General features: G+C 37.0%; 4 protein-coding genes across 6 annotated transcripts; 2 read left to right on the top strand and 2 right to left on the bottom strand.

The window, feature by feature from the left end:
* The first annotated feature begins 5071 nt into the window (after positions 1-5071).
* Positions 5072-30485, top strand: slc6a2 (solute carrier family 6 member 2). 2 transcript variants are annotated; one of them, XM_011493299.3, is made up of 15 exons: positions 5072-5378; positions 5778-6254; positions 8233-8364; positions 9707-9944; positions 17202-17340; positions 17611-17745; positions 19242-19345; positions 21224-21348; positions 21422-21534; positions 24112-24240; positions 24837-24936; positions 25840-25940; positions 27626-27793; positions 28565-28636; positions 28869-30485. In XM_011493299.3, the coding sequence occupies exons 2-15, from the start codon at positions 5957-5959 to the stop codon at positions 28890-28892; spliced, it is 1878 nt and encodes a 625-aa protein (XP_011491601.1). In that variant the 5' UTR covers positions 5072-5378; positions 5778-5956; the 3' UTR covers positions 28893-30485. The 2 variants fall into 2 exon arrangements, with proteins under 2 accessions (XP_011491601.1, XP_004067359.1); XM_004067311.4 differs by having other exon boundaries at positions 5072-5397.
* Positions 30486-51353: 20868 nt separating this feature from the next.
* LOC101172318 (solute carrier family 12 member 4) lies at positions 51354-91572 on the top strand. 2 transcript variants are annotated; one of them, XM_004067309.4, is made up of 24 exons: positions 51354-51987; positions 77162-77259; positions 77353-77484; positions 77798-77944; positions 78205-78259; positions 78482-78612; positions 81044-81285; positions 81669-81883; positions 82443-82607; positions 82838-82936; positions 83044-83101; positions 83193-83367; positions 83837-83955; positions 84543-84641; positions 84761-84880; positions 85000-85104; positions 86103-86271; positions 86747-86942; positions 87108-87277; positions 87373-87504; positions 87890-87997; positions 88218-88402; positions 88492-88625; positions 88729-91572. In XM_004067309.4, exons 1-24 carry the CDS (start codon positions 51771-51773, stop codon positions 88818-88820), a joined length of 3363 nt encoding a protein of 1120 aa, XP_004067357.2. In that variant the 5' UTR covers positions 51354-51770; the 3' UTR covers positions 88821-91572. The 2 variants fall into 2 exon arrangements, with proteins under 2 accessions (XP_004067357.2, XP_023809404.1); XM_023953636.1 differs by lacking the exon at positions 51354-51987 and adding an exon at positions 76310-76405.
* A 526-nt stretch (positions 91573-92098) lies between these two features.
* On the bottom strand, positions 92099-104599 carry LOC101161873 (dipeptidase 2). The gene is made up of 11 exons (XM_011493285.2): positions 104456-104599; positions 104024-104154; positions 103801-103927; positions 103471-103600; positions 103115-103265; positions 102885-102954; positions 100568-100744; positions 95860-95944; positions 95678-95753; positions 92765-92900; positions 92099-92305 (listed from the first exon to the last, which is right to left on the bottom strand). Exons 1-11 carry the CDS (start codon positions 104585-104587, stop codon positions 92114-92116), a joined length of 1407 nt encoding a protein of 468 aa, XP_011491587.1. The 5' UTR covers positions 104588-104599; the 3' UTR covers positions 92099-92113.
* Positions 104600-115086: 10487 nt separating this feature from the next.
* On the bottom strand, positions 115087-117490 carry LOC101161623 (ribonuclease P protein subunit p25-like). Its single transcript, XM_004067433.4, has one exon. The coding sequence runs from the start codon at positions 116607-116609 to the stop codon at positions 115776-115778; it is 834 nt and encodes a 277-aa protein (XP_004067481.1). The 5' UTR covers positions 116610-117490; the 3' UTR covers positions 115087-115775.
* Positions 117491-139766: the final 22276 nt, after the last annotated feature.

Below are 139766 nucleotides of genomic sequence, written 5' to 3'. Positions count from 1 at the left end.
AACCATCGTCACAACATACACACACACACACACGTGTTGCACCACCCTTAATTTTCTGCAGGATTGAGCCTGGCAGCCGGTCTCCTTCAGCTCTTCAGGGAGTTCCTCCAAATCTCATTGTTGGGTTTCCTCACCCCACCAACTGACATCTTGTTGATTTTCTCTCTTCCGTCATTCTTTCTGGAAAAAGATTGTTTCTCATTTCCCATGTGACAGTTGATTGGAACAGCGAGGGTCCTGGAGAGGGCAAAGTTTGAGACCAATGAAACATAGGTCATTCAACAGTGGTATCTGCTGCTGCCCACATTTGTTTTCTTGCATAATTGGTTTGGCTGTTTCTCCTGTCTCTGTTTTTTTTTTTTTTAACGGGTAAATGGTAACATGCTTTCTTGTGTAATATTTGGGGGTCATCCTGACGTTGTATTATTACTTAAACAGGCCTTTGTAGACATCCACCAATGCTGAGGAATGACTTATTAACACATTAGTAAAGCTTGTTCATGTTTTATAAATTGTTTGTTAAAGCGTTACCATCATTTTTCATATGAGGTAATTACAATCTTGAAAACTCAAAACAAAGGGCAATTTCATTTAAAAAATGAGAAAGCAAGAAGTGAAAAATTTATCTATTTCTCCTCATGTATAAAAATGGGGTTTTGTTGTGTGCCTAAAGGTTGCAAATTTGGATCACATTCTATAGATTAGACTGTATCTATTGTGGGAAACACATCCTAGCATCTAAACATGGACATTTTCATGTTTTGGACTGAAACTTTCAGTGCATGGACCATGGTCAGCTCTCCCATCCACATATCCATGCTGATGCTGTTTTAGACAGTTTTCAATGTACATACTGTTTAGGTTCCCTGAATCCTCCACTTCCTGATCTCAGCTTCCTGAACAGCATGCATGAAGCGGCCGTCAAACACGTATGAAAGAAGAACTATGATAGAATTTATACTTTTTGTCATGTGCTCTTGCAATATTTCAGGGATTTTCATACTGATCTTTTTTTTGCTTCCTAAATTGTTCATGTTTATGCTTAGCTTTAATACACTCCTTGCTGTTTTGTGAAAAAAGGATCAATCATAAGTAAAGGGATTAGATTAAATTCTCTGATTTGTTTTCCAAAAAGACTTAACATCAAGGCAAGAATTCATGTTGGCTGCCTTTTCATATGGTTTTTCTGTTCCAAATGAGCTCATAATACTTCCCTGAAACTTATACCCACAGTTCCCTCAGGAGCTGTATACAGTAGAGAAAAATGTCTCTGTCACCATCCAACTGACATTCCCTGACATTCTGTTGCTATACATGCTCTCAGCATGTATAGAAACAGATCCACCACTGTTGAGACACTCACATCTTTGCAGATGGAAAAATGACCAGCAAGAGAAGCTTAATGATCCTAAAGTTCTCAGGAGATTAAAATCAGTGTGATTTAATGAGGTGTACCACAAAACAAACTCAACTCAGTGCTAATACTATGACCTGATTACCACACTAAATCCTAGGAATGGCAAAATAATGATTGAATCAATGACTGCTTGAAGCTTTTTTCAGTTAAAGTCATTCCAGTGCTGGTGTGGATGGAAAACTTTGCAACAACTTTATTTTTTTTCTCCCCAAATTTCCTAACAATTTTGATAACTCTCATTCTTGGCAGGTAATAAATGAGTGATTCCAGCAATTCAGTGTTTTGAGCCCCCCCCCAATACATTACATCAAAGACTAGGTGGAAATATGGGGGGAACACTTGATGGTCAATTTAACTGTTGCATTTCAGTGGTGCTAAATTAGGATTAGAATTGTGGTATTTGAAGCAGAAAAATACTTGTTGTTGCATTTACAGCCTTTTACTTGTGTTTTATTATTGCTTTTATGAAGAAAAACCTAAAGAAAAACATGTCTTGTGAAACAAGCATCTACTTTTTTCAGTTTGTTGGCAACTGTGGGGAATCTGGTGAATTATTTCTACACTGACTTCATCAGCAACTTCTGTCCAATAAAGTAAGAACAAGGCAACACTAGGAATGTAGTTTTTGGAATACAGAATGGTGAAATATATGTCATGGGAAAATGTCATTATCAGACCTATTTAAATAGTTACTAAATCGATTATATTTTTTCTGAAGAGACCTAGTTTTACAGCTTTTAGTATCTGCCTCAGTTAGTAAAAGCAGCCAGAATCTTAAAGAAAAACTACCAGGTCTAAATTGGCACTAAAACTAGGCCAGCCGCATCACCCCAGAAGTGAGCCAAGTGTCCTTCCAAATGTTCTTCTTCCTTTAATGAAGTTACAACGAGAACACTCCAGAGCTAAAATCCACTATTGTACAGATTCGTACAAACAGACAAAAAGACCGAAGGTAACCGAATCTGCGCCGTGACCCCAGAAAAGGCTCGGGTTAAATCATAATGTAGCTGCTGAGAGGTTGTGTCATCTTTCATTAAATTCTCACAGTAAAGGTCAGAGAAGGAGATCTCAAATTTTTGGAGCCAAACACAAGGCCTCAAGAACCGCTAACGCTCAGATGGAGGGATCCAAAGAGATCAGTGTAAAAGAAAAGGATGATATCATACTACCCTAAGCAAAGCTTCAATATGCTCAATATTCTGCGCCAAGATACAGTTTGTAGATTCACAGTACATCAGCTGGAATATCAATTAATTTTCCTGTGTAGATCATTTATGTCTTACAATGTGAAGAAGTTCACTTGTTGAAGGAAGTTTAGAAACATAACTCAAATCTTGTCCAAAATATAGCCTAAATATAGACTTGACAACTGCCATTAAAGCACATCAGCCAAAAAAAAACATAGTTTTTCCTCTGCTGCAAAAACACAACATGGAACAATGTAAAAGGATAAGACAAATTCAAGAGAAAAAAACAGTAATAACATATTGTCCTTTCTTGTTATCCAGTCATTTGCTTAGCCCTCACTGCAGTTATTCAATCTCAAAAAAACAAAACACCCAAAAGCAGCCCTATTAGGGCTTTATAAAACAAGCAGTGGAGAGTAAAGAGAACATTCATTGACTTTAATGGGATGAACTGATCAGCCATATCTAATAGAAATCATTGCCCCTGGCAAAAGCTGCTGTGGAATTGAATTAGACATGGAACACAAAGCTTTTACAGCTTCTTAGAAAACTGTAATTCAATCTGTTTAGTGCAGAGAAGAAGCAGATAGGTCCAAACTGAAACTCTAAAAAAAGTTTTGTTTTAAGGTAAATTTGAGGTATCATGCTCTGTCCCTCCAAAATATTAGGCTCTGTCTAAACTCAAATGAATGAGACATTTCCCGGATCTTCACATTTTCTCCAGAGGTCACAAAAAAATACCTTTTTTACTTATTTGATTACATTTTGAAACACAGTGAGAGCAGGTTTATCCTTCAAACCCTTTAACTTGCTTGCAGCTAAAGATGGACGTTTTTGGTCAAGCCTGGATTGGATGTGTGAAGGCCCTGAATCCTGCACACTAAAAATGGTTTTTCCTAAACAAACAAGTTGTGGTCGCAGGAAGTTATGTCTTCAAACATAATATTAACTAATCAATAAGAACGATCACTCTAAACAAAGGATGTGCTTCCCAGCCGTGGTGAAACCAGAGTTGGATCACAGAGTAGTACTGAGCAGCGGGCATTTTGGCGCATTGCAAATGAAGCACTTGATTGACAGATTCTCCCAAGGCCACTTCCAGTGGAAGGGGTATGGATTTCCAATACCCCTTCTGTTTGGCAAAAGTGGTTACCATAGAAACTTTGACTCAGACTGACTTGGACCAATCACTGCTTACAGACATCGTCTGAGTCCACCATGGCGGCGTACGTATCGTAAAAAAAGGGCAACTGGATTGACTTCATTTGTTTGGAGCAAAAAGTTTGTTATGGGGGACATCACACTCACTCGATCCACTTATCTTATATTCATACAATCAATATTATTTATATATATATATATATATATATATATATATATATATATATATATATATATATATATACACACACACACATATTGACCTTTTTTTCCCCTCAGATACTACTTTACATGTCAATTTGATTCACATGTAAAGTAAAAAAAATATATATATATATTCCAACTCTACACGACAACCACACGCTGCAGTGTGGATTCATAAAAAAAGGGTTCCTGTAGGTGGTTTTGTGTTTCCTAGTTGAACGAAACAACCTCTGTTCGTTTTTAAATCAGGTGTTCTGGGAAGTGACCTTCCTACCTGTTTGGGCTTTGGAGGTCTTCTGTATGAATGATTTTTTTTTTTTTTATATTATATATATATATATATATATATATATATATATATATATATATATATATATATATATATATATATATATATATCTTATATGTATTATAAGATTGACTATAGTTATATAAAATTTGTGGAGAGCATTTAAAAAACCACGTAGAAAAGTCAAAACAAAGACGTGACTAAACAAATACTTGTTGAACTTTAGCCAATCAATCAATCAATCAATCAATCAATCAATCAATCAATCAATCAATCAATTAATCATTGTATTTGTAGAGCATCTTTTGTCAACATGCTGTAGAACACACGGTGCTTCAAATGAAAGACATATCTAACAAGCTAAAACAAAAAAATGCCTAAAACAATATAGATTTAAACTCACAAAGAATCAAAAGATTAACGTAAAATGGAAGGAAACGCTGCGGCTAATGCTTAAGTAGGCAGTGTGGACATATAAAGATAGAAAAGATAAAAATATAGAAATGATAAATCAAAAAAGCCACAAATACTCAAAAGCCGAAAAAAATAAGTAATGTAACTGCTTAGTCAAACAAAATGTCTTTAATTTACATTTCAAAATTAAATGTTTTTTATTTTATTTCATTTTTTGTTCTTTTTATGTTCTTGTAAAAGCTTAAAATAAATGGTCTACATATTCATTTTCTGCTTCTCTGATTATGCTTATTACAAATTTCGGGGGGGGGGGGGGGGGGGGCTAAAAATTGAAATGTTTTTTTTTTTTTTTCGATAAATGTGTTTTGAGAAACTTATTGGAACCTATAATTTCTATGAAAATCTTTTTTAATGTCTCTTTTGGCATGCATTGAGGCCATGCAAAATACTTGCCCAGGGTACAGAAAAGCCTTCATCCGGCCCTGGTTATGGTTATGGAAACTTTGCTTCTTCAAAAGGGAAGTCAACCTGGAGAGATAGTGTTCAAGTATAAAATACCACGTGGAAGAGAGAGATAGGAAACTGACTTATAAGCGGGCATTTTTTTAATCGTGTCTGCTTGAGAAGGCGAGTCTCAAAGTTCTTTCAGAATGGGCAGTCTTTCCTCAGATGCGTCGGGACAGCTGCAGAATCGGGTCACGGAGAGGTGTCCTTAATTTTACCAAGTACGCTTCTGTCGCACAGCTAAAAATGGCTTTAAGGCAGCCTAATAACTTTTACAAACAACCATTTATCTTTCCGTAAACCCTCATGATTGATGTTTTATCTTACCAGATTGTTTGATAATTTGGCGCACAATGACAATGCACTGCGCGCGTGTGGTGACGTAGAAAGAAAGTTGCTCTCACTTGAGACTTATTATTGCTTAAAAAATATGTTTGACTTCACGAATGCTTTTATTGATGACATACCAAGACTTGGTATGTTTGTTGTAGTGAGAGAATTTATCCCCATTTTGCAGTCCAAACCTGCCAATTCAGAAGTGCTTGAACTTTACGCACACATTAAACCTATCCAAACTCCGCTTCTTTTCCTTTCTCTCCAGCTGATGTGCGCGGACGGGTCACCTCTTCTCACGGCGGAGAACGCTCCTTTGCCAGGTTTTGCCAGCGGGATAGCGATCCCCGATCCAGCGCCAGGACTCAAACCATCTGCTGCGCAAGAACCTGCAGGGGGCCGTGAGATCAGCGCGCCGGCGTGGGCTTTGTACGCATCCCAGACACGATGAATATCCAGGTTCTACCAGAACACAAGCTCTCGTCGGTCGCCCCGCTGAAGCAGTGCAATGTGGAGAAAAAAGAAGTAGAACTGATACTGGTGAAGGACCAGAATGGTGTCCAGTACACCAATTCCACAATCATCCCTACCGCTGCTCGGTGCGCGGGTCCCCACGGAACCTCTACCGACATCGAGAGAGAAACTTGGGGCAAGAAAATAGACTTTCTGTTGTCAGTCATTGGCTTCGCGGTGGATCTGGCCAACGTTTGGAGATTTCCTTACTTGTGCTACAAAAATGGAGGAGGTAAGCAGCCTTTTTGTTGAAAAGTATGTCATCAAACATTCTGCGCGTTAACCTCTAGTAGAACAGAAATAGAATGAGTCATGTAGCCCCACATGAAATGTAATTCTGTTGGCAGAAAACACCTGTTGCATGTTAGTACTAATTCTCCCGTTAAACCTTTGTTCAACTTTAAAATATTTATCATAATTAGCATTTCATAATAATTCATATCCCAGATTTAAGATTGTTGTATATTATTTTGCATGTTTACTTAATTTCACATTTTAATCCCAATTGGGAAATAGCTGTTAATGAATTCAAAATATGTAAAATAATCATGTTAGAAAGAGCAATGCCAGTATTTCACTAACCTACATCTCAGTTTCTGTCAGGTCTTTCTGCATAAACATCTTAGATGCAGATTTGAAACATGGCACTTTACTTGCAAAAATAATTTTATCAAGTTATTTTTTTTACACTGTGAATTTTACTTCCATAATTTATCTCCTAAAATCTGCAGACTGCAATGACTGCAGTCCAATTAAGGCCACCAAAAAGCAGATTACTTATATGGTGTGAAGGAAGGATGGGGCAGGCATGGGGTGGTAGTAGGCGGCTGCAGCGGCTGCCGTTGCAGGGTCCAGACCCAAGGGCAGAGATGGCATCCTGAGGGCATCCTCAGTTGTGGCATAAGGCCTGAAACCCCGCAAGTACTCTTCTGGCACATGCAGGACCAGGAGGCACTGCATTGGGCAACTGTCTGGGCAGGTTGAAGTGACAGAAGGAGACGAGGCACAAAGACACTTTGTGGAGACACAAAGTGTCTTTGTGGAGACACTTATCAAGAAAATAATGTAAGATGTTGTTGCTCATTCCAGTAAGCTTGATGTCCATAGGAATTATTGAACATAGCATCAAAAAGAGCATTTAATCTCATTTGAATTTGTGACAAATTTACAATGCCGCAGAACACAGCAGAAAGGCATTTGACTGGCTTATGGGGCTGTAACCAGGAATCCTGCATTATTTTGGTGAAATGTACTAAATGGAATGTGGAATTCTAGTTTCTACATCTATTAGTTTCTGGTTTTAGTTTCTAGCTTTCTACTAGTCTATTAGTTTCTACTAGTCTATTGAAAGAAACTGCAAGAAGAAAGCCTGTATTTCTGAATATATCCTTCAAAAACAAAGTAACTTTTTTACATTTATCGTTTTTTTTAGTGGCTCAAAATAAAATATGCTTTTCTTACAATTTATGATGAAAAACAGATCCTTTTTTTAACATAAATGTTGACTGAGACATCTTTGTCTAATTAAAAAAGAGTGCATAGTACTCCATCTCTATAATTATGCTTGAAAATATGAATCATCATGTCAAAAAATATAACCAGAGCGGCCACATAGTTAGTTTTGTGGCTGTTTTAGTTTATGTTTTAGTTTCATATTTACTCATTGGACTGATTTGATCAATCTTATCCCTAATTAAAATCATTTACTTTTTGTAAGAACAAAAACATGAGTTTGTGTACCAGAACAGAAAATAGTTTGTTTCAGATATTCATTACAGCATATTTCTTTCAGGAAAAAGTGTCCTGTTCCTTATTTATCCGTCTTTCCATTTACAGGACAAAAAAAATCACTATGTGGACAACCTGTCAATCATGCTGGCTTCCAGCAAAATCTATTCATTACTGTCAAAATTATGTCATTTGTGATGAACAGTGTCAGAGCAATTCAATTCCAACAGATCATTTCCTTGTTGGTGGATGTTCTTCTGACTCAGCGTGAAAATAGCTTGGAGCCTCCTGGCCAAAACTCTATAGTTTGTTGTTTTGTCTGTTTATGCCTAGCCCCCTGTCACTCCTCTTTCCATTTTTTTTCATATAAGGGTGTTTTGTCTAGCACTTCTTGTATTAACAAGTGCAGGTCTGAAATGAAGATGGAGGTGATAGGAAATCATTGGTAAACAATTGGAATGCTTTTATTTCTGTCCTTCTAGGTGCCTTTTTGATCCCCTATATTCTTTTCTTGGTAATTGCGGGGATGCCATTGTTCTATATGGAACTTGCCTTGGGCCAGTACAACAGAGAAGGGGCGGCAACAGTTTGGAAAATATGTCCTGTCTTTAAAGGTGATCTTTAGCACACACACAATTGCACTTGCTTCACTGCGCACGCATGAACTTGCATGGTTGTTGACCTTCTAACCTCTTAAACTATGCTACTTACTGATCCGTCATGCTTTTTGTTGGCCTCACAAGTGTGATGACCTTTGATTTCATCCCTTTGTTCTTTTCCTTTCACCTCAAAGGTTCTCAGGAGCCACTTCTAACTGGAACCTGTCACAGTCACTATCAGTCTGACTTTTTTTTTTTTCCAAATCTTTCCGATTGCTGTTCCGACCTCTGACCTGTGTGGGAGGTTTTTTTTGTGCCAATGCAGATTTTAAATGACAGAAATGAAGGGAATTCTGACCAATGTGCAAGCGTTTTGAAAAGGAGCCCCCAAATGATTTGCATGCCAATAAGAAACTTTGTGAAAACAAATACAATCATCCGTTAATCTTTTTTTTATTATTACATAAACCTTAAATACTTGTAGTTTCGTATCTCACACCTGCAGACTCGCTTAGCTTAGAACAAGATCTAACTAAACACATTTTCAAAAGCCGTCAGTGAAGTTCTTGCAGCTCCAGCACCAGCCTTTGCTTTTGTTGGCGTTGGTGTTAAGGCGGGTTTGTTTTTGTCCAGTGCAGAACGAGAAGAGTGAAGGGTTTATGAGCGTCTCTGTTTCATGTAAGACATCACATTCCAGTGGAGATAGAATAACACATCCCTATGCTTACGCCCCACATACAGGTCACAATGATGGATATAAAGCATTAATGCCTTATGGATGTGCATGCAAACAATTTTTCAAAGGTTATTCAAGCTCGGAGATGCACTATTTACCAAAGTGCAAATAAAAAATGCTTTATGATTAGTTAAGAAGTAAATCATAATGTAAATGTGTGTAATTTTTTATGCACTCTGTAAACACTTGGAGGTCCTATGATGGGCAACTTCTTTCTCTACTTGAGTAACTTCTTATCTGCCGGCTTCAATTGGATGCTATAGTCATGAGCACAAATCATTTCATGGAGAAAAACGTTAGGATTTAGAAAATCAGGGTTAACATAAGTAAGACATTGGAAAAATCTTGTGATCCCTTTTGTCAACTCTAATTTATAAAACTCTACAACTTAATATCCACATGTAACATGTTTTTCTTGCAAGACAGAAAATAAGAAAATATTTCTAAAAACAAGGGTATTTTTACTTTCTTAACATTCAGTTTTACAGTGTACAAAGTGGAGAAAGTGCAGAAAGAAAGGAAATAAACAAAGTTCATTGAGAAGTTTATTTATTCATGTTTTTAATAAAACTGTGCCATTTATTACTTTTTGATATTAATAATTATCCTTGTGTTTCTTAGGTGTGGGCTACGCTGTGATTGTCATAGCCCTTTATGTTGGCTTCTACTACAACGTGATCATTGCCTGGTCGCTCTACTACCTGTACTCCTCCATGACTGCTGAGCTGCCGTGGCTCAAATGTGGCCACAGCTGGAACAGCATAAACTGCACCGATCCCCAGCACATCAACGCCTCTTTTTTTGACAAAAACACATCTTATGCCAATAACAAATTCACCCCAGCATCAGAGTACTACGAGTAAGTAATATCCAAAACATATTGCCCAGTATTGTTATCACTTTTAAAGCAATATAGATGATTATCATCCACAACTCGACCAGGGTTTTTTTTAGCAGAACAAACTTTATTTAAATACTTAAAGAGTCCCAATTTAAAACAAAAGGTGAAGTAATCTTTGGAAAAATCCTGAAATATTTGTAATGCAATCCAAATGCAATAAAGCTAAACTAAGTTTTCTTAAAAATAATCAGGATGTTTTGTATTACAATATAATGCTAATGATATATTTTAGATGGCCTTCTTTCAACATTCAGATCACAGAATTGCTATGATTTCAAAACCTCAGTGTGTAAAAAGAGTTTGTAGATCTCAGTTATTTTTATCTTAAAAATGTTAAAAGATGAACTGATTGAGCGAGTGTGTGTTCGATCCACTTGGTTTTGTTATGCTGTGAAGGGTTCATGAACCCCTTTTAGTGAATTTGCTCTAAATGTGTAGAAGGCAGCTGGTGAGTCAAACATTCTAAATTAGTCCAGCTAAAAGTGTTTGGACTACAAAAAGGTGTGTACACAAAAAGTTCAAATGATGTCTTTGAAGTGCATAAAAAGAGCCCCATCTGTTTATACTTCAAAGACAGCCAATTCTTCCTCAGCTTCTGTGAAGACTGACTGTGCAACCCAGAGGAAGTCTGTGAAATGATTTGGACAATACACGGGACACATGCTAAGCATGACGCACAGAATCCATCCAGCATGCCTCCAGGCCAATAACAGAGGCTGCGAAAGCCCACACTCATTCTGCTAAGTAGCACAATCAAGTCACATGCCTTTGTGTGTTTTTATTTCAACTGTATCTTTGCTTGCAGGAAGGCTTCGCAAAACATTAGGCTTAATTCATCAATGCAAACATCTATTTTTTTAACCCCGGAAGACTGCAAAACACACACACACACACCCACAGATGAAACCCAGCCTGACAACAATAGGGCACTTTTAGGCAGATCTTTCATGGGGTTTGGAACTGTGGGAGACAATAAATCCTCCCACTTTCAGCTAGCTTTGAGAACAGGAGCAGTGCCAAGGCACGGCTAGAGGGAGGCCAACTGAGTCAACACATCAGTTGCTTCACCTCTAGCATTCTTTCTACGTGCAGACATCCTTTCAAGCTCAGTTTGTAGCAAAGGTGTCATGTCCAGCCAAACTGGCAAGAAACAACACACTTAGAAACTGAAACTCTCATTCAGAATCTCTTCACAGCTGGCTTGGACCTCTTTGATAAGCTGAGCATCTAAAGTATATTTTTTTAAAATCCCACTCCAATCGTTTTCCGATCTATTTTAGAAGTCTTCCCAATTATCTTTTAGTTATGATTATGTATTTTTTAGGCACATTAAAGTCTAGTCTAGGTCATAGTTTCTGCAGATCAGCAGCAGTTCATCAAAAATTGGCCTACGTCTTGTGATCGGGACCGCTTGCGCAGAGTAAGCCCACCCCATTTTCCATCATCTGTTCGTTTACACTTTCTCTCACTAGCTTACTGCCCCTCACCACCCCAACCTAACATTAGAGGTGCAACAAAAATTGTCGAGTTACATTGGAGCTATCCAGCTGTGCAGTTTTGAGCCAGATGCCAGCTCAACCGAGAAAAAAAACAGGCGTACATGAATTTATTTGTCTACAAGTGGATGCATCAGATACGAGCAGGGAGCTTGTGGCCCGTCACTGCTACAAGCTTTTTCCAACAGCATTTTGCTCCTGATTCACAAAGATTTTTTTAGAAATGCAATTAAAAATCTTAATTTTCTTTATATACATGTCCCCCGTTATGGACAACAAGGAACATGTTAAAAACAGAAAAAAAGCGTGTTTTTGATCGTTAAACGGATCATCAAAAAGATTTCAAGTTATCAGGAATCAAGTAAACACAATGATTAAGAAAAAGCTATATATTTTTTGCTTGTAATTTAGAATTTATCCATTGGCATAAATTATCAAAGTCAAACTGGTCTATTCATTATTTTCTTTATACATACATTTATCCATTGTTTTTAATTTACCCACAGGTGTTTTTAATGTTTGCTTCTAAATTTTCTGAAATAGATAAATAATAGATAAATAAATTTGTTAACTTAATCCTGGTTTATAGCTTTGCATTGAGTTGACGTATGAAGCTTTATGGGACCAAACATCCTTAGCTGGACACGCCTCAAAATTCTTCCTGGTCCACTTTGTACTTCCTGGCATTCGTTTTCTGCCTTTTTTTAGTAGCCCATGAAATGATTACCCGTTGATGCTGTATCAGGAAATAAAAGAGAGGTCACTTCACAGTTGACATTTTCGTTTTTTGTAGTGCTGGTGAGGTTGTCAGCTGTAATGTGGCATGGGCCAGTTAGATCTTACTTCTACAGCTTTTATTGCTCTCATTTTTGGAGATAAATAAATTGAACAAAACTTAGATCTATGTGGGAATTCCAGTGGTTAACTATGTCAGAAAGATGGAGTGTGTCTTAAAATGATTTAAAAGCCATCTAGATAAAGAAAAGTTTGACCCTCTTCTCACTGCAGTGGTTAAGACACAAACACGTCAACTTTTAAAGGAAGATTTGGCTTTGTCAAGTTTCTTTAAAATTAAGCCAAGATGTTTCGCTTTTTAAAGCCTTTTTTTTCCTTTTCAAAAATCCTGCATTTCCTTGTGAAATTGATTCATGATTCTGAGCACCAACACATAGAGCAGAATTACTTGAAAAGAAAGACGATCAAACAGTTAAAAGGATGTTTTCCCTTTAGTTTGTTAGATAACTTCATAGACATGTAAAATAATTGGGCACGAAATCATGTTTGGTTAATCAAATAAATCGTGCTGATGAGGGGTGAAAATGCTCAGCCGTTTTATATTCACATCCTTCATAATCATGTTTGCATGGCCCATTTCTCCTGTTGTTACCATGTTAAGTCTAGACTGCATGCAACAGTGTACCAGTCCACGACCACGTACCGGAAACAGTGAGTGATAAGACTAAACGTGGTTAGAGCAACAGAGCCAAAGGGGCTTAGATTGAAGTTACAGCTTGCATTGACAGGAAGTGCATAATCAAAGCTATCAGATGAGTTAGAAGGCAAGTTAGAAGGGACTTTCTGATAGAACATTAACCACAGATCTGCAGATCACTTCAGCCTTTGATTGTTGCTCATCATTAACACTGATGTTTCACGCTGTATGTACTATGCTTTGCATTTATTATCAGACAAGGATAAATATGGATGCTGAAAAGTTTTGTAGATCCTTAATTCCCAAAGGTGTCTCTGTCTGAACACACATCCTTTTGCAAATTCCATAAATTTTCCTCTTGTTATGTGAGCCAACGCTCGACCTGAATCCATCTCTTCATTTATCCGACAATTGTATGCCAGCTTAATTCAGTCCAGCATGAGAGAAAATCTTTGGACAAATGTGACAAAACAAAGAGGAAATTGATGTTTTCTAAATACACGCTGTTATCTAAATAATAACAAACTCGTCTCCAATAATTTTGAACTCACACGCAACATCTAAGAGTCTGGTGTTATTTGTCTTGAAGCTGATTTCACGCTTTCATATCAAGGATCCCCATGGGAACATAGGTCACCTTTCATTTTAGTTTAACATCAGGAACTATAATAAAACTAGTCAAGTACATTGTAAGCGCTTTGAACATCTGGGAAAGCACAGAAAAATCCAATACATTAATATTATTGTTATTAAATTAGAATCTCCATTATAGATTTAGTCAAAGTAATGGTAAATGTAGCAATTTCAGGTTTAAAGATGCCCTCTAAATGGAATCTACTTTTTATGTGACTGTATTTTGACCCTAGTAATAAAAGTAAACCTAATGACAAGGATCGTTACAGTAACGCAAACAATTTGGGATTTTCTATCCTTCTTTAAGGTGATATATAAACTTCAGGGAAACATTTTCTTTATCTGTTTTCTCATTCAAAGGTGATTAAAGAACGATATTTGCTGCCGGAGGCTATCCCGCGGCTCCGGCAGCCCGTGACACTGAAAGGGAAAAAAACGGAAGAAGATGAAAAAAAGATGATTAAAGACCGAAAATGTTCAAAACCTCTCAACTTACTATAGAATAATAATTTAGACATGGCTTGTGTTGGGAAAAGATGAGATGTAATGTTTTAGCTCGTAAGCTCTGAGCAAATCTTTGAAAGATCCACCTGTAAAAACATCTTTAAAGTTGTGAAACTGTTGAAAAAAAATGGATCAAATGAATCATAAGGCTTAAAAGTGTGTCTAAAACGAGAGCCTGAGCTGGATTGGAAAAAGAATGGGGATGATTTCTTCCAATTAAATCTATAAATTAAATTAAAAGTCTGAACTTCAAAAACCCACAAAGCAATCATGTCGTTAAATCCAAGGTCAACATTTTCCCCTTTACTCAAGCGAGAAAGCAGTAACAGGTGGCTTCCAAAATGTGGCCTGCTAGGACACGACTGAAAGAAAATGACAGCAGATGTTTTCTCAGAACAGACATGCGACATGAAACACGTATACAAAGATCTCAGCCGGAAAGCAAAATGTTCTATTCTGGATTAAGTGCATATTTAGGTGAAAATCTGCAGTAAACATCAGAAAAACAGGAACAATTTACTGGTATATCCTTTTGAGATATTTGGGTACAAAACAAAAAAATTAACTTCATCCCAATTTGTACATGGCAAACTGAAGTTATAATGACAGATCATGACTCTAGTGCAAACATCAAAATAAAATGAATGGAAAAGAACAAAGTTTCAACATCCTGCAACATTTAGATATGGAAGGAGGAGACATCATTTATCCTGGGTACCTGCATTAAATCATTAACTTCCCTCTGTACTTTTCACATGAACTTGTCATTTTTCTAAAAAGGGAAAATGATAGATTTGCTAATTTCATAGCTAAATATATACGCTCAAGGTGGATAAATAGCCCAAAAAAGTAAAAGAATTAGATAATTTAAGCATTTGCACATTTGTTTCTATTTACTGTCGATAAGATAAACTACCGGTACATGTGTTTGTAAAAGGTTTAAAGACATCTGTTGAAAGTAAGGAATGCTTTTTTTCTGTGGTATGTGAGATAAGAGAACAACAGGTTGGAAACATTTGTTGATGATGTGGCTCTGTTATCAGCCCCATTCCTCCTTTTACTTCCTAATTTCCCAAACCTAGAAGTGGGATGTTTCCTGATTTATTCATTTTTAAGCTCTTAGTGCTGTTACATGATGAGAGGGGCGCTTCAGAAAGGCTGCATTACACAATCAAGTTTTGAGGTCAAATGGCAAGAAATTTGTTAACATCTTTTTCCCCCCAAATATTTTAAGTGGAATTCAAGTTTTTTTTATTTTTTTTTTTATTTTATTTTTTATTACAGTTATGTATGTGAGAAAATAGCTTGTTTTTAGTTTGTAATCTTCAGATTGTTAGATTTGCTTTGGCATTGTCAAGGACAGTGCAGTGGAACCTCCAGAACTTTACAAACACAGGAAACAAAAACATTTGAGGACAAGCCTATCCAAACAGAACCAAAAGAAAACAGAACCCTAGAAACTCCAAAACATGACAAACATAAAAAAATATGATTTTCTTCCCTATCTCAGTTTTTTATAAACAAACAAAAAAAAAAACTTAACAAGTTTGCCTACCCGACATGAACATATTTATTCATCTCAGCATGTGCATGCTTTTCACAGGCAGAAAAAAGGTTTTCAACTCTGGTTTGGGAACTTTTAACCATAGTTTTTGTTGGAAAGCAACAAGTGTGATGGCAGGGGCGCAACTACCTAATTTCATAGGGGGATGTGGCCACGTAAAAAGCCCCCCCCCTACTCACACACAGACACACAGACACAAATCCACATAATAAAACGTCCCATCCACCCCTCCTAAAGCTATCTAAACACCCACACAACACCTTAATTGTTTAAATGTATACATCTCATTATCCCAAAAGCAGAAGTTTAAACCAGAGTGAGCATCTAGTTTTTTTTGACTTCAGTAGTTTAACTATTCCTACCTGAAGTCATCTCTGCTCTCTTTACTATCAGATCCATCACCAACCTCACGTCTGTCTCCTTCACCTCTTGCCTGTGTTCTTCTCCACTAAATCATAAGGCCAAGCAAGAATTATTTAATGCCTTAAATAAATCCAACCTCTTGTTAATACTAATGCATGTTTTTTTAAATGAAAAATAATATTTAAAAATGACTGACTTGGTATGAACTGGCTTTCCCCTGAACGTCCACAACGGCCACATAGCTCCTCCCCTTTTAGGAAGACATGCTGGGTCCTTTGGTGGAAAGGTGCTTAGGCATCACATCCAACAAGCAGGAGATTTCCTCACAGTGCCTACCCACCAATTTTAACCATCCTCCCCACACTATACACACATACACACACACACACATGCACACATAAATGCATCACACCAGGACAGCGCTGGCCCCTCTTCTGTCCCCTACCCTGTCCCTTGTGGGGGGCCCTAGATGCTTTGTAGAGGTGGCTGTACCCCCTTCTTTGCACATAAGAAGGGGGGATCATTGACATCTTTAGCTATTCCATGATCACTTTACATCCGAGCTTGGGGTGTCCCTGTAGTGCTGATTCTGGTCGTCACCTTCATGTTCTGGGCCTCTTTATCTTTTCCAACATCAAGGGAGCCTGGTGAGTCCATGTTTACCCCTGTGAGGGTCTCTCACTAATGCCCTCCTCCTGGGCAAGAAGTATTGGGCTCTGCCTTTACTTTCTGTTCAAATCCCCTCTGGCGAGGGGACGGTTCTCTGGCTGAGCCGGATGTTTGAGTTCTACGTTCTTTGGCACTGTTAATTATTCTTGTTCATCGCAGGGTTGATCATCCTTCCACTTCTTCACTCCCTTTTTTTTTTCCTGTACACATGCCTTCCAACTCTACTATCCCACTCTCCTTCTCTCTTCCGTCCGGTCCAAAAAAAAAATACATATTAATCTAATTAAAAAAGAAATTTAGCCTCGAACACAAAATGAGTTTATCCAAATATGCATCCAGTGTGTTCAAAGCTATGCCTTCTGTCATTACCATAACATCTGTCCAACTCAAGATGCCCTCAGCTTTATCTGTTTGTTAAGCTGCTTGACAGGACAGTTTAAAAATAAGAAAGAATTTCAGTGAAACAAGGCTTTGTGATGTCAAGATTTATCAGTATTTAATACCATAGAACGGTATACAGTTAAGATATTTTCTTTATGTGTGTCTCTATGCAGACGAGGTGTGTTGCATCTCCATGAAAGCAAAGGTATCGAGGACCTGGGTCTGCCTCGCTTGGAGCTAACGTTGTGCTTGGTTGTGGTGGTCTTCATTCTCTATTTCAGCCTATGGAAAGGTGTCAAGTCTTCAGGGAAGGTACAAGCACCAACAACAGGACAAAAGCTTGTTGGTTTTATCTAAGCTGGTGCATCTTATAAATTAAATTAAGTAAAATATTCTGAATCCAGCTCAGGATTTATTGCTACACATAAAGTTAATTTGAGGTTAATTTAAGCATTTTGGTTCCTCACTCTTGTAATATTCTTAACTAGTTATATCACGATATGAGAGTTGTCTTTTCTTTATAAAAAAAGGGGGTCATTAAGTTTGTTTTACATTGCCTGTTTGCTCTTTGCTTGTCCTCAGGTGGTGTACATCACAGCTACAATGCCATACGTCGTCCTGTTTGTGTTGCTCATTCGAGGCATAACTTTACCAGGGGCCTTAAATGGCATCAAGGCCTATCTTAACTTCAGTTTATCCGAACTCAACAATCTGCAGGTCAGAGTTTAAAACCATGCTTCTTAAAATGGGATGTAAGACATTTTTTATACAGTAAATTGAATTAAATTTTGTCATATTTGTTTATCTCTGGGTTTGTTTCTCTGTGTTAACACCTCAACCTTTCTGGTCTTTAATTCTCCAAATGCTTGTGAATTACTTTGTGATAAAGCTTATGCTAGAGGGGTCAACTTCATTATTGATTATCATTTCTCCATCATTTCATTATTTACCACTTCTCTGGATTTCTGGTTATGGATGCAACAGTTTTAGCAAGGTAGCCAGATTCGGGACCAGAAACCACTCTCAGACCCATATTTGGAGGTGGTCTCGGTTAGTTTCCAATCGGACTGAGCTTCTGTTTGCTCTGAGATTACTCTGTATGAATACAATCTGGCCCCGGAGTGGAAAAACTGAACCAAAATGGCCACCGTAGCCGACGTAAACAGATTAGAAATGAAGGAATAGACGAGGCGCGCACAAATGTAACGCAACGATTGTAGTTTTATCAAACAGGAAAAATATTCCAACTGTTTATTTGTTAGAACAATTCATTTAACACAGCTGAAAATGCTTCTTACATGCTTTTCTGTGTCTCGATACGCAGCATGCGGGCAATGCTGCTGTAACGTTACAATAAAAGCTACCTTGTAGTTCCTTTACAGAATTTTCTTAGAAACACTGCCATAACTCCACAACGATAAGACACAACAACTCATTGAAATGTGGTTGGTTGAATGCAGGCTAGATAAAACCATTTTTAACGTGACACACATTGCGGCTCACTGTTTTCCCGACACTCTAAATGTCATAAACACTTAGCAGCGTACTTTCATACCTTACGTCTCCTCATGGCTGCAGTAACTAGCATCCTCTGAGTTAAAGCACACTCTTTGCCAGTAACCGCCTTGCAGCATGGCTCCACCGTACCAAAGAAACAAGTAAAAATTGTTGTTCCAGATGTTCAAAAGTGGTAATCGAAATGTAAAGTTTTATTAAGTTAATTGTCCCAATAAGAATTGTAAAGCACAGCACGTCCATCTTTCTCTTGTTGTTTTGACACGCCTTCCTAGTTCCTGGCCAGTGACTGAAGGAATCTTTAGCCACATGCTTTTGTTCACAAGCGCTGGTCTGTAACAGAATGGTCAGCTTGATGCCAGTCTGAATACAGACCAAGGTTCGGGACTTGATCCGGAACAGATTAAACAGACTCAATCCAGAACAAATAATTTTTCCAGTCTGAATAGACCCTCAGATAATTCTAACCCATGGAAATTCTCCTTTTTGCTGGTGGAGTGGCAAATTCATGGGGAATGCCAGAAATAAACATATGCAGAGAATGTAATGTATATATGATCTCTTACCTTGAAAAAATTTTTCCAAAAAATTAAACTGATGCATTTTTCCTGTATGAGAGGTATTTTAATTTTATCTCAAACATTATTTAATATTATAACAGTTTTTCTTTGTTTTTTAATCTGCTTTTCCACCTGTAGGTATGGATTGATGCTGCCACACAAATATTCTATTCATTGGGAGCTGGATTTGGTGTGCTCATCGCGTTTTCCAGCTACAATAAGTTTGACAACAACTGCTACAGGTAATGCTTTACTTAACACTAAATAGCTAAAAATACGGTCCAAGCCCATTTAGCCCAAGCTAAATTTGTCAGTTTCTGAGCAGCCTTCCTTTCCGTATGGTAACTAAGCCAGCAGTTGTGATGCTAATCTGCCCGGCTTACTGTGATGTCAGACTTTAAGAGGGCAGATAAAACACAGAGCAGGACAGGTAGTCAGATAATAGCCAAAGGCTGGACATATGTTTGCTATTTTTCCACAGAGCTGTTCTTCCTCAGAAATAAAACAGGCACAAACTACTGGGAAAACAGCAGGCATTACACATTTAGCTAAAGTTACACAAGGTACAAATGACTCCTTTTTCCCCCCAAAGTATTCCTAACAGTACTCATAACTTTTCAATGTAGCAGTTGTCACATTTAGGGGCTCCCTAGAGATGTAATATAAATCAATGTGTCTACAACAAAATTGTGCATGCATTCTCTTTTGTCTTGTTTCAGTGTGTGCTCACTTTTTAATCCCATGCTGGGCCTCTCTTTCCTTTCTCGTATCAAGTTTATTTTGACTAGACAGCAAGCAGGTGGGATTTGGATTATGCGCTTTGTGGCAAATGAGCAAAGTTGAACTTGTGGAAAAACAGCTGCCTCAGAGCCAACATTGTTAGAAAAGCAAGTGATGACAACTGACTTGTTTTTATTAATATAGTAATATAGGAAGGCTGGAAAAAGTGTCAAGTGAATAGGTAGGTCCTTTCTGAGAAAAACAGACAAAAAAATGTAAAGCTAAATAGAAAACATGTGCAATGTTTTTTCAAGTTATTTCTTGGCATCAACAAAAGAATGAAGTCACAGTCCACCCTGAACTTGTTTATGAAAATATAAAGCTGTTTGTTTACAGCATTTTTCAAAGGTGAGGCAGACTAATTAGCAGATTTATTTCACGTTAGAAAACCTAACGAAAGCAGAGAGGCAAAAAAAAAAAAAAAAAAACTCATTTGTAAATGTTCAGACATGATCAAAATCAGACAAAGTGACTATAATTTTAAGTCCTACAGTTGGGCAATAATTCTTAACTCCATTTTTCTTTGATGATAATGAGGCTATTTTTTCCCCATTTAGTGTACTTGTGTAGTGACCTGAATGACCACACCAGAGAGCAAGGTTGGATGAAAACATCTCAAAAAAATTCTTGGTCTGTACACAATACAAGAAGAAGAAAATGAAGGGAGGAAGTCAAATGGAAGGAAATTGTTCATTGAAAGTGTTTCTGCTTTCTAAACCCAGGAGGTGGCTGAGGTCGAGTTGGCCTTATTCATTCTGTCAGCAGCTGCTGAACAGCTCTCTAATTACCGATCAAACTACTGACCAGGAATGGTGAACAAAAGCTTGAGTATAATCAACAGCCTTCACCTAAATAACAATCCCTGAAACAAATGAAGAATGTCACTTCAGACATGGGATTACTTTTATCTTTCTTTGAAAAACAATTACCAAATGACATTACTTTGCAGATGTTACAGTTGGATGGAAAACCTATTCAAATCCTTGGAAAAAAAAAACCTGCTGATGATCTCATACAGAAGATCGCAGATCGGGAAAAAAATGTTTTTTTTTTTGCTTATCCTTTAGCAAATACAAAGATTTAATACAACTTGTGACTTTTATGGAACAAGCCTTACAAAGTCCAGTGGATACACTGCTTAATAAGAAAACATGCAAGACTGCCATGTATAATTGCAATGTACATGCATCTCTGATGAAAAACTAGTTATAGCATTAAACATTTCCTGTACTCTATATTGATTGGGATTCTTTCAGAAAGCCATAAGCAGTGATACAGTGTGTTTATCTTCAATTAAATGAGACATTCAAAATAAACCTCTTTGTGTTGTCTTGGTCTAGGGATGCCATCTTGACCAGCGCTGTGAATTGCATCACAAGTTTCGTCTCAGGGTTTGCCATCTTTTCCGTGCTGGGATACATGGCTCAAAAATATAACATGGATATAAAAGCTGTGGCAACAGATGGTGAGCTTTAGTAGTCCACACAGAGACAACAGTGTACATACAGAGTGGTCAAACCATGTTTTTCTCCATGTAGGACCGGGCTTGGTGTTTATCATTTACCCTGAGGCAATTTCTACACTTCCTGGCTCAACATTTTGGGCCATTGTGTTCTTCATTATGTTGCTGACTTTGGGCATCGACAGCTCGGTGAGTAAATAATAACACACAAAGTAAAATAGTATTCACATTTAACACAAATAGGTCATATGAAAGACCAAATGGTCAAACAATACTCAATCTTGAGCAGTAGTGAGTTCATTTAATATTTAAGTAGCAGGTCACAGAAATGAGGTAGATTTCTTCATACCAGATCATAAAAGCTATGCTTTCTTGCAATGATTTACTTACATTTTTTTTTTTTGTTATTCAGGATGAATTGATCACAAGTATGTGACACATTTGCTTTGCACCAAAATGTGTAACCCTTTTAAATGTTACTTATTTAGTGTTGATAGTCTGCTAACTATGTTGAGTAAACGTACATTTTTCGTAATGTATTTCTCGCAGCAACATGTTTGCTTATACTTTCCCTCTTGGAGTGAATTAATCCAAAGCTTTTTCAGAAATTAGTCTCTGGTCAGTCTGTCTGAATTGTACATATGATGCAGATAATATCAGCTTTCAGATTTCAATTGAATGGTTCATGAGCGCGCTCCCCCTTCCTCTCCCTCATAATTAAGTCTCACTGTGACACATCTGTGTTCATGTCGAAGGGGGCTAGCATATAGCATCATTTTTGTTTACTAGGAAAGGCCTTGATGAAAGTCTGAGGAAAAAGTTTAACTTTAATGAGCCATAGCTTTCCAATTTCTGACTGCCAGCTTAGAAAAACAGTGCTACCTTTACTGCACACAAACAGGAAACAGAAGACGCTACTGTTTCCTGAAATACCTCGTAATACTTTGGCAACAGAGTCATGACATACATGAAAAATGGTTATATTTGCTTGTACTATGTGTACTGCAACACAATATTGAACAATGAAGCTTTGTTTTATATTAACTCCTAAAGTAAATTTGCCAGATGTTGACAGTGAATACCGTCGCACCGGAATATAAGCCACAGTAGCCCAAAAAAACAGTATAATAAAGAAAAGAAAAAAACTAAATAAGTCGCACTGGAGTATAAGTCGCACTCTGGGAGAAAATGTGCAAAGCATCTGAACAAATCCGCCAAACCCAGCATAGCTCTGTGTTGACACCAGGCCCTAAGGGCGGAAATTTCCTTTTTTCTTCGTATTAAAAAGTGCCTTTTTTTAAATTAACATTAGTAAATTTCTCTTAAAGATACAAGAAGAAATGTGTCTACAAAACCCCCAGTATTCTATCTATTTTCCTCTAACATGGAGGTTCTGAGCTGCCGCTTATGTCTTTGCAGCTACGCTCGGACTTAAATTTTAGAGATTTGCCTTCTTTAAAATCGATATCAATTATTTGTATTAAAATATTTACAATCACAACAAAATCCCATGTTTAGAGGATAAGATGCAAAAGAGAATTTAGCTGTGAATCCCAACATAGAGCATAAGTCACATTGGGTACAACCGTCAGGAACTGCAGGTGTAAGATCCAAAATGCAGGAAATTGGGCTTGGTGGCAGAAAGGTAAACATTTCATAAATAAACTTAAACAGGACAAAATCCGTGGAGAAACAAAAACAGAAGACCTGGGAATGTAGAACTATAAAATAATACACATGCAATATCCACATACCCAGCTAATTTTTAGCCAATAATCTCAAGAGCAAAGGTTCACTTAAAAAAAATAAAATTGCCATTAATTCTGTAATAATTTCTATATTTATCTACCATAGCAAGACAAAAGATAATTTGTTATTAACATTGATATTTTTTCAATTTATAATTAAGAATTTTCCCATTTGAAATTCATTCTTTGTTTGAATTTAGATGCAAGTGAAGCACTAAAAAAACAGCTGAAACTCCAACAATTTGCCTTGTAGACCAGCGGTCCCCAACCCCCGGGCCGCGGACCACTACCGGTCCGTGGGTCATTTGGTACCGGGCCGCACAGAAAGAATAAATAACTTACATTACTTTCGTTTTATTTATTTCTGAATCTGAAAGATGTTTTATTTTGAAAATTTCTCAATTCCCTGTTCCATCCGTCTATGTCACTCTTGACGCAGGCTAAGGCGCTCTTCTTGGTCACGTGATACCGCTAAAATAAAACCCAGGAGTTACCAAAATGAGTAAAAAACAAACCTTTTTGAAAAGTTTCTTTGCCAAGGGGAAAACGCCCAGCCAGGAGACAGAAGAGGAGCCTTCCACTTCCCAAAAAACGAAGGCTACATTTAATAGACAGTACTTCTTTATTGCACCACGAGTGCGGGAAGGGGAGAGGATGATGAGAGCTGCGCGATGTACTATGTCATGCGTATCATAATAAAAGCTTAGGGATCTGCTCGCATGTCTCTGTTCCTCCTTCATCATAACGTTGTTATAATAATCATTCGCCTCATCTTAAAGACTGGTCCGTGAAAACTTTTCCTGATGTCTTACGGGTCCGTGGCGTGAAAAAGGTTGGGGACCACTGTTGTAGACAATTTGCACGGTGCTTGAATCTATATGGGAAGAGAAATTTGTGAGAAATGTTTCTGCTTTTGCTTTATGTGAGCAAGTCAATAAACAGCATGTGGCCATGACAAACTGAATATTTTTAGCTTATAGACTTGTATTTTACTGTAGTGTTTGCTTGTGTCCAACAGATGGGTGGCATGGAGGCAGTGATCACAGGCCTCTCAGATGACTTTAAGTTTCTCAAGAGGAACAGAAAGCTGTTTACTTTTGCCACAGCTTTTGGAACATTCCTCATGGCTCTCATCTGCGTCACCAATGTCAGTATTATTTTTTATAATACCCCAAATTACCTTTTTCTTAAACTGTTTATGAAAAATGCATGTAAAGGTTTACAGTATAAAAGTATGAGTTTATTACTTTGTCACAGAAAAGTTGCAGAACTCTCAAAAAAAGCACTGGACGAACTATAATGCCACTGTCTGATCATAATTTAGAATTTAATTAAAGCGGTGCACAGGAAGCCAGCAATTCATTTCCTCTGTGGTCTCTATTCATTTGCATGAGCCCAACTGCAAGAAAAAAGAAAAAAACACATTACCGATTAGGCATGCTGAGTGTGGAGGTAAAAGGTTTATGAGAGATTATGTTAGTGATTCACATGCTTTCCCCCTCCTTTAATCAAATAAAAGAAATTATTTAGAAAAGGAAGGGATTCAGTTTGTATTCAAGTACTGTACTGAAAGATCTCAATCTTTAGAGAACATGTAGAATACTTGTTTGTAAAAAAGTTAATTTTAACCAATTGTACAAATGTATTTTCAAGTTCTAAAAACGTAAAAATATTTTCTACCATTTAGGGTAAAGAACAGATCATAAACTCAAACCCTAAATGTATTTTTTTTACTGTCCATAGGGTGGAATCTATGTTCTGACTTTGTTGGATAAGTATGCAGCTGGAACTTCTATATTGTTTGCTGTGCTGATTGAGGCCATTGGAGTGTCGTGGTTCTATGGTAAGATTGCAATCATTAAAGATATATTACAAGCCTGCAATATTGCCTAAACAGAGACACCCATAATAACTAGGGGATCATTTCCAAACTCCATTGCTATAACATGGAAAGATAAGATGGGAAAAATAATAATTTCATGTATCACTGTGTCTTTTAGGATTGTCATGTTTTTTTAGGTGATCAAGCAATGAATCCAGGATTGAAATTTGCTAATCAGAATAAAATTACTTATTAGTATACGATGCTACAATACTCTTCCTATAGTTTTTGATTTTTATCATGGATTCTTCATGGATAGTCTTATTGTTGCCAGATACACTGATAAACAAAGGGATCATTCGTTTTACTTTGTTTCTATTTTAATTTGTTTGAATAAAAGAATTGTGTTCAATTTGCTGGACCTGTTTTATTAAGTTTGAAACCAAATCAATGTTTTCAATTGTTACATCATACTTTTAAATAAATGTTTCCTCTCCAACTTAAATCAATATTTAAAATTCTACTTTTCATTTCCTAATTTACACATTTTGTTTTGAAGTAACACTATTTTTATTTAAGTACAACCTTTGCCACATCGGCTTACAGTGAGCCAGAAAATCTGATTTCTGCATTAATACATCACAAATGCATCATTGTGTTTCTCACACATTAGTATTTTTGAACATGTTTCTGTGTGATTGTATTGTCTTTATATACAAAATGTGACTATCACTGAAAGACTTTTAGCCTTATATGGTCAAACTGCTGCATCTCAGGTAGTGGCCAAGATCACCTGGATCTTTTCTACTTATATATCAAAATTTGTCAAACAAAGAACAAGCTGTAGGGTAAAATGAAGCAAGTATTGATCACATATAATCCCACACTACCCAGAAAACACTGATCTTTTCAATCTTTTGGCAGGTGTGGACCGCTTTAGTGAAGATATTGAGCAAATGATGGGCTTTAAGCCAGGATTGTACTGGAGGCTCTGCTGGAAATTTGTCAGCCCAGTTTTTCTTCTGGTAAGAGAAGTTTCAAACAAAATAAAAATAAAGACATGCATGTTTCAGTTAGAGGCAGGTATGCCCATGAATGGCATGCTCCTCACATACAGAGAAAAAACATCTGCTTAAGTGAATTAAAGTAATCCAATAAAATCAAGCGCAGTGGAAAAAGCACTCACTCACCACTAAAGGCCAGATTCTGTCATCAAAAGGCATGACAGCAGTTTGTACTCAGACAAATGTTGGGAAGATAGAGGAAGCACATGGTTGGATCACTGTTATCCAGGAGAGGGTGTGGACGGTCATGTGCTTCCTTTAAAACAGAAATCTATCTGCACTTTCGCCAGGAGGGCACTAGAAATTTGGAGAATGAAGGATTTCTTTTACACATGGAGAAATTACCATTATTACCAAATATGTTTTATAATGGAGCATGGTTTAATTACCCATTTGTATTATACCTGCATTTAAGCATCAATGACAAAATTCTAGAAACTAAACTTGATTAAGATGTTGAATTCTGTTGGCATAACTGAAATTGACAAAAAAAAAGAAAAAGCAGATATTGCTATTCTTACTTGATCTCCTACCAGATCTATAACTTTTGTCACTCAATGCATATCCAGCTTCCTTTTTTTTATCAACAAGTTCAGATAAAGAGGCTGTGTCATGGATTGTGTCTATATTATGCCTTAGTCACATCTGCCCTTATGGGTGAATACAGGTGATAAAGGAGCTAACATGTACATGCAGGTGGTCCGCAACGAAATATCAAAGTCGTAGATCACTCGGTGAGGCTATAGAATGTTAATGTTCATGCACATTTTTTCTACCGATATACTGTGGGCGACAGGCCATAGTGAACACTTATGCAACACATAAGGATTAGTACAGGTGATGGAGGTGAGACGCAGGCACATTGTATGGATGTTTCAGTTTTTAACCTTGTGCCCCGAAACCTGTTCACTGTGCAAAGAGCTCATTAGTGCTGTTCAGATGGTAAAAGCGCACTCCTTGCATGGAGTGTGACTGAAAAGAATTTGTAAAACACGCCTGCGTCTCACCTCCTTCACTCTTCTTGTTGGAAAAGTGTTCACCGTCGGTAGAAAAAAATGTGCATGAGCATTTTTTGCCCAGTGGTCAGCAATTTTAAATTTTTGAACGGGTCACCTGCGTGCCCTGTGCAGAGTTGCCCATTTTCCCCCCGTAAGGGCAATTGTGACTGAGGCGGAGACCATACAAGCATCAAGAGAACTGCAATGCAGCTGCTCCTGTCTACAACCCAAAAAACCGTACAGATCAAGCCCTCGAAATGGGGTGGCTAAGGCCTTAGTAATATGAGGACACAGAAGAGCGGTAAGAGAAGGAAGATTATCTAAAAGGATCTCCCTCTGTTGATCGGGTTAACTATCAAAAGTAGCACGTTAGAGTTAATTTAGAAAAAGATGTCAGATATGTGGCTAGCCAAAAAATTCATTTGAAATTGGCTATAGCAAAAGACCTGATAAACTTTAACATTTTGACAGGAATAAAAAATACTAGATTTAGAAACATATGCTGGGGTTTTTAAATGCTGGCACATTTCAAGAACACTAATAAGATTTACTTTTGTTGATAGAAAGACACATTGTCCTGACCTAGAAATGTAAGACGTTTTACATTTAAGCAGCTTTTTTCTTTTCTCCTTTTCCCTTCCTCAACAGTTCGTGGTAATAGCCAGTACTGTGACTTCATCTGGGCTAAAGTACGGTGATTATGTCTTCCCTAATGGGGCCAACCTTTTGGGCTGGGGCGTGGCCATGTCTTCAATGCTGTTTGTTCCATTTTATGCCATCTATAAGTTTTTCAGTGTGCGAGGAACTTTCACAGAGGTATTTATGCAAGTATTTGTGTTATCTTAAGAAACCAACAATGTTTGATACATTAAAATTAGGGATGAGTTGAAATAATTTTTTCCAGCAAATACGATAACTGATATTTCCACTGCAATTGTAGCCGAAAGCCGATACTTGGTAATATCGATATACAGTAACACAAAGTTTAGATTTCCTTTTCTTTATTAGAAATGACCTGAAAACAGACAATTACTGACTATGACTGTAAACGTATGCATACTAAACTATTAGGAACAAGTCATAGTAGTCGGTTTAGGGGTTGTCATCTGGGCTTAGTTTTTAAAGTTAGAAGAGCTTTGTCAATTCAATTAGGAACAAGTGTACATTTGAAAATTAAAGTGTATCTAAAAACAGTCAGAATAATAACGGTAGTTTTTTAAACATCAGAACGATATCAGCTATCTCAATTTTTGCAAATGTCGGCCGATACCAATACTGGCACTGATATATTGCCCATCCCTAATTAAAATTGTCTTTTTTATTTACATTATCTTAAAATGTCACGGTAAAACTTGCACCAACACTTAGTCATTTTTACAAAGAAAATCTGTTTTTATCTGCAGGTTACTGGTGGCTACGTTTAGAATTTTAATGAAACGTGCCATATGTCTTTCATTTACCCCTTTTTTTAAAAAAAAAGGCAAATATGAAAAGTGCCCAAGAGTTGTTCAGTGTTGAATACTGTTAACCCTCTTTATGTGGAAGGTTAAGCCCATTTTTCTGTTGTTGACTTGCATTTTTTTCCAGAGAATAGCCTACTGCATCACTCCAGAACATGAGCATCACAAGGTAGCAGAAGGAAATGTACGGCAGTTCAAAGTAAGGAAAACAACTTAAGGTTCTCTGAAATTACTTCATGCAAAATTACTGGATGTAGTGTGAAATTGAAAACACCAAAGCACATATAAACGTTTTAGTTTTGTACTTTTTTGTAATGTCATAAAAAAAATATTATGTATGACGACATTTGCAGCAGGTGATACTGCCCAAGATATGCAGCACAAGAAATAAATAACTCACCAACAGAATGATTGTTGTGTTTTTTTTCCAGCTCAAGCACTGGTTGGCCATTTGAAAATAGAAGCCCAGATCGCCGTGATCCATCATCTGGATTCTCTTTTGTGCCACCAGTGATTGGACAGAGAAGGAGAGCTGCAGCGTCCTGTTGCTATTAGCAGCATTTTCCCTCAACAGTGGCATCAAGCACTTTGATTTGTTTAAATTCTGAAATTATTCTACTTCTTTAGCTCAAGCAGGAAACCCTATGGGCATCAACGTTTTTATTTTTTTTATGACATGCTGAGATTGTGCAGCTATAACCTCTTGGAAGAAATATAAACTACAGTTAGCACCTGAAAATATCGCATCTTCTCCCGAAATATTTCTCTGTAGGGACCAAGATATTCACTTTTTAAAAAATGGAATATTAGTCAAATAAAAAAGAATTGGTCTGTTCTGTTAGCACAATTGTTTCCATTTGCTAGTGCCTTATTAAGTGATACAGTCGATATTTCCCACAGTTCACGCAAAGAAAAGGAATAAACTGTGTTGACTCAGGAACCCTGAAAAAAAATCATGAGAATTCTGCTCTTTGACATTACTGTCAAGTTTAAGTGATTTGGCAAAAAAAAACAACATATGAGATGTTTTCATGTCACTTTTTGTGCCTTATTCCATTTTCTGGAAAACAGAAAAGGGAATATTGCATAGATCTTATCAAAACTCTAAAGCACTGTGGCAACCTTTTGTGAACTTTAAAAGCGGGGCTCACTGCCAAGCTGTAGCTTTAAGGAAACCTTACACAGAACCTGATCAGTGCCCAGCTGCTGACTTTAAGCAGGGAGGGAGGAACTAAACCAAAAAAATGGCATTACTGTTACAGATAATTTTATAATTAATGTGTGATTTTTCCTTTTAAATTTTGTGTCTGTTGAATCCTTTATGGAATCCATGTGGCTTTTTCTTAGAAGACATAAAAAGAGAAAAGAAAGCGAGTTTGTGGGTATGTGTGTGTACGTATGACTAATGAACGTTTACTGTTGGTGTTTAGTAAATAGATTACTGAAAACTGAAATGGACTGATTTTAGTGTACTGTATGATAACCATATAATAACAACTTTTATATTTTCACTTCAAACACAAAATTGTTTTATATCACCATAAAAGTGCCAATGTTTTTCTTTGTTTCCAATTTTTCCTTTTATTTAAAGGTTTCAAATAACACTGAATCACAAACAGAAAACCCCTGCTAAAAAGAAAAAAGCCACACAGGAAAAAAAGAAAAAATATATTTGTTCAATATATAAGAAGACATAAAAATATATAAATATATTCTTTTGGTATAAATATATTCTTTTGTTTTATCTAATGTGGTATTTATCAAGCTGTTTATAGCAAATCGTGAATCGAAAGTATTTTAAATGTATCTGTCCAGAACTATAACAAGTTGTCTGATGTATAGCTCAAATGATCGACTTAAAAAGAGAATATTCCTCAGTGTAACCCTGGGCTATTTTGTCTTGTATGAATGTGAACAAAATACATCCTGGTTGTCATGAACCATGTTTACAGATATAATGAATACAATAAAAATGTCCTGTTGAACGTGAGTGACAGCTGTCTATGACGTCTAAGGTATAAATAAAATAAAGAATTTCTTCTACACAAGCCTGGAGACCTTTGCTTTTTGTTATGTTAAAAAATGGATAGTTTTAAAGGTAAAGGATGGCCATTTAATATTTTTTTATGACTTGACGCCCCCATTACAAGTGGACAGCATACATGACTCTGGCTATTCCCAAAGTTTGCATCATATGTATTAAATGATAGCAGTGTGAAAAAAAAGCTAGCATCTAAGAGTGTTAAAAAATTATTATACATCCATAGTCACACTAATAATGAGTTTAGAACATTGTGAGTTCAAAACACTTTGAACTCATTTCTGACAATTTGGTTTTCAAAAAAATATTTGTTTAAATGGAAAACGGTAGTAGTATTACTAATCTGTTTTCATAGAACATTGCAAACAAAATTGTTTTGTCATGATTACATACCTTTTTTTGTGAATGACTGGCAACATTTCTATTTCAACGCAGTTTATAAAAATACTAAATTAGGCAATTTTGGATGTTTAAGTTCTACTAAATATTTACATATATAGATGAACGTGTACGATCTCAGAACAGCTAACTTTATTAATCCGTTCCTGTGTACATTTTTTTCATGAATTCGGTTAAAAAAGGGGGGGGGGAATAGAAAAAGAAACCCAATAATTTTCTAAGGCTCTGGTCCTGTTGAAACAAAAAAATCCAAATAATCAGTCTAAACTAAGAAAATACAAATATTGTTCTGCAGAACTTTAGCTAATGTTTGTGTAGGTAGATTTAATATGTTTACCCTGAACTTTAACACTGTTAAACAAGTCATTGTGAAATTTAGTACAAAGCTTAACCTTGTCCATCAAGTCCTGAATTTTTAATGGCCACTTTTCAGTTAAAAAGATAAAATATGGTTGAAATTCTAGTTATATCTTCCCTTTGCAAGTATTTAGGTCTCCTACAAGTAACATCTTCAAACAGGACAAATTAAACAATTTATAGGGCACTTCTCATGGATGTAACCAGTGAATTATCAAACAACTCAAAAGATACACACTGTACCTCTGTAAAAACGGAAAATAACTTTGATTAATTGGTAAAAACATTATATGATAGTTTAAAAAGACTTATGGAGTTGCCATAAATCTGAGAATAAAGGCCATTGAGATGGCTGTTTGATCTCTATGAGCTTACAGGGTAAGGCCGGTGTCTTTATAGTGATCAGTGGGCTCAGCAGTCTCTCAAAAATATTATTACTCAACTAGGTGTAAAAAAGTGTAACTTGAAGCTGTGTTTTAAAAAGAAAAAAAAAACATAAATCAACCAACCACGTTGTATTGAGATCATCAAACTTTCTTTACACGAACTCAACTTAGATGACGAAAAAATGAAAAAAAAAAAAAGTGTGATTCAGGTCTCCCCTGGGATGAGCAGATGTCAATGTGCAACATAGATAGCAAAGATGAAGAAGATCATCGTAAAAATAGTAGGAACAGTTCAAAAGCCAGTGTCTTTCAGTATGTGTGAAAGCAGTTTATCATGGTAGGGTGACTCGCTTAGGTGGGAAGGTCACACTGACCCTAAACCATGTGTTTAAATTGGAAACAAACTGTGGGTGTGGTGTGATCTTTGGGGATTAAATCAAACATGTTTCACAAACAACAAACGCCTATTTTCTTGTTATGTATTATAAAATAATATTTGTTTACTGAAGATATTTCTCTGACACAGTGTTTCCCAACTTTAAATAACGCTCAGTGGACTCATTTGGTTTCTGTAAAGTTGATGAGAATCCTTAGAGGAAAAAGATAAAACATGCAGGGTTGTTTCAGCTCAGTGTTTGTCCTGGATCTGGATGATCATGAATCAAGTCACAACAAAGTTTTTTAAAAAATGGAACCTCTTGCATCCCTGTTTGACACACATCTTTAGCGGTTTGGTTGCATTGGCTTTGGTTAAACAACCATAATGATTTCTTAGCATGGCTGTGGCTGCAGCTTTGTAATTCCCTGAGGAGATGGGTTCACTTTAAAGGCAGAGATTTAGAAACTAAACGTAACCTCTTTATCTGTTGATAATTTGCAACATTGCATTTAATCCAAGACCCCACTACAAAGGAAAAAAAAACACTGACGAAAATGTTTCATATATTTGGAAGTAAAGTCAGGCATGAATGAGTGAGCGAGATCTTTTCAAGAAGCATTGTGCGGAATTTTACTTCAAATAAACAGTTCACATTTTAACCTCTGTCCTCCATTTGTTTAGATTTTATGGAGGGTCCGAACGCCTGACCAGTTTGGTTTGATTGGCACAGTTTTGAAACTACAGTCCAAAACAAATATCCATCCGTCCATTTTCCAAACCCTCTGAATCCTGTTCAGGGTCGCGGGGTTGCTGGAGCCTATCCGAGCTACTGTTGGATGAAGGCAGAGTCCATCCTGGACAGTTCCCAAAACAAAGGTATTAAAGCCTAAGCAGCACATTATAAAAGCATTATAAAAGCAGGAATCAAGCAAACATCCAGAAATGTGGAAAAAAACTATTTGACAGACATCAAGTTATTTTTGTCTTGCATGTAACCTTATTATGTTCTTTCCTTTCGAAAGACTAATGTATGATAACCTTGTTGTTTACCAGTGATTTATATCATGGTCTGGGTAAATGCTCCAATATGATTGGCTGCTGGGTGTGGATTAAAAAGCGATAATCCACAGTGATTATGCACGCCAAAAAATGAAGCTCTGTTACATAGCTTAAATGTTCTATATCACTGAAAGAAACTTTCGCCTTATAATCTGGACAAAAACAAGTGGTAAGAGGTTCTCTCTGAACTGAAGCTTTATTTAACCCATTGTGATGATCAGCATACATGTCACTATCCTTTGCCACCGCAGTCGTTGTCGGTGCCGTCTAAACGAGGCATTGTCATGTGGCTGTGACAATGGGCCGCACAAATAAAACAAGTAGTCCGCATTTTTGTAAACAGATACAAACATGTTCAAATTGTGGATAAAAGAAGCTGTAGAAATAAGAAAAACACAAAAACAGGACCTGGGATCAAGGAACACACACACGGTCACGTATATTTGCTACTGACTTGCAACTTATTTTACTGAAGAGATTTAAGTTATTATGACTTTGGGAAAGTGTTAAATGTTTCTCTTAACCTACTGTATCCCTTTCGGGGTCTAGGGGCTGCTAGAGCTGAACCTGGCAACTATCAGGGCAAGGTGGGGAACACCCTGAACAGCTCAGCAATCAACCCATATTAAGCTTGTGTTTGGACTGTAGGAGGTAGCTGGATTGCCCAGAGAAACCCACGCGTGCACGGGGAGAACATGCAAATTCCACGCTTGGATTTGAACTGGGGCCATTTCGCTGTGAGGCGAAAGCACTAACCCCTGTGCAGCCCCAGTGTTGCAGCAGTTAGTGATCAAGATGTGTCATGATAAAATGATTTAGCATGTTAAAAAAAGAATTATCTTGATCCTAAATTAAAAATATTTGTTCAGTGATAATCTAAAATCTAAAAATGTATCAAGAAAAGATACATTTTCATTATTGTAATTAATCATTCAGGCAAACAAATATGTTTAGACAAAAATTAACTGTACTGATATAGGTTTTGATCAAAAAGTAAACTAAATGAAGCATGCAGCTGTTCTCCTATGAGAGAATGCCAGATCTGATAATGAAACTCATCTCAGACATCAGCTGAGATCACACGCATCACCCAGCTTTTTCTAACCATATGTAGGTTTAATATAACACATCTTCCGTTGGACTTCCATTGTAAAATATGACCAAAACTCTCGCGACTGGATTGTCTCAGGCAATTACTCTTTTGTTTCTAGTTGAAAAAAATGCTTGTTTATTTTGTCATTGTTTAAATACTAATACAGACAACTGTATTTAGTTCATGGTCACATTTAAAAATGTCAACATTTTATTGTAAAATAATCATCTGTGAATGTTGGTGTCCAAATATTGCATCTTCTGTCTTCCATTTAGTGTTTCCCCCTGAGTTCCACTCTCACCTGTTTTTTTTTTTTAATCAATCACAGCTGTTTCTTCTTCAGGTGATAATCCTTCAGTCTATTTAAGCTCACGGTCATCCATCTGTCCCCCTTAATTGCCATCTATTTTTGTTTTTTTGTTAGGTTAGTGTTGGGTCTGTTTTCTGCTTTAATGTTTAAGATTTTCGTTCATGTTTTAGTTCCTGCCATGTGCCTGGACTCCTGTGTTTGGGTCTTTCGCCAATAATGACATTTTAAATTCACGACAGCATGAAGTGTCTAAAGGTTTAGCTTAGAGGTAATGCTTCAGCCATAGATGAGGCATATGATCCCATATCCCACTTATTTGTGTTGGGCTCATTTGAAGATATGATAAAGATTATATGAAAGACTTGGATCAACACCTAAGCTAGCTTCAGGCACTTGAAATAACGGAGTGAAGAAAAGTGTTTCACCGAGTGCCAACATACAATATTGCAGGCAAATATTAAAAGAACGGAAGGAACAAAATAATTAAATAGAACAAACCCAGACAAGTGCATAAGACTGCCATTTTTTACTTGGAGATAAAGACTCAGTCAGATAAATAGATAATTAATTTAGAATTAAAATGATCAAAATCCTTAACTGAACGTCGATGGAAAGAGGTTTAGATTCATAGACCAGCAACACCTCATTTTCAAGAATAACCTCAGTGGGCCATACTGTAGCTGCCAATCACATGATCACCTGTCATTGAGCAGAATTTCAATCCTATGTACAAAATATATTTAAGTTTGTACAAATTCAACCACAGTACAGTACAGAGTCTTGAATATTCAATCTGAGAGCTAAAAAAAAGCCACAGAAGTTTATTCTTGTAATTTCTACAGTTGAAAGACGGGGGTCGGAGTTTTTGGTGGAATAAGCCATCCAGCAAATGGCCTCTGTATTTATCTGGCTCCAATAATTTCAATCTCTAAACCACCCTCATAAGAGCAGGTGAAAGTCTGACCCATAACTTCATTCTGGTTTGAAATCACTTGGCCACTAAGCTGGTAGGTAACCTGATAACTATTGGTTAGACATGTTATGCATGTCTGTGAGGGTGTTTGTGTCCATTACAATAGATTAAAAATAAAGCATTGGCCTAACAAATGTATTTCTGCATTGATGTATAAAACACTGAGTCCTTGTTGCTCTGCCTCCCCAGTTTCGTTTTTCCTGATGTCTGTTTGATCTAAGTGAAGCAGAAAGGTCAAAGCCACAAAGTTTTATCAGATTTGTTTAGCCAATAAAAGTCAAGCCAGACCTCCACAGACTGATATTTAATTGTTAGCCTTCTGCAGCTCCAACATAGTTGGAGATAAAGCGAGCCTTTTAAATGCACTTCTGAAGGCAGGAAAAAGATATCACAAAACATTAGATGCAAATTTAGGTTATTCATTTACCTAATGCCAATGGCAATTAACACACACCACCATAATCAATAACTAACCTAATATACATACTTCACTTGAAATGTGATAAGATGTTTAGATATGTACTTAAAAGTAACAGTAAATATTATCATCACATACTTTTGGTTTCAAGTCATTACAGTTCTCAGTCCTATCATATATTCTGTTTAGGTTGAGCTTTCTTTGTTTCTGATCATAGACACTTTTTTTGTTCTACTAAATATTATATATATAAATATTAAAATATTTGAGGTCAATGTACCTTGGTAAAGGACATAAATGTACACTGCAAAAACAGGATCCATAGAAAAAAGTCAAACATTCTTAAAACCTGAAAGAAATTATTTAAATGAATAAAAACGTCTGCTAATAAAGTACAAAAAATTGTCTAACAAAGAATTCTTATTTTAAGAAAAACAATTCTAATCATTAAGATGCTAAGACTTTTTGATAATTGTTCTCACACGACAGAAAATAACACATTTTTACTTTCTTAAGATTCCCTTTTTGCCATGTCTGTGCAGATGCAAATCCAGGTAGATTTCATCAAAATAGTTAGTAAAAAAAAGCTGGAAACTGTCAGATTGGTTTGCCAATTCCAGTTGACTTTGGTCGTTTTAAAAGACAATTACATCTGGGAAATTAAGTCAGATTTTTTTTTTCAAACACTTTATGGAGTCAGTTAAAGCAAGATTTTGTGTAGTGCAGCAATATAACAACTTTAGCGGACTCTCATGGTGGGAAAGTAATGTGTTATGAAAGAAGCATTGCCCCTGTAGGAATCCTGCAGAGAGAGGAGCATGCAGCGCAGCAAGAATGTGTGACTGAACACAGCTCAGCAGGAAACTGTCTGCAGAGCAGCAGTGGGCAGACTGCAAGCTGAGACAAATAATGTATAATTAATAAAAACACCTGGCTGAGTCCCTTGTCTGCTTTCAACTGTTGTGAGAAGTGAAAAAGGGTTTACACGAAATTACCTGCAGTTGCATTTTATCTGCATTTTAGTTAGAAAATCAAAGCTGTCATGTTGAAGCACTCCCGTGAGACACTTTGAATGTATTACTTTGTTACCTAATTCCCTTCAACTGGGATTCCAGCATGAGACCCCATGTCCAGGCAGAAAAGACAAGGAAGCAAGCAGAAGCCAAACATATTAATTAACTTAGGAAACAAATCAAAACTGAGTAAAAACACAACTCTAAAAACTACATTGATATAACACAAGTGGGACAAAACTGTCAAATCTATTTAGCAAGTAGTATTTACAAAGGTTAACACAAGAAAAAAAAAGCCTGTTGTCAACTTGATTTACAGAGTACAGTAAAACAATAGCACTATTACAAAAAAAACCCATCTAAATGGACCGCAGTGTAATAACTTAAAAGAAAACAGGAAGAATGTCAGTCATCTGATGAGGGTTTTCAATACGACAACTCTCACTGGGGTTTCCACCCAACTTTGTGCTACAGAATGTCAAAGCCCAGGCAGTTTTCTGGCAGTTTTGTTTAATGAGTGTTTCCTAAACCTAAACCTAAAAATTAAAAGCAAAGAGAAACTTTAAGCTTTAGGCTCCCTCAGCTCATTTCAAGCACCCGCTGAACTATTTTGGTCTCAAACTAGAAGAAAGTGTAGAAACACCTCTAGACTGAAGAGCATGAACACTATAACTTTCATAATTAGTGTGAGGTTTCTCAAACTGGGTTCTAAGAAGCTAAGATGGACATAGAGGACACTTTGGACATCAGATTCAAATCAAACTGAGCTACCACCTCACTGTTACAGCGATTTTTAAAGTCCCTCTCTGGTCATATTTTGATCTATTTTAAAAGTGTTCCCAGTGTTTTATTTTAATTATGAATAGGCTGTTTTTAGCCAAAATCAATTAACCTGTGTAGTTTGCTAGAACATGTTTTCTGCAGAGTGGCAGGAGTTCATCAGAAATTCACCTCTGTGTTGTGGATGGAACACCGCCCCCTTACCTGCCCCATTGCTGAGAGGGAGCTTGTGGCCTACCAAACTTACTACATCACAAATAATGTTTTTGTCAAATGGTATTTTTCAATCTGCTCCTGAACCTTAATGATTTGAAGAAAGAAATACTCAGAAATGCAAATTTGAATGTATTCTTTTTCTGATTTATGCCCTCTATCATCAATGCCATAAGAGCATTTTAAATACACAAAAACACTATTTGTATCTGAGTTGTCTCTGAGGACTCCTAGGTAGGCCTAGGTTTATCTGCTTCTTTTGGTTAGAAAATGTATATTTAATATCCTTGGTCCCTGATATGAAAACGTCTAATAATTCTTTAAAAAAATGAATGTTTTCTTAAACTTTCCAGGCAGAAAAGTTCTCTTTAGTGTCTTTTGATTTATAAAACCCCAAATTCAGAATTTTTGTAAATGTGGGGGTGTCTCTGTCAAAGCTTATAAGGAGCTGACAGAAATGTAATCTCACCCCTGAGCATCAGTGTTAGAACCACTGAAGTAACAAATTTACAATAAAGAAGGGAAAGCAGTGTGCTCACGTTTTTGTTTGGGCTTTTGTTTCATATTTGTTCTGACATAAAGTCCCATCTTCTTTTTCAGCACTGCAGCCTTTGAATGACAACAAGCAAGGATTGGTGCTTTAATATTTTTATTGTGAACCTGGATAATTAAAACATAGATATTCTTTTTCCAGTAAAATGTTCAACTTTAATTATTTCTTATTACCTCTAAACTCGACTCAACAGAGCAGCTCATATTTCCCTCCTATCATGTATGTGAGTGTCTGTATGCTTTTGAGTGTGTTAATGTGCAAGAGGACAGTGAGCACTACTTATGATAAATGAGGGCTATCATGTAATGTCCACATGTGGTCTGTATCTGAAAGATGATGTTGATTAGGGCACATTTGCACTCAACAAAGAGAATCTTGAGATTATACTATTGCATAGTCAGGAAATACCTTGTCTCCCTATAGCCACACTCCAAGCAAAATGTATTTCCTGCTTATTTCTGGGGCAACTCCTAAAACTGTATACCATGAATACCATTAAAGAACTGGATCAAGTCCAAATATTCTTCACAGGAATGAGATAACACTAAAAATTGTGACCCCTTCTTCCCCATTGGTCCTTTCTGTACCGGCTTTTTTTCAGACCCTAACAAAGTTTTCCACGAAAAACAAGGGCCTGTTTCCTGTCTTCAAACAAAAACAGACATGAATCTAATAAATGCCAAATTCAGATTCCACATGAGATATGGCCTCAACTTCTCAGAACTACTGCTGTGCATTTCTGACTTAATGTCTTAAACTTAACCTGGACACTGAACCTTTAATGAGTTCAAGTCCAAAATAAACAAGGCTTATGTGATAAGTGACTGAAGGATGCATTGATGTAGAATTTTTGATAAGGGTCAAGTGTTAAGGGCAGAGTGGATTGGAAGCAGGAAATGTTAGGACTGTTTGTAATTCCAAGTAAAAAGATCCTGTGTTTCATACAGTCATTTTGACCGTTTTCATTCCAAACACTAAGAACCAGAAACATTTATTTTTTAATTACATATTAGATGCAAAAAAGTGTGGGAACTCATCAACAATAAGTCTAAAAGCCTAAAAATATTGTATTTGTCTCCACTCTTGAATGACAACTACATTGTGTGTAAATCTTAGTCTTTACCTTTTATGCTGCATTTGTGTGAGTTTGTACACTAAGCAAATACAAGCATGATCAATCTGATGTACAAACACATGGAAACACACGTTCATGCCCCCTTTTATAATTGTCTTCTTTTACTTTTTGTAAACGACTCTACCACAAATCTTAAAGAACTGACATAAAATCTTTCTGGGTGAAATGTTATCAAGGGGATTTTTATAAACAAAAACACCAAATTGTAAAATATTACACGATAATACATACAGAGAAAAAATACATTTTATCTTTTTGAGAGCATGCTTGTGCTGCACTATGGTGCAGTGGTTAGCGCTCTCGCGTCATGCATGGGTCTTCCTCCTCTCACAGTCCGAATACATGCTTTATAGGTTGATTGGGGACTCTAAATTGCCCACCAATCTCTAAATTGTGCATTTGATTACGTTGCCCTGTAACTGTCTGGTGACGTGTGCAGGGTGAACTCTGCCTTTGGCCAACAGTAGCCAGAATAGGCTCCGGCAGCCTCTTGGCCCCGAAAGGAGTACAGCGGGTTAAGAAAGTGGATGGATGGATGGATGGATGGAGAACATGTCAAGTAATTCTTACCATCTTTGCATAATAACATATGTCTGTCGGTAATACATATATCCCTTGTGACTGCAGAACATCCTGAAGAGAGTGATCCCTCCTTGCATGCGCCTTTTTTGATCACTACTCTTGGTATGCCAGAGTAAGGCAAAATGTTGCTTAAATTGTTGCTTTGGCATGTTGGCAAAATAACCTTACACACCCAGGGCCTTCAGGGACGTATGGCAAAAACCATTGTCATGATAGATATAACATTGTTTTTCATTCAGCATTTGTATCTTTCTTGCATTTTGTCAGCAGGCGAAGGCCATCATCGAGTCTTGAACTCATCTGATCACTTTCTCAGTACGAGAAATTACACATAAACTTATTTTACTTTTTACTACTATTTGTTGGTCCTTTTAATCACTTTCTAAACTACATATATAATATTTTGGCCTTATTTGTCACAGTCTTCGGGCCCCGCCCCCTCTCCTGTGGCTCTCCTTGAGTGGCACTCAGCTGTCTGCAGTTAGGTTACGGTAATTTGTTTGTACACTATTTAAGTCTGTCTGTTTCTGCCTTCTGTGTCGGAGTGTGTTCTTTGTTTGGTCTGTATCATGTTGGTTCCTAGTCCTGTTATGTTGTGGAGTTTTTTTCCCACCTAGTGTGGTGTTTTTTTGTTATTAAAGATCTCTGGATCTTTTCTCAACTTTGGAGTCTGGTCCTGCATTTGGCTCATCCTGAGATATCGTAACATTATTGGAACATATCAAGCTTGGTTTAATGCTTCTTGTACACTTCCTGTTGGCCTTTAAACAAACTGTGAACTGTTTCAGTTCTAAACTGAATCAAATGTGTCCAGAGGAAAATTAGCTTTTGTAATAATCGCGTCTTCTGGAGAGTTCATTTGCTTTTTGTTTTCCAAGTTCAATTTGCATTTCAGAACTTGGGTGTTTTACTTTCATTTGCAGATAGGACTCATTTGCATCGGCAGCGTGTGACGTGCACCAAATTTAATATCCAACATCTTTCTCCCATTCCTCCTGTGAACTCCTGGGTTAAGCTACCAATCAACACAGCTGCTTCTTGTTTCCATCAGTGTATTTAAACCTATGGCTTCTGCTCTTTTTTTCCCTGTCAAAGCCTAGCTTGTCATCACATTTTCTTTGGTTTCAAGTCATTACAATTCTCAGTCCTATCATGTAATGTTTAGGTTTAGCTTTCTTTGATTCTGATCATAAACACTTTTTTTTCCAATCATTACAATGGCAAAGTAGGCTACTTTTTAGACTGTATTTAACTTGCCAAGCTTTAAATTAAATATCAATGAGTTTCACTCAGGATTTGCAAATGTTTCAGCAAACCACATTGTTGACAAGCTACATACAGGACCAAAGCACTGAGTTGGAAAACAAAAAAGATTTAAATGAAAGCATACATGAGCCTTGTGGAAGTGAGATAATCTGCAGTTGAACTCTCTGAGGACTTGGAAGAAAAACTTGCAATGCTTCAGCAAGCAATTCCAAAACAAAAAATCCCAGAGGAGTGTTGTGAGAAATGGCAACAGAAATTAGATAAGTTAGCAGAAAGAAACAAAAATCTTTAGCTAACAGTTCCAGACCGTAAGTGAGAGTTTGGGTTTTCTGAAGAGTTATCACAGGAATTCATTAGAGTAGGGGTTTCTGTTAAAGCAGTTACAGAAAATGACATAAAACAGTAGAAGGAGATTCAGAAGGTACAAAACTATTGTTCTCAAACCTCCATGCACCTTCTTCCGCTCATCAGGGCCCAGGTCGCAGGGGCAGCAGTCCAAGCAAAGATGCCCAGACTTCCCTATCCCCAGCCACTTCCTCCAGCTCCTATGGGGGGACCCCGAGATGTTCCCTGGCCAGCCGAGATAGTCTCTCCAGCAGGTCCTCGGTAGTCCCGGGGGTCTCCGTCCAGTGGTGGAAACTAACTCTGGTTGAATTAAAGCGAACCAAATGTGTCCAGTCTGAAAACACCCTTGGACAACCTTCGGGATTAAATTGTTAGTTTAGACGACCCAAAAGAAAAATACACAACTGCAACAAAAAAAAGTGAGGCTGTAGAGGAGGAAAAAGAGAATCCTTTCTAAGAAGTGTTTAGACCTTAAGTTAATATTCCAAGAAGAGAAATATGAGAAAATAAATCTAGGTATCTCTGCAGAAGTCTTAGAATTTAAAGAAGAAAACTATTAGTTTCAGAACACAGCACTGCAGAAAGAGCTTCAAAACACAGAAATCATTCATGAGGAAACACAGAAATAAGATTTTGCTCTAATGACTGATAAAAGAGTCTAAAGAATTAATTAAAAAAGTAAAGACATAGATGTGTGTGCTTTTCAGTCAAATGGAAAGCAGGACTGACACTTTAATATAGGTACAGATGGCCTTAGGAAAAAGATTGTAAAACATTTGAAATCATAAAAGAACAATTTCAAAGAATGAAACCCAACAGAAACAAAGGAAAAGTCATACAAAGAATCAAAAAAACATCAAGAATGATCTAAAAGCTTGCTTTATACATTATGAACTTGAAACACATGGACGTAAAGTATGAAGCTGCACAAAAAAAGAGCATCAACCTTTACTAGAAAATTCAGCTACTAGAGAATAGACCTAAAAGTATACATCTAATAGCTAACATCAGAAAGTTGCTCAGAGGTTAACCTCTGTGTGCTCCTGCTATGGGGCAAGCATAAAGCTCCAAATAAGGAAAACCAAGCTGCACTGGATCAGAATTTTGCTATTGTAGAAAAGCTGCAAACTACATATGCAGGCTTTGACAGCAAAAAGCTGCCCTATGGAAGCAACTTTTTTTGCTCTGCAAAAAACAAAAAAAGAAACTCTTTAGTCGAAGATTTACAATTTAGAAAAAAGGGGGCAGATGGACCCAGTATGCACAGAACAGTTAACCTCAACATTGGGGAAACCATTCAAGCAGCCTCATGTAAAATCTGGGAGGCCCCAGTTCTGCCACATATAAAGGACAAACTCACAGGGTCTAGAAACCTTCTGTAATTTTGACAGGCCTGTGCCTCCAAACTACAATTTTAGCTATTCTTTTGAAAAGAAGAAAACAAACGTCTGATCTTCACAACAGGAAGATAGTATAATAATCTTCACCAGCTTAGCAAAAAAAACAGGTAGCACGTTGGTCTGTCTGATAACATTGAAGTCTGTCAGGCCTGTCTCAGCATTGGTTTGCTCTGAGTGCCTCAGAAATTATAAGTGATTGGCTAGTGACTCATCAGTTCCTCTCTCTAAATCGCCTACTGATCTTTGCATTTGTGTTCCTGGATGATCGAGTTTTGTTATGGGCATTTCCCCGATTAGAGTGTCCCATTGCAAACCAATCCTGGGGGATGGGGCATGCAAAACCATAAACATACAAAGGGTGGTTAAATATGAAAAATCCTCAGACTTTTACTGTAGTTACAGAGACAGAAAGGATCCATTTCCCATGTCTATCTGTGTCTAGTATCTGGAACTTCACCCATGGCGTCTGGTTGGGTTCAGTCCAAATGAAATCCATGGGGTCCCCGCTGATTCTGCTGATAACTTTTGTGGACAGGATTTCTCTTGGAAGATGTTTTACTTTGACAGAATTTTGCAATTTACAAACAGTATCAATGTAATGTTTTTTACTCTGGGAGTCACAAATATGCTTTTACTTTGAGTTTTGGAAACCAGCCTCGTTGCTCTTCACATCACATCCTCAGTATGTTGGTCAAACTGAAACACACTTTAATTTGATCCATGTGGGACACTTAAGTCACTTCTTCAAACACAGTAACAAAAACTTTGGCATTATTTGGTATTTTGATCATCTGAATGAAAAATGACTAAAATATGTTTAAATTATTTGTAAGGGCTGCCGTGGAGGAGGCCCTGAAGAAAACTAAAGAAGGGATTCATAAATTCAGTGATGGAAGACAGGAAGTTGGTGTAAATTAGGAAGATTCAAAGCATAGGGTTGGATAGAGACATGTGCTTCTCTGTAGTGATCCCAAAAAAAGGAATTGAAAAAAAGTTAAGAAAGAACTCTTGAGATAATAAATTTTAAAGCAAAACAAAGAAAGAACTCTTGAATTATTTGAAGAAGAAAAAAGAAAACACAGCAGAATTAGTTTTGGAAATCTAGCCTCTGATGGTCACTTGAGAAACTGCAACATTTGCTTTTAGGCTCATGTTATGTGCGACCAAGCACAAAAAAGTGATGGTATTTCATGTTGCACCTTGCTGCGTTGTATGCACATATTTTAAGTGTGTCCAAGACTTAATTGTGTCATTGGTCGCATATATTTAAAGTTAAAGTTCCATTAGTTGTCATGCACCTGTGTGAATTTTGTTCCCCATCTCCTGGGGAAGTGATGAGCTAGAGACTCAGCAACCATCCAAAATCCTATCCTTAACCCTTCCTCCAGGTTCGTGCCACACATATTTAGAAAATACTGTGCGAATAGTCACTTTCTTGCTCATAATCTGGGATGCAAAGTGGGAACTTGGTCGAGGTCCTTGCACACAATTTTAATGTATGAAAGAATTGAACACACAATTTAACTCCCCCTCCCCATCCATCAAGATAACACCTGTGTTAAATTACTGAAACAGCTGCCTGTTGTTTATTCAAACAGTCCCCGCAGTGTATTTAAATCCATGAATCCTGCGGTTGTTAACAATCAAAGCTTTGTCCTAACATCTTTTCCCCAAATCAGTACAGTTCTTTCTGTTTCAAGTTTTTATTATTTCAATTTGTTATGTTAATGTCTGGTTTTCTTTGTTTCGAGTTCTGTTTTTTGAGTATTCTTTTGAGAGAGAAAAAATGTTTGGTTGGGCTGAAAAAGCCAGCTGCTTGAAGGAAAATGTCAAATACTCAACCAAAGAAATGATAGGAAAGAAAGATAAAAGGTAAATTAACTAATAAAAAATGTAAGCTGTAAGGAAATTCATAATACTTATATGTAACCCTAATTAAAAGAGTTACAGAAAATATCTTGCCTGCCATATCTGTACTTAAAAGAAAATGCAGATTTTTTTTTTCATGATTTAAAATCATGCAGGTAGCTTCCACCCCACAAAAAGAAATGTTTTTACCAGCTGGGGAAGCTGCATGTTTATGGCTTCTAATTATTGGGCGAAGCATTGAAAAATGTTGAACTTAGATTGCGTGCCATAGCTTTCTAACAAGACAAAGGAGATCAGGATAGGGCAAATACAAACGTCCTGTCATGACCCGAATGAGTTTGTTTTCAGCTAACCTTGGGTTAATTTCTTAACCTCTCCTGATCCTTGGTCCATGATTTTCTTCCCCTTCACACTCCCATTTCCCCTGTTTTTACTGTGTTCTTTAGCCCTTTCACTTACCCCTCGTGAAATCCTGTTTGAACTGCTTCCAAGACTGTAATCTGTCAAAAGGAATACGAGTCTGATCTTATCATGTCCGTCCCCAGTAAATATGGAAAAGATGGTGTGTGGCAGTCTAAGTAGGTGTCCGTCCATTTGGATGGAGTGTTTAAATCATGTTATGTTACACACTAAAAGGGCAAGATCCCTGATGGTGTTGATGTGATAAAATCACATAAATTAATCATAAGAACTGCAAAGCAGAAAATGAGGTAACACTTTCTTTTACAGTACTTACAGTGTACTTAAGTGGTATTTACATGGTACTTAAAGTGTAACTAATAAGTGTAAAAGAAAGTCAGCCCTCTTTCCACTCTATTACTTGGTACTTTCAGTACTAAATACTGAGTACGTTCACGTATTACCTTCCCGTACAGTGTACATACACACTTGGTCTTCTGACCTTACCAAATGAGGCAATGCTAACTTCTTTGTAAAGGTGAAGTAACTGCATTGTAAAAGCATATTCTGACCTGATTACTTCTTGTAACATGTGGCAAATTTAAAGAGAAACAAGACAGCAGTGAAAACAACAGTATTTAATATGATACACATCTGTAAGATACAAGGTGTCATCACAATGAAATTTGTTTTAAGTTCTCAACAAAACAGTAAAAAGGGGTATTCCGAAGACCAGATTTTTTTTCACAATTTTTATCTTTTCTTCAAGAGTTTTGCATTGTTCCAGAAATGATTCACTCTCCTTTGCATAGCTCATGAGTTTTCATCCACCGTTAAAACAGGAAATGGCCCCATATCCTCACCTTTTCCAGCCAAAGTCATTTCTGCAATAGTTGCAGTCAAATCTATTGTATTTTAGTCTATATTACACTGACGACATGTGGAGTTGTGCTTTTTGACTGTCGTAATTCCTTAAGCAGAGTTTGGTAACAGTGCAGGACTTCTTCAGGGTTTGTAACTACAAGAAAAATCACAATACAAGCTCAAATGAACATAAACAGCATAATGGCTTCGATGAAATAAAAAGTACATTTTAGTTATTTAATCGTTTCTGTATTGAGTTTGATAAATATCTGTGAATTCTTTATTGCTTTGACACAATGCTTGAAATCAATCAATTATCCTCATTTATAAACATGATAGATTATCCACAACTTTTTTGATTAGGTACAAAGTATATCTTAGCTACATTAAACAAAAACAAAAAAAAAAGGAAAAGATCAAAATTGCCACAAAAAAATCTAATTTGCTTAGACAAAGAATTATAAAAGTAATGTTTTAATAGGCAATCGCTGTGTGTATTTCTTCTTCATAAATATTATTTGCACCTACAATTTGCATTATCATAAAACACATGGCAGTGTAAAAAGAAAATGATTTAATGATTTTCACAACATTTAAAGTATATGTATTTTAGTGCTACACATTTCAAAGTTTCCATTCATTATTGACTCTCCAATATCCATCTCCTTTGCAAAATGAATAAAACTGTTCTCCATCTGTTTGAGCTGAACAGTTTTGACACCTGAGCCCTGAGATAAGACGTACAATCTGCATTAAATGTAAGTAAGAAGAGACGTGGCATGATGTTTTCAGGGCTGTTTTCTTATCTTTAATCTCTGTTAGTGTGTCTGGTGTGGATGTTGCTGTCCACAGATGTTAGGGGGACTGTGCTGAACACTATAAAAGATCTTGGTCCTTTACGATCCTTTATTTTGAAAAAGATCAGTTGATTTAACTTATAATGTCAAGATACTACATTCTTCTTATAAAACCTACAGATTATTTTCATTGCAGCTCTAGCAGATTTAATTTAGCAGGTTTAATTTAGCAGAACCAAGGCAAAGTTTAACACAGTTAACAAAACAATAGTTGTTCTATGAAAAAATTTTGCTTTTTTTATTTTCATTTTACAATCAATTCAACATTTCAGGAATATTTTACGTCTCTCTTTAACCATCATCTACTGTTCATGCCTACTTCATGCATAAAATTACAAATACCATGTACTTGGAAAACTGGATTCAATGCTTGCTAACTCACAACATCACATGTTGTATACTTTAAATAACATTTCGTATCAATAATTTGTTAACAAGTAAAGTAATACAAATGTAAGTATCATGAAAAGTTTTGAGTCAAAGCCAATTTCTGCCTCAGGTCAGAAGGCCAGTCACAGCTAAAATATACAATTTTTGATGCTCGATGATTAAAATAATTGTTCAGTTTTGCGGTGTTAATGTGTGTGAACACAATAATCTGTTTTTAATGTCTGTACTGTCACAGATTCACAACGGAGCATTGACTTTAGGATGCCACTGTTTAGGTGAAACTGAATTAAAGTTGTTTAAAAGTCCTCAGTCTTTAAGTGGGATTGCATGTCTCCGAATGGCAGTTATCAAGTTAAGTCTGAAAGAGTTTCAGAATAAGACTCAAAGAAATAGTTGAGTCAGATCCAAGTTACAAGTTTTTTGCAGATAATTTTTTTCCACCCACTCTTAACACACAATAAATTACTGCTGACTTCCCTAAAACATTATTTCATTTAACTACACTGCAAATGTTACAGAAAAAAATAATGAATACTAACATGGGTACCAGTTAAATTTATTGTTTTTCATTGCATCCATTTTGTGGTCCATAATATTAATAAATCAGAAAAGGATTGGATACAAATGTTCTTGTTTTAGTGGGGCAGGTTAGTACCATCAAAATGTGATTTCATCCTGAAACCTTTTCACCCCATTTCATCACTTCCATTTCTCCCTTGACAAGTATCACATCATCACACAAAGGCAAACAGTAACAAAAGGAACTAACTTGAGAAAATTGACAGAATGCTCCTTTTATATATGTTGGTTTCTAAACTTTAAACAATATTTATGTTCAGATGAGGAAACACAAATGGTTTATATGGTTGCAGCCACAGAATTGTGAAAGGATTTCACTTATGTTGAAATCAACCGTGTTAAATTTCCCTAACTACATCTAGGCTTTATTTTATAATGACATGCCATTACCAGTAACTAATGAAAGGAAATCAGCTTCACATGACTTTCCTGTTGCCGCACAAACTACCTTTTTGAATGTTTTTAGTTTCAACAAATGTGAAAACATGAGATGAATCTAAAGAACCATTGGTGCTCTTTTTTTTCCAGGAATTTCAACGTCAGATGTTACCCTTTGACTTTGAAGTGTTTGAAAAAATGCCGCTGTCAGTTTAATTAGACCAACAGTTTTTTCTATCAGAAATTTTCACAGAAATGAACCCCTCTCTCTCTCAAGAAGGTAAGTAAAATGCCATGAATTCCCTCTGTATTCCAAAGACCGTATCAGGTTTAATACAACTATTCAAAATGGACTAAAGCACATGTCAAGGACTTAAAAAAAAGGAGAAGCAGTTCTCACAAAAGCAGTCATTGTTCTAAGAAGTAAGGTGCATCCTTTAAGAAGATATGATGGCAAACACAGGACGAATGTTTAAAAATGTCTGTTTAAATAATAGTTTCCTACAGCATGGATGGAGCTTTTTAAAGTCTAGCTATTACAACATTTTATATTTCTCCATATTGTTTTAACAATGGATATTTTTTTTTTCTTTTTGGAAAAGAATAGAACACCAGAATACATGAAGAAGTAGATAGTTTTTTAAGGTTCAATATAAAAATACCAAATGCAGAAAGATACAATTTTACAAGTATTTGTCACCACAGTATTAGAGAATGACAAAGCATATATGAAAAAAACAGTTAACTGTTATAAAAAAAAGTATAAGCAATAAAGACGAGGCTCAGCTTCATATACAGGTAAGTGTTTCTTGGACTTTGCTAATATTTTTTTCTGAATGTTGAAACTGATACATTTACCGAGTGCTTCGTTACATTTAATATAATTTTTCTTTTTTCTCCTTTACCCAATTAAGACCAGGAACAATAATTTAAACAATATTTTATATAAAATAACTGTTAGCTTGTGAAACAATAACATGACCAACCTTCCAATGAAACAGCCAGGTTTTGTGGCATTCATTGTCCACAAATCCAGATCTTCAGTTCTGGACACAAAGTAGAGGAGCCCCTGGGTCTATGTCAACTTAATCATGGTGGCCAAAGGTAATTGGATTGACTTAAGTCCCCACAGGCATGGTATTAGAAAATCCTAATCAGTGTCACTGGTAGGAATCCAAGGGGCTGCTTGGCTTTCACAGCCAATTAAAATTAGCTGTTTGACTAAGAGCCATTCATTCAAACTACAGGGAAGTCTTTTCATTCACTGAATATTAAGAAAAGTTGTTCTCTGTTCAATTTGAGCTGAAAGGGCAGGATTACTCTTGACAAAATTGGGTGAAAATTGATTAATATATTATTTGAACATTTATTAATGCAAATATTTGGCACAATTCATTAAAAATCTGTTATTTTATCTTAGATAATAATTCAAGGACAGTTGATTAGTGTTGTTTTATACTGGTCAAGAGCATTTCCAATCCAATTTATCAAATGCGCTTCTGACACTGTCATTTATGATATTTTCTAAAACCAATGCTATGAAATCATCTGGATAAAAAATATGGCTGTACTCTCAAATGACATATTTAAGGGCTTGAGGGTGATGGCTCCACTTAGCAGGAAAGTAGGGATGCCCAGTTTAGTTTAGTCTGTTTAGTTAGATCAGTTCAGAATGTTCTATTAAATTCTATGTATTGTATGATATGGTATATCATGATTTCATGTTCACTTTACAATTACCGCTAAGAAGCCCATTGAGACGACTGTTGTTGTGATTTTGGGCAATATAAATAAAATTGAATTGAATTGAATTGAATTGAATTGAAAGTAAAAATCTAAAAAGTATGAAGATTCATGAAGCATGTAGGAGCTGCCATCTAGTGGTTGACATTTGCAATTGCAAGCCAGCTGCTAGTTGGTTATATTGCTTTTGTATCAGAAAGATCAAGCCTACTTTGTGTGATAATATCAACACAATTCATGAGACAAAATATGAAAATACAAAGTTCGCAGACATTACAAAATTTGTTTTAGCAATGCTGTTACACATAACAATAAAGTGTGTATTTTGAGTTTGGAAAAATTGTCTATTCGTACATTTCTGTCATACCATGTTTTGTTTTAGTATAATTGAGTTGCCATTTAGAAGTTAATCAGCACTTTGTGAGATAATTCTAAAAAATTCAAAGAGCTTCCTCAAAGTAATCTCCAGGGCTGTAAACATACTGACCCTTGTGGGCCTCATATTTTCTGGGACTTGCCCCTCCAGCCTGGACAATGTTTCACCAGACTGAGGTCTGCCTTCATGCTGCTCACTGACCTGCAAACAGCATCCATGGGTAGGGAGTAACTCCAGCAGGTGGGTGACGTATGTGTACTAAACCTTCAAAACAAGGGAATAAAATACTTTTGGCTTAGTTCAACCTCAATTCAAGATTTTATTGTCAGCTCATAAAAAAAAGAGATAAAGGTTGCAATTAAAAACAGATCCTGAGCTTTCTCAGACCACACACAAGTTCAGGGAAGTTTGCCCACATTTCTGTATCAGCCTGAGTCTCAATTTTTTAATAAAGTAATAGTTTAAAAAAAAAAAGGAAAAAATAAACATCCTCAACCCAGAGAAAGAAGCTGCTTGTTTTACCCATGCCTTTTTAATAACAGTGTTTCATTTATGAAAAAAACCAAAAAAACAACTTGGTACTTATCTCAGAATTAGAAAGAGAAACATAAGTACATTTTACTTATGATGATCTCTTTGGTATATCAAGCTGTCGGTCATCACATTTTAAAAATAACTGTCAGGTCCTTGATTTGTATTATTTGGTGTTAAAAGAATTTCTTTTCACTCAGCCTCATGCTGTTTGTGAACAGTTTTTTGATTTTTTTTTTTTTTTTTGTTTCTGATCCAATATGTTCCCTCAAGCTGTTAATGATTTTTCCCAGATTCCACGTCACAGTCACGTTTGTTGAGGGGAGCAGGTGCAGCGGGAAGCCCGTGAACCTTGAACTTGCAGCCTGGTAGCTGTCACTGTGACATAGAGCGTGGGGCGGGCGTGACCTCACAGTTAGTCACTCTTTAACTGAGTCCATGACTCAGACATGGAAAAGCTAACTTTGGGCTCAAAGCCTGTCAGACAGGGTTGATTCTTCTTTTTCAGGGGGGTGAGATGATGTTTCCCAAAGTCTCATTTCCTGTCAGTTCACACACACAATAAAGAATCCAGGAGGCTGGCTTGTGGGCGGAGAGTATGGTAATATTCTCCAGAGGAAGTGAGCACAGAGTAGAGGAATGTAGATGCCATCAGTGGGAGCTCAGCTAACAGCTAGCCTGCTAAGAAAAGTTAGAGCTGCAGACGGAGAGCAGAGTGATGAAAACATGCCCCACTTCACAGTAGTACCAGTCAAGGATCAAGACCAGTCCAACTACGACAGTCTAGAGGGGATTAACTGGGTTGATTACAGGGATACTGGACAGGACAGCTTTGACCACCAAGACACAGTTAGTTCTGATGGTAAGTTTTACACAGTTTCTGTTTTTTCTGGCAGACAAAAGATGAGGAGTGTCCTTTGGCTGAAAAAGTGGGTTCCGCAGTGAAAGTTTATTTGCTAAAGAGTTTCGTCTTTGGAGATCTCTGAACATCTGGTTGAATGGTTACCATGGCAATTCTCCAGGGCCTTTCAGTGTTTTCTTGTTTTGAAAACAAACTGTGTTTGTTTTGACAGTTCACTTTTGCTTTAGCTTGGAAAAACTTTTTCCTTAGTTTTGGTTGGGTCTTTTAAGGTTAGTTTGGGGTTAGATCACAAATAACAAAAGAGGGAAACAATAGAGGCGCAAAAAAAAAAAAGAAAAAGTGGGGGAAAGACGCAATGGGGGTGGGGCTGTGTGAGAAGGGCCAGTACCACCACAACAGAGGGCCTCTACTAACTTTTTTTTTTTTTCCATAAAACATGGAGCTTTTATTCGTGCCAGCGGAGGATTTACTTCATCGCCAGAGCAAATGCCTCGCTCCTCACTTTCTGCCTCAGCATGTCCCAGCTGTCTCGTACTTGTTCCTGAACTCGATCAACATAAAAGGTTCTGAACTGGTCCTCAACAGACACAAACACAGGGAGTGGAGGGAGACTAAAATTGCTAGATTTTAGATTCTAAGAAGGCTGTTTCAGTTTATGTGGGTTGAGACAGAAGACCACAGTTACTGGATTCTTTTTTTTTCCACCCTTTACTTCAGGCTGTCCTCAGTCCTTCATGGTGACTAAAAAGTTCTTACCACAAAGGACCATGTCGGAGGCGCCTTCTAGTTTCAGATTTTCCAGTCAGATATTTATACCACCAAATGATAGACAATTGTGTTTGAAAATGTGTGGACATTTGAGGAAGACAGAACTATGAACAGCGGGAATCTCAGCACATGTTTATCCAGCTGCTCATATTTCTGAAAGTTACACATCAGAGCTAAATATCTATTGAGTTAATTGGAAAATAATTTGTAAAAGTCTTATCTATCAGTGCTTTACAGGTTCCTTAGAAATAGGTCAAAGAATAATTATTCCGTTGGCAGATTTTCTATAAATAAGCGAAAAAATCTGCCAATTGGGTGCAAAAAAAGTCTAACTAAGAATTCTAATCTTAAAGATCCACATAAATAAAAATCTTGTTTGTGGATTTAAGGTGTTCTTTGGGCAATTTTTCTCAAGATGGAGAACTTGTATAAAGAAAATTAAGCTTAAAATTGCAATTCTGAATATTACTTTATTCAAATTGTTGTGATTCAGGAGCAGATGAAAAAATGCTGTTTGAAAAAGCTTGTACACATGATGTAGAACAGGGCTGCTCATTCCTGGTCCTCAAGATCTACCACCCTGCCTGTTTTCCAGCTCTCCCTGCACTGCTTCCTGCTGATCACCTGGACTAGGTGTGTTCATTCAGTCAGAATGTGGAGAAATCTGATTGAGCTAATCAGCAGCTAGTAAGACTTGGAGATATGGAAAACAGTCAAGGTGGTAGAGCTCCAGGACCAGGAATGAGCAGCTCCATTCCGATGCATTCACCTGCAGACAAATAGATCCATGTACGTCTTTGTTTTCCCCATCTGAGTTGACATCCAATTAAAAACTGTGCCATATGCAAGAGCGCCGATATTGTTAGCCATTTTTCTTGCATCCTAACCTAATGTTAGGTTTGGGTTGAGAGGGGCTGTAAGATCGCGAAAGAAGATATATGATAGGAAGTCAGGACGAGCTTACTCCTGGCCAACAGTCCTGTTCACAACTCAGAGGTGAATTTCTAATGAACTCCTGCCGCTCTGCAGAAACTATGATCTAGAAAATGACACAGGTTTCTTTATATGAGCTAAAAACGGCATAATTATAACTAGAAGGAGCTGCATTTCCAGAAGAAAATGCAGGGTTGAATGCTGTATTGCTGAATGAAAGCTGAATTTCCTAAAGAAATGGCTGAACAGAGCTGAAAGAGCTCAAAATTTTAAAAGTAGAAAGGTCAAAGTGGGCAAAAACAGTAAAAGAAGTTAAGCGATAGGATGTCCTATGTATTTTAATGAAGCAAAAGTCCTGGAATGTCTTTAAAAGTTCAAAGATTTGGGAAAAAAATAATAGCAGGAATAAGCTGAAAAAGTTGAACATTGTAACAGTAGAGTGGCTAAAATAGGTCAAAATTTGTAGAAGGAGTTAAGCATTAAAGCTGAAATTGTTGAAAAAATGGTTGAACTGTTGAAAATTTGAAGATGTTGCTAAAATGGATAAAGTGCTAGCTTTGGAATCAGCATCATCAACTGACTCAAAGAAACACATTGTTTGAGAGTATCATATTGGTAAAAGCTACATGTTCTAAGTTGATAGAAAATCCACTTTTTTCAAAATGGCGGCTTTTCTATTGATTTTATCTCCATAGCAACTATTTTATGTTTGAGTCGCCTGAGGATGACGAACCAATCGACGTCAGTTTCAGATAAATCGGAAAAATTAAACCTTTGGACGTCCTTAGCAACGAAGTTTGTTTGCTAACCACGCCCACATTCCTTATAAGTACAGATCCAGTGAATTTCAATATGTTCAGTTCCAGCCATGGATGAAGTTTAATCAATAAGCTTCAGATTTGGTCAAAAAATGGCCACCAAACAGTAGGTTGTGTCGACATCCCATAATGATTTCTAAACCTATTTTATAGTCCAAAGCCTTGTGATCAATTTAACGTTTGAACGGTGTCTCTAGCTGAAGACATGTTGAAGTTACAATGGTTGAAAGAACCAAAGGTTTTCAAGGATTCTCAATGTATTTAAATGGAGCGAAAATCTTGGAAAATCCTGGAATATCTTAGAAGGTTCAAGGATTTAAAGGACCAAAAGTAATAGCTGAAAGGAATAAGCTGAAGGAGTTGAACATTGAAATAGTAGAATGGTTGAAATAGGTTTGAAGGAGTTTAAAATTGCCTCACATTTTGGCACAAAATGGCCTTCAAACTGTAGGTAGTGTTGCCATCCCATAATAATTTCAAAACCTATGTTGAAGTCCAAAGCCTTGTGAACATTTAAATGTTTGAACGGTGTCTCTAGCCAAAAGCATGTTGAAGTTACAATGGTTAAAAGAAACAAAGGTTTTCAAGGATTATCCTTGTATTTAAATGAAGCAAAAATCTTGGAAAATCCTGGAAAATCTTGGAATATCTTGAAAAGTTCAAAGATTTGAAAGACCAAAAGTCGTAGCTGAAAGGAATAAGCTGAAAGGGTTGAACATTGTAATAGTAGAATGGTTAAAATAGGTGAAAGTTTGAAGAAGTTTAAAATTGCCTCACATTTTGGCACAAAATGGCCACCAAACTGTAGGTGGTGTTGCCATCCCATAATAATTTTGAGCCTTATATTAAAGTCCAAAGCCTTGTGAACATTTCAATGTTTGAATAGTGTCTGTAGCCAAAAGAATGTTAAAGTTACAATTGTTTAAAGAAGCAAAGGTGTGGCCAATGGAGCAAAAATTTTGGAAAATCTGGGAATATCCGGGAATATCTGAAAAAGTTCAAGAATTTGAAGGACAAAATGTCATAGCTGGAATAAGATGAAAGAGCTGAACATTTTAATAGTTGAATGGTTAAAATAGGTGAAAAATTGTAGAAGTAGTTTAACTGTGAACTTCTGCACGAAAAATTCTCCATGTATTTCAATGGAGAAAAAATCCTGGAAAATCCTGGAATATCTTAAAAAGTTCAAGGATTTGAAAAACCAAAAGTCATAGCAGTAATAAGCTGAAAGAGCTGAACAGTTTAATAGTTGAATGGTTAAAATAGGTTGAAAATTGTAGAAGGAGTTAAGTGCCGAAAAACAGCGGAAGATAGCATAAGAGGAAAACAAAGGGTTGAATGCTTTACAGCATTCAACCAACTAGAAGGAGCTGCATTTCCAGAAGAAAATGCAGGGTTGAATGCTGTAGTGCTGAATGAAAGCTGAATTAGCTGAAGAAATGTCTGAACTGTACTGGAAAAACCTTGAAAAGGTAAAGGTACAAAAGTCCTAGCAGGAATAAGCTGAAAAAGTTGAACATTGTAATAGTAAAATGGCTAAAATAGGTCAAAGTTTGTAGAAGGAGTTAAGCATTAAAGCTGAAATTGTTGAAAAAATGGCTAAACTTTTGAAAATGTGAAGATGTTGCTAATATGGCTAAAAGTACTAGCACTGAAATCAGCATCATCAACTGACTCAAAAAAACACATTGTTTAAGAGTATCATATTGGTAAAACTACATGTTCTAAGTTGACAGAAAATCCACTTTTTTCAAAATGGCGGCTTTTCTATTAATTTTATCTCCATAGCAACCATTTTATGTTTGGGTCGCCTGGGGATGACGAACAAATCGACATTAGTTTCAGACAAATTGGAAAAAGTAAACCTTTGGACGTCCTTAGCAACAAAGTTTGTTTGCTAACCACGCCCACATTCCTTATATGTCCAGATCCAGTGAATTTTAATATGTTCAGTTCCAGCCATGGATGAAGTTTATTGCAATATTTGCTTCAGATTTTGTCATAAAAAGGCCACCAACAGTAGGTTGTGTCGACATCCCATAATGACGTCAAAACTTGATGTTGTAATCCAAAGCACTAATCATTTGACAGTAAAAGTGGAGCCACGTCCTGCAGCAGGAGACATTCTGGCAAATGCAAAGCGTCAAGACCAATATTCTCAACTATGCATGTGCCATGCGGTTTTGCACACACATCCATGTATAATGGAGAGATATATTGATCATCAGACAGCTAGCTGAATGATACAGCATTATATTTTCATTAAACAACTAATTTGTGTGGTGCAAAAACATCATAGTCACTTCTCGTAACAGCCACCTAACTCATGGTTTGGGAATCAACACTTTCCCATGAGCCTTCACTTTTGAAATGTCGAAGGATTTGAAGGACCAAAAGTGGTGGTAAAAAAAAATTTTGGAGGTAAAAAAATTGTAAAAGGAGTTAAACAAGGCCTGAAATTATTGAAAAAATGGCTGAATTAATGAAAATTTGAAGATTTGAAGGAAAGGAATGAGCTGAACTGTTTCATACAATGGTTAAAGTAAGTAAAAACCTGTAAAAGAAGTTTAGCACAAGGATTCTCTATGTATTTTAATGGAGCAAAAAATCCTGGAAAATCCTGGAATATCTTAAAAAGTTCAATGATTTGAATGACCAAAAGTAATAACTGTAATAAGTTGAAAGAGTTGAACATTTTAAAAGTTGGTTGGAAGAAAATTTTGAAGCGTCCGAACCGGGTGTCGAACCGGGCGCCTCGGGCACCATAACTTCCCAATGCATTTTAATAGGGCAAAAATTCCCGGAAAAACTGGAATATCTTTAAAAGTAAAAGGATTTGAAAAACCAAAAGTCATACCAATAATAAGCTGAAAGAGCTGAACATTTTAAAAGTTGAATGGTAAAAATCGGTTAAAAATTGTAGAAGTAGTTAAGTGTCAAAAAACGGCGGAAGATAGTATAAATAACTAGAAGGAGCTGCATTTCCAGAAGAAAATGCAGGGTTGAATGCTGTATTGCTGAATGAAAGCAGAAATATGATGAAAAAGCTGAACATTGTAAAAGTAGAATGTCTAAAATAGGTCAAACATTGTAGAAGGAGTTAAGCATGAAAGCTAAAAAATTGTTGAAAAAATGGCTGAAATGTCCTGGAAAATCCTGGAATATTGTGGAAAATTAAAGGACCAAAAGTCAAAGGTGAACATTGTAAAAGTAGAATGACCAAAACAGGTCAAAATTTGTAGACGGAGTTAAGCATGAAAGCTGAAATTGTTGAAAAAATGGATGTACTGTTGAAAATTTGAAGATGATGCTAAAATGGCTGAAAGTGCTAGCATCAGCATCATCAACTGACTCAAAAAACCACATTGTTTAAGAGTATCATATTGGTAAAAGCTACATGTTTTAAGTTGACAGAAAATCCAATTTTTTCAAAATGGCGGCTTTTCTATTAATTTTATCTCCATAGCAACCATTTTACGTTTGGGTCGGCATGGGATGACGAACAAATCGACGTCAGTTTCAGACAAATCGGAAAAAGTAAACCTTTGGACGTCCTTAGCAACGAAGTTTGTTGGCTAACCACGCCCACATTCCTTATATGTCCAGACCCAGTGAATTTCAATATGTTCAGTTCCAGCCATGGATGAAGTTTATTGCAATATTTGCTTCAGATTTTGTCATAAAAAGGCCACCAACAGTAGGTTGTGTCGACATCCCATAATGATTTATAAACGTATTTAATAGTCCAAAGCCTTGTGATCATTTTAATGTTTGAACGGTGTCTCTAGCTACAAGTATGTGGAAGTTATATTGGTTGAAAGAAACAGAGGTTTCAAATTTGAAAAACGCAAAATGGCTGCCAAACAGTCTCCATCCCACAATGACATCAAACCTTGATGTTGTAATACAAAGCACTAATCATTTGACAGTAAAAGTGTAGCCACATCCTGCAGCAGGAGATATTCTGGCATATGCAGAGCTTCAAGATCAATTCTCTCAACTATGCATGTGCCATTACTTTTTGCACACACATCCATGTGATGGAGAGATATATTGATCATCAGCTAGCTAGCTAGCTAGCTGAGTGATACAGCATTTATTTTCATTAAACCACTAACTTATGTGGTGCAAAAACATGATAGTCACTTCTCGTAACAGCCACCTAACTCATGGTTTGGGAATCAACACTTTCCCATGAGCCTTCACTTTTGAAAAGTCGCAGGATTTAAAGGACCAAAAGTGGTGGTAAAAAAAAATTTTGGAGGTAAAAAAATTGTAAAAGGGGTTAAACAAGGCCTGAAATTATTGAAAAAATGGCTGAATTAATGAAAATTTGAAGATTTGAAGGAAAGGAATGAGCTGAACTGTTTCATACAATGGTTAAAGTAAGTAAAAACCTGTAAAAGAAGTTAAGCACAAGGATTCTCTATGTATTTTAATGGAGCCAAAAATCCTGGAAAATCCTGGATTATCTTAAAAAGTTCAATGATTTGAATGACCAAAAGTAATAACTGTAATAAGTTGAAAGAGTTGAACATTTTAAAAGTAAAATGGTAAAAAAATTTGAAGCGTCCGAACCGGGTGTCGAACCGGGCGCCTCGTGTATCATAACTTCCCAATGCATTTTAATAGGGCAAAAATTCCCGGAAAAACTGGAATATCTTAAAAAGTAGAAGGATTAGAAGTACCAAAAGTCATAGCAATAATAAGCTGAAAAAGCTGAACATTTTAAAAGTTGAATGGTAAAAATCGGTTAAAAATTGTAGAAGTAGTTAAGTGTCAAAAAACGGCGGAAGATAGTATAAATAATAATAATAACTAGAAGGAGCTGCATTTCCAGAAGAAAATGCAGGGTTGAATGCTGTACTGCTGAATGAAAGCTGAATTAGCTGAAGAAATGGCTGAACTGTACTGGAAGAACCATGAAAAGTTAAAGGTGCAAAAGTCCTAGCAGGAATAAGCTGAAAAAGTTGAACATTGTAATAGTAGAATGGCTGAAATAGGTCAAAATTTGTAGGACTTAAGCATGAAAGCTGAAATTGTTGAAAAAATGGCTGAATTGTTGAAAATTTGAAGATTTTGCTAAAATGGCTAAAAGTACTAGCATTGGAATCAGCATCATCAACTGACTCCAAAAAACACGTTGTTTGAGAGTATTATATTGGTAAAAGCTACATGTTCTAAGTTGATAGAAAACCCACTCTTTTCAAAATGGCGGCTTTTCTATTGATTTTATCTCCATAGCAACCATTTTATGTTTGGGTCGCCTGGAGATGAGGAACAAATCAACGTCGGTTTCAGATGAATCGGAAAAAGTAAACTTTTGGACGTCCTTAGCAACGAGCTTTGTTTGCTAACCACGCCCACATTCCTTATATGTCCAGATCCAGTGAATTTCAATATGTTCAGTTCCAGCCATGGATGAAGTTTATTGCAACATTTGCTTCAGATTTTGTCAAAAAATGCCCACCAAACAGTAGGTTGTGTTGCCATCCCATAATAATTTCAAAACGTATGTTGAAGTCCAAAGCCTTGTGAGCATTTCAATGTTGGAACGGTGCCTCTAGCTGAAAGCATGTTAAAGTTATAATGCTTGAAAGCAACAAAGGTTTTCAAGGATTCTCCATGTATTTAAATGAAGCAAAAATCTTGGAAAATCCTGGAAAATCTTGGAATATCTTGAAAAGTTCAAAGATTTGAAAGACTAAAAGTCGTAGCTGAAAGGAATAAGCTGAAAGGGTTGAACATTGTAATAGTAGAAGGATTAAAATACGTGAAAGTTTGAAGAAGTTTAAAATTGCCTCACATTTTGGCACAAAATGGCCGCCAAACTGTAGGTGGTGTTGCCATCCCATAATAATTTTGAACCTTATGTTGAAGTCCAAAACCTTGTGAACATTTCAATATTTGAACGGTGTCTCTAGCCAAAAGAATGTTAAAGTTACAATTGTTTAAAGAAGCAAAGGTGTGGCCAATGGAGCAAAAACATTGGAAAATCTGGGAATATCCGGGAATATCTGGAAAAGTTCAAGGATTTGAAGGACCAAAAGTCATAGCTGAAAGGAATAAGCTGAAAAGGTTGAACATTGTAATAGTAGAATGGTAAAAATAGGTCAAAGTTTGAAGAAGTTTAAAATTGCCTCACATTTTGGCACAAAATGGCCGCCAAACTGTAGGTGGTGTTGCCATCCCATAATAATTTTGAACCTTATGTTGAAGTCCAAAACCTTGTGAACATTTCAATATTTGAACGGTGTCTCTAGCCAAAAGAATGTTAAAGTTACAATTGTTTAAAGATGCAAAGGTGTGGCCAATGGAGCAAAAAGATTGGAAAATCTGGGAATATCCGGGAATATCTGGAAAAGTTCAAAGATTTGAAGGACCAAAATGTCATAGCTAGAATAAGATGAAAGAGCTGAACATTTTCATAGTCGAACGGTTAAAATAGGTGAAAAATTGTAGAAGGAGTTTAACTGTGAACTTCTGCACGAAAAATTCTCCATGTATTTCAATGTAGCAAAAATTCCCGGAAAACCTGGAATATCTTAAAAAGTAAAAGGATTTGAAAAACCAAAAGTCATAGCACAAATAAGCAGAAAGAGCTGAACATTTTAAAAGTTGAATGGTTACAATCGGTTAAAAATTGTAGAAGGAGTTAAGCGGCGAAAAACGGCGGAAGATAGGCGTAAAGAATAATAAATAAAGAGAAACAGGAAAACAAAGGGTTGAATGCTTTACAGCATTCAACCAACTAGAAGGAGCTGCATTTCCAGAAGAAAATGCAGGGTTGAATGCTATAATGCTGAATGAAAGCTGAATTTGCTGAAGAAATGGCTGAACAGAGCTGAAAGAGCTCAACATTTTAAAAGTAGAATGGTTAAAGTAGGTAAAAAACTGTGAAAGAAGTTAAAAAAAAGATTTCCTATGTATTTTAATGAAGCAAAAATCCTGGGAAATCCCGGAATATCTTTAAAAGTTAAAAGATTTAAAAAAAAATCATAGCAGGAAAAAGTTGAAAAAGTTGAACATTGTAATAGTAGAATGGCTAAAATAGGTCAAAAAATGTAGAAGGAGTTAAGCATGAAAGCTTAAGTTGATAAAAAAATGACTGGACTGTTGAAAATTTGAAGATGTTGCTAAAATGGTTAAAAGTGCTAGCATTGGAATCAGCATCATCAACTGACTCAAAAAAACACTTTGTTTGAGAGTATCATATTGTTAAAAGCTACATGTTCTAAGTTGACAGAAAATCCACTTTTTCCAAAATGGCGGCTTTCCTATTGATTTTATCTCCATAGCAACCATTTTATGTTTCGGTCGCCTGGGGATGACGAACAAATCGACGTCAGTTTCAGACCAAATCGGAAAAAGTAAACCTTTGGACGTCCTTAGCAACGAAGTTTGTTTGCTAACCACGCCCACATTCCTTATATGTCCAGATCCAGTGAATTTCAATATGTTCAGTTCCAGCCATGGATTAAGTTTATTGCAATATTTGCTTCAGATTTTGTCATGAAATGGCCACCAAACAGTAAGTTGTGTCAACATCCCATAATGATTTCTAAGTGTATTTTATAGTCCAAAACCTTGTGATCATTTTAATGTTTGAACGGTGTCTCTAGCTACAAGTATGTTGAAGTTATAATGGTTGAAAGAAACAAAGGTTTGCAAAGATTTTTTTCAATGTATTTCAATGAAGCAAAAAATCCTGAAATATCCTAAGATATCTTAAAAAGTACAAGGATTTGAAAAACCAAAAGTCATAGCAGTAATAAGATGAAAGAGCTGAACATTTTAAAAGTTGAACGGTTAAAATAGGTTAAAAATTGTAGGAGGAGTTAAGTGCCGAAAAACGGCGGAAGATAGCATAAGAAGAAAACAAATGTAACACTAGAAGGAGCTGCATTTCCAAAAGAAAATGCAGGGTTGAATGCTGTATTGCTGAATGAAAGCAGAAATATGATGAAAAAGCTGAACATTGTAAAAGTAGAATGTCTAAAATAGGTCAAACATTGTAGAAGGAGTTAAGCATGAAAGCTAAAAAATTGTTGAAAAAATGGCTGAAATGTCCTGGAAAATCCTGGAATATTTTGAAAAATTAAAGGACCAAAAGTCAAAGGTGAACATTGTAAAAGTAGATTGACCAAAACAGGTCAAAATTTGTAGATGGAGTTAAGCATGAAAGCTGAAATTGTTGAAAAAATGGATGTACTGTTGAAAATTTGAAGATGATGCTAAAATGGCTAAAAGTGCTAGAATCAGCATCATCAACTGACTCAAAAAACCACATTGTTTAAGAGTATCATATTGGTAAAAGCTACATGTTCTAAGTTGACAGAAAATCCACTTTTTTCAAAATGGCGGCTTTCCTATTGATTTTATCTCCATAGCAACCATTTTATGTTTCGGTCGCCTGGGGATGTCAAAAAATGCCCACCAAACAGTAGGTTGTGTTGCCATCCCATAATAATTTCAAAATGTATGTTGAAGTCCAAAGCCTTGTGAGCATTTCAATGTTTGAACGGTGCCTCTAGCTGAAAGCATGTTAAAGTTATAATGCTTGAAAGCAACAAAGGTTTTCAAGGATTCTCCATGTATTTAAATGAAGCAAAAATCTTGGAAAATCCTGGAAAATCTTGGAATATCTTGAAAAGTTCAAAGATTTGAAAGACTAAAAGTCGTAGCTGAAAGGAATAAGCTGAAAGGGTTGAACATTGTAATAGTAGAAGGATTAAAATACGTGAAAGTTTGAAGAAGTTTAAAATTGCTTCACATTTTGGCACAAAATGGCCGCCAAACTGTAGGCGGTGTTGCCATCCCATAATAATTTTGAACCTTATGTTGAAGTCCAAAACCTTGTGAACATTTCAATATTTGAACGGTGTCTCTAGCCAAAAGAATGTTAAAGTTACAATTGTTTAAAGAAGCAAAGGTGTGGCCAATGGAGCAAAAACATTGGAAAATCTGGGAATATCCGGGAATATCTTGAAAAGTTCAAAGATTTGAAGGACCAAAAGTCATAGCTGAAAGGAATAAGATGAAAGGGTTGAACATTGTAATAGTAGAATGGTAAAAATACGTGAAAGTTTGAAGAAGTTTAAAATTGCCTCACATTTTGGCACAAAATGGCCGCCAAACTGTAGGTGGTGTTGCCATCCCATAATAATTTTGAACCTTATGTTGAAGTCCAAAACCTTGTGAACATTTCAATATTTGAACGGTGTCTCTAGCCAAAAGAATGTTAAAGTTACAATTGTTTAAAGAAGCAAAGGTGTGGCCAATGGAGCAAAAAGATTGGAAAATCTGGGAATATCCGGGAATATCTGGAAAAGTTCAAGGATTTGAAGGACCAAATGTCATAGCTGAAAGGAATAAGCTGAAAGAGTTGAACATTGTAATAGTAGAATGGTAAAAATAGGTGAAAGTTTGAAGAAGTATAAAATTGCCTCACATTTTGGCACAAAATGGCCGCCAAACTGTAGGTGGTGTTGCCATCCCATAATAATTTTGAGCCTTATGTTGAAGTCCAAAGCCTTTTGAACATTTAAATGTTTGAACGGTGTCTCTACCTGAAAGCATGTTGACGTTACAATGGTTTAAAGAAGCAAAGGTGTGGTCAATGGAGCAAAATAATTGGAAAATCCGGGAATATCCGGGAATATCTGGAAAAGTTCAAGGATTTGAAGAACAAAATGCCATAGCTAGAATAAGATGAAAGAGCTGAACATTTTCATAGTCGAACGGTTAAAATAGGTGAAAAATTGTAGAAGGAGTTTAACTGTGAACTTCTGCACGAAAAATTCTCCATGTATTTCAATGGAGCAAAAATTCCCGGAAAACCGGGAATATCTTAAAAAGTAAAAGGATTTGAAAAACCAAAAGTCATAGCACAAATAAGCAGAAAGAGCTGAACATTTTAAAAGTTGAATGGTTACAATCGGTTAAAAATTGTAGAAGGAGTTAAGCGGCGAAAAACGGCGGAAGATAGGCGTAAAGAATAATAAATAAAGAGAAACAGGAAAACAAAGGGTTGAATGCTTTACAGCATTCAACCAACTAGAAGGAGCTGCATTTCCAGAAGAAAATGCAGGGTTGAATGCTGTACTGCTGAATGAAAGCTGAATTAGCTGAAGAAATGGCTGAACTGTACTGGAAGAACCATGAAAAGTTAAAGGTGCAAAAGTCCTAGCAGGAATAAGCTGAAAAAGTTGAACATTGTAATAGTAGAATGGCTGAAATAGGTCAAAATTTGTAGGACTTAAGCATGAAAGCTGAAATTGTTGAAAAAATGGCTGAATTGTTGAAAATTTGAAGATTTTGCTAAAATGGCTAAAAGTACTAGCATTGGAATCAGCATCATCAACTGACTCCAAAAAACACGTTGTTTGAGAGTATTATATTGGTAAAAGCTACATGTTCTAAGTTGATAGAAAACCCACTCTTTTCAAAATGGCGGCTTTTCTATTGATTTTATCTCCATAGCAACCATTTTATGTTTGGGTCGCCTGGAGATGAGGAACAAATCAACGTCGGTTTCAGATGAATCGGAAAAAGTAAACTTTTGGACGTCCTTAGCAACGAGCTTTGTTTGCTAACCACGCCCACATTCCTTATATGTCCAGATCCAGTGAATTTCAATATGTTCAGTTCCAGCCATGGATGAAGTTTATTGCAACATTTGCTTCAGATTTTGTCAAAAAATGCCCACCAAACAGTAGGTTGTGTTGCCATCCCATAATAATTTCAAAACGTATGTTGAAGTCCAAAGCCTTGTGAGCATTTCAATGTTGGAACGGTGCCTCTAGCTGAAAGCATGTTAAAGTTATAATGCTTGAAAGCAACAAAGGTTTTCAAGGATTCTCCATGTATTTAAATGAAGCAAAAATCTTGGAAAATCCTGGAAAATCTTGGAATATCTTGAAAAGTTCAAAGATTTGAAAGACTAAAAGTCGTAGCTGAAAGGAATAAGCTGAAAGGGTTGAACATTGTAATAGTAGAAGGATTAAAATACGTGAAAGTTTGAAGAAGTTTAAAATTGCCTCACATTTTGGCACAAAATGGCCGCCAAACTGTAGGTGGTGTTGCCATCCCATAATAATTTTGAACCTTATGTTGAAGTCCAAAACCTTGTGAACATTTCAATATTTGAACGGTGTCTCTAGCCAAAAGAATGTTAAAGTTACAATTGTTTAAAGAAGCAAAGGTGTGGCCAATGGAGCAAAAACATTGGAAAATCTGGGAATATCCGGGAATATCTGGAAAAGTTCAAGGATTTGAAGGACCAAAAGTCATAGCTGAAAGGAATAAGCTGAAAAGGTTGAACATTGTAATAGTAGAATGGTAAAAATAGGTCAAAGTTTGAAGAAGTTTAAAATTGCCTCACATTTTGGCACAAAATGGCCGCCAAACTGTAGGTGGTGTTGCCATCCCATAATAATTTTGAACCTTATGTTGAAGTCCAAAACCTTGTGAACATTTCAATATTTGAACGGTGTCTCTAGCCAAAAGAATGTTAAAGTTACAATTGTTTAAAGATGCAAAGGTGTGGCCAATGGAGCAAAAAGATTGGAAAATCTGGGAATATCCGGGAATATCTGGAAAAGTTCAAAGATTTGAAGGACCAAAATGTCATAGCTAGAATAAGATGAAAGAGCTGAACATTTTCATAGTCGAACGGTTAAAATAGGTGAAAAATTGTAGAAGGAGTTTAACTGTGAACTTCTGCACGAAAAATTCTCCATGTATTTCAATGTAGCAAAAATTCCCGGAAAACCTGGAATATCTTAAAAAGTAAAAGGATTTGAAAAACCAAAAGTCATAGCACAAATAAGCAGAAAGAGCTGAACATTTTAAAAGTTGAATGGTTACAATCGGTTAAAAATTGTAGAAGGAGTTAAGCGGCGAAAAACGGCGGAAGATAGGCGTAAAGAATAATAAATAAAGAGAAACAGGAAAACAAAGGGTTGAATGCTTTACAGCATTCAACCAATAAATAAAGAGAAACAGGAAAACAAAGGGTTGAATGCTTTACAGCATTCAACCAATAATAATAACTAGAAGGAGCTGCATTTCCAGAAGAAAATGCAGGGTTGAATGCTATAATGCTGAATGAAAGCTGAATTTGCTGAAGAAATGGCTGAACAGAGCTGAAAGAGCTCAACATTTTAAAAGTAGAATGGTTAAAGTAGGTAAAAAACTGTGAAAGAAGTTAAAAAAAAGATTTCCTATGTATTTTAATGAAGCAAAAATCCTGGGAAATCCCGGAATATCTTTAAAAGTTAAAAGATTTAAAAAAAAATCATAGCAGGAAAAAGTTGAAAAAGTTGAACATTGTAATAGTAGAATGGCTAAAATAGGTCAAAAAATGTAGAAGGAGTTAAGCATGAAAGCTTAAGTTGATACAAAAATGACTGGACTGTTGAAAATTTGAAGATGTTGCTAAAATGGTTAAAAGTGCTAGCATTGGAATCAGCATCATCAACTGACTCAAAAAAACACTTTGTTTGAGAGTATCATATTGTTAAAAGCTACATGTTCTAAGTTGACAGAAAATCCACTGTTTCCAAAATGGCGGCTTTCCTTTTGATTTTATCTCCATAGCAACCATTTTATGTTTCGGTCGCCTGGGGATGACGAACAAATCGACGTCAGTTTCAGACAAATCGGAAAAAGTAAACCTTTGGACGTCCTTAGCAACGAAGTTTGTTTGCTAACCACGCCCAGATTCCTTATATGTCCAGATCCAGTGAATTTCAATATGTTCAGTTCCAGCCATGGATGAAGTTTATTGCAACATTTGCTTCAGATTTTGTCAAAAAATGCCCACCAAACAGTAGGTTGTGTTGCCATCCCATAATAATTTCAAAACGTATGTTGAAGTCCAAAGCCTTGTGAGCATTTCAATGTTTGAACGGTGCCTCTAGCTGAAAGCTTGTTAAAGTTATAATGCTTGAAAGCAACAAAGGTTTTCAAGGATTCTCCATGTATTTAAATGAAGCAAAAATCTTGGAAAATCCTGGAAAATCTTGGAATATCTTGAAAAGTTCAAAGATTTTAAAGACTAAAAGTCGTAGCTGAAAGGAATAAGCTGAAAGGGTTGAACATTGTAATAGTAGAAGGATTAAAATACGTGAAAGTTTGAAGAAGTTTAAAATTGCCTCACATTTTGGCACAAAATGGCCGCCAAACTGTAGGTGGTGTTGCCATCCCATAATAATTTTGAACTTTATGTTGAAGTCCAAAACCTTGTGAACATTTCAATATTTGAACGGTGTCTCTAGCCAAAAGAATGTTAAAGTTACAATTGTTTAAAGAAGCAAAGGTGTGGCCAATGGAGCAAAAACATTGGAAAATCTGGGAATATCCGGGAATATCTGGAAAAGTTCAAAGATTTGAAGGACCAAAAGTCATAGCTGAAAGGAATAAGATGAAAGGGTTGAACATTGTAATAGTAGAATGGTAAAAATAGGTGAAAGTTTGAAGAAGTTTAAAATTGCCTCACATTTTGGCACAAAATGGCCGCCAAACTGTAGGTGGTGTTGCCATCCCATAATAATTTTTAAACCTTATGTTGAAGTCCAAAACCTTGTGAACATTTCAATATTTGAACGGTGTCTCTAGCCAAAAGAATGTTAAAGTTACAATTGTTTAAAGAAGCAAAGGTGTGGCCAATGGAGCAAAAACATTGGAAAATCTGGGAATATCCGGGAATATCTGGAAAAGTTCAAAGATTTGAAGGACCAAAATGTCATAGCTAGAATAAGATGAAAGAGCTGAACATTTTCATAGTCGAACGGTTAAAATAGGTGAAAAATTGTAGAAGGAGTTTAACTGTGAACTTCTGAACGAAAAATTCTCCATGTATTACAATGGAGCAAAAATTCCCGGAAAAACTGGAATATCTTAAAAAGTAAAAGGATTTGAAAAACCAAAAGTCATAGCAGAAAAAAGGTAAAAGAGCTGAACATTTTAAAAGTTGAATGGTTACAAACGGTTGAAAATTGTAGAAGTAGTTAAACGCCAAAAAACGGCGGAAGATACTATAAGATACGATAATAATAAATAAAGAGAAACAGGAAAACAAAGGGTTGAATGCTTTACAGCATTCAACCAACTAGAAGGAGCTGCATTTCCAGAAGAAAATGCAGGGTTGAATGCTGTATTTCTGAATGAAAGTAGAAATATTATGAAAAAGCTGAACATTGTAAAAGTAGAATGTCTAAAATAGGTCAAACATTGTAGAAGGAGTTAAGCATTAAAGCTAAAATTGTTGAAAAAATGCCTGAAATGTCCTGGAAAATCCTGGAATATTTTGAAAACTTAAGGGCCAAAAGTCAAAGGTGAACATTGTAAAAGTAGAATGACCAAAACGGATCAAAATTTGTAGACGGAGTTAAGCATGAAAGTTGAAATTGTTGAAAAAATGGATGTACGGTTGAAAATTTGAAGATGATGCTAAAATGGCTAAAAGTGCTAGCATCAGCATCATCAACTGACTCAAAAAATCACATTGTTTAAGAGTGTCATGTTGGTAAAAGCTACATGTTCTAAGTTGACAGAAAATCCACTTTTTTCAAAATGGCGGCTTTTCTATTGATTTTATCTCCATAGCAACCATTTTATGTTTGGGTCGCCTGGAGATGAGGAACAAATCAACGTCGGTTTCAGATGAATCGGAAAAAGTAAACTTTTGGACGTCCTTAGCAACGAGCTTTGTTTGCTAACCACGCCCACATTCCTTATATGTCCAGATCCAGTGAATTTCAATATGTTCAGTTCCAGCCATGGATGAAGTTTATTGCAACATTTGCTTCAGATTTTGTCAAAAAATGGCCACCAAACAGTAGGTTGTGTTGCCATCCCATAATAATTTCAAAACGTATGTTGAAGTCCAAAGCCTTGTGAGCATTTCAATGTTTGAACGGTGCCTCTAGCTGAAAGCTTGTTAAAGTTATAATGCTTGAAAGCAACAAAGGTTTTCAAGGATTCTCCATGTATTTAAATGAAGCAAAAATCTTGGAAAATCCTGGAAAATCTTGGAATATCTTGAAAAATTCAAAGATTTGAAAGACTAAAAGTCATAGCTGAAAGGAATAAGCTGAAAGGGTTGAACATTGTAATAGTAGAAGGATTAAAATACGTGAAAGTTTGAAGAAGTTTAAAATTGCCTCACATTTTGGCACAAAATGGCCGCCAAACTGTAGGTGGTGTTGCCATCCCATAATAATTTTGAACTTTATGTTGAAGTCCAAAACCTTGTGAACATTTCAATATTTGAACGGTGTCTCTAGCCAAAAGAATGTTAAAGTTACAATTGTTTAAAGAAGCAAAGGTGTGGCCAATGGAGCAAAAACATTGGAAAATCTGGGAATATCCGGGAATATCTGGAAAAGTTCAAAGATTTGAAGGACAAAAAGTCATAGCTGAAAGGAATAAGATGAAAGGGTTGAACATTGTAATAGTAGAATGGTAAAAATAGGTGAAAGTTTGAAGAAGTTTAAAATTGCCTCACATTTTGGCACAAAATGGCCGCCAAACTGTAGGTGGTGTTGCCATCCCATAATAATTTTGAGCCTTATGTTGAAGTCCAAAACCTTGTGAACATTTCAATATTTGAACGGTGTCTCTAGCCAAAAGAATGTTAAAGTTACAATTGTTTAAAGAAGCAAAGGTGTGGCCAATGGAGCAAAAAGATTGGAAAATCCAGGAATATCCGGGAATAAATGGAAAAGTTCAGGGATTTGAAGGACCAAAATGTCATAGCTAGAATAAGATGAAAGAGCTGAACATTTTCATAGTCAAACGGTTAAAATAGGTGAAAAATTGTAGAAGGAGTTTAACTGTGAACTTCTGAACGAAAAATTCTCCATGTATTTCAATGGAGAAAAAAATTCCCGGAAAACCTGGAATATCTTAAAAAGTAAAAGGATTTGAAAAACCAAAAGTCATAGCAGGAATGAGCTGAAAGAGCTGAACATTTTAAAAGTTGAATGGTTACAATCGGTTAAAAATTGTAGAAGGAGTTAAGAGCCGAAAAACGGCGGAAGATAGCAGAAGAGGAAAACAAAGGGTTGAATGCTTTACAGCATTCAACCAATAAATAAAGAGAAACAGGAAAACAAAGGGTTGAATGCTTTATAGCATTCAACCAATTAGAAGACTTCTGGGAACACTTTTAGAAAAGCTCAAAAGATCATCAGAGTGGTACTGGTCCCTAAGACATGTTTTCTCAAAATACCGGTAATATTATTTTGCAACAGCAAAAGCTCCTTGATAATAATATTGTTTCCTTGCAAGGTAGAAATTCATAATATTTTTTCTTAAAAAAATCTTTTTATTTTCTTAAATTCAGTTTTTTGTAATGTGGAATTAATTCAAGAAAAAAAAAAAGATGAACATCATAAACTAAACTTATTTACATGAATTCACAGCTTTTTCTCTTTTAACGTTAAAACGCTTTGTAATCTGCCTAAAAAGACGTAGTAAAGTGAAGGGACAAAAAAGTCATTTGAGAAGTAATAATATTCTTTTGGTTAATGAGATGATATGTTGACTTACTGTTTTACAAAAATATGTCTTGTGTTTTGTCTTTTGCTTGAGTGTCAGTAACGCTAAGTTAACTTATAAAATTCACAAATAAACTCGTCTATAAATCCCATTTATGAGTCATATTGTATGATAGAGAACACATTGAGAAGAGGGGATTGTAACATCCATAAGTAGCTGCTGTAGCTTCATGACATCTTAATGGGAGTGGTGGGCTTGGCTGCATGGTACACATCCTGATGATGGTGTGACGTGTGCTGCATGGGGAGTCAGACAGGGCTTTGCCTGTTCGAGGCTGTGAATTTCGCTCTGTCCAAGCAAAGCAACACAAACCTGTGGTCACTGCAGTGCTGTACCTCTGGAAGAGCATTCTCATCCTGGGAGGATTTTTATTTACCACTTTTTTCTTGTGAAATTTGTTTGCAAAAAGCTAAACTTTTACAACTAAGTTTAGCCCTTTACCTGTAAATTCTTGCATTTTAAAATAAATTAGACAAGTATATTAGTTCAAATATTATGAATATCTTGAATTTCTGAAGATTTCTATTTTATGGCTAATTTTTCATGCTGTCACACTCTGAAAATAGTTCCAGCATTAAATGCTTCTCTGGGATCTCAAATATCTTCCCACAGCTCTAAAGCACATGACTCGTGTTTTGGAAGTCCTATAGTGACATCTAAAGCACATGTAAGGGTGTATGGGTGTAAAAGTCAGTCCATCAAAGTCTTTGTCCAGAGTTGAGCTCCAGCAGAATCGAATCGGAAAAAAGCGACTAAATCAATGGATGAGTTTAAATACATTTGCATTAAAACAACAGAGTCATAAGAAATACATTAAGCCTTCAATCCAATGTCTTTTGCAAACAGTCATTTATTACTTTCATGCAGATGTTCATTCTAAAAAAAATGTCAAACAAATTGTGTTGTAAGCTTTATTTACTTTTTATACTTACATAAAAACTTGGTTATATTGAACAAGAAATTGTAAGTTTGTATATTTCTCATATACATATTCTTTCTTTTCTTAATTTATTCAATTATCCTTTCATCTTAACATTCATAAAAATACAAACCTTCATTTTATGCACAATGAAATCATAATGATTCCAATGTTTTTAAAATAATATATAAAAGTCAGAATTAGAAAGAAATATAAAATTAAACCTAAAATATGTACATCCAGTGTCACTGAAGGATAATAATAGACTGTGCTGGCGACCATTCAGTGATATAGTATTGCACTTGTGAATAATAAATAACCTATAAATTCACTTTTCAGTCTGATTCCATGCAGATAGAGGGAGAGCAGAGGTTAAGGACACATCAGAACATCATTCGATAGGTTTTAAAATATCAGTAGAATGTGAAAAATACCATCTCAATACCGTTATTCTTTCTTATTCTGAGACTGTAAAATTATAAGCTAACAAGTAGCCTACTGTAAAGGTTAAATATATTTCATAAACGGTGACGTTTACCACAAATACATAAATAAATAAATCTAGATTTTTAACACAAAGCAGGACAAAGACTACGATTTTTTTGACTGGCTTTTTAGAAACAAATTGGCTTAAATTACAATTAATTAAACGTTTTGTGCTCTCATGTTAAAGAGAGTATGTCCTTCGGAGGCTTATTTACAGTTTTTAGAGCTACTGCAGAGCGACAATTTTGGTTTGACGGACAAAGCTGCAGTGGCTTCAGACCTTGGTTTCACTGGATGTTCTTGGGTTTGTAGCAAACGGCACACTCACCTCTTCACACTTCTTAACCCCCTAAAAAAATCAGACTGTGCTGCCCCCCTTTTTCTATCATTAGCACACATCAGGGATAATATGGTTGGTGTACAACCCAGCAGGTGAATGTTCCTCCGCTCTGTACAGATTTTACTCTGCATGAAAAACAAGCACTGTGGCCAATGTGGACGATAAATGGTTAATTAGCCACAGGCCATGCCTGAGAAAGGAATGCAAGGGATCCAAGAAAAGAAATAAAAATCTAAAATTGTTATCTGAATGTGTGTCATTTTAGGAATTTGGTTGGCTTTGTGCTTTGATAACATATGTTCTACTTATTTCTTGTTGAGAAACCTTGACCTAAGATGAAATATCATATACAGTTGTTGATGGCATCAATGTATAAAACCAGCAGGGGAATATTCTTAGCTAAGACGTAGATAAAGAGTTGATCCAGGGTTTCAGAACCAGTGCGATAAGGTTATTTTTTGTTGGTGTTTGTGGTTGGTTTGCTTTAATCTTTTTCGCCGTGTCTTTGCTCAAGCTTGTTTTTAACCTTGCATCTGTTCTGTCTTCGTTGGGCTTGCCTGTACGAGTGACGCGTCTCCAAGCTCCCACAGGCTAACCAAGTTCTGTGCGTCTCACTCGCTAAAATAACTCCTTTCTGTACAGATTGGTTCCAGAGCACAGACATGTGTGAGAGCCTGTTAAAGAGCCTGCTGAGCCCATGTACAACTGTCTAGTGGCTGGCTGAAAGTGAGCCACCTTGTTTGATGCTTCATTTCCCAAAAGTGGCAAAACTGTCAGAATTAAATAAATATGGCATCTACAATTTCTAGCATAGTTCAGACCACTAAACAAAGAAGTTACAGGTCCATTTTTTGATTCCTTCTTTTACATGGATTGTATTTGTATTTAGAATCACAGTTTGCCTTAAATTAATTTTGGAATCTCTACCTGGGGCAAATGATCCAGGGGTCACGTTGACACTAAAACCCCTCTAATAGTAATAAAGTAGCAAATAATGGAAAGTTTTAGCCTAACCTTAATCTATCTTTAATTGTTATCTTTACACACCCCACAAGTGTGGCTGGTTCCAGTTACCACATCAGTGTTCTAAAACAGTCATATACAATCACAAATAATGTAATTAGTATTAAATCCTCATCACACAGGGCAGTGAACTTTGACGTCTTTGCCTCCCAGATTAAGTCCTAAATGTTTCTTAAACAGGCAGTTTAGCAAAGAGGATTTATGTTGTAATCTTAAGAGGCTAACCAACAATGATATTGTTTTATAATCTGTTTTAAATGTTGCATTTCTCTCATATTTTAAGTGTATAGACAATTTGAAGAAAAGAAGATTCTAGCAACTACTACCAAAGGCTTTATCATTTTGACATCACTTTACAACAGTTATGTCAGTCGGAAATGCTCCTATGTTTGTATCTGCTTCATATAAAAAGCTATAATTTAGTTTCAAATGGCTTGAATTGTGGGGGCTGCAGAGTGGCACAGTGGTTAGCGCCCTTGCCTCACAGCAAGAAGGCCCCTGTCTCAAGTCAGGACCCAGAACAGAACACCAACAGGGAAACCATGTGGAGTCTGCATGTTCTCCCCGTGCATGCGTGTGACACCGGCCTCCCCCCACCATCCAAAAACGTACTCCATAGGTTAATTGTTTACTCTGTGAATGTGATCGTACATGGGTGTGGGATTTGTGGCCCTGCAACAGACTGGCGACCTGTCCAGAATGTCCCCTGCCTTCGCCTTCAAGTGGCCGGGATGGACTCCAGCAGCACCGTGACCTCGAAAGGGACAAAACATGTTTAGGAGATGAATGAATGAAGGGCTTGAATGGTTCTATTTAAATAAGCCAACATCAAGAGATGTTTTATACGACCTAAATTCTGAGATTGTTTCAATAGAAAAACACTTTTTAAATTAAACTCAGCAGATTATTGAAAACACTCCTGTAAAAAAAATCTAAAGGTTAAAAAAATGGTTTGGCACGCAAATCTTTCCCTGCTTGATCCTGTAGAAATGGCAGTTAGCCCTTTTTGCGGGGGCTCAGGTGACTTGTCACTGCACGCTCCTGTAAAACCTGCTGTTGTGTGTACGCAGCATGACTCCTATCTGCCTTCACAACCTGCCAATTAAGCTTTAATCTGTCCAATTCCACATTTAATGTGAGGTCATTAACAGCACACCCCTGCTGTCTTCTTAGCCCTTGGTTAAATCAGCAGAGATGTCATGTGCTGTGCAGCATGGCTTTGCAGGGCAGCATTGAATGAACAGAAGCCCTCATCAGGAAAGCTGTAACCCTTGTGCTATCTTAGATGACCCCACCCTTGCATTGACGTGTTCTCCCTACCATGATAAAGGCAGATAAATGTGGAAAGATTTCATGTAATCCATGGACACCAGTGAAGATCACAAATCATTGAAGAAAAAGGGTTCAGCGCGCTGTCTAGTGGGTCTAGATGACCCAACTCCCAATGTTAAAGTGCCTAGGCTAGCACAAGGGTTAAACTTTTTATTGCATCATGTTAAAGCATTTTTGTCATGTGGTTTCCTTTCCGTAAAAGAAATAAGTGCCTCTCTGCATTGACACATCACATCACTTTAGCTGTCCCTTATCCAGGGTTTAGCCTGCTTTGGCCAATGATAGCAGAGATAAGTTTGAGTTATGTATATAGCTGTTGATCCATACCTTACAAATGGCAGCTGGATCAGATGTGACCCAAGTCGGGTAAAGATGGATGAATTTTTGTTATCACATGAAAGTAGCACTAGAGGGCAGTGTGGTGATGCTGTTCTTGGTGTTTGCAGTGAGATAGATGGGTCCTAAATGTACTTTTACTTTTAAATAGTTATAGATTTTAAAAATTGATTAAAAACATTTTTCCCTTTCTTAGATTTTAAATACAAAGTCAATGTCATTGTGGTCTGCTAAAATGTAGGAAACAGATTAAAATGACAGTTATATTGTAAATGTGGGCCTTAAAGAAAGATTAAATTCACTTCAATTTTCTTGTACATTAAGAAAATACAGGAGAAAAAAAACCTAAACAAAGTCAGAATGAATAACACTTTTCATATTCCATATTTTTTAAGATTTTATCATTTTTAATAGTTATATTACATTTTTATATACTTTTAGTTTTTAAAATGCTTCTTTACTATGGATGAAAAACATCTTAATTTTTTATTAAAATTGCAACCTATTATTAGTTAGGCATTTGTGACCCACATATATGTGCAGCTATAGAAAAACCACTCCTTTCTCTCAAAACAAAGAAAACAAAAAAAAAATGCATCTGTTCCATTTTATAATGAATGCCCATTTTATTGCTCAATGTATGGATAAACGGGCATTTACCTGAGTGAGAGTGGATAACAACAGCTTACTCCTATCCACTACATCACTGCCCCCTCTCTGTGCACCATGTGTTAGATCGGACCCCTGAATGAGTGCTCACCCCGGGTGACTGGGTGTCCTGGATTGTAATTGACAATTCCCCTGACTGGAGCACAGAACACTCTCCTGCAGACTCTGCACAGCTCGTAACCATGCTTCCCTACAGCATTATTAGCAGCAGTGAGACACAGAACACAGGTGAGCAGAAAACTACAGTCAAGGTCATTCAGTGCAGTGGAGAGTTATTGTTTTATTTCATGCTCACTTGGTAAATTGTCTGGCTTCTTGTTGCGAGATTAATTTAGATTTGAGAATGCGGCTGTTGAAGTTCACATGCTCTAATAACTCGAGGTTAGGTAATTTCTTGGTAATGAGATGTTTGCCTGCTTGCGAATGTGAGTGTGTGATAAAGTTTGAGTACAATAATTGCCCTGGGAGCTGTGCTAATCTCTGTTTGATTCTTTCCTCAAAAGCGGAAATAAATGAGAGTGAAATCGAATTGCATGCCTGTTTATCACCTCAACTTGGCTTTGTCATTCTGTGCTGCATTTGGCCTTTGTTTGGTATATCACTGGATTTTTCTGCAATGTGGGAACTGTTAAAATCTTTCAATTATAATTGTGACATTTAAAAGCTGGAAAGGAGGCGTTGTAAACAGTGGAATTTGTTTTTCTGTCTTGAAATACTCAGGCCAGAGCAGGGAATGAGCAGCCCTTTATTATAATGTTCATTTACATTCCACACTTTTTCTATAGTGTTCTGTTTAAAATGTTTCTGTTAAACAAAATAATCTGATTCAAGTTTTAACAAATACGTTTAAAAGGAACAAACCCTTTTACTGGAAAAACGTAAATGAAACTCTTTGTACAAAATCATGTTCTCATATTTTTATAAATAGTAAATATTTTAAAATAATTTCCATTAATAACTGTATGTTTCTTTTCCATAAAATAGGACATGGCAATCATAAAGAAGACAGTCCATTTCTCAGCAGTGCTGATGCTGCAGGAAAAAGAAATGACTACTATGACAGGAACCTGGCTTTGTTCGAGGTCTGTTTTTCTTTTTTTTCCATTTTCAGAAATTTCTGATTGACATGACACCTAATCCACCTGGACGTTACATCCTCCTGACTTTCATTTTAGGAGGAGTTGGACATCCGTCCTAAAGTGTCCTCCCTACTCAGCCGATTGGTCAACTATACCAGTATAACGCAGGGGGCCAAAGAACACGAAGAAGAGGAGAGCGCCGATGCCTCACGGCAGAAGACGCCCAAGGTCAGCAGAGGGGGAGCTCGCAGTTTTCATAATATGTACACTCAGTCATTTGAGATTTGGAAATATTATACTTCAGTGTTGGCTCTGGTCCTGCCTCCTCATCCAAGTTATTAAGGCTCGTTGACGGATTGTTTATGACTTCGGAAACTCTGCTGTTAGACCGTGCCCATGCAGAACCTTGAAACACACAAAGTGCTGATAACAATTGAATGACCTTTACAAAGTACATCAATCAATACTAATGATCTCTGCACTTGTTTCCTGAAATGTCATGCCAAATAGACCACTCTTTGTCATTTCCTCTCTCTGTCAGTCCCCCAACATGGGCACCCTGATGGGAGTCTACCTGCCATGCCTACAGAACATCTTTGGTGTCATTCTGTTCCTCCGTCTGACATGGATTGTGGGAATGGCTGGAATCATCCAGTCCCTCCTGATCGTGATCATGTGCTGTTCATGTGTTAGTATGCCCACACATGCTGCACAGACACGCACACAGCAATACTGCAAGCCGTTTCCTTTTGAACAAAACCTACTTTGAAGCTACATATGCTAAACACGTACAATTATATTATAGATGTGAGCAGATGTGAGATGTGAGCTTTTTCAGTTGTCATTTCCGTGATGAGTAAACATCATCTTTTCACTCCCAGGTCGTCATGTTAGATGTGTTCACAGATTTCTCCTCAGGTTTAATATGTTTTCTCTTTTCTTTGACAGACCATGCTGACAGCCATATCGATGAGTGCGATTGCTACAAATGGTGTCGTTCCAGGTAATATTTAGATGTCATTTTATTTTCTCTGAACTGATCTTGCATCTCTGCTGTAATATATTCTTATTTTTGCACAAAGCCTAAAAAGCATCACTGGTTTAAATTAGTTTTTAAAACTCTGACCACAACAACGTATAGAAGAAAGATCTAATTTTGCAAGGTCTTCTTTCTGTAGCCAACCGTTTTCACTACATATGGTAAAATCCGTTTGGTGTTTTATAGCTGGAGGGGCGTACTTCATGATCTCCCGCTCTCTTGGCCCTGAGTTTGGAGGAGCCGTAGGGCTCTGCTTTTACTTGGGCACTACTTTTGCTTCTGCCATGTACATATTGGGAGCCATTGAAATTTTTTTGGTAAGTCTTCTTTGTTTATATTTTTATGATTTTTTTGCCTTTTCTTACGTTTGTGTCAATTTCAATGTTGTGTGCGAAATAAACAGTTCTATTGGGATTTCAATGAAAGTATAAAATGTGTTTTTGCAAAGGGATTACAGTGTCAAACCCCTAAACAGAAAATATATTCTCTGAAAAATATTTTTGCTTCAATGAAGTCAGGGAAAAACTATCATGTGAATGAATTATAGAAATTGTTAGAAGAGAAAAAGGGTTGATGGCCAATACCTTTATGAATAGCACAGTTGCAAAAGAATCAGGGAATTGGAGTGGCCTTCTAATCAAAATAGGCAATGCAGTGCTGCCTACTTAAAATAAAATCATGAACAATTCTCAACTTCTATCTATGAAAAACATACAGGACACTGGGAGAATGTTCCAGTTTCTTGGGAAAAAAAAGAAAGAAATTCTGACTTGTCTATGCATGTTGCTATTTCCTTAATCTAGCTTCTGAAGAGTGCAGAAGAATCTCTGCTTGCTTCTCATCCTGTTACTGCTTTTGTCTTTCACTTTTTCCTATCCAATTGCAGATGGACTAAAATATTTACTCAAAGAGTTGTGGATCTCTGTTTAATTATTTTTTTCTCCTAATCTTTAAAAGAAAAACTTTCTAGAGATCGTCTGACTTTCTTTCTCAGCACAATGTCTCACTTTTTTCCAGTTGACCTCCCTAGAAGGTCACGACTCTGGAATCAAAAATTGATTGATTTGAGGGAAATTGGGAAGCATAAGGGACTGTGTCCGAATGACAGCCCCCTGCCCGGCAACCAATGTGAGGACACAGACTCTCCCCCTTAACAAATGCATGAGTTACTAAGAGGAGACAAGAGGGTTTCATGCCACAAGTAAGTGTGTGCACCTTGGAAAGCTCTTGGTCAAAGCTGAAGGAATGACTGGAGCCCCATATCCTGACATTTTGAAAGCTACCGGCTGGCCTGCTTTATGCTCAAAGCAGAGATCCTCGTCAACTGCTGGGTATGGACGTGTACAGCAGTGGAAGTTTGGCAAAGGAAAGTTTGACAGAGAGCGTCCTCAAACTACTGATCTTCTGGAGCCCCTTTGCTCACTGAACACTGAGGTGTTTATCAGTGATCCTGTGGTTTCCACAGGTTGTGGGCTCTAAAGTAGATGGCTTTCAGTGGAACGCAATACTCTAACGCTGCCCCTTTTTAGTACTTTTTACCTTTACTGGGACAGAAGCCAGATGGAGTGTGCCTAAACAAATTAGGGTTTGTTTGTTTAATGCCAACGTTCTGTCTGGAGTATCGCAAAAGGAATGTCTCATTAATCGAATGAGTAGAAAGACGATCTTTGCAGTTAGAAATCAGAGCCGAAAAAGACTGGGAAAGCCTTTTTTGTGGATCTTATCTGGAGCAACATAAATTCTTCTAGTGTTTTGTTTGCTTCTGTTGAACGACAGCTATTACTAAATTAGCTGCTTATTTCGTATCTCAAAGCAAGTTCAATGAGCTTGCATCCCTTTTCAACAGAAATATGCAATTAATGGGAACAGCAATACAGCAATCCATCACCAATAAGGTAACCAGGCTTTAGTGACAGCCTGGCAGGTTGAAAGGTTGAGAATTGACTCAAATCAGTGCTAAAACACTTGAGGGCATGCTATTCTGAATAAACACTTCATCCTGCTATTTGGACACTTTGCAAAGCAATTTCCTCAACAGTCTGAAATTGATTTTTTGAACCGTCACTTAAAACTGCAATTGTTAAACCCTTGTGAAGAAAAACAGCCTGCATCCTTTCTTGTTTAACAGTTACAGGGCCATTTTTAATTTTCATGACAGACTAAGGCCTATTAGTGATTCAGTGTTTATATTAAGGCCACAACTAAATCAGGTTTTTTACTATTTTAATCAAATTGCAAGACTCAAATCTCCAGATGTTCAGAAACGATTTGAAGAAGCAAATGCATGCCTTTATCTTCTGTAGGCTGAACTACTGGAACAGCCTGGTGCTAATTTATAAATCCCTTTGTGGCTTGAATTTGAATACCTTCCAAATCCATTGATGGGATACAAACCTACAGCCTCCCATGGTAGCGCTCAGTTTGAACTATCTTGGCCACATCATCAGAGTTGTTTCCTGGAGTCACTTGGTGTTTTGAGTCCTAAAACCCTCAAGACAACCTGACTGAGGCTGATCAGGCCCCACCCTATGTCCAGGGGAAGTTCTACTGCCCCCATTAGTTTACCTTCCATTTAGCTACAATGTACCCAGCAATATATTTTTTAAATAGATGTTTGAATAATGGTAATTAATAATATCATGAGATGCACATGCATCTGTTTTATGCTGTCTTTCATCTATTGTGATGTGAGTTTGTAAATGGAGTGGAAATGCATTAACCTACTTGCTGTGATTATCTTCCTTTTAGAAATATCTGGTCCCTCAGGCAGCCATATTTCATGCTACAGATCCCCTCCGCAGTGACAGCGCCCTGCTGAACAACATGCGGGTCTACGGCTCCCTGTGCCTCAGCCTGATGGCTGTTGTAGTTTTTGTGGGAGTCAAATATGTCAACAAGCTGGCTTCTCTTTTTCTGGCCTGTGTCATTATCTCTATTGTCTCCATCTACGCTGGCGCAATTAAATCCGTCACTCACCCACCAGATTTTCCGTAAGTAGCTATAAATAAACAGTTAATTTAAAAAAAATTATAAAACATATGTCGGCACAATCATGTCATGTGATTTATGATGATTTGGTTTTTTAGCCCCTTTCACACTGTTCCATGTTATTGTTTTTCCTTTTATGTTTCTTAGGCCACGCTCTTTTAATTCTATTTCCCATCTGCAACTAATTAGCAGCCTTCGGGACGATTTCAACTTGTTTTTAAGCTGTAAATCATTCTGAGACAGTCAGTGACAATTTGAGGAAACAACTTAAAAATAAATATAGGCCACGGTAATAAATAAGAGCTGTATCATTATGATTATGATGACGTTAATGGAAGTGCTAATGGTAACTGAGACAGTAATAACTTGGCCATTATTTCCGCAGGATCTGCATGTTGGGTAACAGGACTCTGAAGCTTGATGGCTTCGATGTGTGTGCTAAAACTGTAATGAGCGGGAACATTACAGAGCTCAGCCAGCTGTGGAACAGATTCTGCCTGCCAGGGAACATGAGCAGCACTCATTGTGATGACTACTTTCTCCACAACAATGTGACAGAGATTCAGGGCATTCCTGGACTAGCAAGTGGAATTATCAGTGGTAAGGATGTCCAAGATTCTAAACAATGGAGATTGCGTATGTTGTTTGGTAAAATTACACTTTTTCTTACCATAAAGGCAACATTTCAAGTTATTTGTAATGCAATCTCTCAAATGGGGTTTTGTAAGGATTTAGTAAATGAACTTGAACACAATTATGAATTTACTGTTTGTCTGTTTCATACAAAGTGCATTACTGCTAATCTAATATTTTCATGTTTTTGACGACATTGATTAACTACCTGACCTTTTGAAATTTCTCCATTTTTTAAAGATGTACCTATTTAGATCATTCAAGAAGAGACATGTTGGAAAATATTCATAACTTTCATTTGTGTCAGGAAAGGAATCCTCTCGGTTGATAACATGCTGTATTCCGTCTTCAGATCTGAATATAAAGCTTGCTGATTTAAACAGTTAGAATAAAGAAAAGAAAAATATCAATGAGAAACTGCATTTCCTAATAAAAAAAAGTGTTTTTTTTTATTTTGGAAAAAAAATAATTTTTTTCCCCCCCAAATTAAAACGTTACCTGTTTTAATATTTGTTTTGCATTATAGATAACATGTGGGGCAACTACCTACAAAAAGGGGAGATTTTGGAGAAGGCGGGCCTTCAGTCAGTGGATGCACACAGTTCCATTGAGAACTTTGTCAATTATGTTTCGGTGGACATCACCACATCCTTCACTCTTCTGGTGGGAATCTTCTTTCCATCTGCCACAGGTAATGCAACTTCACCTTTAAAATACTGTGTGTGTGTGTGGGGGGGGGGGGGGGTAATTGTATTTTGTGATTTTCACATTCTGTAAAAGCACATCAGTGCTTTAAGTTGGGTGTAATAAGTGTTGGAAAAAGAGTTATTCACCACAGCCACTAGGAGGCATTGTGTCTCTTTTTTTCTCTCCCTCTCATTGACGCATGCGTTTGATTGGCATGCTTCCTTGTTTCTGCAGGTATCATGGCAGGCTCGAACAGATCTGGTGATCTCAGAGATGCTCAGAAGTCCATTCCTGTTGGAACTATATTAGCTATAACAACTACTACAATTGTTTGTATCCTCTCTATCAGCAAATATGCTTTTACTTATGAGATTAATATGAATTTACAATCTAAGTACCCCATTTGTGCTATCTGAAAATCCCTAAACTATTGTGTTTAGATTTAAGTTCTGTGGTTCTGTTTGGTTCCTGCATTGAAGGAGTTGTCCTGAGGGACAAGTAAGTTGATGTGTGACACATTTTTTTATAGCAAATAATGGGTGGAGAAGATAATCCAAGTTCAGATTCACTCAGTCACTATTACTTACAGATTTGGAGACGCTGTCAAAAAGAACCTTGTTGTGGGGACACTCTCCTGGCCATCTCCCTGGGTGATTGTCATTGGATCCTTCTTCTCCACTATTGGAGCAGGCCTGCAATCCCTCACTGGTGCCCCAAGACTTTTACAGGCTATTGCCAAAGACAACATCATTCCATTTCTTAGGGTGAGCAACACCCGACCTGAAATCTTCCTCTTACAAAAAATAATTATAGACTATCTGAATGCTTTCGTACGTGCACCAGAAACCTTGGATGGTTGCCAAACGATGAACAATTTACTCATTATTTGTCATGCCAGGTTTATTTGGCTTTACTTAATGTACAAGAAAGGGAAATCACTGAAAGCGTAATCTCTTAAGCATGCACAACTTAATACATATAATCTTTGTCTCCTTATAAGCAAATTTTATAATTTTAGAACACTGAGAACTAAAGACCCAAAAAAAGTATTTTGATTTGTTGTATTGGATTAAAGAAGATTGAGTCCTCTTAAAGTGTTTTTACTGAAGGATTAGGAAAATACTTCAACTTATACAAAAGAGTGCTTCATCATGTATAATACACATTCTCGGCACTATAATGACACCTTTTGAGATTTATTAAAATATTGATTTCTTTTTTTTTGTGTGATAGGTCGTTGGTCATGGAAAGTCCAATGGAGAACCAACATGGGCATTGCTGCTGACTGGTCTCATAGCTGAGCTGGGAATACTTATAGCATCTTTGGACATGGTAGCTCCGATCCTTTCCATGTAAGCTTATTTCACATTCCTCAGGAAAGATATATCAACATTATTATGTGTCTTGGATAACCCCCTGCTTTCACTACATCACACAAGCAGATTTTGACATGTCGGTCAACCACAAGCATAGGGGCCATTACTTCTTTTTTCCTTCAGTTTTAAAACAACCTGCATTAGTTGAAAGACCTGCAGCTGTGGGGGAGTTCATGTCTCTGGCAGTAGAGCATCTATCAATAGATATTTAATGCGTAATTTCTTGGCCTCGACAATTTACATACCAAAGTTGTGCTCGGGTAGGACACGCTACAACATTTTGGCCCTAAGGCTCTACTGTTTATTTAGAAGCACTGGTTAAACACAGCTGATAAATATTGGAAAAAGGTCCTATTTTATTTTGTTTTTCTTTAAGGGTCTTGTTATACTTAAAAAAAAAAGCAAATGTCCCCCCTCATTCATCAGTTAGATGTCTGCATACAGGTACGCTTCTGTACTCTCAAATATTTTCATCATGCTAATGTTCAACATATGGACCAGTTCTGTGTTTTACCTTGCTAAAAGTTTCTGCAGGTTATTGATCCTATTTACTTTGTCAACAGGTTCTTCCTGATGTGCTATCTTTTTGTGAACTTAGCCTGTGCAGTTCAGACTCTTTTACGAACTCCAAACTGGAGGCCACGGTTCAAGTATTACCATTGGTGAGTGAAGTTGGGACACTGTGTGCACATTTTTGCATCTAGTTTGTTTCTCATACATTTTTTGAACCCTCATAATTTTGTATGACGCAAAGCCATTGTTTGGTCATTTAAATCCACAGGGCTCTGTCATTTCTTGGCATGAGCATGTGCTTGGCACTTATGTTTATATCCTCTTGGTACTATGCCATTGTAGCCATGGGCATCGCAGGGATGATCTACAAGTATATTGAATATCAGGGGTATGTATGAAGTTGATGTTACATGTGTTCCTCTGACCTGCTTGCCTCTCTAGTCAAAACTTATGAAGGGTGATCACTCCCTTTATCTTTTTCTACACTGTATTCACTTATATAATCAGAGCAGAGAAGGAATGGGGCGACGGTATAAGAGGACTATCCCTTAGCGCTGCACGCTATGCTCTACTGAGACTTGAAGCCGGTCCCCCACACACCAAGAACTGGAGGTACAACCACAACAGCAGAAGACACTATTACCTTACAAAAACATCAGTGTTGATTTGTGTTTCATTTAAAAGTAAAAAGATATTTAAAGCAAAGGATGTCAAGTAAAGGTTAAAAACAAGTCTCCTCCATGGAAAAGTTACATTTGTGTTTTTCATTTTGGAACCAATCTTTAGGCTCTTTAAGACCTGTGATCTCTTCCACATGGCACTTCCTGCTGATAAAGCAACCAGTCTGTCTTGCAGTAAATATTCACACATCTGGATTCAGTTACGGAAAAAAAAAAAAAAAAAACAGAAAAAAAACTGCAGCCTTAGACTTTCCTCTCCATTACCCAATAACATTTAAACAATCACAATATTTTGTTAACTTTTTGTTTTTTTTTGCATAATGGTTAAATGTGCAATTTGGCATTGAGGAGGGTTAAAATATAAATCTATAATACTGGTTGCCTTTCGGTTTCTAACTGGTTACACTAATTGCCAAATGAAAAAATTGTTAAGAGTTAATCAGCTTAAAAAATGGGAGAAATAAACTCACTAATAGATGCTATTTGTTTGAATGGATAATTCAGAACGTGTGTGGTTGCTTCTAAAAGCATACATGCCAAGCAATACCAGCAAGTTAGGATGGCACACTGCACACAGCACCAAGTACCAAGTTTAGTTTGTCTGTCTTCAACAAACACTCTTTTCAGACGTCAAATATGACGTATTTTAAATGCAGAGGAAATAACAGATGAGTCACTTTGATAAGAAAACAGAAGAAAAGGACCAAGCAGTTATTGCGGTCTATGAGAAAGATGGAAGATGTGTGAAGAAGATATTTTTTCAGCGACAGAGGCAAAAGTGAAAAACCTTCTATTGTGCATGTCACCTGTTATCAGACCCTTTAATCTAAAAACCAGTGTTACTTTTTAAATGAGTAAACATTAAAACATTATGAATGAACTCAGTTTTTTCAATTCAGTTTGTCTGACAATGAAAATTCTGCCCTACAGACCTCAGCTGCTAGTGCTGCTAAAGCTCGATGAAGACCTTCATGTGAAATATCCCCGCATGCTCACTTTTGCCTCCCAGCTGAAGGCAGGAAAAGGTCTGACCATTGTAGGCTCCGTCATTCAGGGAAATTTCCTGGACAGCTTTGGGGAAATGCAGGCAGCTGAACAGGTAAATTCTAGAAAGTAGCACACAGTGTGCACCATTGTTCACTGTTGTATGGCTTTGCTGACTGTGCTTGAACTGATTGTAGCAATGAGCACTCTTTGTAACTTAGAAAATGACACTGAGACTCTTACTCTTGACAGCAATACATTGTATTTTTCTTTGGCAGAGGTTATTTAATTTATTTCACAGTTATGGATAACATGCAACTGGAGTAAATAAAACAGGGTGAGTCACTCTGATCAGATTAGAAAGACATGGGTAGTTGAGGCTATATTTCTTTGAAAATAATAAAAATAAATTAAAACATTTGTCATGATTAACTTGAGATAAAAATGTTAATACATCTTAATTAAAAAACAAACGGCTTTACAGTAATGATTTTAATCAGATGCTACTTTCTATGCCAAACTTAGAATATAGTTTACTTTTTCCTTGTGTTGTAGATATATTAATGTTCAGTATCTCTTAATGATTCTAGGCCATAAAGAACATGATGGAGATCGAGCGAGTCAAAGGTTTCTGCCAAGTTGTGGTGGCAGCAAAGGTGCGGGAGGGCATCGTTCATCTGATCCAGTCCTGTGGTCTGGGGGGGATGAAGCACAACACTGTGGTGATGGGCTGGCCTTACGGCTGGAGACAGAGTGAAGACCCTCGAGTCTGGAAGACATTTATTAGTAGGAGTCCCATTGTGTTATTGACCCTCCAACATGTTAGCTGAACACCCAAATCATTGTTTATTGCCTCACTCCAAACTGTTGTTATAGATTTTATAGATAAATACACTCTACACTGCCCCTGGTTGCATCTTTTTTAAGCTAATGTACTTTAATTTTTCCCAGACACAGTCCGCTGCACCACAGCTGCACATCTGGCTCTGATGGTGCCTAAAAATGTGTCCTTCTACCCGAGCAACCATGAACGCTTCACAGATGGCAACATTGATGTGTGGTGGATCGTACACGACGGGGGGATGCTAATGCTGTTGCCTTTCCTGCTCAAACAACACAAAGTCAGTAAGAACGTATTGTTCTAAAAGAGACTGCTCATAAAAGATTATCATATATAGTCCTGTAAAAAGAAGCCCACACGTATGTTTTATTTTAGGTCTGGAGGAAATGCAAAATGCGCATCTTCACAGTAGCCCAGATGGACGACAACAGCATCCAGATGAAGAAAGACCTGGCCACGTTTCTGTACCAGCTGAGAATAGAGGCTGAGGTGGAGGTTGTTGAAATGGTGAGAGCTCATCTTGCTCCATAGATCTTTTATTTAAGGGTTTTTAAATGCTAAATCGCTTGTCCTGGCAATTCTTGAGGAAACATGAATCATATTTGCCAGGTAATCAAAAATGAAACCTGATGTTCTTGCTGCTGCAGCATGAAAGACACTCTGCCTCTGGCAAGATAGATGCATGAGTGCTGCAGCATGATGAGACCATTGGAAAACAAGAAACTATAGTTGAATATGAAAAAAAAATAAAGAAAAAATTTGTTCACAGAACCTCAAACATAAAAATCCTGTATCAAATGGATTACATGCTGTTACACACTGACCTCCTTAAATAAACATGTTTTATTGGGATTTGATATGTACATTAAACATTTGTTCAATGGGATTTCAGCATGACAGTGACATCTCTGCATACACTTACGAGCGAACATTAATGATGGAGCAGAGGTCCCAGATGTTGAGGCAAATGAGGCTCTCCAGTGCAGAGAAACAAAGAGAGGTATGCTCCAAGTCTCAATTTCATCTGTCTTTTTATTGTTTTTAATGACCATAAGGAGGAAAGAGGTCACAGTATTTGGCATATTTATGTGTTTAGTGGCAAGGAGGAAAGATGTTACAATATTTGGCATATTTATGGGTTTAGTGGCTTGAGTTTCCTCTATTATAAGCACAAACTATATTTACAAAATAGTTTTTTGACATTTGGATGACACATGCAGGCACAGCTGGTTAAAGACAGACACTCTCTGGTGCGGATGGGCAGCCTGTACTCAGACGAGGAAGAGGAGGTCGACGTTCCCCTAGACAAGGTTCAGATGACGTGGACCAGAGAAAAGTGTGAGGCTGAGAGGAAAAACAGGAGCAATGCCCCAGAGAATTTCAGAGAACTCATGAGCCTCAAACCGTGAGTCATTTTTTTATAAACAAACTTTAATGATTTGAGTACTCATGAACTGAGTTTCTTCAGTCAGACTAATGCTTGCTGCTTCACAGGGATCAGTCCAACGTGCGAAGAATGCATACAGCAGTGAAGCTGAATGAAGTGATTGTCAACAAATCCCATGATGCCCGATTAGTGCTCCTCAACATGCCAGGGCCACCTCGTAATGCAGATGGAAATGAAAACTGTATCTTTTGCCTATGTAAATCCGCATGGATGCAGGTGTGACTGCAGTCAACGTGAAGTGTGTGAGCACTTGTGTTTTTAGTTCTTCTTAACAAGCTGCCCAGATATGGAGTTTTTGGAAGTGTTGACTGAAGGTTTGGAGAGAGTGCTGCTGGTGAGAGGAGGAGGGCGGGAGGTCATCACCATCTATTCATGAGGAGTCAGGAGCTGCAACATGGGGAGCGGTTTTGAACACACCAGGACACAGTCTGTTTTCAGAAAAGAAGGCAGCACCTACTGTGCTTCTCAGCAGAACTACTCAGATGCATTCATTTTAAACTTTATGCAAACTGTTGAGTCTAAAAGATATAGAAAAACAATGTAAAAAAAAAAAAAAGAATACACAAATGTGTACATTTTAGTATTTTGGCTACTGTAGATGCTCAACATAATTTTGCTATGGATAGAGGGAAAATATCTGTATTTTTGTACAATTATTACAATACAAAGAATTGTGCTATTTATACTGTTTGGATACATGAAATGACTTCCATGTTGGCTTTTACCAAAAGTTCATATTCATCTTTACATTAAAAAAAATCCAAAAGTGCAATAAACAAATACATTTAGTAAAATAAAAATACATTCCTAAACATAATTTATCAATAATTACCAGTCTCTGGACGAGCTGCTTGTTAATATATAGGTCAAACTGCTTTTAGAAAAAAAATCAGTGTTTGGCAGCTTTTAGATATGAATTCTTTGGTTGTACCACACTGGGTGATGCTGAAACATGTTCTGAGGGATTTGGGGATTAAAAATTAAATTTAAATTAAATTATGTGAGGGATAACACCTCTTTGACATTCACTCATAAACCAAGTGATATTATTTTCTTTACTCCTAATCTTTTTTTTTTCTTTACACCCAATCACATAGTTTTCCAACACAAAACTACGGTTACAAAGTACAAATATTCATAGAGGAGCAAAAAACATTTTTTATCAGTTTACTTAAGGAAATGTTATGAATCGAATAGATTATCGCCATTTTTATTTTTTATTTTTATCTACTATTTATAAAATCTCTGTATAAAGAGAAAAGAATTCAGTCAGCAACTGCCTTCATCTCAATTTAAAAATAATTTTGACTCACCAGCTTGAGATATTACAGGTGTTTTATGAGTAAATAGATCCTCAAATTAGAGTCAATTATGAACAGATGTTGAGAGCCTTGCTACAAACATCATTTGAAAATCCAAAACAGTCAACCGAAGGAAACAGTTTGGAGTTTCTGAAGTCTGTGGCACTTCTGCACGCAACTTCAAGTCCTGTGTTTACATAGAGAAAATGTAATATAAAGGTATAAACACAGGATGAATACACAGGCATCATAACAGGAAGGAAGAAAGCAATTTCTGCCCCTCAGTTATTGATGTGATTGGATGTCAAAGAAAAACATGTAAATGGGGCCCAGAATGACAACAAAGAACCTTGTGAAAATGCAAGCTGAAACCAGTATCACTATCCAGTACTGAGTTTGTAAGCATGTGACGGAAACCTAAATATATGGGAACAAGTCTTGCTTTTGACGAGGTCAGAACGATAATGAATTTAGTATTCAGCTGTTTGGTTATTGTAACCTTAAAAATGTTCTCTTTCACAATTCCCACTTTTTAAAATGGAAAAGTGGTAACTGAATAAAATTCAAGAAGATTCTTTCACAATGTTACTGCAGGCAAACAGCCCCAATGTTTAGTGTGTAGGGAAAAAAACTTTGCATCAATTTTTTTTACATTCCATTTTTACAGTTTTTTACATAAAATGTCTTGGGATACAATTTGGCTTGACCTCAAGTTTAAATGAGAGGCTGAGTTGAAATTTCTTAACACTGCAGATCCAGATCATTTTCCAGACAATAAGCAAACAACCAAACTTAATTGAGCAAGTTTCCCTTTCATTTTCTTGGCTTTCTGGTTGCATTTAAAGTTCAGTGCAGAGGTTAGTGTAAAAGTGAGACTTGTGCCGTGTGATGTATATTTAGCTATTTTCATTCTTTCTAGTAAAATTATTTTAGCAGGTTTTAAATACAATTTTCAATTGGAATTGTGATATGATTAAACCTGAACTTAAGGCTGTTGAGCAACAGTCTGATTTGTTGAGCATGAAAATATCCTACATCTGGTAAGAAATTTGCAACATTACCATGAAAATATTTATTTACAGGTCACTTTTTCCTTTTTGCCTGCAATTTAGGTAGACATTCAAAATTCCTAATTGTAAATAATGATGCCTTCTGTGATAATGAGAAAAGTATGTTCAGTTTGTTTTTGATTCTTAACATTTGGGATGGGGTTGCTGTTTATCAATCCTGAAATCAGACTGGCTTACAAAACATCTGCATACAAAATTTAGGACAAACGTTTTTGTAATAGACACAGAGACTGCATGCAAACCTATTGAAATTTGTTTTTATACTTTATTTTTTACCCATTAATTTTAAGTGTTATTTTTATTTATTACCTTTCTTGTGGCTGCCTTTTTAATTTCTTATAATTTTTATTTGATACTTAGTATCTTGACTGTTTAAAACAGTATGTTTGCCCTGTGTTTTTTTATGTTTTTCATCTTCTGACAAGTCAAAAATTGTTTGCTAAGTGTTTGTTTGCTAAGACTTTATGATCTCAAATGAAACACAAAATACAGAATTGGGCTTTCCATTGATTTCTATATCAGTAAAACCATGTTATCTTATGTCATTCAAGGCCACAAATATGGGCTCTTATTTGCACAAAGGAGGAATAGTTTTTTGTGTGTGTCTTTTTAAATGTATTGTAAATGTAAATGTAAAAAAAAAAAGAAACTGTTTCAGTCAAAATGCCTAAAAAGATGGGAAAAAACATGCTAGACTGTTAAAAATTGATGTAAAAGTATTTTAAAAGGTTAATATCATTAAAACAGAGCACACACACCTGTTTTATCTTTTATGAGCAAATTGCTGATACTTTAAAGAAAAACATTGTTCTATGCTGATGATTTGGCTTAATTGTTGTATGTGTGTAAAGAATGAAACTTAAAAAGTTTTTCGGCAGAAAACTATCATCAATTTTCAGTTTCCCAGAAATTTGAATTCAAAGATAAAAACGTACTTTTATCTTTATTTTCTTGATTAGTGTTACAATTCTAACAATTCCTAGGTGTACATTTCTTTAAAGATTATGCAACAAATTCAGAAAAAAGAATATTAGTAATAAAATAAAAAATAAAATTTACATCAGTTTGTGAAATTATACATATATGTATATATATATATATATATATATATATATATATATATATATATATAAGTGCATTAAATAGATTATATGCAAGTATTTCTGAAATATTTCTGATCTAGGATAAAAGCTCTGTTTATCTTCATTACTGATTTCACAAAATAATTCTTAAAAAAAAGATGTATATACATTTTCTTCCTTAAATATAATTTAGAACTAAGCTGTAATTCTTGATGTTTATTTGTTCATAAAAATGCTAGAAAGAAGTAAGAGTGATGACATGAGATACAAATTCGGTAAAATGAACTTTGCTCCAGAAATTGATCTCTGAAGAATTGGATTATGACGGTCTAGTCTGCAGAGATTCTTAACTTTTTCAGAGGGAATCTGGTCTTCACTGGGCATCAGGTGCTGGCTGTTGTCACGAACCTGCAGGGACAAACATGAAGAAAAAGGATAATTGGGCATGGTGCAGAACATTTTTGAAAAGGATGGTTTCTATGTAATGTCAGGTAAGGGATAATGACTGACAAAGTGTGCCTTGTCAGAAATGAACGCCCGCCGTGGAAGCCTGAACCATCTTACGCGAAGCAGAGGACCCTTGCGTCTGCGATCTGCGTTAATTTTTGATACTGCACACTTCAAAGGCTATTATCCTACTTACACCATGGTCACTTACAGTAGAAATAAGTATTCAATCAGTCTTTAGTAGTTTAGTCTTGTTATTTTTTTCGGTTTACACCGCTTTTTTCACAAAAAGCGGACTATTTGTTACATGGTGCTGGGTGTTGTCACAGTAAAATAATGCGCCACTGAGCCAGCTGAGCTGGTTGCTAACACAGTATTCCCTTACTGCCATCAAAGGGACTTCTGTTTTCACTAACTCACATTCTCGACTTCCTTGAACACTCGCAGGAAGTTTCTTCGGAGGACATCTGCAAGGTCTTGTTCAGACCAGTTTCTCTTCAGGAGTTCTTGAATGAGGGCGGGGTACTTTGACACATCCTGTAGACCCTGAGGAAAGCTGTAAATCAAAGCAAAATGTGGATGAAAGCAATTCTTAAATCTGTCATTTAAATGTGTCATTTTTTTAAAATATACTGACAGTATCATTCCCTTCAAATTCAGTAGTTTTTTAATTTTACAAGAACAATGGTAAATGAAACCATTTAAAATAATTTCTTAAAGAATATTTTTGTGAAAGAATTACTTTTGTAAAAAACCTCTTTGAATAATGTTGAAAACTGGATAATTGTCAATTGCACACATTTCCTTTTGCTTCTGAAAAGAAACCCACTATAATTTTTTAACAGTTTTTGTAAATGCATCAGCAGTAATACAGTTCACCTCAATTAAAATCCATTGTAAAAAAAAAAAAGGACAAATCCGTTGATATCAAAAATCTAAATAAATGGTTTTTTTTAAACTATACATTTGTAAAGGACTCCAAGTGCAATGGGTCTGTGTGTTCTACAGCCATGCGTAACAACTGCCGTTCTGTTCACTGATGGAAAAGCCTGCGGTAGAAATATTGATTCAATGATTTGTGTAGCTAAAGTTTAGTTTATGCCGGTGAGAAGTGATACATCAAGTTAAGATATTATTTTTTAATTTCCAGGAAAAAGTAAACAAACAGCTTCTTTATTTTCTGAAGGGTTCTTACCACTTTTTCTTAGTTTCATTGATAATATTGTAAACATGAAATGACTGTTGGAGCCAGATTATAAGCCACACACTCCCAAATCACACTTTAATACAAATCACATTTCATTGCTATTCAATTGACTCGTCACTGAGACCATAGTAGTCTCACTGACTTAGAGGGAGAAGTAACCAATAGTTTAGCCTATTTATTTGAACACACCCACATCTGCCAAACAGCATGGACCACACTTCAGCTAACAGCTCCCTCACTTATGGTGTGGAAATTCACACTCCGGTTTTCCACCTTCCATGAGTCTTAGGGGTTTAAAGCGGGGGTAACCCCCGGTTCGCCACAGTGTTGTAGATTGAGGATGTAAGCGCGCGCGGCACGCGCCTATGCGTGCTCTACGTGGCTCTGCAAAGCGCGCACGCCTCGGCGCAGCGCATGCACCAGAAGTTTCCTTCTACAACAGTGATGGAAACTTCTGGCACGCAGCAGACCGGTTTTTCCAAACCCGTTGGTGATGGTTGATTTTTTCACGCTGCTTTTAACGATGTCTCTTAACTAGAAAGCTGCGTCATATTAGTGGCAGTCACGTGCATGTTGGGTCTAATGGCACCAAAGGATCTTGGGATTCTTGGGATGCGGCTGGGCATGGGTGTTTCTTTTATTGCACCATGACTTAAGTGTCTAACAACTGAAGTCAGGTCCATGCTGTTTGGCTGCTTGAGTGCGTGTCAAAGCAACAATCCTTAATGCTGAACATAGAATTATGCAGGCAGTCTACCCTCTGAGACTGCTAGAGCGCTCCTGGCGGCCGATTAATAAAAGCATAAATTAGCTGCATCATTGAATAAGTTGCAGGGTCAAAAGTTGGTGTCAAAAGTAGCGGCTAATAGTCCGGAAAATACAGTAAGTTGGAATTATCTGAAATTTATAATATTAATACCATTTTATATTAAGAAAGAAATAGATCATTTCTATTTGCATATTTGTAATGATGTGAGATTGGATTAGTTGATTAATGTCTCCTGCCTTGCTATCTGTGTTCACCTGCAGCATCAGGTGTAGCTCAGATAGTGAGAGGAGGAAAAGACTTTTAAAACCAAAAATTCTCATAACTTTTATTAAAGAAAAAAAAGTTTTTTGATAAAGAGAAAGTGGGCAAATATTTTTGCCAATGCGATTTGGGACCAACCTCCTCCAACAAGGGCTATTGTGACTGCAACAAAGACATACAAGTCAATCAACAAATAATTTAGCTAACTGATTTGATATACATTCCACTGCCTACACAAAAAGAATACCTGATTTGACTTTGTATGGTGTCTAACTGAGACAGGCTGTTGTGAATAAGTAATGTGAATTATACCCATAATGCATTGCACTGTAAATGAACTAACCTAAACAATATATTCTAAAAAAATGTGTGTGTGGCAACTTCTAAAATACAGTAAGACAGGTGAGATGAGGCCATGGTTCTTGGCAGAGCGTTATACTAGAAAGCACCGTTAAAATTGTTTTAAAATCAAAGAAAAAGTTTTTGATTTGAAAACTATTTAAAAGTTTTGGACGTTTTTTCTCAATTTCTGTCTCAGTTCTGAGAAAGTTATTGGATAGGGGCGAAACATCTTCAATCTAAAAAACTATCTCCAGATGGCTTTTGGTAAAATCCCCATAAAGCAATGTAACAGTGCTTCCCCAATAGGTCTTTAGAACTTAACCAGAATGGCCTCTTTTTATCAAGTTCTACATTTTTATTTTTCATGTTACTTAATTTGCTTTGATCATTTAGATTTTAATTACCAGATCCTTTGGACTGCCCGCTCTCAGGCAAGATTTTTGTTTTCACACTTTGACAAACTGGAATCTTGCATAAAATAAACAAGTCAGACTTGTTCTAATGTATTTGAACTTAATCTTAGGCAGTTTTGTCAAATCATATTTGTGTTCTGTAGGATAACGTAAAAAATAAGATGCTTTTAAAGAACTTGCGTACGAGGAGAACTGTATGTGCCCTTGCAAAAATGCTAAGGTAAGTGTTAAAGAAATGTCATCACAAAAGACAGGATGTCAGTTTTCTAGTAGCTGATTAAAGTCAGATAAAGAAAAAAAAAATGCTGAACTGTTAAGTAAAAAAAAGGGCATTTTCTTACCTATCAGCACCATCAAAGTCACCACCTATTCCTATTGACTTAGCCCCAATGATCTTCTTTATGTGGTCAAAATGGTCTGTTAGGGAGTTGAACATTGAGTCAAGTTAACACATGAATTAGTGATCATTAATGTTTTGATGTTTTGAAGCATAAAACTAAGTTGTAAAAGACAAATGCCTTACCAGCAACGTCAGAGATGTTGGCGTCTTTACCACAGGAAATGAACTTGCTGTAGAGATTCACCATGATTAAGCCATTCTTCTGTTCCTAAAACAGAGTAGCTCTATTAGCACAGAGAACTCTTGTAAAAAACCAAAAGAGAAAACAAAAGAGACAGGTGCTTTCGCAGAAAAAAGAAACAAAGTACGTCTTGGGTGATTCCCCAGCCCACTCATGCATTCTCACCAGAAGGCATGTTGATGGGATCAGGGAGATTCTTAAAGTATATCTTCAACAATAAGTTGAAGTATATCTTTATACTAAATTTCTTTGAGACAGGCCAATAGTCTTTCTCCATGGTCTTCCAGAACTCCTTTCAGATCTGAGTTTTAGCCTCTGTAACTGGCCTATGAGGTTGGACTGCTAATGTCTGCCAGCTGCCTTAGGGTTCCAGCAAGCCAGTTAGACTTGAAACAATTGCTTCCTCAGTTAAAATCATTACTTACTGTACTTCTGGTGACCATCACTGGGTTTGTGGATTGTCCCCCAGTACAACATGCACTAATGGACACCATTGTGCTCAAACATGGTTATTACTGTTATAATTAATATTAAGGGCCTGCTCGATCACATTTTTTTTAAGTCCGTGCGGTCAGTGCTTTTTTTTTCGCTGCAAGGAGGACCCGGTAGACAGGTTAGCATTAAGCTAATATGTGCAAAAAACCTTAGCCGTGGAGGCACTTAAAACTCTGAACGGGGAATGAGCATCTCGGATGTAAATATGTGGGAATTACATCATCCTTTATTTTGTTCTGGACACCACCGGAAACACAAATTCATATGATGGTTTCTGAGATTGTAGCAGCATTTCTGCCTTCGGCGATCAGGAGCTTCGCGCTCCGCAATGCGAAGGCAGCTGCCGGTCCGAAGAAAAAAAGCTTGTCCGCGTTGCGTCCGAAGGAGGACCGCAGAAGGCGGAAATGCTGCTACGTAGTCCTGAGAAGCTGTGTACAATCATCAGAAGTTCACAACCATCACAAAGCCATCTCTTCTGCCGCTGACACAAAGCTCCACTGCTCCTGGTGTGTCTATGTCTCTTAGCAGCCGGACACACAAATAAAGCACTGACGTAATCGCCCCGCCTCCCCAATGGAAATGCTTATTCGAATTGAATTATGCAACAATGTTCGCAGGGTGGATGTTAAAATGCAAATTCAATCCCCTCTTTGTATTTTCGTTTTAATTATGACACAGAATAAGCGGTTTTAAAGAAGAAAATGAAAAAGCATTTTGAAGTATTGCTTTTTCATTTTAATTTTTAGTCATTTGATGCAGTTACATTTTGAAAATTAAAAAGTGTTACTGTTAATCCATTTTAATTGTCAAATTATACATTTCTAAATTAATTATGCTACACATTTACCAGAGAACTTTTTGAAAATGAAATGTCAAATACCATTTTCATTATCATTTTAATTAAGGGACAGAATAAGCGGTGTTGAAGTAGAAAAGGAAAAATAATTTTGAAGGAATGTTTTTTCATTTTAGTTTTGAGTCATTTGATGCAGAATCATTTTGAAAATGAAAAAGCATTTCTGGTTTTGACTTTTATTTTTAATTATGCTACAGAATCGCCTCCATATTATGCAACCACACATGTTTGAGAGAATGGTATGCAGACTGCACTGCTACAGGCAAAAAGGCAGCAAACAGCTCCAAAGACTGCAGTGAAGAAATAACAGGCTCCCTCTTGGTCCCCATTGAAAAGATGTATAGTCTTCTATATATTAGCAGAGCTAAAAGAATTTGAACGATATTTAACCAAGTCCTAAAGAACAGCCAAAACGTGCACTACCAGACTTAAAAATAATTTGTTGCATGTTCACTTTTGCACTAAGTTCTGACAGTTTATTTAAATCAGACAGTACTAATTTACTCTTCATGTCTGTGTTTATATGTTTATATTTTATGTGTGTCTGTATATTTTAATAATACTAACCATATGCTTTTCAATATATCCATGTATACATTTAAGGCCATTTCATTCTATTCTTCTGGGTAATTGAAGTCTTAAACCTACAATCTCCAAGAATTTGAACGGACACTCTCCTACTTAACCACTGAGCTGATAGATTCAAGTGTCAAGGTTACAAATACCATTCAAAATTCCTCAGTTCTACTGAACTTTTGGCTTCCTTGTTTGTGCCTAGTTTGTATATGTCTCATTTACATGTTCTGACTTCCTATGACTTGCTATTTTTAGAACAATGCTAGATGTTTGCCTTTCATACCATGGGTCTGATGAGAAAGACAGACAGAATATTTTATTTGCTTCCCCATCATATTTTCTTTCATGTTTCTTACTTAAGTTTCAAATGGTACAGGGTGCTTTTTTATCTTTCTCGAAGCCCCAAACACTTTACAGTCACAGCTCCATTCACTTATTCACACACTGATGTAGGCTCTGCTGACTTACACTGGCACCAACCTATAACCACCAGAGGCAATGTGGGGTTCAGTGTCTTGCTGAAGGACACTGAACCCTACGGGAATCGAACCTGCAATCTTCCGATCAGAGGTCGACTGCCGTACCACGCCACGGCTGCAGCCACCCTATGTGTGCATGAGCTTGTATTAATTATGGTGTCTTTTGTACTTGTTCTTTACTTTCAGAAACATCAAAAATATGTCCTGCTTTAGTATATAGAATATGTGTGCCATGGGATTCTGCTGTTACTGCGCTAGCTTTCAGTATTTTTGGTTTCTTTTTTGTAACATCAGACATTATTTTTTGAAAAAACATTTAATACTTAACTGATACATTTAAAGTATAAAACTTTATTATATTAAAAAAAAAAAGTATAAAACTTTTTTTTTTTTTTATCTTATAAAAACAGAATCTATTCTCAACTTTCTTCTTTACATCCTATTCCTGTACCTCTGGTTTATACACATATTCTCTCCTTCTGCTGTGACAAACTTTTACTCCTCTTCTTTTCAGAATGAATCTTACAGTTTTTCCTTTATGTGCTCTTTGCTCTCTTTACTGGTACTAACTGTTTACATGAACACCATTTTCCAGACAAGCTTTTCTTCAATGAACTTGTATTCTATATTGTCCATGTGTTGAATGTGTTGCAACAGCAGGAAAATTAACTGATTATATCAGTAAACTCAGTCAGCCGAGGGGTAGTCATAAAATTGTCATAAAACACAGTGATTATGTCTGTGCCTCTTCCAGTCCTTGTTACTGCAAATAATGTGTTTACACGTAAGAATGTTCAGCCTAAAGTCTGCATATTCCACGTCTTCTTCTGAATAAATCCTCTTTACATAAATCTTACTGATCATCCTACTCCATCACAGTCAATATCAATTTGTTTCTAAAGCACATTCACACCACCTCAATGGTGCAAAATTATCAAAAAGTAAGAAAACCATTACATAACAATAGTAAATAAATAAATAGTTATAACTTAAACTAAAAGAAGTTCAGAATTAAACTGTTTTAAAAAGTCTGTACTCCCTTTAATTAATCTTATTCTTTAAGCCTTTAAAGTACTCCTTTTATTTTTGACAGAACACTTAAGAGGGGCTTGTCAGTACATTCGCCAGCCCTGTCATTAATCCTCTGACCTGCAGCACATTCTTCCCATTTCCGTCTGTCTGACTCATGAACCTTAACAAATCCACCTCTCCAATGGTGTCCAAACTAGCTTACGAGTCATAATATGGTCTTTGCCACCTCTGCTCACCTTGTGGTGGATCCTTCAGTTCTGAGGATCTCCATTCTTTCAAGCTAACATTTCACCAACAGGTCTGCTAAACTCATTTATTTATAATCGTGTTCCCAGATGACATACCGAGTAAACCTCTACCTTCCACCCTGCAGACAATGACTGTAGCTGTCCAGTTCTTTGTCAACCTTCTTCCTATGCTGCCTATTTGCACTGTCCTCTAATACTTCAGAGTGACTGATCTGTTTCAGAGTATGACATCTATACAGAATGTGTTTCTGTGTGCCTCTGCCTTTATAAGTCACACGTATTCTTGCTTCCTCTGAAACTGACAATTTGATGTTTAAAAAAAGTCTGGAAAAAAAACATTCTGATTAATCGAAATGCAACATTTGTATCAGACTTCTGTGGAAACTTAACTGTATTCTCATTTCTGATGATTTTGGCAAATATTAAAGATATCTGTGCTTGATTGGGTGGAGTCCACTCAAACTCGGTCTATTGTTTCAAAAGGGAAATCCTTAAAGAGAGGAAAATACAAAATTCCTCAGACTCCAACAACGTACAGGTATTGCATTATGAACTTTTGCAAACACATATGTGTAATCTATCACTTTTTAAAGTTTAGTTTCAAGAAATTTTTAAATAGATTTGTCACACTTTTTGTAAAAGGAAAATTAAAATGTTTTTCTGTTAAAGATTATTTAAACATATTTTTAATAAAGTTATTGTTTCTGAGATAGTCATTTGATCTATCTGTTTTTGAAATACGTTTAAAAGGTTGCAGGCTTATAGGTGAAATAAAGCTACTCGTTAAAACTTTAAAGATAAAATTGGGTTTTTAATCAATAATAATAAGACCAAGTTGTTAGTTATATCTTTAAAAGATAAAATATCTCATAAGTGTTCAACTATTAATTCTTGAAGGTAAACAATGATCTATTCCTTCATATGTGCACAACCAATAAATCTCAGAGTAATTTTGCTTTCTTACCAGCTCACGCAGGAGCCAGTCAGGTACGTTGCGTTTGTTATCACAAATGGAGTAGGAAGATGAATGGCTGAAAATAACTGGTGCCCTGGAATGCTTTAGGGCGGCCGAGGCCGTTTCCCAAGAAGAATGAGAGAGATCCACTATCATTCCCAATCTGTTCATCTCCTCCACCACAGACTGAAAAAGACATTTAAAAACAATTTGAGGAGCCATTTATGCATCACAGAGAAAAAGGAAGTCATCAAACAACAGTAGATGTTCAGATGCACAGGCACATTAAACAATCACATGCAAAAATCTAACCAGGAAGTTCTCAATATCACAGCAGCAAAGGCCGGTCTAATAAAAAAAAGCAATACAAAGATGTGCTTATACTGTTGAATAATATTGCTGTATGAAAAAAACGTGCATGTTTATTGGGATGACCCGGCTTCCGGTAAATATTTGGCACCAACCATCTACCTGTTCACCCCAATAAAATAAGTAGTGTTTAAAGGGCTTACATCATGTTTTTCTCAAGCCTTTCAGAGTAAACTATATCCATATTTAATAATATGGTAACTTTGGCACACTAAAGAACACATTTTTTGTGAAATATTAGTTATTGTTGCGACTAATTTTCCAAACCAAAAGTAAGGCGCCTCGATCTCTGAGGCACTGGCTTTCGCTCCCTGTGAGTGCCCATTTCATGACTTCAAGCTATGCCGGCCTCTGCAGCGTGTCTGATTTTCACCCACAAAAATATACAACATCCAAACTTTTGGGAAGTTGGATGTGCATATTGTGCTTATAAAAGGAAAGCTAATCACCGCTAGCTCCATGGAGAAAGCGTGTGTGTTAGCCTGAGGGCGGTGCTGGCAGCGCAGACTTTTCCTGGAAGGGGCTGTTCTCACTACGTTCACACTGCACTGAAACGACCCAATTCCGATTTTTTTGTCCATATGCGACCTGTATCTGATCTTTTCATGACTGTTTGAACGACACAGATCTGATGTATCCGACCCGTACGTCATTGATACGCTACAAACGTCATCATTCCACGTAGAAGTAGGCGGGAACGAGACATCAACCATGGCGGACGATGCTACTGAGACCAGTCAGTGGAAGGGAACCGAGGTCACTGATTTGATTAATATTTGGGGTGACCGCTCTATTCAGGCCAAACTCGAGGTCTCTTATCGCAACTGGGCGTTTTTTGAAAAAATTTCCATGCGAAATGGCCGAGCGTGGTTTTGAACCTGCCCCGCGATGACTTTTTTTCCCCCTTTCCGGCCGTGGTCAGAAGAAGCGCGGGCGAGACCAGCTTCTCCAGGGCCTGAAGGTGAATCCTCCTTCGGGGTTCACTTCCCCGTTCTGACCCTCAGATTCTCCAGAGCGGGTTAATAAAGAGTCAATAGCAGATCTTCTGGGGGGAGCCTTCTTTTATTACCGTTCTCCTTTCTCCATAACACACAACATTAATGCACGTCCCCACTGCCCCCCTCATTCCCTACCTCGCTGCACACGCTCTCTCTTACATACACACGCGCCCCGCCCCAGCACATAAACATCCCCATTCCACAACAGTGGGTACAGACGATCCTGGCTCCAATGCCTTCTTAAAATGAGAATATTTTAATTGTGCTGGCTCCTTTGTGAAAATAAATGTAATAATGCAAAAAAAAGCTCCGCTGTTGACAACACTGTTGTTGACATCCATTGTTAACGTTAGCTACTTCCGCAAACAACAGTGACGTCGTTCACCGTTGAGTACTCTTCTGCACGTGCGGGTCACTTCTGGGTCATTTCACGGTCACACAGGAGATCACAAAAGTTTCCATTTAATCGGAAATGTAAACGGCCTTGCAAAAAAATCTGATTTTTTCAAAAAATCGGAATTGAGCATTAAGCCCTGCAGTGTGAACGTAGCCTATGTCACAATGTGAGAACCCACTCGTTTTCATGGACTGGGAGGGGCTGGTGCTCAGAGGCTTTTAGAGAAAAGTTTAGAAATGTGTGAATGGAAAAAAAAAAGCCACTTTTGGGTTGTTGTTTTTTTTCTGAGGAACTAACATAATAATACACTTAAAAGCTCAAAAAGTTGATTTTGCATGATATAGGCCCTCCTATTTACCTCTGGATAATGCTCCTATTTGCATTGGTATTAAAAATAAATGACTTTAGCAAGGGCAATATGACTTTTGACTGCCCAAAGTGGAAGACTCATGCAATTTACTTTAAAATGCTTTGACACTTTCCTAAAATAGACAGATACATCGGGATGTAGCATGATGAATGCCTACTAATAATAAATCGTTGACATTTAAGAGGAAGTTACCTTGCCAAACGGTGTTAAGCTGTTGTTCTCCCTTTGAAATACACCGTAAAGATCTGTGGAGGTTTCAGCCCTGCAAGAAAAAAAACAAATATCAACATTGAAACATGCAGAAACACTCCTTTATTTCATAAAAAACAATGTGTCCGATTAAATCATACCATGTATGATAGACATTTAGCTGAAATAGCTCTCAAACCGTGACAATTAGTTTAAAAGGCATCCTAATTTACCAGGGAGTGTTGCAGTTATGTGTGAGGGACATGGAGCGGACCCCAAGCTCGTAAAACATCCGCAGAACTGCAAGGCTGCTGTCAATAGAGTGACCCCCCTCTATACTTATCAGACAGGCTATTTTTTGTTTCATCATAGAATTGGTCAGGTCTGCAGGGACAAAGAGAGAACCACAAAACACACAAATATTGGTACAGGAAAAGGCTCCCATTTAAACCATAGAACAGTTTTAGAGCTCTTATGACACTCAATTACTAGAGTTCAACATCCATCACAAGTCACTGGCATAAAAGAAACAAATAAACCACAAAGAAAAAAAAGGAACTTCTTGTTTATAATAAAGAACTTGTTGTACCGTCGTAGGTCGTGACCAGTTCCAAGTCCTGGGCCTTATTGCACATGTGTCTGACCAAATCTATTTGTTCCAGCGTCAGCATCACAGCATCTTTCTCCTGGGCCCCACACGGAACATAGGCCGCAAACATCTGACAAAGCAACACGGGCGTCAAACAACAGGCACAAAGGAGACTAACTGAACTGCTTCCATTTTATCGCCACCCACTTACCCCAAATCAATGCTTTCAATCATACAGGTTGAGAGATGTCATTTAAAATGCCACAAAATGGAAATTAAAAAAAAAAAAGAATCACTGGCACAAACAAAGAATAAACCAGCTGACTGTACCTGTGTTTGCACACTTCCAGCTCTGAGACGAGAGATGTCAGTGGCAACTTTGCTGATTTTCTGCAGGTCAATCTGGCTGAGACGATTGTTATAATAGACCCTGATCTTAAGAGGAAGGTCATTATGACTGAAAAATAAAAGAAGGGAGACAGATTTTAATTTAAAAAAATGTTGTATTTGTTTACTGCCACAGAGGAGGATATAATAATAATGGATCAATTACCCATCAATCAGAGGAAACCTGTCCATCAGTTCCTGTGCTCTTTCCTTTTCAGAATATGCAGATGTTAACAGAGGCATAATTGTCAGAAGAATCCAGAGCCACATGATCACTGGCCAGCCGCTTAACATTTTCTTTAAGGTCCCATTGAAAGCATAATAGGAAGAGAAAAAATAAGAAGTCAACGGTGGCAAATGGTAAAGGAAAACAAATGGTGAAAATTAAATAAATGATTTTAATTTAATTTATACGCAATCCATCTGTACGCTTGTTTTTCTTACTTAAAACTTTTTAACGTGTTGAATATCAAAAGAAAACAACAAATAAAGGGCAGAAAAGTAAACAAAGAAAAGCAGCCGCGTCCAAATTTTAATGGGATCACAGGTTATCTGTAAAACACCAAAAACGGAGTTAACTTTGTTAACATGGACTTACCAAGTCGGTCTGTTTACCACCCTGTTGAGAAGCTGCATGAACACTGTGTAAAGTTTCCAGCGCCTTTGAACTCACGATACGATGACGACAGGCGTGTGCTGCATTCGAGTCTATCAGAAACATCTGCATCATTTAGTTTGACCTCAACTTACACGAAGACTTGTGTATGTGTGGATTAAAAACAACTAAAAACTGAAGTTAGTGCCAGTGTTAAGTACAAAGATTTGATTTCCAGAATTTTTAGATAGTAAAAGTCGACCTGTTTAAAGGGATGATCTGCCTTTTACGTGAGACATTCAAACGCATCAAATCGAATCAAATCAAACTTTATTCATAAAATAGCGCTTCTCATGCATTGTGCAACTCGAAGCTCTTTAACATTTTAAACAAAAAAAAAACAAAAAACACAATATTACAGTAAAAACCACACCCACAAAACTGCAGCAACAACCACCGACCAAGCCAGCAAGCCCAGGCAGAAAAGATCCCCACAAGAAACAGTGGGGCTAAAATCGTGATAAGATGCTAACATTAAAGACATAAGATTTATATAAAAACGTAAAATTGAGAATAAGATGCATAAAATGAAATGAAATACATAAAATAACCTAAACTACCATCTTGATCAAAATGATGGTGCTATCTGCTGGCCAAACCAAGTAATGGGCTGAAGAAACACTAACTGAGGTTTACATTTAGAATAAAAAAAATAAATAAAAATAAAACAATCTTTTGTTTTACTCATCAGTGTTTTGCTTCCATTTTCTAGTTTGAAATGGGGAGGTTGGTGTTAAAACAATGTTGGAAAAAAATACACACGAGAAAAGGAAGAAAACAAGTCAGCTGAGGTAAATTTGAATTAAAAAAATGAATGAATTTAAATATTTGATCCAGTTATTGTTCGGGCAAATAATGGTCCATTTTGCATATCATGTATTTGATCACCTGACCTTTGTAGCGTGCCACAAAACACTTTTCAAATATCTTCTTTGTAGAGCTTCTTTTAACTCGACTAGACTTGTTCTTAATTGCCCTGTAGGGAAAAATTCATTTTCACTTTCTTGAGACCAGAGATAACATCAAGAGGCAGACGTGTGACATCACCCAGACACTTAAAAGTATCACAAGAACCTCACACCATAACAAAAATACATGGCAACTGAAGGGACATTGCCAGTGACAAACTGACTAAACAGTCGCAACATCATATTGAAATACATGCAACATGACATTGGTTCCCAATTAGTGGCCGTGGTGCAGCGATAAATAGCCCTTTTTGGAATGTTCTGTGCTTTTTCTATCTTTCTTGAAGGCCCAAAGCGCTTTACAGTCACAGTCGCAATCACCCCCCACACACACACACACATGCACACACACTGATGGCGGCTCCGCTGCCGAACACTGCCACCATAACCACCTGAGGCAGGTGGGGGTTAAGCGTCTTGCCCAAGGACATTTCTACACATAGGCTAGCAAGACGGAAATCAAACCACCCTAGCACTGGGGTGGCTGTGATGCAATGGTAGGGTGGTTGACCTCTGAAGCGAAGATTGCAGGTTCAATTCCTGCCATGCCTGCCCATGTGTCAAAGTGTTTCCTTAGGCCAGGCACTGAACCCCACATTGCACCACCATGGTGGTTATAGGTTGGCACCAGTGGAGCCGCAATCAGTGTGTGAATGACCATGATTGTAAAGTACCTTAGTGCTTCAAGGAAGGTAGAAAAAAGTGCAATACAAGTATTTATCATTTCAAATTAAATAAGTAAAACACAGGGTAAAATATAATGAGTACTCACAGCTGCTACATTGTGAAAGGTTTCTCAATGGAGAAAATAAATATTTAAAAGAGTGACAGTTTTATCAGGACTGGTTTTAACATGATTACCTCAAAACCATTTCATTCAAGTTAAATACTAAACCAAAAATTTAAACAATTTACCATTAAACAATTGCATTCAAAAACCCAGTGGTCTTTTGATTATTAATGCAGTTTTTAGGCAAAATCAGAAAAACCTCCATCGTATTCTGGGACAGTTTTTGCAGAGCTGCAGTACCTCCTTAGAATTTCACCTCTCAGTTGTGGTCAGGACCGTTTGAATCGGGCAGCCCTGCCTCTCCTTCGTCTTCCCATTGTTGAGAGCTCTCTGTTTACACTTTCTCCCTCTAGCTTACAGCCCCTTACACCTCCAACCTAACATTACCAGTGCAACAAAAATGGCGAGCAATATTGGAGCTACAGTTTTGACCCAGAAACCCACTTGAGCATGGAAAACAAATAGGTACATGGATCTAGTCATCTACAAGTGAATGGATCAGAATTAGAGAGCTTGTGGCGTATTTTTTATAAAACAAATAAGCTCTTTTTCAAATTACATATTTTTCATGTGCTCCTGATTTGCAATAATTTGGATAAAGAAATCCTTAGAAATGCAAATTTAAACTTAATTTTCTTTATATATGTCTTCCATTGTCAGAAAAATGCCACAGGAACACTTAAAAAAACAATTGTCATCAGATTGGGTCTTTAATGAGTTATGGCACAAATACACAAAAGAAAATATGACATGATAAGCTTTTCTATTTTTTTAATGTTCGACATATCACTAAAACTAAAAAGCTAAACATCATATAACTATTTTAAGAAAGGAAACTAAGACTAAAACTAGAGAAATATTTTTCAGGAAAAATAGCAAAAACGTGTTTGCCTGATAGTGGCCTGCATTAATACTTTATAGTAAATTAAACAAACATCCAGTCAGCCATGCAAATAATGTCAATTTTGTTTGATCTATTTGTCAAACTGTGAAGGCTTATTTTAATGTGACTTGTATTTCCATTTCCGTGCCCACCAAGGTTGATGCTCTGACTAAATGGTTTGGTCAATTCAAATGGAAACAATGGCAGCTGGGATTCCCCCTCTCACAGCAGGAGGATTAGCAGAATAATATCCGTAAAGTTGTGATTACTTTATTAAAGCAGCAGGGTGCTCCGATCTGAACTGAATCGCTCTCATCATTATGGACAACATGCCGTATCTCAGAGGGTTGACCAGCAAGCGAGGTTTCTTATTTTCCCCCTGAAATGAACCAAAATCCATTTGTGGCCTGCCTGATGCTCCCTCATCAGCACCAGACTAATTCCAATTTGCACTATTCAGTCAATACTCATTAAACAGAATATTTCAAGTTTGAAAGAATATAAATGAGGAGGCTGCAGTGTGTAACCAGGAGCTCTGCCTTCATAATAGTTTGCACTCAGTTGGAAGATCAGATGTATCATCCTGTGAAAGCTTACTGTTAAGAATTAACACAACCAAGTCATAGGAAAGAGTACATGCATATGTTGAAAAACATGAAAACATTTTGTGGGACATCACTTATTTTTTTAACCATTTCTTCACTTGTGCATTTGCTTAGAAAGCTACAGACATTCCATAAATATACCATGTGTTACGTAATTAAGATTCTGCTCATACATTACACTCAGTTAAGGCCCAAAATGAGACAGACCAGGTATGGCAATTACACTAAGTAGCTATCAGCATTGCCAATCTCCAGATTGTGTTGTTTACCACACAGATAGAACTCCAACAGATGTGGTTATCAGCACAGCTGTCCTGCGAAAGCAACACATTGCCTATCTGCATTACGAAAAATACACTTGGTATACGAAACAAGAAAGTTGTAAGTGGCTATAATGTTTTACTTGTGATTCATTTGTTTGTTTTTTTGTGAATGTGGCAGGGCACATATGAGTTAAATGATGTGGAATGTGGCACCTTGTTGCTGCCAGATGAGTTTTTAATGCTTTGTTTAAATGCAGGCTCCATCCGGTTGTGGTTTTAGGCACGGAACGTACGGGCGATTTTGTAAATTTAAAAGTGGTTCAGTGCTTAGAAACAAACAAGAAAAAATTTCGCCACTATTGGTTTTCTATTATCTCTTATATCACAGGGTATCACAGGCCATCAGGATGCTAAACACCCTCTCCCCTCTCCACCTACCCACCACCCATATCCCCCCATGAACAGTGCTCAAACGAACCCCCCCCCCCCCCCCCCCCCCCCGCTGCCTTGAGACACTGCCTTAAGTGCACTCGCACTTTTATAGCAAATTGCCTATGTTGTATATTGTAAATTGTATCTTTTTCTTTCTTTTTACTTATTTATTTTATTTTAAACGTATACTTTGTTTTTATTTTTCTTCCCCTGAACAGACACGAGAGAGTAAGAAACGGATTTTCGATTCATTGTATGTGATGCACATGTGAAGAATTGACAATAAAGTTGACTTTGACTTTGGAATGGCCTAAAACCTGCGAATTGGCGCCCCCTGCAGCTACACGCGCACGGGGCTCCCGCATGTACTAACTAGAGGGTTACTTGTCCGGGGATTAAGTTGGTGTAAAACTGCCACTGGTTCCATCAATAGACATGTGGTACTCATATATGCAAAGCTTTGCAGAAAACGTCATGACAGATTTTCACAAATCACAAAAGATTTCCATCCTTAAAAAAAACACAACAAAACAAAAAACCTGCTGAGTGACTAAATGAATGGCAAATCAATTACAGGGATATCATTAGAACTTGTGGAGCAGAGAATAAGATGCATGAATGAAATTCATTGCATTTCTGTCATGAATGGTAAAATGTTTATTTACAGAAGCAGATATTAGAAGCTTTTTATGTCTTGTCATGTGCAGCCAGAAGGCCTCCACAAAATAAGTAATAATACAATTCTGATTTAAATCAATAGTTCCTGTCCAATGATCTCTGCAATTATCTTTTTAGTTTGTAGTCCATCTAATTCTACACAATACATTTATCAAATCTAGTTTATTTTGTTTATATCATAAAGGGGAGGCACCAAGGTGACATGCCTCTCTTCTGAATACACAATCAAACCCTCAAAAACCCTCCGTTTCACAGCAAGATTTACTTTTATTGGTGGCTCATGGGTAGTGTTCAAGTACACCTTAGGGGGCGCCCGTGAGCCGCCAGGTGTTTGTTTCCGTTCTTTGAACAGGTAAACGCTAATAAATACATTCGATTATATTTCATCTTAACACAGTCTGATATAGGCAGATTCGAACATTTTTCGTTTGGATACTGTCCAAAGAGAAAACAGGAAGGAGTTTTTACCAAAAATGTTGCAGATTTTCGTGAAGGAGGAAATATTTCGTTTACCAATAAGGTAGGACACAAATGTTTGATTTGCACAAAAGTTAGTACACAGATCAATGATTTGACAACAACATTTTACATTCGAGAGAAAAAAAAAACTATTTTTTAATTTGATTAAAGTCTTTGAGACAAAAAAAATTGTATACCACTAGACCCATGATGAAGAAAAGGATGATGATGATACATTGATTAGAACAGACATGGGCAAGGATTACTACAGTAATATTTCTGCCTTTTTGTTTTGTTTGCTTGTGTTTATTGAGAAATAATATCTTTTTTTCCCTTCTATGCTGTTTTTAGTCAATCAGTCCCTGATTTAGTGTTATTTCTTGTTGTTTAGTGAGGTTTGGGGTTGGTTGGTTGATCTTTTACTATAAATTAGTGACTACATCAGTCTTAGCTCAGCAATTTTCCCCCTTTTAATTCTAGCCCTAACTTGAAGCATTTTCTGTTCATGATCGAGTATGGTCTCTTTTTTTCTTATTATGACACAAAGACCTTTTTTTTTTCTAAAGTAATGTTTTGTTTTTAGGTCTTTACTCCTTTTATGGTTGTTGATTAGCCTATGCCTTAAGAGTTGTCCCGAAAAATCACAGAAAGTCCACACTGCTATCTATGTTTCCTTCTTTGAATGTGCTCTTGAAGACAGTTCAACTGGACATATGCAACACAATACAGGGAAATTTATTGACCAACAACACTGCATGTTTAGTTTTGTCAGTTGACATCAAACAAAGGCTAAATTCATTTCAAAATCTTTTAAATTCATGTTTGTATCAAACAAAGTAATGACTATTCAGAAGAATTGTTTGCAACATACTCTCATGAGAAAGGCTTGCTCTGAAGCAGGACCATCTTTTTAAATTGATCTGCATTGATTTGAACAGAACCGGATTATGAAAACAATGTTAAACTATAAAATGAATTAACTCAGTAGGGGTGGGATTGTATACATTTGCTTCTTCCCACTCCTTTTCAAGCAATAAGTCAAGCTCTTGACTTTAGTTAATAATAACTATATTTAATGAATCAAATGTGACTTAAGTGTGTTTTTGTTAGGTTTATTCATTTATTTTTATTTTTTTATCAATGCAAAATCTGTGGGATTTTTTTTAATAGTCTACAATTAATGCTTTAAATAAACCAAATCAATCAATCAATGAAAAAAACGGCATGTCATAAAAAATACGGGATATCTCAGTCCAAACTACAAACCTGGATGTATGAATTTAACAGCATTTTTAAATGAATGCTTTCTTGGTCTCATATGTCTGTGCAATATTGTACAAAAAAAAAAAAACACAAAAACATGCACACTGCTTCAGCTCTGCACAATACCCTGCAGAAATATTTTTTTCCTGTTGTGTTGATTTTAAAACATCTTAATACGCCCTACATAGCCAGAAACGTGAACATCTCTTTGAGCATTTTGGATAAATATATGATGGATTAAAAAAATAGCTTAATTCAGAATTTCGTGAATAATTCGTATGAAAATCCACCTCACTTCTTCCTTTTTTTGTCTTTATCTGTGATTACTGTCCATTTTTTCAAGTTATAAGCTTGTGGAGCAAACTCTGTTGGTGCATCAATATAGAAAAGTCTGTATGCAGAATGGACAAAGGTAATTTTTTTAGCACGCCCGCTGAATGTGGGAGTTGTTCTCTTTTAAAACAAAAAAACTTGATTGGGAAAGTATTTCACCTTAACGCACTGTGCTTTACTGCTGATTGCACCATTATTTACTGACAAAAAAAGCCTTTAGTAATTGATGGGGCTGTGGTAGCTGCTAAAAGGCAAGGCTCCAATGAACAAAAGATAAAATTGTTTTAAAAGAATTTGTCTGATTGTCTTTTATTAGTTAGTTTTACAGGAAGAAGAACTGTCAGTATAGGACTTTGTTTCACTTTACCTTTAGTTAGACAGCTGGAGACCTTCATGTGAAATAATAATAATAAAAAAAGCTAAATTAGCAGAGCCCCCTTTAAGGTGAAGCGTCTGTAGATAAATATTCATTTTTGTTTGGATGAAATAGACTTGGTTTCTCTGATGTACAGAGGAGCCTGCGATGCTTTTCATTTGTTGTACAAAGTCACACTGAAGATAATAAGATGCGCTTTTCTGCAAAAAAAAATGGAGTTTAAACATTTATATCTGTGCAGTGGATGTGTGCACAGTCTGCCCACCCATAATGCAATTTTTTAGTAACATTTCATAACAAACAACAAAATAGTTAATTCCTTATAAGTCAGTTTCAAGCAAATATGTGGAATAAACTAAATGTAAACACTTTTAGACCTAAAGGTTTATGTGTGTGTGTGTATATATATATATAAATAACAAAGTGTAATAGTTCTTTCTTTATTTACATTGCAGTTTTAGTACAGAAAAAAATTATTTTGAAATTAAGAAATTATGATTTTAATAAGATAGGAATTATGCACACATTGTGAAAATAATTACTTAAAAAATGTACTCTTTTTTTATTAACTGTGATTTGTAGAATGAATATTGACAACATGTTTATGAAATTTATAGTAATTATGTCTCTCATCACATGATACCTTTCTGCAGCAGACTCTGATCTGCCTTTATCACTAGAGGGCAGCAGTCAGTCACTGTATTGCAGGCGAACGTCTTCACCTTTACACAATTTTTATATGAATCAAGATGAAATGCATCAAAAACAACTTTTTCTTTTGCAAAACAGATAAATGACTGCACTACAACATGATACATGAAAACACTTGTTCGTATCTAAAGCTTGAGAAAAAGCCTTAAAGCATGTCATTTCACATCAGTGCCCTTTCAAATTGTAACCGCACAATGCTGCTGCCTAGAATTGTACATTTTTCCAGAATAATAACCACTGAGCAATGACAGTTTTTTAAATAGCTCATTTTTCCAAGTAACTCACTTGCAATAAGACGCTTTGTGTGTTGTGGCCTTTGGGAGACTGAAAGAATTCTTCAGTTTTAAACTATTTTTCTGCTTGGGATTCTGGCAGCCAGTGTTCAGTGTTTATTATCTGCTCTTACAGCCTTGACTTTAGCATAGCAATTACATCCTCAGCTGCACTGATTAGTCCAACATGGAGGCATTTCTTAAAAATGGGCTTGAAAAGACATTTTCCAACACTTACCAGGGAGTAGCTGGGGCACAAGCTTGTTCATTTAGATAGACCACTGACAGTCAAATGGCAATAAGATGCTGTCAATGGCTGCTTAAGAGTTCGTTTAACCTCTTGTGTACACCGTGCAAGAAACAAAGGGCTGTTCAGAGAGGCATTCATTTAATTCATTTTAACCCAGACACACAATAGAAGTGCCTCCTGTCATTTTTTTTTAACACATTCATTTTTGTTCAACACATTCAGTCTACGGTCACTGACAATATTTCCACCTCTCTTTGGTTAACTGCATAACCTTCTATTCTCTGAGCAATCACATAATCAATCATTGTCCCATTGCTTGACAAGGCAGACAAAGAGAGTGTATGAGTGAGAAAAAACCTTTCGCCCTGTCGGAACAAGTAAGAGGAATGTCGGCTTCACAGGCCTAACACCAGCAGAAAACATAGGCTTGGTAAATATTCAATTTAAAGGATTCCCAGATAAGGAGAGTTGAAAAATTGAGGCAGCACCCATTCTTCTAGATAAGAGAAGACGGAGCCATCTGGAGGCTGGGAGATAGCAAACTCCCACACCATCCCAGAGACCTCACTCTCATCTGCTGCAGCGGCAGAGAAGGGAAAATAGAGTGCCAACACTTTCATTATGGTAACTTCAAAATGAATTTATTCACATTCAAAGCAGGCAGTCAGCTAGTTTTGGGCTTTGGTAAACAGCATGTTATTGCTGTGTCCACTGTTACAAGGTTCTCAAATAATGTTATCCATTTTAATATTCAAAGAATTTTTTTTAAAACTAAAATCTATTTCTCCATATTACCCAACGTTTAACAAATACCAAAAAAGGGGACACACGTAAGCCCTTGTTTGTCTCAAGAGGGGAAGGTACGGTGTGTTTGGCTCCATGGCACTAAAATTACATGACCTTAAAGAAAAAAAAAGCTCTATTTTAAAAGACTTTATTACTGACTTTAGATGTATTAAAATAAAATTCTAACAAATAATGCGGTGCATTTTCAAAGAGATCCCACTTTGACTGCATTTTATGAACAAACATCACATCCAAGAGATTCACTGTTTGAATAACCTTTTCCACATTCCTATATTGCAGTTAGTTGACTCCTTTACCAACCCATTTCATGGCAGCCGCATTGGATTTAGTTCTAGATTAATGATTTTGTCAGTATGTTTTATCTGTTCTCTCATTCGGGTACGCCTGCCGTTATCCCTAATTACCCCTCTGCATTTCACACTTGGCCCTGAATTCTTAATGCATGATAACAGATGCAGGTCGATTTGAAATTTACTTGTAGCATCATTATCTTCTTGACCTGCACTGCATACCGACTGTCCCAAAGGCTCTTCTGTGAGAGCTTTACCTCTGAGATAACAACAACATTAAACGATAACCTTCCAGCGGTCCGAGGACACGCGGTTTGCTTCATATGTGCAGGACTGCAGCACAAACTGATTCGATCGTGGCAAATCGGCAAAGCTCTGATTCAGATAATGGGTTAGAAAGAAAGGTTAAACACTGAAAAAAGGCGGTTAAGGTGTAAATGCTTTATACTAAATTATCCATAAACTTTCATTAAAAGTCAAATTTTACAGTCTGTGCAGTTGGAATTACATCTTATTTTGTTAACATTTCAGAAGCAAACATCACTTTATTTCTAGTTTTCCTTTTTGCACATGGTATCAATAAAATATTTTGTGATTAGAAGCACATGTTAAAGATTCAATTAGAAATTTTCAAAAACATTTCATAGGAAAATTTTTGTACTTTTTTATTCTAAACATGACCTTTAATAAGTTGCTTTTCAAAATAACATTTGATTTGGTTTCCATCAGCAGAGAGCAGTAACAAGACTTGCATCAAAACGAAATGTAAAAAAAATGTCAGGTAGAAAAAATACTTAAACATTGCATTTTGGCAGAGTTAAATAGAAGTTTTACAGTTTTGCTATTAGACATGTTTCCTTTAACACTTATACTTTTCTATATGTTAGTTTGCTTGAGAAATACAGTAATGTAAGAAAAAACCAATGTGCATAGAGCTAAAGGCAAAAATGGGAAGATTGCATTTTTCCCTTGGTTTCATATTTAGCAGAAACACTGAATGGAGGGCAAATCCTGTCAAACCGAGTTTTAATCCTTTTCTCCACTCTGTTGTGTGATGTTATATTGTTATCGTAATGATAATCTGTGCCTGTATTTTTCCCCTTGGCATTTCTATCAGGCTGGGATGGTTTGGTCCCTTATCAACAGCTTTGTCATTAAATCAGCTTTTTCTACAGACAAATTTCACTGCTGTTATTCATATCAATAGATCAGCACACTATGATTTCTTTTTTTTTTTTCTTTTTCTTTTTTGTTCCATCAGAGCTTTGCAGATCCAGTGGTGTGAGTTGGAAAGATTAAATACAAAAGATATTTCCATTGGAAAGAAAAAAAAGTTTATTTGTTTTTTCTTTTGTTCTGTGTTAATAAGAAGAAACATAGGCTAAAAGGTATTGCATCAGTGGATTCAAGCTGTTTTTATTTAAAGTTGTTAAATCTGTGTGGTGCAGTTTTAGAGACTAAAAGTCATTAACAAATAAATACTAGTTTAAAATAACATTAAAAGATTTTGTCTACAAGAAAGAAAATCTGCAATTTGTGCAACACATTGTCTTTCATAGCTTTCTTTTGATTTTGTCATGGGGAAATAGAAAGCATTATTTTGGGGAATCAATCACAGAGCAGTTGCACACATCATCACAGGTTGGTCCATGAGAAGAATCATAAAAGATGTCCTTTAAATGCTTTATATACACAGAGGAAAGCAGTTCAGACCCGGTTAAACTGACCCCTGGAGGCCTGAATTGGTACTCGGTTCTTCTTGGAAAACACTGTTCTGACTGTGTTAATGTTCTGATTGTCTCAGCGTTGTGCAGAAGAGGAATGCGGTGGCAAATGAACTCTAGCGATTCCATCCTCTCTCCTGTGACAGAGGTTCACGCCAGTCAGTGAGGAGGGAGGACGGGGACGCCTTCCCCCAAACACAGTTTCTTACAGTGAGAGAAACTGCTGTATGGCAAAGGTCCAAGAGGTCTCTTGCATGTTGTTTGTGCAGCCTCAGCACCCGTGCCCTCCCACAAAGCACTGACAGCTTCTGGGGGCTGATAGCCTGGTTCCTGGGGATCCAGCGGGTCTTTAGAAAGAAGGATGCTGATTGAGGGTACTGTCCTGTGCAGTGTCATTTCAGATGTGCCCCCTTCAGCACTTTCCCATACTTCTTTTATCACTTTGTACCGCAGTTTGGTCAGCTGGTGCAGGCGTCCCACTTTGCGCTTCATGATCTCAGCACAGGTGATGGTCTTGGTGACCGCTCGACCTGATCCAGTGAAGACGACCTGCCGAAGCCCAGCACTGCTGACACCGCCCTCACTTCCTCCTTTCTCTCCCTGCATCCGTGCCATAGCAAATCCCATTAAGTTGCGGATCTTGCTTCCCTCTTTCACTCGCATCTCCAGCACTCCAGGAGGCAAACCAGGGAATGGGGAAGGACTGTCCTCCTCGGTGCGGCAAACTTTCCTGAATCCGTCTTGCCCCAATTTAGGTGGTGGGGGAAGTACTGGTTGTGGTGTAGGTTTCAGAAGGTTTAAATCACTGTTAACCAGTGCTGGCTGCATTACAGCATTTGCATGTGCTTGACCCTGGTTGATGGGAAACATCCCATGGTTTACTCCTTTCTCAACTTGAATTGATCTGTTTACCTCGTGCACTAGTTGGGGCTTGACATTGTTAAAGGTCAGACACTGGTTCTGGCCACCGACCACTCCACACCCTGTGAACATTTCTGCAGTCCTCTAAATCCTCACTACAGTGTCACTCCACAGACTCACTCTTCCCACATTAAATACAACACAACATGATTTTTTTTTTTTTTTTTTACATTTCCCGCTTTTCGTTTCCTCCAGTCAACAGCTGCAAAGTTTTAAGACTTCAAGAAGAAATTTTACTGACTCTCCAGAGGCACTATCAACAAAGTCTTTAATGTCCCCTTTTAGAAAAAGCTGGAGAAATAAGATAAACGCCTGGCTGGTGAATTCAGAGTACTGTGGGGACTTTCCAAAAGATTCTTTAAAGAGCATCTCATTTTCATACCAAAGTGCTCTAGAGAGATTAAAAAAAAAATCCCCAAAAAAATAGCTAAATTATCTTCTTTCCTTCCTTTTGTGTTTTTCTGATAGTGGTGTTATCTAAAAGCTGCAAAAGATACAGAATGCTTTGTTCCAGCCTTCTTTGAAAAAAGTTTTCTAACTGCAAAAAAGAGACTGAAAGCTGAAATTAGGACCCCACCTTTTTCTCAGCGACCTAGTCCAATTTTTGCTTGACTGATCGTCTCACCTTCAACCCAAAACTGACCTCTTGAATTGATCAGCTTTTAAGTTCCACCTCCTCAGACTTCTTTACTCCATCTGAAGTAGTTCTGGATCTCCTGTCTTTATACCCCTTCTGGCATCCGCTGTAGCCAAGGCCAGGTGCGCAGAGGTCTGCTACCGGGGTGTCGTCCCTAGAGTTCAGTCTTGTCTTCAGTGATGCTCTGGGAAGCCTGTTCTCTTTCTCACAAAGAGACATAAGGGACAGGAGCTGCCTCACAAATGCTCACAGGAGGAGTGTCCGTATAGTTGAGGGGGAGCATGAGGGAAAGAGGAGACGGCCCTCTTAAAGGCACAGGTCTTTTCATCTTTTGGATGAACACCCTCCCCTCTGCAAATGAAGCTTGCCGTCTGAGGAAACCGAGAAGGGGACAGTGTCCCTTTAAAACCTAGAATGTAGATCCCCGGCAACTTTGTCAATCTCTTTAGAGGACGTTCAGGCGTTCAGTGTACATGACTGATTAAACCAGAGTTCTGAAATAGAGACCCAGTCAAGCTTTAAAAATGCATTTTCAGCTATAAAATAATGAATCAAATTAGCTTGGTTGTAATTGAAAACATCCTTCAAAGTGCTACAGAAAGTCAGCAGCATTAAATTGCACTGTGCTTAGCCTTTATCCAGTTAGATGTTTGTGACCATTCCCATTTACATAATGCAGCATTAATAGCCCCATTGTAGAAGCAATCAAGTGGCTGAATGTCTGTCTGAATGCATGGATTGGTGAAGTTCTGGAAGCCAGAGAGCCGCTGGGATCAAGGACACAAGGACCACAAAATCCACAGAAGCATGACTTCCATGTTCGAGGTGCTGTAATGGGAACCGCCTTTTTTAGACGGGCTTGTCGGCGCAGGTGTGGAGATGAGGTTGGCAGGTGGGGTAATAAGCATCATAATGGGGTTTCTGTCACCAGTGGAGGGCGCTGGCTCGCTCAGGCCCGGACAGCTGTGGCATTGCGCTGTTCAGCCCAGTCTCCCGGTCGACAGGTGGATTTGTTTTTGTGCGTGACTGACAGATGGAAGAATATGTAAAGACAGCCCACTGAGGCTGAACCTATGAGGCCAAGGGAGAGAGGCAGACAAGTCCTAACTACTCTCAGCTCTGTACATCTCAAGGTGCACAGCAGTACACACACAATATAAACTCACTGTGGCTCTCTTAGCGCTTAATGTGAGACTAATTCACTCTGGCATGTGCATTATATTGGGTCCCTATGGTAATCAAGGGATAAAATAAGGAAACCCTCCTCACCCCCAATCCAACAGCTAAAGTGAAAATCTTTTATTAGCAGAGTTGGGATATGAATCCTAACCAGACTATCAACAGATTGTTTGGATTGCGAGAATGCTTAACTTTTTTCTGCTTAATTCATATGTTTCAGGTAAAAAAGCCATTCATCTCTGGAAATGTTCCATGCTTAGTCGGAGACACCGTAACCATTGCACGTCTTTTTCTTGCCTTTTTTGCAAGCTAAAAGAAAGATGGGAGACAGAGAAAGCAGGGGGAGGAGGGGAGTGTCTGTCGTGCTCACCGCTAAAGTGATCATTCTGTTGTTTGGGAGAAATTACCCTCATCAGTCATACAGAGATGCACAGCTGCCTGAGGGGATCCGTAATGTTACTGCGTAACAAACTGTGTTTGTGGGTGTGCGCACGGGCGCATGTTCAGTGAGAATGAAAAGAGGCGAGGAAGAAATCCGAGAGGGCAACTCTGATTTAACCACAGCGAGGTTAAAAAGGACGATAAAGGCTGCTCTCTAATCATCCCTCACTTAAATGGGATGTTGGTGCACCATCAGTGTCTTAGCTTTTTTGCCCGAGAAAATGTATAAAGCAATTTAGAATTTCAACAATAACTGCACTATGTCAGATAGACATAATTGTACATTTTAACCCTTGGTAGGTCTTTGTTAACTTTTTTTTTCTACTTTAAAATTTTGCTCTAATAGTTTATCTTTAAATTGATTTTGTTGTGGCAATGCTTGATAATAATCGTTTTGGTACAATCCCAGCTTCTTCTTTTTTTTTTTTTTTTTACAGATAGCTTTCATATGTTACACAGTATTTCCACAATGTACCTGCAAATTTCCAATAAACCGAATTCAGAGTAGTAAATTTACGACAAATTACTTCAAAAACTGAAAATGAAAAATTGTATCAAACTGTTTTTTATGTCATATGAAAAAAATCAAAGGCGTGGAGAGCAAAAATGAAAGGCTTAGAGACAAAATACAAATGTAAAAATCCAAAAAACAAAGCAAAGACAATGTCAAAACAATGTGAAAAAAATGAATAAACCTTAATATTTTAGGGATTTATTATAACGGGTATCGCAATGTCATACCTATTGTTTTTTTAAACCAAAAGAAATGTCATTCCTACATCATTGTACTCAACCAATGTGATTGGCAAACCCACCAGGGAGTTCATAGATCACTGTGGGTTAATGCATCAAACTCAGCAGATTTGCCTTTTTTTGTCAATGTTTTCATGTTTGGACCATTAAAAAAAGAAGAGACTGCAAATTCTCTTTCAATTTCTTCACTTCTGTCTTGTTTTGAAACTCTTTTAAAGCCAAAAACGGCTGTGAGGTGACCTTCTGAGTGCAGTCCTCTTCCTTTAAGTTGCTTCATTTACCGATGGGTGGAGGTGGTGCTCATGCTTGGCAATCTGGGTTTTTACACCTCCTCCACATAAATGGCCTCTGCCCCTTAAGCTCTTAGAGCACTTACTCCTCCCCTTATCTGACCTTGGCTGGCATCCGTGACAGTCTTTGAATTCTCTACTGAACGCTCTTTTTTTCTGTGTTCATTTGGCAACCACTTTTCTTCTGCACACCATAATTGACGTAAAAAAAATATTTGTACTGAAAGATTCTGACAAATAGAAGTTGCTGCTTTTTATTCTTCTCCCCCTCTTTGTCTTGTACTTCAGGTGTCTGACATGGTTGATGTTATAAATTATAGGGCTCCTTTGTTGTTTGTTGCATCACTGTAGAGTCAAATTGTAAAGCAGCTTGTTGTGCCGTTGTCAGGACTGCACATAAGAGCGGCACCGCGCTGTGACAGCCGGTCTCTCACTTTACGTTAACCGCAAGTGTTTTCACGGTCATCAACCAATGGTGGCCTGGAGGCTGTCATTTCACTCCGTGTGCAGCTCGCCCGCAGCTTGGTTCTGCCCCACAAACTCACAGCCGGTCCTGGTGGGGGGAAACACAGGCACACACGTGCATGCATATGCACACACCCGCACGCACACACAAAGAAAAACTATATGCTCAGCATAAGGCCGTCTGTTGGAGCAATTACAGAAACATGGCAGAACACGATGAAGCAGGCCCCACTATCAGAAGGGAAATAGAGTGAGCAGAGAAAAAATGATGATGCCATTAATAACATGGAGGCTCAGAGGCTTGCAAGGAAGTGCTGGTAGATGACCCTCTCTATGATTTTCCTGTGACGGCACTTTGAAATACAAATGGGTGTGCTTGGGTACAATTTTTTGACATTTAAATGAACATGCTTGATGTACCAAAAAATAAAAAAAATAGCAGTACGGTTATGCGATGTACCAAATGATGCATGAAGTCATGATTTACCGTCACTCAAACACCTATTGTTTTGGTTAAAAGAAAATAACAATAAAAAACAGAATAAACTTTTTCATTTATTGAGTCAGACCACACACACATCACTTCCCAAAGCTGCTGCCACATGGCACTGCAATGCAGATGTGCCTCACTCCGTGGTGGGAAACTTCCAGGAAAAAGTTTTGTTATTGAAAGATGGGAGAGAAGAAAATGCTTATAATTTATACTTCAGAAGGAATAATACAGAATTAATGAAGAGAAAATATTTCAATAATGGGGCCATTTTATCAATTAAACCGTGAGCAGTATGTATTTTTTCAGCTTTTAAAAACAGCATTTCATTGTTTAGTATGCCCTTAAGGTAAAAGTTAAAAGTTGTCATTGAAAAACTTTGATCAAATATTTAAAAAATTAATTCGCGATGTCGGTTTGAATGCAAAAGCTAATGAATGCCTTCCAGGTATGAGTTCTAAGTTTATTTTTTCTTTTTTTTTTGTTAATTTATAGACAAGCAATCATACATTGCATGAATTTTGGTAAATATATGGAATTTGAACTGCTACTCAGGTTTAGCAACACCCCCCCCCCCCCCCCCCCGATTTTTGGTATTTCTTATTTATTCATTGACTTTTCAGCGTTTCTAAAGTTTTTGTTATCGCAAAATAAAGCAGTAGTAATAATCCCGTCTTGTTCTTTTCAGAGACAGTGTTTTGAGCTTTAAGGCGCAAACCAATGTTTTGTAAAATGTACAGGCTTAGTGGCTTCTTTATGACTAAATGAAACAAAGTTAGTTGTGCCCCCCCCCCATGTCTCCTATAAACACTTAATTTCCACTGAGTTTCCAGATGGTGACATTCCTCTGCACCCCTCTGTTTTGAGCTCTTAACTTCCTGGTGCACACATTTGCATCGGGTCGCTGCTCACTCCTGCACACTTGAGGCAAAGCTCTAATCCAACCCTGCTGGACTTTCTGCAAATAGCTTGATGCAAATAGTTGTTTTCATTTATTTATTTTTTACTTGGAGAGATAGTACAAAAACCTATTTGGTCACAAGTGTGTAAATTCAACAAAGATGCTGATGGAAATATATGTTGGTCACTTGTCTCTGTACCTATCTGGGATGTTGTTCTTCTGGTCCAACTCAGTACAGGTCTCTGCTTAAGACTAGCTAAAAGAAACCACAACAGTTGGCTTAAAGGATCTGCTAAGAGGACTACGGTAGTTTTATTCTCCATTTAATTGCATCGAGGAGCAATCATTTTCTGTCCTCCAAATCCTTGGTAAAGCTACGCTTTAGAATAGAGCAATAATTGCAGGAGTTTAATTGCCTGCCAATGTTCTGCTCCCACTGCCTGCTTGCATTGAAGAGCCCAATAATTAGAAACAGGGAGAAATTACGTGGCAATTTTGTCTTGGCAATTATCATAATGCAAAAGAAGTGCCATTAGTATTGTTATCCCCACAGCACATAATCCTTTGAGACCGTCAAGTTCCTCTCTTAGCTGCTGGGTACAACAACTCTTGATTTCCCAGTAGCCTTTGCACTCCCTCTGTCACTACTTTAGGCATCAGATATCCAGGGCAGCCGCTACACTGTTAGTCAAACTTACGACTGAACACATCCATGTGGGTTCTGGGAGGATTAGAAGTTGCAGCATTAACGGTCTCTATTCTTTAAAGGTATAAAAATTGGGTGTTAATCCTCTTCTGCTATTTCAACCGTGTAATTATGTTTGATATGACAGAAAAATTAACACAACTGACAGACATTGTATGTGTACCCTACTGCCACTACAACCGTTTCACAGATTCTTCTCAAATTTAAATTACTCCTGGTTTTGAAAACACTAAGAAAAAAAAAGTACTCTCAAAGGGAATTTTGACTTAGTTTGCTCTTTTTAATTAAATAATTTTGTAAATGTATGTTGTCATCTTTAGTACATTCTACAAAATGAACCATTGAAGGAAAAGTAAGAAACCAGTCAGTGCAAACACGGCAAAAGCTGTCTCATTGTTGTTTCAGTTGTTTATTTATTTTTTTCCCAGCTCTTTTAGATGAACAGACACCAACAGATAAACCAAAGAAAAACAAGACTCTAACCAACAAAGCTTTCATTTAGCTAGACACTGCTGTAGAGCCAGGAAGTTATGTTCAACATTGCTGTTCTAGTGCAAAAAAGGCAGTGTATGCATGTCAGCATTGACTGGTGTACAAACACAGTGACCAATTGACTTATACTAGACTATTATCTTCTAAAAGATAACTGGGATAGATTTATTCTATCAGATGCTAATACTAACTCTATTCATGGCGTTTATTTGTGTTGGAATATTGGTGCTCATCCAAATGTTGATATAAACTTGGTAAATTTAGAATTAGGGCTCCTTGATTTTCACCATGCATTCTACTAGAGTAGCTACTCAACAAGGTTTGCCTAACCATCAAGTGTTAGTGTAAGAGGTACAAATCACCAACACACAAGGACAAAGTAGATGCTGTTTACACTATCCCACCTCAGAAAAATGGATGCCGTCTTCCTGGTTACGTGTCATTGTTATTGCAGGACTTCTGTAAAAGCACCAACATGAAATTTTTTTGAATTTCAGGACCTGCAACCGTTGGAGTCACCGACTCTACCCTGAGTCACATTAAAGTCCCACTCCAACTATATTTTTATCTGTTGTACATTTTTATTTATTTATTTTTTATTTATTTAACAGGGACAGGCAACATTAAAAGCATTGCGCCAGAATTAGTCCAAAAGGTATTTTTCATTTGAATTCCCTGGACAGGTGTTAAAAATTGTCCACCTCAAAAGCCCAATTAAATACATTAATAGAAAAAATATATATACAAAAAAATAAATTTGTTAAACAATCATATAATATACATATAACTAATAAAAACATGCACACAGTGAGCTAACATTAGGGTAACATAAAAAAAGACATTTATAAATCTATTTGTCTGCAAGTCAAATTATTTTATATTTGTCCTCCATCATGAGAAAAAGGCTACAGAAACATGTTAAAAACACTAAAAACATGATTTTCATTGGAGTAGGTCTTTAAGCACTGCACAGACACTATAGCATTCATGATGCTATCAGAGTTTCTCAAGTCCTGAATGACCATAGAGGTTTCTCATTATTCTAGCAGAGAGAAACATTACCATCTGCTCTGTTGTAGTTTTTATTTTTTTATCGTTTACAGCACTGCTCACTCACACTCGAAGAAGGACATTCAGAAGCCTGAGCTGTATAACAGAGGAAGTATGGAAGACCACCTTGGCAGCAACAGCAATAGTCAGGTTTTACAAGATATTCATTACCTAGGTTAAGCATCAGGGATTAGGACAGTAATGCTTCACTGGCTGAGAAACTGAAGCTCGTTTTTGCATGGTTCAGGGAGTAGTCGTCTGTGTCAGCGGCTTATCCTTCTCACGGATGCCTCTCCATCACAGTGCAGTATGGCGTAGGATGGGGCACACGATGGTAGCCTAAAGAAAGATCTGATAATGTCTGTAGTATACAGAGTATTGTCCAGTTGTCTAGTTTTTTTTTAAGTATAAAACCAGTCCTCATTGTTGTTTAGCTTATTTATATCAGACATTACTCAAAATAAAATTATCAATAAATTCAAAGGTCTGACTTTGAATTTTCCCATTATGTATCATTTACATTTTTCAGCAGTTTAGTTTTTGACATCTCAGGTATTTTACATGCAAAGCATGCTGCCCTATAAGGGATAAAAATACATTGTAATAAAAATAAAAAATCTGGCGATATTTTATGTAATACTTATTTTTGCAACCAGTTATTGAATAATTTTAAGGTTCATGGAAATTTCTCCATGCAATTCACAGTGTTTTGTGGATTTGGAGGAAGCGTAGGATCTTGTCTGTCATGGTGTTCTGTGTGAGGTACATTGAGTTCTGAACCCCGCATTAAGGGCTGTCTGGTTTCCGCACAACCAGAGCAAGAGGCTGATCCTATATGTAAATAGTAAAACAAACCTGTTCTAGGTGCATGCCGTGGTCCAGCAGGGATGCTTCTTTGTCTGTCTTTTAAGTTTTTTTATTATTTTGAACAAAATTTCAAGATGCAGCCAGGGGCTGGAGGGAGTCTGGTAGGAGAATATAGGATTACATCTAAGCTTTTTGAAGATGATGTTGTTCTTCTGGCTTTCAGGAACCAGGACACCAGTGTGCACAAGGGCAGTTTTTGGTTAAGTGTGATATAGCTGGAATGATATTTAGTACATCCAAGTTGAAAGCCATATACTTCTCGGTCAGAAGAAGGTGGCTTACACTCTCCAGGTAGTGGGTGGAGAGCTTATGCTCAGTTTGGAGGATTTTAAAAAACTAGATATCTGGTTCCTGAGTGAGAGAAAAAGGGTGCGAGAAGTTAACGGGCACATAGCTGCAGTGGTTGCAATAATGTGGTCTGTATTGATCAGATATGGTAAAGAAGATGTGCTCATGAGAGTATAGATAAGTTCCCTGGAACAAGTAGCTGAAAAGAGTTTCCTTTACATGGTGGCTTTAGTGTTCGCTTTGATAAATGGTGAAGAACTGGACACCCCCCTGGAGGAGCACGCAGCAGAGATGCTGCTCCCCCACATCAAGAGGAGCCAGCTAAGGTGGATTGGGCACTTCCTTTGAAGGACCAGGATATGCCGTGGATACATTTTCTTTGCTGGTTTGGGAGCACCTTGAAGGTCACCCTGCAAACTTGTAGAAAGCTTCTGTGGAGAGGAAGATCTAACACCAGAGCTTTAGCTCCAGTGTTGACATTCTTTCGACAACGGTGGAGGATTCTGGAGCTGAGAAAAGTAGGCTTGCATTGATATGCTACACTTTACAGCGGTGAGGTGTTACGCAACATTTTACGTTTGTAAAGGTAGCTTCTCTCCTTGTCAAAATCAGCCAATTAACGTTGATTGCATAAACAGTCGAAGAGGATGTCAAAGGGCGTGTGTTGTTTAGGTGTCATCTCTGATGCTGAAGGGTTAAACCCCCACAATATTGCTACGGCAAAGAGTAGAAGTAGAAGATGGATGGATGGATGTAAACAGAGCAGTCTTTGCTAAAGAGTCACAGATAAATATCAGAGGGGTTGGCAAAATCCAAAGTATAAACAGTTTAGTTGTGTTTACTTGCATATTGCCTTGAGTTCTATTCAATTTGTACACTGTGTACTATTTTACTGAACTGAACTGAACCTACTTTTCATTATAGTACACATATTTGAGTGCAAATTAAAAATACATGTTTTTGTTTTGTTTTTAATCATGTTTTCAAGTTTGCTATTGCTTTCTTCCCCCAGATGACAGATTGTTAACAAAAAAATATTTTTTTTTGTGAACATATTAAAATAAAAGTAATTCATAATGCAGCCTTTTTTGTTTTTTGCATTTCAATAAGTGATCCCTAGAATAGAAACTGAACTGATGCAAACAGAATGTCCCATCAAGGACCAAGTGAACTTTAAAATGAGCACAGAAACAAACTAATAAAGGAGATTAAGACCGTCACGTTTACTGAGCTAACTGTGCTACGGCAGGCAGTTTACTAGCAGGGTATTATCTCTGTGCAGAAAACAAGAGGTTTCAATGCGACGCTAAATAATGAAGAGAAAATGACTTTGAAAATCAGGATGTCCTTTACTGTTAGTGTTGAACAACTCTCAGTGGCTCTAAAGCAATCAAGTGAAGGGATTTACAAAAGATTTTAATTTGCATGCATTATCCAAAACTCCTTACAGACCAAAATGCAGCCAATTGCTCTGTCAAAAGATATGCACTGATAAGTTTGAAGGTCAACAAGCAGCTGCAGTTAAGATATCAGCAGCTGGCCTATACCATCAGCTCAAAGTCAGATTGAAACTCAATACACACTCAACGTATACATACCGATTAGAGGGAGGGTGACCAGGTGGCATAAACACTATCAAACACCAGAACAGAGCGTACAATTAGCCTTTTTCACTCCTCATCAAAGTTTACGATCAGTAAAATGCTTCTGTTTCATCCCAGTCACTTGAAAGTCACACGCTCTACTATTTCCAAATGCCATAAAAGAGGTCATCTAATGAGATCCAGTGTAGAGAATAAAAGGGGGATTAATGAACAACGCCGTTTGAAGAGACTAGGCAACCCTCACCCAAACCCTTCGTGGTGCATATGCAAGGTGTGAATATTCTGAGGCTTTCACGTCGCCACTTTATTGAATGGTTTGTGGCGCGCTTGGAGGAGCATTCTGCTGATGGAATCAAAACCCCTTTCACAAATTCAAATGAGGTGCACTCAGCTGTGATTGGTATTGGAAAAGCATTTGTCGGAACAGGGGCTCACAGAAGGCTTCTTAAATACAAGGCAATCACAGTGTCTAAAGCAGAGACGAGGCGAGAGGTGTGCCTGGACTGCAGAGTGGAAACAGGACAAAGGATTATGATGATAATAAGCAGTAAACCAAAACAAAGTCATCCCCTGATCCCTCATTCTCTCTCTCACTCTGTCTCCATGTATCTCTCTTGATTCTAAATCCTCCATTGCTCTTGCAGTCTTTCCCTCCCTCTGCATCGCACTCACCACATATTGACAGAGCCCATTTTTTCACTGTGCCTGAGCTACAATTTAAAACTCATTTCTCATTATTTGGGATGAACCCTCACTCATGAAATTTCTAATCTGTCGAGGCCATGATGGTTTCTGGCTGAAGCATAGTCTCTGTATGCATATCCCTGGCTGTACACCTACTGTATACGCAATGTCAACTCTTACACTCCCTGCTCACATTATTTTATTACCATTGTCAGCAAATCTGCATGCTGGCAACCTGAACCTTTGTACTTATGTCTTTCTTTTCCCACTTCAGCTGCATTTGGTGCAATGACTGAAGTCTTTTTCTTTTTTCATTTTAGCAGTAATGTGCAAGCACAGATCAAAAACCATTTCTAGCTCACCAACTTCTGCAGAAACACACATGTGACAGACCTGAAATATTGAATCTGCAGGCTGGGGACATGAAAGATAAGAGGAAGGAGAAAAAAGCTGTGGTGGCTGAGGTCATTGACAGTTTACAAACCTCTCATTTTGTTTCTTTAATGAAAGGTTGCTGAGACTACATTGTACCACAGAGAGATTCCCTCCTACTCTTCAACAAATCTTTAAGAAACACAGGAAGGTTGTGTGTTTGTGAGCGGATAGGAAAAATGAGAGGGATAGAAGAAGCCATTCTTATGCCTGCAACAACTGCGGCTGGCAGCAGAGAAAAGAGAAGAAAAGTGCGGAGAAGATTGTGTCTGGAATTCTTCAAGTGTGGCAGTAGTGGTCCTCAGTCACTTTATCAGTGCCACACCAGAGCATTTTCCTCCCATCTATCTGCCCAGCGACTACTCTTCCAGCGTCTCAGAACAGGAAAAACAGTTGGTCCCTCACCATGGATGGCTCAACGCAATCAGCAAGCTTTCTTTTTCCACCCACCCTGCTCATGCTATCTCTTCACTCAACATCACTCTTTGTCTAAATGCTTTTTTCCTCTAACTCAATCCCATCATATTTGTAGAAGTGCAGAGTACTGAAAAATTGCTATACTTCACCTACGCTGCACATTCTCTTTTCTGTTCACTGAACACTGCAGTTGGGTGTAAATACCACACCATGTCTGGTTACTTAAAGGATTTCTTTGAGAGGGTTTTGGGATCGTGCACTTAAGTTCAAAGACTTTTATCTGGAATGCAGTTTAAGTTTGTGTACTTTTCTTTCAGTCGAGAGAGTACGTCTGCCCAAGAATTGCTTTACTTGTTTTAAAAAAAAAACACATTTTAACAGAAAATGATGGTAATATGGATTTTTGTTCATAATGTTTAAAGGTTTTCACTTTTATTTAGTGTATTCTACCTTACAAAAAGGGTGGTATAAATGTTCATTTGTCTGAGTGCATAAAAACTTTCTAAATCTTATAATTTAGTTATTTAATTAAAAAAAATATCAGCAATACCTATTTAAACAATGTTGTAAATTAATAAATTCAGAAAGATCAGAAATAATGAACATCAGTTTTTTTTATGAAACATAGTCTCCTTCATAGTATACTTTGGATATTAAAACTACATCTTTAAATTTAAACATTTAATTCCTGACAACACAACAGGAAACCCATTTTACATGCAATTTTAACTTTGAGTTTCACAGAAATTATATCTTAAACCATTTGGTATAGTTGAAGTCTAGTGTTTAAAAAAAGAGCATACTTAACCTCAAAGGGTCTACATCAATGCAAAATCAACTATTTTGAGCTTTTAACAACCCCAGTGTTATTTTGCCCCATTCATGCATTTCTGAGTATTCCTCTAATCCACAAAAACAAGTGGGTCCACACATTGTGACGTCACAAAGTAGGAAACTGCCTCTTCCAGGTAGAGTCTGTGCTGCCAGCACCCAGCTAACATACACACACTTTATTTGCTGTGCTAGTGGTGATCGCCAAAAAGGCTTTTATTTAATATGCACATCCATCTTTGCAAAAGGCTGGATGTTTGTTTTCGTGGGCGATAGCAGACAGGCTGCCGAGGTCGACTCTAGGTTGACGTCATGAACTGGGCAGTACCCACAAGGAGCGAAAGGCAAGTCATATTTCATATAAAGAAACATTCTTTAGTGTGCCAAAGGTAAATTGGCATATATATGGATACAGTTTACTCTAAAAGGCTTACGAATACCATGATATAAACAGTGAGATACTTCTGAGATTGAAAGATTTAAAAAAAAATCAATTATAAATGTATGTACACTGGACAGATAATCTCACCTATTTGACCTTGAACAGTGGAAATAGAGCCTGAAGTGGGAAGGGCCGTTGACTGGAGTTCACTCCATCCACCTCAATGATACTTTCAAAAGAAAGGATTGTGCTGGGCACAATTAATCAAAGTCAGTTTTCCTGAGTTCAACTTGGGCTCCATCTTCCAATCAAAAGAAAAAAAAGTCCAATAAGACTTACATTTGAGCTCTAATAAAGTCCAAAAAGCTGATATATATATATAAAACCAGACTTCTCATAGGTTTATTTTTTATTTAAAACATGACTTTTTTTTAACAAAATGGTCATTTTAAAGTTCTTCTCCTTTGAAAGCAGCCACCAGTGATCATTTGAGGAACTGCGACATTTTTTATGTCTGGGTTGAATCTGGGGACAGAAGATGGCCTTCAGTCCAAAATTCACACATCATCGCAAATAAACAAAGCAAAAGTAAGAATGAGAGAAGCTTGAGTGGATAATTGATCAGGTTGAAATTACCAATGGATTTCTTTGTGCCAGAAAATCTATTGTGCTTCAGGTCATCTATTGGGAATCATAGAGGTATGAAGTACAGTGTAATAGGCACGGAGCAATCTGTTGAAAATACTTTTACATTCCAGCACCATTTCCATTGATTTCTACTCTCAGCATAAACTCAGACCCACCTTCTTTAAGGACTTTAACAGGGGCTAAACAGGGAAAAATATTTTAAAATACACATTAAAAAAGTTGTGATAAATCAGTATTTTTAAGAAATAGGTGTTTTTATCCACTGATTCGGGTTAATATACGTATTTAGGGTTACAATATTCTTAGTTTATTTCTGAAACCTGCACCTAAATCCAGTTTGTGTATTTCCTGGCTGCACTGTCTTTCTCTCTTTAAAAAGACTGTGAATGATCTTATTTAGTGTGCACTGATTGCTGCTTTAACCTGGCGGCCACGCTGACTGCTGCTGCATTAATAATGGTAGAAAGTCAGGAGAGCTGGCGAGGCCCGCACCTTGTTCACCATTCGCTTGCTATCTCTGCGGTACCAAGAAAAGAGCCAGCAAACAGCAGGGGAAGTGTGGCGGAAAATTACAGTCTTGACATGCCAGCCAGGGAGGCTGCTGCTGCTGCCGCTGCTCGGTGGGGGCCGGTGTGTGAAGAAGACAGAGTTGGCAGGACTTTTTTTGTGAGCTATGCATGAGTTGGGTTAGAGGAGTAATGTGTATAGTTGTGCATGTGCCTTCTTTTGCTTTTGTTCATGTCTGAGTTGCAGATCTATCACCCTCTCTGCATTGAGGACGTCTAAGTTTCAGCTGTGAATAAAGTCCAAGGTGTAAAAAAACAGACCTTACTTTGGTTCTAAAAAATATATACACAGAAAATGTTTTTGGACCAGAAGGTTCTATGTGCTGACGTGTTGTAATGGTAAAACAAACAAGCAAACTCAGCTCATATCACTGTGACAGATCTGTCAATATTAACTAGACGAGTGAAAACTGCTGCCCTTTTTAAGTGTGGCCAACAATTCCCTATTTCTCTCTACTCCACACGACATGTTGATTGGCTCTGTGAAGATTAAAGCTTTGCACTCTCTGCAGGGGGAACACTATAATTGATATTTCAGCTCTTGGCAAATTTTCTCTCATAGGCCAGTGGCTGTTTCAGCAGAAAATTAATGTTAGCACAGCTTGGTGGCAGAACGGTGTTTTAGGAAATATACTCTGAGTCAGGGTCTCTGTGGTCTGCTGGTTTCTGCTTCAACTCTCTGAGCGTAAAATGAACATCCTGTTCAGAAGAAAAAAGTGTTGCCTTTACACGGGCACACAAACATTGTTCTTCAAAAGTCGGCGCTAATGATTGCAAATGTAAACAGCAGTGGTAGGTGCTTTAACAATTCTAAAAAGTTTTATAACTTTTACCATATTTTCTGGACACGTTTACACGTTTCTTCAGAGAATAAGTCACAGCAGCCAAATAAATGCATAGTAAAGAGGAAAAACTCTAAGTTTCTCTGGAGTATATTGTATGTCACGCTTTAGGTAGAAAAGTGCAATGTCTGAACATCCTGTGTGCGGTGCTGACAAATCAGCTCTCTGGATACTCCTAATGTCGGGGGCTAAGTATGACCAGTGATGTCACAACAACTCTGCCAAGCTCCCTGTAATGCCGCCCTCACACTTAATGAGAGTTGCGCATCAAATTTTGGCCTCATCGCTAATTGCCTGTATGTTTAATTTACAATGCATGAAAGACATGGATGGCGTTGAGAGATCAGGTTTATTTATATTGAAGAGCTCTACAAAAGCATTGCTAATTACATCTCCACGTCTGGGCTCATGAGATCATTCAGTCTTTTTTGTAAGTTGAGGTTCATCAATTACTGCAGAAGAAGTGTTTGAATGACGGTTGCCTTTTATCTGTACTTCCATCTCTCCATCTCTTCACGATTTGCTGATGCGCGATAGTCCGAGGAGGGAAAAAAATAAGAAAAAGTTAGAGGACAGTTTGATCATTATCTCTATTAAAATAAGAAAAATATGATGTACTTGAGTAAAACAATCAGATTCTGTAGCTAGTAGGCTACATGCTATATCAAACTGATGCTATGTCCAAATTCCTTCCCTACTCCCATACTACTAAAAAACTATATAGTGCGGGACTTTATAGTGCCTTGGATTTTAAAAGTAATTCGGACACCATTATAGAGTAAGGAATCTGTCACAAAGAAACGTATTCATAAAGACGAAGTTGTGCACAAATTAATACAATGTGCACAACTTTACAGAAAAAATATGAATACAAATTTTTTTACATTCACCATGTTTGTGAATACGCTTTGTCTTTGTTTTGATTACGACTTGTCTTTGTCTTTAATATGAAATTTCCTCTGTTAACTCACTGTCAAAAATACTTCAGGGGGTCACAGACGTATACATCTAGTCCAGAAACATAGAATGTTCAAATTTGTGCATGCGTATTTAAATTTAGTTATGAAACTAAAATAAAATAGAACTTTTTAGAATATTATTGTACGCATAACGGGGAAATTATCTTGTTACTATATTAGCTGTAACAAATTGTAATACAGCAGTCTCTGGCAGCCTATTGTCGGTGCCAGTCGTCAATAGCTGTAAACGATGCACCAGCGAATATTTTCAGACCATAGACTTAAAAACCAATGCACAACCCCTCCCTTCTCATGTTCCCAAATATGAAATACTCGCTGGTTTCATAAAGTCAAAATCCCATAGACTTATTTTGAAAAATGGACAGTTATTATTCAGTCATATCTTTCTTTATCCTTCGGCTTTTCCAATCAGAGGTCGCCACAGCGAAACAATCTCTCTATCGAGGATGAGTCGCATGGTTAACTTGGCAATGTTTTACGCCGGATGCCCTTCCTGACGCAACCCTCTCAATTTATCCGGGCTTGGGACCGGAACAGAAGCAGAGAAGGGAACAGGGAGCAGCCAGGATTCGAACTCTGGTTTCACGGACGGAAGGCGCTGCAATCTATATAATTTTCAGAATTACCAGTGTTGTTTCAAATACCTTCTTCTTAACATCTTCCTTCTAATCCTAATTTTTTCTCAAATATGTTTTTTATCGCAATTGTTTGAAGTTATTAACTGATCAATCAGATGCCTCAGTAAAAGTGTGTGTGTCTGACAACGAATGTCTGAGGTGTTTGACAGATTTTGGGTAGCAAATGGCAGCAGACTTCATGTCTGTTTTCTTTCTTATTTTGAAATTATTTTAAAAGTGTTAAAAAAAAAAAGATTTTCCCTTGTCTCTTTGGCCCAATGAAGATGATCTAGGAGTGAAAATCTATAAAAATAAAATAAATGTTAACAAATCTACAAAACTACTGTTCGGAGATTCAGATGTTTGAATGCTTCTCCCTCAACAGCTTGTACAATTATCCCTAGCTCGCATTATTGACTTTCTAAAGGGAAGCTGAATACAGTCTATGTTTCCATTATACAAATGCACAAAACTTTATCAAAAATCTAGAAATGTTAAAAAAACACAATTTTGGAACTACACTGTTTCCATTAAATCATAATTATGCGAGTAAACGCAAACCAACTCACGCAATAAGTCGAGAAAAAGCACGGTTGTGAACAATACTTTGATTTACAGTATACGTTTAAATTTCTGTCTGTGTATAACTCATTACAATGCATGTGGAACACGAAGGATGTTCAGAGATAGAATTTTTTATTTTCAAAAGTTCTACAAAAGCATCGGTAATCACTTCTCCGTGTCTGTGTTCATGAGATCATTCAGTCTCCCACTGCAATAACATCTTCCTGCCACTTCTTCTGTGTCTCTGTGACCCACATTGCTTCAGAAGGAGAAAAATAAAAACATGAATCCAACTAGAGGATCTTTTTAGAATTGTCTTGATATAAATAAATAAAAAATTCATAAGATTTAGGAGGCCTGAGCTGGCTGCCTTTCCATCCCGCAGAGGGGCTCTTACTGCGGCCGGCCACCCGCCCGGATCCCGGCATTGCAGCTTGCTTTGCCTGGCGGCGGAGCAACCGCAGGCTGTCAACCTGTCCAGTCAGCATCACTACTTTGCCCAACAGCAACCGGGACAAGCTCTGGCAATTCTGCAGCCCCAGGAGCTTAAGAAAATGGATGCAAACTGTCTACCTGTGCAGAGATGTTGGTCACGTGACTTTTTTAATTAGAAAAAAGTGTTTACATTGCAGTTTTCTGAAATATTTCCATTTTGCATTATTTCTTCCATCAGCTGTTCTCACAACAAAAAATGCGGCAGGATATCACTGTTATAATCTGTTTTCTTATTCAACAAAGCTATGGTATCAAGATAATTTCCCTTCCAGGGGATCAATAACATTCTAAAAAGTTAAATTCTGTTTAAGGTCTTTTTTGGACAGAAAATCAGAGATTTCACTAAGTAAAAATCAAATAAATACAAGCATTTCACAAAAACTATTTATGAATTCACTCTGTTCTAATGATGAAAATGTGGACGGTTTACACATTTAAAAAATAAAAATAAATGTACACATTGTATTGTGTGTCTATATTCGCCAATCTAGTGAGCTTCGATCCACTCTGATTTTTGGCAGAGGCTTCTGGGATATTTCTTCTTCTGCATTAGTGCCAGTAGCAAATACTGATATACATGCCTGCAGTGCCCTCTAGCAGTTGTTAGTGGGAAAATGACAAACGTATTTATTTTTTAATCACATATAAGTCGCACCCCTGGCCAAATTGCTCAAAAACGCGACTTATACTCCAAAAAATATAGTAATAAGATAGAAATGTTGCTTATATTACACTCTCATAAAGCTAAAAAGATGCAGCACATATTAATGTCAAGTGTACTTCAAGAAAGACAACAGTAAAAGTCTGACAAGGACTTGACCAGACTTAGTGGCTCTTTAAAATATGAAGTTGCTCAACAATGAGGAGCATCTCTTGTTCACTTCATTAACACGTGTCATTGTGCCAGGCTGAAGAACGTAAAAATCGACCTAGCATGAAACAACACCAGAGTCATCGCTCCGATCGTTCCCTTATGGTGCACTTGTCCTGAATGGCCGAGTGGCATTAAGTGGACACAGGGGATTAGGCAGATGATGGCAGGCGAGGTCCTCATATTGGTGCAGTGTGACTCCGACCGCATTAACACAACATTAGTCTCATTTCCATTCAAACGGCGTGAGCTTTCACACAACACTGGAGAGCACCGCCAAAAATCATTGTGACCCTCACGCTCCAGTCTTTCATTTCCTGTCTCCATTCAAGCCCTTCCTTATCTTTCTCGCTGTGTGTTCTCCCATTTTCTCCTTGCCCTTTCTCTGCTATTTCCTTTTTTGTGTCCTTGCTCCCTCACACCGCTCTTTCTCTCTTCTCCTTCTCGTCTTTCCCTTTTCCCCTCTTGTTCCACATCAGCAACTGGGTGAAGCCTCTTCCCGTCATGCTTGGCTGCTCTCCCCTTAATTACCATGCATTCTTCTTTAGCTAATAAAAAACGCTGATGAAACCGATTACTTGGCAGCAGGGCTTTATATAGAGTTGGATTTAGGCACCAATTGAGAAGGAGAAAAGACTAGAAAAGAGAGGGACACTGGCAACAAAGAAAGATGAAAGGGGAGAGTCGAATTGGTAAAGAATGATGAGTGAGGAGGAGAAAAGAAAGAAAAAGACCCAAAAACAATGCATGAAAATGAAAAAAACAAAACAAAACAGGAATGGTTTGGGCAGTAACCCATTTGTTGTGTTTGTTGTTGTTTGGGTCAGGGTTGTTTTAGGCCCTGAGGGAACTTCCTCATCTTATCACAGTGAGCAGACGGCTGGCACATCTTTCTCATTACTAGCCTCTCAGTTATAGATTGCTTTTGCCTTACTTCTTTTTCCAGCCAGAGGCAGTCTCTGTTACAGTCTCAGAGCCACGCTTGCACCAAACTCGGTTTGAACTGCTGAATTTAGACTCTGGCTTTTCATTTTCCTTTTATGTGAATTAAGTCTGTGACTGTCCATGTAATCGTGGTTTCAACCCAAGCAACTGTGGTCTGGGGGGGGAAAAAATGAAAGTGTCAGTTGATTGAAAAGGCAACTGAGAGAAGCTGAGGGGCTGGTTTACGATACACTCTCTATGCTTTGTTTGTTTGTTTGCTGGTAAACTGAATGAAATGGAGATTAACACTGATACGTTACTGTTGAATACGCAGGCCATGCATTTGTTGTAGCTAGTAAGATGTCAACACTTCGCTCAATGTTATTTATGCTGAGGCTGAAAACTGTTGGAAACTGCAGGCTATTACAGTGTATTACAAGTACAGCTTATTTATTATTGAGAAATGATGGATCGTAGTTCAATTAAAGCAAATTTATGAACTTTTTGTCTCAAGTGGATCTTTTAAATATGTATGAATAATGCTAACTTGTACCAGCACATCTTTTAATAGTCAAATAGCAGTTAAAATAATAATTATTTGTGTGTTATATCAAAATGTTATATATAGCAAAGGAACATAGTTCGGACATAGTTTCTAGCTCCACCGCAGAACTCTTTTGCTTGTCATGCCGTCATTAGGGCAGCTGGCTGGCCGGCAGCTGAGGTATGGGATATTGTAGTTTAAGGTTAAATAGGAATAATAATATTCAAGACTTGTCTTTTATTAACATACTATTTAGCAGTCACTCTACATCCGAAGGCTAGTAGGCTACATGCTACCTATCCCTAGACTAATCACGTGAACAATTATTTCGTTCGCACAAATTAATTTTTTCGTTTGCACGGATTTAATATTTCGAGGGAACGGAATATAATTTTGTGGGAACAAGAAATTAATATGTGCGAACAAGATATTATTGATATTGATTGATATGATATTTTTTATTTTATCCAGGACACGGGCTCTGTACAAATCTATCTAGAAGATAAACTCTTCTATCAAACTGCTAACTTCTTAACCAGACAAAATGTAGCCTTTTCTAAATAATACATTCATAAAGTTGATGCCTTATGTATCTCACACATGATCCTGCACCACTTTTTGTATAGGCTGCAAGACCATTTTTCTATAACATTCTTACAATTAGCTTCATTGGCCAATTTCTTTATCATGCTGACTTCAGAGTTTTATAACATGCTGTTAAAAGAGTAAAACGGCATTCGGTGCTTTCAATACTCAGTACTTAGCCAGACATAATAGCTGTCCATCTTAAAAAGTTGTTTATGTAGGTTACAGCAATTTTGTAATCATTTTTGAAATGGTCTTTCAGAAACTGTCTGACTTTGTGGTAACTCATATCTGGGTGCATATGGAGACAGCTATTCAATCCATGCACCAGCTCCCTAGGAAAACCATTAGTGTCTGCTCTGAAAAACAGAGTTGATCTTTGAAGCTTTCAGTGCACAATTCAACTTTATGCACAAAAGCGTTTAGAAAAAAAAAAAAAATCTCATTGTTCTCCACTAAAAAACTGTAACAAATTGTGGTACCAGAGAGCTTTTTGGTGTTTCATGACTAACTTAAGTTATAATAACTTGACATGAGTGTTTTAACTGAAAAGTCAGTTGCAGGTAAGCTGGACATTTTGCTTATAAACAAAGTTAGCTTCATTTAGCCTGTTAAATTCCTTCATCAATTAGTCTTTAGGTGAATAAGTTGCAAAACTGGACAAGATGTAATTTTTTTAAAGTCTGTAGTATAAAATTTAAGAAAGAGGATTAGGGCCATGGAAAAAAAAAATAAAAGGTCACAGAAAATTCTGACTTTGAAGTCAGAATTCTGACTTTATTCTCAGAATTCTGACTTTAATCTCAGAATTCTGACTTTAAAGTCAGAACTCTGAGAATAAAGTCAGAATTTTCTGTGACTTTTTTTTTCTTTCTCCATGGCTTTAATCCTCTTCCTTAAAAATTAGATTTAAAAGGGTTTTAAAAAGACAAGTTTTAGTAAGTCTCATATTTATCTTTTTTAAAAATGTTGAAATGTGCGACTGTGGTGCAGATGGTTATGGTTGACCTCTGATCAGGAGATCACAGGTGCACCAGCGTTGGGCATTAGTGTGTGAATGTGTGTGTAAGTGTGGGTGAAGGGAACTGTGACTGTACACCGCTTTGGCCTATATAAGTATATACCATATACCATTTACCATTTTATTCTGGAATGTGCATTGTTATTTGTATAAGTGTCACTGAGATGATCTGACAGATTTGCTCAATGGAATTAGCAAATCTTTGGTCCAAGTATATTAAAATGAGAGAAAACCTTTTTTTTTTTTAAACAGGCAAGAAAGTGGTGAAGAATAATAAAGAAAAACTGGCTGGACAGACGCACTGAATACCTCTGATATATTGTCACTTGACTGTATCTTTACATCGTTATGTCTGGATCTCTCTTCCTGCTCTTTAGCTGCTGTATCATTTTCCTGGCTGATCTTTGGCCAAGCCGTTACCTTTTATCTTCTTTGTATTTTTATCATCTGTTTTATGTAAGAATGTATTTTTATTAATCCTGGAAATCCGTGTAGTCCTCATGTTTCACTGCAATCGCAGTTCAATGGTCCTACAAAAGTCATTCGAGTCACTTTGATTTGCCTGGTTTGTCAGCCGTCTTGCTGTGAAATTGAGGTAGCTAGTCTTATTTATCCTTGACGGCCTTTTATTTTTCTCTCAACAAGAAAGCCCTGTTAGAGACCCAATTAGATGAAAATTGTGCTTTTGGTGTTTTTAACATTCTCTTGGGCATTTTGCTCATGACATATACAAACTCAAGACAAACCTACTTTCTACTTTGCAAATCTGTTGATGGTGAGGTAGTGATTTATATTTTTTTTTAAAAATGCGTGAAATAAAAACTCAAATTGGCACAGGAGAGAATTTCCTCCAACAAATCTTTACAGGAATATTTAAGCGGTGGGGAGATGTTCAGTATTGAAATGCCTTATAATGGGGATGTCCAAAATCCGGCTCGTTGGCCATTTGCAGTCCACATTCAAATTTCCACTGGCCCTCAGGCTCTTGTCCCAAAATCAATTAGCAATTATTTTTTAGTCTTCAAATTTGAAATTCACAGTAATTTTTATAAAAACAATTATTAAGATATAATTCTGATTTATGTGAAAAAAGTATCCAATTGCTATAAAATGATCATTCAATAGTTTATTTGCATTTAACTTTGTTATTTGAGTTCAAAGAATGCTGGCCCTCACACATTTTTACTTCACCAAATCTGGCTGTCTTTGCAAAAAGTTTGGACACCCCTGCCTTATAACCTGCAGGAAAAGTACAGTTCCTGATTTTGTTTTTTAATTCAGCTATGGTTTGCAAGCTTGCTCATGTTTGATTGTACTTATTCCTCATACTTCAAAAAAAAAATCCATTAACGAGATTTGTGTTTACAAGTGTATATTTGCATGTACCTCTATCTTGAATGGGGTACTTTAACCTCTTTAGGCCACACGGCCACACCCTGCTTTAAGCTTTCATGTCATTCCGAGATACTCCTTCATCAGTAAAGTATAAATCAGAAAGGGAAAAAAAAGAAGAAATACTGACTTTAATTATTCAATTATCCATCCCTTTTCAAAGATTTAAAATATCTGCTAGACGATACACATTTAAAAAAAGAGAGCAGAGACAGCTGGAGTGAAGCCGTCCTTGTCAAAGTGTTACTGAAGCTTTTTTCAAGTGAAGGTG

The sequence above is a fragment of the Oryzias latipes genome, chromosome 3 (genome assembly GCF_002234675.1).
Source record: "Oryzias latipes chromosome 3, ASM223467v1".
Lineage (NCBI taxonomy): Eukaryota > Metazoa > Chordata > Actinopteri > Beloniformes > Adrianichthyidae > Oryzias > Oryzias latipes.
This window is presented reverse-complemented; position numbering and strand designations above follow the sequence as displayed.

What these genes read in the sequence shown, in the direction of transcription:
- slc6a2 (XM_011493299.3), top strand. Translation starts at nt 5,957, where the DNA reads ATGAATATCCAGGTTCTACCAGAACACAAGCTCTCGTCGGTCGCCCCG. An exon ending in CTTTGGGCATCGACAGCTCG is followed by an intron (nt 21,535 to 24,111) that starts GTGAGTAAATAA and finishes TGTGTCCAACAG; the next exon opens with ATGGGTGGCATGGAGGCAGT. An exon ending in CTCTCATCTGCGTCACCAAT is followed by an intron (nt 24,241 to 24,836) that starts GTCAGTATTATT and finishes TACTGTCCATAG; the next exon opens with GGTGGAATCTATGTTCTGAC.
- LOC101161623 (XM_004067433.4), bottom strand. Translation starts at nt 116,609, where the DNA reads ATGTTCACAGGGTGTGGAGTGGTCGGTGGCCAGAACCAGTGTCTGACC.
- LOC101161873 (XM_011493285.2), bottom strand. Translation starts at nt 104,587, where the DNA reads ATGATGCAGATGTTTCTGATAGACTCGAATGCAGCACACGCCTGTCGT. An exon ending in GTGGTAAACAGACCGACTTG is followed by an intron (nt 104,155 to 104,455) that starts GTAAGTCCATGT and finishes GGGACCTTAAAG; the next exon opens with AAAATGTTAAGCGGCTGGCC. An exon ending in AGGTTTCCTCTGATTGATGG is followed by an intron (nt 103,928 to 104,023) that starts GTAATTGATCCA and finishes TTTATTTTTCAG; the next exon opens with TCATAATGACCTTCCTCTTA.
- LOC101172318 (XM_004067309.4), top strand. Translation starts at nt 51,771, where the DNA reads ATGCCATCAGTGGGAGCTCAGCTAACAGCTAGCCTGCTAAGAAAAGTT. An exon ending in AGACACAGTTAGTTCTGATG is followed by an intron (nt 51,988 to 77,161) that starts GTAAGTTTTACA and finishes TCCATAAAATAG; the next exon opens with GACATGGCAATCATAAAGAA. An exon ending in CACGGCAGAAGACGCCCAAG is followed by an intron (nt 77,485 to 77,797) that starts GTCAGCAGAGGG and finishes TCTCTCTGTCAG; the next exon opens with TCCCCCAACATGGGCACCCT.